The sequence below is a fragment of the Lepisosteus platostomus genome, chromosome 24, assembly GCF_059453375.1.
Source record: "Lepisosteus platostomus isolate fLepPlt1 chromosome 24, fLepPlt1.hap1, whole genome shotgun sequence".
NCBI lineage: Eukaryota > Metazoa > Chordata > Actinopteri > Semionotiformes > Lepisosteidae > Lepisosteus > Lepisosteus platostomus.
Window position 1 is genome coordinate 17420565 of NC_142634.1, and position 127672 is coordinate 17548236.

General features: G+C 43.7%; 5 protein-coding genes, 1 long non-coding RNA gene and 4 other non-coding genes across 13 annotated transcripts; 5 read left to right on the forward strand and 5 right to left on the reverse strand.

The window, feature by feature from the left end:
• Positions 1-5399: 5399 nt before the first annotated feature.
• Positions 5400-17739, forward strand: LOC148641810 (rab5 GDP/GTP exchange factor-like). 2 transcript variants are annotated; one of them, XM_088618440.1, is made up of 9 exons: positions 5400-5508; positions 8800-8964; positions 10903-11042; positions 11315-11466; positions 11770-11839; positions 12341-12476; positions 12930-13024; positions 13945-14201; positions 14838-17739. In XM_088618440.1, exons 2-9 carry the CDS (start codon positions 8810-8812, stop codon positions 15153-15155), a joined length of 1323 nt encoding a protein of 440 aa, XP_088474566.1. In that variant the 5' UTR covers positions 5400-5508; positions 8800-8809; the 3' UTR covers positions 15156-17739. The 2 variants fall into 2 exon arrangements, with proteins under 2 accessions (XP_088474566.1, XP_088474565.1); XM_088618439.1 differs by lacking the exon at positions 5400-5508 and adding an exon at positions 7012-7151.
• A 184-nt stretch (positions 17740-17923) lies between these two features.
• morc2 (MORC family CW-type zinc finger 2) lies at positions 17924-45545 on the reverse strand. Of its 2 annotated transcripts, XM_088618425.1 has the most exons (28): positions 45288-45545; positions 44487-44693; positions 38010-38063; positions 37713-37747; positions 36553-36621; positions 35568-35658; positions 35062-35170; positions 34690-34849; positions 34442-34553; positions 33540-33665; positions 32817-32896; positions 32649-32731; positions 32377-32462; positions 31992-32132; positions 31260-31414; positions 30571-30699; positions 29780-29885; positions 29083-29215; positions 28463-28549; positions 27895-28167; positions 27164-27445; positions 26096-26329; positions 25084-25144; positions 24078-24219; positions 22238-22414; positions 21060-21153; positions 20562-20750; positions 17924-20072 (listed from the first exon to the last, which is right to left on the reverse strand). In XM_088618425.1, exons 2-28 carry the CDS (start codon positions 44552-44554, stop codon positions 20004-20006), a joined length of 3345 nt encoding a protein of 1114 aa, XP_088474551.1. In that variant the 5' UTR covers positions 44555-44693; positions 45288-45545; the 3' UTR covers positions 17924-20003. The 2 variants fall into 2 exon arrangements, with proteins under 2 accessions (XP_088474551.1, XP_088474552.1); XM_088618426.1 differs by lacking the exon at positions 26096-26329.
• Positions 45546-51779: 6234 nt separating this feature from the next.
• On the reverse strand, positions 51780-59462 carry LOC148641812 (transmembrane protein 248). Of its 2 annotated transcripts, XM_088618445.1 has the most exons (8): positions 59210-59462; positions 58445-58499; positions 57427-57603; positions 56265-56547; positions 54945-55089; positions 53456-53615; positions 52892-53035; positions 51780-52396 (listed from the first exon to the last, which is right to left on the reverse strand). In XM_088618445.1, exons 1-8 carry the CDS (start codon positions 59311-59313, stop codon positions 52376-52378), a joined length of 1089 nt encoding a protein of 362 aa, XP_088474571.1. In that variant the 5' UTR covers positions 59314-59462; the 3' UTR covers positions 51780-52375. The 2 variants fall into 2 exon arrangements, with proteins under 2 accessions (XP_088474571.1, XP_088474570.1); XM_088618444.1 differs by lacking the exon at positions 58445-58499 and having other exon boundaries at positions 59210-59456.
• Positions 59463-60040: 578 nt separating this feature from the next.
• On the forward strand, positions 60041-60112 carry trnaq-cug (transfer RNA glutamine (anticodon CUG)). The gene has a single exon. It is a non-coding gene; the product is annotated as a tRNA-Gln (tRNA).
• Positions 60113-60596: 484 nt separating this feature from the next.
• Positions 60597-60668, reverse strand: trnae-cuc (transfer RNA glutamic acid (anticodon CUC)). Its single transcript has one exon. It is a non-coding gene; the product is annotated as a tRNA-Glu (tRNA).
• A 411-nt stretch (positions 60669-61079) lies between these two features.
• Positions 61080-61151, forward strand: trnaq-uug (transfer RNA glutamine (anticodon UUG)). The gene has a single exon. It is a non-coding gene; the product is annotated as a tRNA-Gln (tRNA).
• Positions 61152-61571: 420 nt separating this feature from the next.
• Positions 61572-61643, forward strand: trnae-cuc (transfer RNA glutamic acid (anticodon CUC)). Its single transcript has one exon. It is a non-coding gene; the product is annotated as a tRNA-Glu (tRNA).
• A 923-nt stretch (positions 61644-62566) lies between these two features.
• Positions 62567-73377, reverse strand: plbd2 (phospholipase B domain containing 2). The gene is made up of 12 exons (XM_088618437.1): positions 73119-73377; positions 72617-72710; positions 71705-71863; positions 70416-70516; positions 69597-69811; positions 68719-68813; positions 68042-68202; positions 67386-67478; positions 67116-67187; positions 66663-66815; positions 64905-65067; positions 62567-63917 (listed from the first exon to the last, which is right to left on the reverse strand). Exons 1-12 carry the CDS (start codon positions 73343-73345, stop codon positions 63750-63752), a joined length of 1701 nt encoding a protein of 566 aa, XP_088474563.1. The 5' UTR covers positions 73346-73377; the 3' UTR covers positions 62567-63749.
• An 11258-nt stretch (positions 73378-84635) lies between these two features.
• lhx5 (LIM homeobox 5) lies at positions 84636-121320 on the reverse strand. Its single transcript, XM_088618441.1, has 5 exons — positions 120684-121320; positions 117437-117660; positions 111136-111413; positions 98937-99102; positions 84636-90635 (listed from the first exon to the last, which is right to left on the reverse strand). Exons 1-5 carry the CDS (start codon positions 120851-120853, stop codon positions 90280-90282), a joined length of 1194 nt encoding a protein of 397 aa, XP_088474567.1. The 5' UTR covers positions 120854-121320; the 3' UTR covers positions 84636-90279.
• LOC148641819 (uncharacterized) lies at positions 95602-97164 on the forward strand. The gene is made up of 2 exons (XR_015929858.1): positions 95602-95659; positions 96755-97164. It is a non-coding gene; the product is annotated as an uncharacterized LOC148641819 (long non-coding RNA).
• Positions 121321-127672: the final 6352 nt, after the last annotated feature.

Consider the following 127672-nt stretch of genomic DNA (forward strand, 5'->3'; position numbering starts at 1 on the left):
GGATTCGTGTTCAAAGCCATCTTCAGAATGTCCATATCATGCTTTCACTTCAGAGTTACGCCTTGCAGTGTGTTAAGACATTTCAGGTTGAGAGCCCATCCAGATATACTTTCAACTCACTGAAGTGAAGAAGTCAAAGCTGTCTTACCATTAAGCCCTAGAAGATGGGGCTCAGCTCAGGTGATCTCTGTATCGCCTTGTTGGGTGTGTGTCTGTACTGCTGTAAATCACAGTTCACAGTAAATCAATTTGAAATGCACAGTCAAGGCACAGGAAAATCCTAGTAAAAACACCTAAAGTTGAGAGATTTACAAAACTAGATATCAAGGTGCCCACATGGCTAAGGATTTCTCAAGCTTATGCAAGGAGCCCCCAGAGAGAGTGTCTGCAGCCTCAATCACAACAGGCGGCTCTGAATCCAGCATTGTTTTACATTTGGGCTCACCTATATCTTCCAAACTAAATGTAGGCCTTCAATATAAAGTAATTTGTCTTATTTACAAGCATCCAAGGAGCGATAGATTTAATATCTTTATTCCTTTTGCAGAAATGGCTTTATAAATTGCAAGACCCGCAGGTTGGTGGTTTTGAAAGACCACCTTAAACATTAAATTGGTCAGAAATAAATATGCTTTTTAACAAGCCCGTATCTTCATTTTCATTGAAAGTAAACCACTTTTCCTGCTGTAAAGTGACTTGTCTGGTTACCCCTGTCTGTATTTGCCTGTGAAAGGATCAAGCCTCCAAGCTGCAGAGACAATGTATCGACCGAGACCTCCTGCTGTTTGGTTTTCTAGTATTGATCCATAACAAATGTGGAAAGCATGGTGGCAGACACAAGGATGTGAGGAAATTCTCACTTGTTAGTTGTCTTCCTGGAAGAGATGCACACCACACCCAGTACAGGATGATAAACCTGCTGGATCGGTTCTTTTAGATGTGAGAGGAGAGAGGAGCGGTTGAGGAGAACAGCATGTTCATTGGACTTCATTAACACCATCACAAAGATTGATAAGTGACCCTGAGCCTTTTCCACCCATCCCTTTTCTAACTGCTTCAATCAATTCTGGGTCGCATGGGGACTGGAGCCTGTCCTGGCAAGGAACGGGCACAAGGCAGGGCACACCCTGGTTGGGACACCAGTCCATCCCGGAGCACATGCAAAAACACACACCATTTTTCCTATTTTCCTATTTTCCTGATTTTTCCTAGAAGCCAATTAACCTGCCATCATGTCTTTGGACTGGCTTTCCTGTGTGAGCTACTGGTTTACCACATTTCCAGCCTATACTGTTCTCATGCAGGGTGTGCTGTTCATGAAATCATGCTTTGTTTGGGTTCATCTGCAGTAAGCGCCTATGATTTGCCCTCTTCTCAACTCAAGTAACCAGTGTAACCTGTAATGTAGTGTCTCCCCTGTGGAAATGTCCTACTATTCATTTGCACTGGATTTTTACAACTTTTGTGTGTGGTGACCTTGTTCAATAATGTGCTACTTGTCACGTGGAAGGCAAAGGCTTTCTCCTTGCACAAGTTGCTGTTTACACAACATAAGAACGGTTATTAAATACGGTTGGTATCTGAAATTCCCTGAATGCATCTGGCTGGTCTCTGATGGAATTAGTGTAGATCGGTAGCTCCAGCCGGCCTTCCCTTGGAATCGTTTAAAATGCACAGGCAGCTGTTTCTTCAGAAATCAGTATCTACTCGCACTATACTGCATTGCCAAGGGAGGGGTCTAAAGGACTGAATGTAGGAGTGAATCCCTGGAAATGAGCTGTGTGGAAATGACTGTTACAGACAGCCTCAGTGCAGCATTATATTATAGGGATCAGGAAAGGGGAGCAACCACCCTTGTGTGAAAATTTACATTGCAGGTAGTAAAAATAGGCTCCTGATAAAAATAACCATGTATCCTCCCACTGCCGAACAATGGGGATCGTCAAGACACACAGGGCTCTGCAGAGACTGTGGCGTAAATGTGTCATCCTGCGCTTGTATTTCTTGACCTCCAACACTGGAGGAGCCTTGTGTTCCTGTTGTTCGCCGCTGTCCTGATCTTATCGTTCTGGGTGTTGGTGCTGCAAGGGTCTGCTGGGACAGACAGGACAGAGTCAAGAGAAAGGGAATACGAAGTCCTGCTGAGGGATATCCTGTCTTTCTGCAGCGCCAGGTTGCTGTGTAGCAGCTACAGTCAGTGTCTCTTCCCCAGGTGTGCGATTAATTACTGGAACTGCTGCAAAGAAGATCTTAAAGAACAGGACGGAAGATCACACACCTCCCAGTGAAAACAACAAAACACAAACATTCAACAAAGACAAATGCTGTTGACTTCCCGATCAAATGAGCAATGGTGTGCGTATTTACTGGAAGATCACATTATTGTCATTGACGACGCACGTTTAAAACTGAGCACAAGAAGCAATGTTTTAGACAGAGAGACTGTGGGAGCCAGGAGCAAGCTGCCCACTGCCATATTGTTAAAGACGATACCTCTCAGATCAATTGGCAGCTAGAAGCCAAATGAGCTTGATGTACAGAATAGTTTGTTAGCTTTCTTATGGTCTTGAAATATAAAGGTAAATAAGCAAATAAAAGGTTTTGTATACCAAGGCAGAACCTTCTCAATGTTAAGAATTGCGAGTTAAAAAGTGTTGTAAAGACCAGGGTCTGATCTGAAAATATTTTGCTTTGGTCCCGATCATTCCCTGAAAATTCTGAAGAACATTTCTTGTTGTTTGGCAACAGTCATGATTTCTCTTGCCTTCTTGCCACCGAAACAGGAGAGAAGAGGTTCTTGTACAAGTGCATGTTGTGTGCAGAGAGGATGTGCTTTCTAAAATCTCATTCTAAAACAGATCACCCGCTCTGCACATAAAGCCTCTCTTCACCGGATCTTCCATTCTCACTGCTGTGCTGGATGTCTCTCAGAACACTCCACGGCTCCTGTTATCGACCTCAATGAAGCTCCTGTCATTGCTCAGCTCAACTTAAGAATGCCAGTTCAACTGAACACATATACTGTGCCCATTGCCGATAGACAATCAATCTGTGTCAGTCTGTCTGCCTGCGTTTGTCAAAGGCCCATCAACAAATCTGTGCTGAGAACGTTTTAATTTCTTTCTGTCCATGAATTGTAGATATGAATTTGGAACTTACGTTATTATAGTGCAAAAAAAATAACAACAGACCTGGTTTCTCCAGGAGGTTTCCATCTCATTTCTACAAATGTTTAAAACAAAGACCTTGTTTTCATTTCCTTCCTGTTGGTTTGAATGCCTATGGGAGAGGGAGTGTGCATATCGAAAAGAGCTGCGCATCACACCAGTATGCAAAGACTTTGTATTGTACATCACCCTCGTATCTGTCTCTTTGATAGAAGGTTTTGGAATAATTATCAGTAAAAAGCCAGTTTGCCAATAGTTCTTTTGGCTAAACAATAATTGCTACTGCATCTTTAATAGCATTATATATCATGGTGAAATTACACGTAATGCACCTAAAATTTTTCTACATTGAACTATAAATAAAAAGGCTATAATTTTGTTAAAACCTAAACTAAGTTCTTTTAAATACATTATAACATATTGCAAACGATTATTTGAATGCAAATCCTTTGTTTTAACTCCAATGAAGACATCACCACTTGTTTTTTTCTTCCAGGGAGAACACAGCTGTGCAATATGAAAAGGGTAATGCGGTCAGTTCACTTGGGACAATAGGAAAATTTGGAAGGTCTCCTTTGTACATTTGCAAGTGTATGGATTATAACGTGTTGGATCAGTAATGGACAGAGAGGGTCTGATTTCTTTAGATTAAGATCTGTTTTATTAGTATAAATACAAACTAGATCTGCAGATACTTTGTTCAGTTTTCAAAGGCCTACTGATCCAAGTGAAATGTAGATCGCTTGTTTGTCCATGAAAATGCCCTTTTACTCTATGCCTGGCAGTGTCACATTCTTTTGTCACCACAACTGTTTATTGAACTCGGCACATTTCCACAGCAGGGTTATATGTTTTTGGAGGGTTTCTAGGTCTATTTAAAGCAACAGTACCTGAACAGCTAGTAGGAAATGGATCCAATTAAGCCTCCCCATAGGGAGCTGATCTATATCAGTGGGGCTCAGAATTAAAACCCCCTGACAAACCAGTCTTCCAGGACGAGGTTACCCCATACACACCAGCACATTCATTTCAGGCCACACGCTATAAAAACACAGAGCAAACAGCAGAGAATAGGCACTGGGCCTAGAACAGATGCAGCTCTCGTGGATTAGTCTAGCAAGCTTCAAAACCACACCTTCCCTCTTGGCCAGTTCTGTGCCACAGCTGACAAGTGACACAGCCCAGTTCTGAACCAGCAACCTCTGCACCACAGGGCCTAGCCTGTTCTCTGAGCAGATAGCCTCCCAAGAGTTCCTGAAACTCCATTTTGAACATATTTTATCTAAAGCCTTTGTTGTCCAGTCATGTCTAATTGCAGATTATACCAGAAAGGCAATGGTGTTACTATCATTCACGCCTAAACTGAAGTTTAAGCCTGAATTTTATTCAATTCGTTCTCTGCTGTGGTTCAGAATCCATCTGCATGAACAATGATACATACTGTCTGGATAACATTTTGTATACAAGGCAGGTAAAATGTTCCAATTGCAGGAGTTTAATTCTACAAATTGTTCGTCCTATCCACTCGTTCTAAATATGTCGCTGTTCTGCAACAAATGTAATAAGGCAGAGAGGAAGTCAACAGAAAAATGCATCACTAGTACTGACGGCCTGGATACTGTCCAGAGGAATGATGAAACCACCCCACACTGGCAGGACACATCGTCCCAACACACGCAGCAACACACTGAATAAGGCCTTTGGGAGAAGGACAGCAGAGAAGAGACGTTTCAAAGATGAATGGCAAGACATAAATCCCCTCCCTCCCTCCCCTGCGCCTCCCAGACTCCTACACACTTTTCCTCCACTTCTGGGTGCAGCAGTTAAATCTAGCGCCTCACCCCTCACCCCCTTCCTGACAGGTGCCCGCCATGAAAAGGCCTCCAGTGCAGAGATGGCGAGCTGTCAAGGCTGTAGAATAGAGGGAAGAGAGAGGGAGAAAAGAAGTTGGGGTGGGGGGGGAGGAGGGCAGTTGATGGATAGAAAGGGATAAACTGTGCAGCTGCTCCTCGGCAGCACGCGCCGAAAATCAACAGGACGTTTTCTGTGAAGGCAGGCCTAGTGAGAGCCTGGGTTCCCCCCCCAGCCTTGCTCTCACGTTCTCAGTCCCTTCGCAGCCCTGTGTTCACTTTGAATCAAAGGCGCAGTTGTGGTCTGCAGCAGACTGGAGCTGCCGGGACTCCCAGCGGGAGACGGCGCCGCCTGCTGGTCAGAGCCCGGAATTGCAGCCCCAGAAAGCCTCAAGCCCAGGCAGCGTGGGAGCCAGGACAGGCCGGCAGGCTTAGCCGCACCCAGGGGGCAGACATTATGAGCCACGCCTCCGATTAAATGACCGGAGTCGGTGAGTAAAGGCGAACTTCACACCGTGTCGCGCAGCTCACCTACAGTGTAACCCAGGCGTCAACAATGACGTGTCTGACAACGGGCGGTTCAAGAACCTTATTATCCGTTTCACAGACAGCCTTGTAAGTTTAAAAAACATTGTAAATATCCGGCTTGGGCGTCCAATTTTGGATGATAGATGTTCCGTGAGAAATTCTCTAATCTTCGATCATATGTCAATTTCACCTGGTTCGGCATCAACACAGAAACCCTACAGATTCAATATCTCTGTCATTCTGTGTCATACCTACACAATCAAAGTTAAACTGCTCATTGCAAGCATCACACTCCACCTTTTTTTGGCTGTTAGGAGATTTATGGATGCAGTTTACACCTTTTCAAAACATTGCCAGTCAACCACTCTGTGCCTAAGAACCATTTTTTTTATTGTACGCTTACTCCGTGTCACAACTATGGTTTTGGCCACAATAGTATGATCTTCAGTGTCGGTATTACTTTGGTTGGGATCACGGTTGTTGTTGACACTTTTCCCTGTTCATCACTGCGCGGTCCCAGTCTGGGAACAGCAAGTGGTTCTATAAAGCAACTTTAGCAGAGACACTTATCTGAGAAAACCATGGTGATGTCCTATTAACTGAGGATCTGTAGAATAGATTTGAAATAGTTTTGAAGTGGCACAGATTTTTGTGTGGCTGAGAGGGGAGTTAGACCACTCCCTGCACCATCACTGCACGGTCCCAGTCTGGGAATGGGAGGTGCTCTATAAACCCCAGCAGCTTTAGCAAAGACACTTATCTGACAAAAACAAGGTGATTTTCTATTAGCTGAGGGTCTGTGCAATAGATTCCACCCACCTTTGGAGAGGCACAAATTTTCCCCATCCAATTGTGCACTGCAGTTTTCTAGAGGTGATCCACCCAGACCAACAATATTAATAAATACTTGAAACGGAATGAAGAAGGGTGATTTGCTGTTGGCTGACTGTCTTAACATTGTATGTCTCACCATTGGTGGTGCAAAAAAACGTTTTTGTCCCTGGTTATAGTTTAAAATAACGTTTGAATTTAAATATAATAAAGGATTTGATTTAATAACAAATTACAGATACAGCTCCTTTAAAAGCTTGCATCTTAAAACCCTTTTCACTGAACAGAAAAAAAAAACATGTCTATGAAAAAATATAGCAATGACAATTTTTACAGTAGTATAAATGGAAGAAAGGTGCTGTAAAATTAATACAAAAATTATAATCTTAGATTTGTCAAGCGTGGAGATTAGTGGAGGCGATTTAAAATGAAAAAAGGACCCTCTCAAATTTTAGCTGAATTTTCAAGGAATTACAGTTAACCATGAAGAAATAACAAAGCAGGTGTTTCAGCTGCTTGTCACTTCGGCTAATGTTGCTATACTGCTCATATGTTACTGTGGTAGCTGAAAGTCTTTTACTTTGATTGAAATTCGACTATTTGCATACACTTCCGGATCATTCGTGACGCTTAGTGTAGCATTTCCGGGTTACGGACGAAGCGCCGAGAGACAGAAGAGGGTGAATCGTACTTTATCTCTGACCTGATTTATCTGTCAGCTTCGCTCATACACCGGTGTTGCAGTACAGTGCAGGCACTGCTGCCGTCCAGCCTGGTGAGTTGCCCTTTAACCCTCTTTTTGCTGTGTTTGGGGCAGTGGGGTGGGAAATAGGGGATTGTGAGTTTCCTGAAATCAGATCTGACAGCCTCTGTAAACATCAAGACATCACGCACCGGCATTTGCGGAAACTCCGGGAAGCAAGCAAAAGTTGTCTGCGCAGATAGCAGTGAAACGCCGGAAAGAAAGACTCCAAGGAAAAACAGGCTGTTTTTCTCTTTAAATTGCATTTGAGATCCGGGGGAGAAAATGTCTGGGTTTGATCGATTTTATTTTCTATGTCATTAAAAATGATTGTACAACAACAGGGCATCACTCACTTTCGGTGCCTAGGGCGGCGGGTATGAAGCCTATTTGAAAACTAATTAAATATGGAAAACTTAAATAAAGATAACTAGTCTAGTAAATAACCTGTCTCCTACAACGAGATTGCATACGGGCGGCGATTGGTGTAATCTTGGCCTCAGCTTTGTGCAGGTTTTATACAACGAAAATATTTTTGAAGAGTATTTTATATCTTCGATTTTCGTTGAGATAACGATTATACGCGTTGCTGTCTTCGTTCGTTAATTACTTTTATTGCATTAAGAAAATTGCATTGCTGACACGATTCCAGAGTGCTGCCACTGTCCAGAGATTAAACCCTTAAACCGAATTTACAAATACAAGTACAACCAGAGGATCAAAAACAGGTACAATAGAAAAAAAAACAAACAGAAAAAAAACATTTAACCGCCAGAGGTCATGAAGTCAATCATGTGATCAAATTGTATTTTTTACATCTATCATATGTTCTTGCTTTATTATCTCTCACATTTTGTATAGAATTGAAATAGTGTTTCAGCTCCACCTCAAAAGTACTAAAAAGGGGATTATTAGACCATTTAGATGTTTGGATGTGAAATTTACCCAGAATGACTAATAAATTGACTATAAATAAATGCTCTTTTTCCACATTTTCTGCTAAACAGTACAATAAAATATCAAAATCCTTAAATCTAAAAAACACCTTTAACTGCCTGCAAACAAAACTCTGCAAGTCCGTCCAAAACAACTTCACAAACACACACCTAAATAACGCAAATAAGTGCACAAAAGATTCCCTTTCAGCCCGACAAAAAACACACAGATCATCCTGCTCAGGTTTAAATTTAGAGAGCACTAATTTAACTGGATAAAACTTATGAACAATTTTAAAAGATATCTCTAACTTTATTTGTAATACCTATCAAATAAATATCCCAATATCTATCAGGAGTTGTCCAAACTAACGTCCAGTTTATATTTTCAAATATTGCATTCCAAAAAGATAAACCAGAAGGGATAAGATGGGGTTTACAAAGATTCCTTATATGAGTATTGTTACATTTCTTATCCTCTCTTCCTGTAAATCTGAGGCATCTAGCGAGCAAGGCATGACTTCAGGCTGTCCTGTGACGCAGTTATGCTCTAGGTATTGCCCTACTTATAGTACACTGTACGCTCAGCATTTAAGCTTCCCATGTGTTACTTAACCCATAACCTGGTGTTTTTGCTCTGGATTTTAGTTTTGATTCAATTCAGTTTATTTATCTGAGGACAAAGCTTACCACTTGTGAAACTACAGTTCGCTGTGACATTAACAAGCCGTGCCCCCTGTTTCCAGGCCAGGAGGAATGTGGGCGGAACCCAGGGGAATTCACGTGGACCAGTCGGAGCTGCTGTGCAAAGATGGCTGCGGTTACTACGGCAACCCCGCGTGGCAGGGCTGCTGCTCCAAGTGCTGGCGAGAGAGGTCTCGCAGGGCGCAGGCCTGCAGGCAGGACAGCAGGTAGGGCCCGTGGTGGACCGCACTGTCCAAGCACACGTCCAGGGGCCGTGTCCCCGAGCCCTGCGTCGCACGACTCGAAAAGAGTCGTTTTCAGGAAGCTTTCAGTGGTGGATCACCTCCCTTCTTGCATGTTTCTGTGTTCTTGTGAAAACATTCTAAAGCTCGTGATAAAAAAAGTGCTGCTTTTCCTCAGCTGCAATGCTGTTGACCACCTGCAGCTGCTCCCAAATTCTTGGCACGATATGTGCACACGATGTGGACTAACTGGATTGTGCAGATGGTATTTGGTGGGATCTGTTCATTCTTCAGGGCTTGGCGGTTGTTTTGAATGTACAAATGTTGGTTAAATACCGAGCTTAATGGTTTCCTATGGAATTGCATCTCACATTCACTTAAAAAAAAAAGAAAAATAGGTCAATCGCAGTGAACTTGTAGATTTGTTACAGAGCTGCGTACTAAGTTGAGTATTACTGGTATGGAACAGTCTCAGCACCATCCCCAGCTGCACACTCAAGTGCAACAAAAAAACCTGTGGAACAAGGTTGGAGACCAGCTGATCCTGTTCTCAGTACAGCGTGAAGAAATAGAGAATAGTTGAATTATTCAGTCCAGTGAACTATTATGTGGGTCATCGTTAAGATATATTTATTACGGTCTCTCACATATATAGATGGACGGTGTTGGATATTTGATATGATCCCTGCTCCCCTCTAGGTTTTTAGTAAAGAAATGTACACGTTTGTACGCTGAAATCCTCCAGATGAGAGCATGCAGCTAGCCATGAAGCCAGAACAGCAGCTCTGGGTTTAAATGTGATCATGTACTTTGTCACACTGACTTACATTTTCATTTCTAAATGATATGGAAACACCTAAGGCGCAGGAGAGAACACAGGGATTTTTTTTTGTGATAAGCTACATTTATGTGTAAGCAGTTCCTACTTGTCCTCTCCTAATTTTCCGCCTGTGTTGACCCTACTTACCCCCAGAACAAGATTTGTGTGTTGCCCTTTTCAGGTGTTTTTAAAGCACGTCTGTTAGCTTGGATATGTTTTGACTGTACGTTTGGACAGCAGGGTGGTGCTGTGGTCAGCAGTGCTGCCTGGCAGAGCTGGGGTCCTGGTTCGGTTCAAGGAGAGCTTCTACGTGGAGTTTGCCCTGCCTGCGTTCTTGTGGGTTTCCTCCAGCTGCTCCGGTTTCCCCCCGCAGTCCAAAGACCTGCTGCTGGGACAAGCTGCTAGGCTTCTGGGGAAACGGGCCCTGGTGTGAGCGCGTGTTTGTGTCTGTGTGAGGGACTGGCGACCTGACTTGCATTTGTTCTTGTCAGGATGGGCTCCGGCTCCCCTCAACCCTGCATTGGAGAAAGATGACATCATTCTGTATCCCTCCATTGCCGTGTTCTTATAAGGAGTGTATTTATCTCTTGTGCATTAGAGAGATTGGGGTTCACGTGTGCACTAATTGATTGTGTGTACATGTGAGCTTCAGTGCGCAGCCTGTGTACATTTGAAGAAAGCATGTGCTTTTGGTACAAGGTGACAAGTGAAAAGAGACCATTGGGCTCATCATTTGTTTAGTTGCTAGTACAGCATTGAACATCATCTCATTCAGCCCTTTTTTAAAAGATCCCAGGGAATCTGTTTCATGTATATGGCTAGGTTCTCTGTTCCAAATACCTTCCACCCTTTCTTCTTGTTCTCCGATACTTATTTTGCTGGTTTGGTTTGCCCTGAATTAATTTCCTGCCTAGATTTTGCCAGTACTTTACAGCAATGAATGTGCATCTATTCCCCTTGTCGTCTTCTGTTTTAAAAAGATTCCCGTTTGTTTAGGATGCGCTCGTTCCTTCTGACTTCCCGTGGCTGGTGTGCCCTGGGGTGTGTAGATCTTCGCTCTGCGATGGCTAAGTCTGTGTGGGGTTGCTGTTTTGTGTCCGCAGCCCTAGCCCCGGTGTGGAAGGGGGCTCAGCCATCACCTTCTCCAAGTTCGAGGAGAAGAAGAGCACAGAAAAGGGGCGACGAGTCAACACCATGAAGAGGCTTTTCTGGGGCCCTTCTTCCTCTCCGAAGAAACCCAACGGTGAGATGGTCCTCTACATACACAAAGGCATCATCTTCTCAAAATGAGCCACAGGCTTTTAAATTCACCCATCACCTGACTAGTAAACTAAGGACAGTGGTTGTTTCACAGATTTCCTGTGAACTCTAGTTTGGCTCTGAAGTGGGTGTCAGTTGTGCTGTGTTGTTTTTATCAATGGGCGGCTCTCTGAGCCTGGGCTTTACCAGTCAAGCTCCTTCATCCCCTTGCAGGGTTTTCGGTTTTACTAATATCTGTCTCCTCTCTGTCCCCAGAGCCCACAGAGAGCCAGTCTGCTGCCCTAAAGGCGTTTCAGAGCCTCCAGCCCGGAGACTTTACTAATTTCCTCAAGCTGCTGCGCAAGCCGTTCTCCCAGAGCCTGCAGTCGCGCTGCACGGCCTTCGTCAACACGATGGAGGCCTACCATGTAATAGCCCCTCTCACCGACTACCTGTCTCTGTCCACGTCTCTGCCAGTCTCCCATCTGTATTTCTGCTCCCAGACTGCCTGTCACTCACAGCCTGTCTCCTGCCACCTCTCACCCTCCCCACTCTCTCCTTCCTCCTCTAGCCCACTGTGCCCCAGGTCTGCTAACGCTTTGTCCAGTGCCCTCTCACACTGCTTCTCTGAGAAGGTGAGGCAGCAGACCTCTTTCTAGTGTCGCTGAGATGAAGAGCTTAGAACCTGGAAGAACTTGGCATTGGCTGATCCCCTGTCTGTCTCTTTGTAGGATCTGCCGGTACAGAAACAGTCGGATCTGGTGCAGGATTTTTATCAGAGTATCGCCGGACACTTCAGCAGTGAGTAAAAAGCAGTTGGAGGTGTATAATACAACTTGTGTATCTTATGGTTGGCCCCCATTATTTAACTAAAGAACAACTGACTGGTCTCATGTGCTGTGTGTCTGACGGGACTGAATGGCCTTATGTATAAACTGTCTTGTTTGGTTGATTGTCAGTAGCGTATTGACGCAAGGGCCATTTTTTGCAGGAAATTGGCCTGGATGTGTTTGATCCACAGTTTTTGGTATAGTGGAGATTTGGGATTTGTTCTGGTCAAGAAAGGGATAGAAGTCTTTTTCGTGCTGTTCTAGTCTGCCGTTTTGCCTGTACCCATAGAGAGAGACTGACCGACTGAACCCAAAGGTTCTGTGGAGCACAGAACCGATACGTGTGAGAGGAATGCCTGTTGCTCGCCTGAAAGAGCGCTTGGCCGTGGCTTGGTTGTGCACATGCAGTGAGCTGGAGGAAGGGTGTGGGATTCCCTCAGGCTTGAGCTGCTGCCCCCCCTCTGTCCTGCAGGCCTCTCCGAGGAGCAGACGGTGCAGATGATGGAGCACATTGAAAAGCTGATCATGACGCGTCTGCACAAGTGGGTGTTCTGCCATGACAGCTCTGACGATGAGCAGAAAGACCTGGCCCTGCAGAGGAGGATCCGGTGAGACTCGGACCACAGACCTGGAAGCCCGCTGAGTACAGCTCAGTAACAGTCATCCTTTTATAGGCTGTTGTTCAGAACAGATGCTGAAAATCCCAGAATACATCACCAAGTGGACAGCTAATCCTCTGGAGGAAATTTACATAAATAGGCTGAAATTATTCTCAAAATCTCATTCAGGCTTACAGGGTGAAGAAGGAAAGATATCATTCCTTAGGCCATGTGGGTTAAAACAAAATTTGTATCTCAGATTGCATACCTGCTAAACCACTGAAGGTTAGGCCCAGAGTCCAGAAAATCACCACATGAGTTTTTCTAATGAGGTGGACTATAATTGGACAGAGGTCTTTCCTTCTGTATTAGGTTTAGGAATGTCTGAAGCAGCCTTTTACTATTACATCTACACTGCCTAACTAGTTACTAAGCTGATCTTTGCCACTGCTATTTCCACAGATCTCTCAGCTGGGTGACCCCTCAGATGCTTCGTGTTCCCATTAAAGAGGAGAGGTTAGAGGTCAACAGTGACCCCCTCCTGCCTGCAATCACAGGTGAGTTACCTTTTAATTTCTCACTGATTAATAACAGAATATGGCTCTGTTGTTGTGCTCTGAAATGTATGTAGATGCTATGCCTTATGCTGTTCTGTCCTCACCATCTCCGTTCGATATCGTAGGCTTTTTCAATTATTTCATTCAGCTGGTACGTTCCATTGTGCTATTTTCAATTTATTTTTGAAGAACAACAGGGTAAAGTGCACACAAAACCAGACAGCTTTGTATAATAGTCTTTGACAGACGACCACGTGAAGGCCTGCACATTCATGGAACCCAGTGACCCCAGTGGCTCTCTACCAGTGTCAGACAGGATCAGGGCATCATGTCTGGCCAGGCAACTGAGCATGACTTTTCATTGAGCACATAAGTGATCTGTGCTCAAGAGTCCTGATTAAACTCACTTCCTGGAACGCCTTCAAATGTATCTATGCCTTGAATGTGTAAAGTCCTGAACACCAGGATCACCTGTCTTGTCAACACTTTGAGTAGCTGTCACTGTCCTACACGGGGCTGTAGCTAATTAGCCACTCTTATATTCTACCAATGGTCAGCATTGCTGCGTCACAATGCTGGGGCGCTGGGTTCAATTACAGGCCTGGGGTGCTGTCTGTGTGGAGTTTGCATGCTCTGCCCATGCTCTCTTGGGTTTCCTCTGGGTGCTCCAGTTTCTTCCACAGTCCAAAGACATACTGGCAGGTTAACGGGCTTCTGGGAATGCTGGCCCAGTTGTGAGTATGTGCATGTCCGGTCCAGGATGTATCTTGCCCTGTGCCTGTTCCTTGCTGGAATAGACTCCCCCTGAGACTCTGAATTGGAAGCAGAGATTAGAACATTAGTGGATGAAGAGATATTCTGAAAGTTCCCGAGCCCCAGTGGCCGTACGATGAAGGCGTTTCGCCCCCTGCTCTCGGCAGCGATAATCGAGATGGACGCCCGGCGAGCGCCGCAGGACAAGCTGGCCTGCGTCTCCAAGTGCAGCCAGAGTGTCTTCCGGGTGCTGGCCTCCTCCAGCTCGGAGCCGGCGAGCGCCGACGACTTCCTGTCCGGCATGATCCTGGTGGTGCTGAAGGCCAACCCGCCCCGGCTGCACTCCAACACGCAGTACATCACCCGCTTCGGCCTGCCGCACAGCCTCATGGCCGGGGAGTCCGGCTACTGCTTCACCAACCTGGTGAGTCCGGCTAAGGGCCCGCGGGCCTCTGCGCCAGAGCCTCCCCAGAGCCTCCCCAGACTGGCGCACGCCCGTCACTCCTTTGCCGAGACCTTCAGGAATCTCTTTCGAACGGGGCGTGGCGTGGCTCTGAGGGTCTGTATGGGTGGGGCTTCACTGGTGACGATGACGATGACGAACAGCTGAGTTTCTTTTACACCGAGCAGGGCTGATGCAAATAAGCCCCGGTTACTTAATCAAGTATTCACACAGACCGCCTTAGTTATGCCTTTTAGTTGAATTGATTGAACTAGGGGGGACTTTTTCACACAGGGACACTGGAAGTTGGATGACTGTTCATGAAATTAATGAAACAAGTACCAAATGTTGGTGTTATTTGTTCACTCAGACTGTCTGTATACATCATTAGGACCCACATGAAGCACTGTCAATATTCCGTAGGAAGAAAATGCAGGAAGGGGTGAATGCTTTTCACGAGACTTAATATGCAACAATAAAAATGAATGAACCACATGTGTACTGTAAGCAAGTCCTGTAAAAAAAAAACCATTTGACGTTCCTTCTATCATCTTGTGTATCATATGTCTGTCGCGTCCCGTCTGTTCACCCAGAAACTATTCTCCGCTCTCCCGGCAGTGCTGCGCTGTGGCCTTCATCGAGAAGCTGGACGGCCCGGCCCTGAACCTGAGCGCCGAGGAGTTTGAGGGGTACATGCAGGGCCAGCGCGTGGCCCCGCGGGAGGCGGAGACGGATTGCGAGGGGCTTCGGAGGGCCAGGAAGAACCGGCAGCTCCTGGCGGAGGTGGCGAGCCGGCAGGAGCAGCTGGCGGAGGGGGCGCAGGCCCTGCAGGCAGACCTGGCGCGGTGGGTGCAGGCGGTGCAGACGCAGGTGGAGGAAATCCAGGGCAAGGTCCCCCTGAACTTCACATGCACAGAGCCCCCGAGTCAGAGCTAGCTTCAGGGGCTTGCCTGCCTGGGCGTCTGACGTTCGAGGAACAGCCGTCGCTTCTGGAACTTCAGCCCCAGGTATTACTTTGGTAAAATGGGTTTACAAATTACTGGGCTGAAGTTCAAGGCTTTGGTGTTTGAGACCTTATTGTAACAGTTCTGTGGAAAACAGGAAACCAAGTAACACGGTTTGGTTTCTGCCTTCTGACTCAAGTGTTAGGTTTTGGCGACCAGCCCTTCAGCTGAGACTTTTGCAAACAGCAGTGTTTTATCTTCAGTCCATTGCCAAGAGTACCAGCTGTACCAGGGTGCAGGGTAACTCAATAGGTTTTCCTCGTGAAGGGCCGGCGCAGGGGGATGCTTCTCTGTGGTGGATCGGGCAGGCCTGAGGGGTCCTGCTACAGGGTAGCACTGTTCAGTAAACTCAGAGAGGTCTCATTGACAAATTTGTTTTCTCAGAGGCTGCATTTACTGCACGTTGAACATGTTTTAATTAGGAAAGTGTCAGCTGTGAGGTACCAGTAGTTCATTCTACAGCTGTACCTGCCTGCTTGCTTTCTCTGTGACATACCAATAAAGATGAGTATTTTGTTTTCTACTTAGTTATGAATATTTAAGTGATGGAAGTCTTAAGCAATACTTAAGAGTGGTTACTTCTCAGGTACCTACATCTTTGCACCTTTTTTCATTTTTCCCTTAATTAATGTCAGTTGAATCCTACGTGATCTTAGCCGCATATTTATTGTTTTTGTTTGTCAACTGTGAAGCACAGAAGTCTTTTGGCTGCTTAACCTAAACTGGCCTTTAAATAATCAGAATTGCTTCATTCCCAGGGCAGAGGGGAAGTAAAACATGCGCTGTAAAAGCAGAGTGGGTGTGGGTGAGTGTAGAAAGGGGAGTGGGTGTAGAAAAAAACCCCTCTTTCAGCAGCAGTCTGATACGTGTAGTGAAGTGCCATATTTATACAACGCAGAGCTTTAAAGTGCAGTATTCAAGAACTGTTATTTGATTGTAACCCAAAATAACCAATGCTTCCCTCTTGTGGTGGAATGCAAGTATTACAGCACTCAAGTAAAACTAAGAGACAGGTCTGTAATTTAAGGAACAGCTAATCAATTCTGCTAGTCTCATTTCAGCAGCCTCTTTCTTGTACTTTTTAAAATGAATCAGGGTGCTCAATAGAAGAACATGTCTAAATTATGTAGTTTGTAGTGGAGTAGAGAAAGTTTTAAACTTCTGATTTTTTTTTGTCTTTCCTCAAGCGCCTTTGCGTATAAACAATGAAGTCAGGACCTTCCACCTCGGTGCCTTTTCTTATGAAGCTGGTATTGGTATTAGACTGTGATGTCCTGTTAAAGTCTGTCTCTGAGTGTTAGCTCTGTGCTATGGGTGTTCCTTAACTTTATCCCACGTGTGTACTCAAGTTATGTAACTTAACAGGCCCGACCGTGGGTGGGAAAATGATTATTTAATAATTTGGTAAGCGATCAGAGGACAATCGCCTACCCCACCTATGGGTCCCAGACTCTGGGTTCTCAAGAGGCTCTGGAATAAATGTAATGTTCTCGTGAAAACAGCCACTATCTCAACCCAAATTCATGACGATAGAGTGCTTGGCAGCACTGCCTGAAAAACATACAGTAACTTCAGGTAGCTGGGACTCTAGCAACTATGAAATCTAGAAAGGAAAGCAGTGCATCACAACCCTTGTAACCATAGTGGTACAAGAACAAATAACTATTAACCAACTACTTGTATTTTGGAACAAGTTACAGTGTAAGCGTACTAGTGCTTTCTGAATTAATCTCCAGCTGCTGCAGGATGTTGTGTGCAGTTTCAGCAGGGCTAAAAAAGGAGGAGGTATACGGCAGATACTCGTGCAACTTTCTGGGGGGGTGGGGGGTGGGTTCACAATGATTGTGTTCAGTAAACAAAGCCTCTAGCACAAGTCCTTGTGTTGTGTACAAGCAGTCTGTGTAGTGCTTGTGATGTTTACTGGTGACATGAAGTTTTGAATAAAGCACATGAAGAACCGATATGAATGTGTATTAACAATAAATTCTTATTCTCTCGTGCCGTGTCTTTTGGAATTGTCACCCTATACTTTAAAATGCTTGCATCAAATAATAGAAATACCTGTGCCTCTGAACTTTTTTTCATGCACATTTGAACTGTTTCACCATATTTAGTTTATGCTGTTAAATGTTTTTTTGTTTTCATCCCTTTAATAATCATTCTAAATTGAGTTATGTTCTCAACTTGTTTCAGTACATTCCATGTCTTGAACATGTTTGCACATGGATAGAAGCTCCTTTCTGTTCCTTCTACAGTAGTTTTCCATGTGCATTTCATATCCAGAAACAGAATTACTGAAAATGTAAAGACTACCGTGTGCAGGACACATGCCCTATCATTTTGTTTTCAGAGCTGTAATTAAGATTTGTAAGCTGCATAATCACTTGTAAAACAGAAACAGGTTCCTGCCAACCCTGAAGCTGTCTAAAATACCTCTGGTTCTCTGGCAGTCACCTTTCCTTTCTCCTAAAAACTAAAGCCTATTTTTATCCAATAAACTATCTTCTCAAAATGTACAGAGTTGTCTTTTTAAGGAAAATCATAAAACAATGAGCATATTAAGTGAGGCCAGGTGAGCTGTTATACTGAAACACTAAGAAATCACACATGAAACTGATTCTCCCTCCTTAGAGTTTTTAGGTTTAGGGTTTTAACTTTTATAGCTCAGTGTTTCCAATAATCTGTCCATCACAGTATCTCAAAAAAATCAATCCACCATTTTTAATAAAACACATTTCTTTTAACATTGTTAAAATAATTCTAAAAAAAACAAAACCTGTTGTTTCAGAGAAGGCAGAGGATCAGAAAAAATTGTATACTGAACTGTACGCACATCAGCCTGTTTCTGGGTAATCTGAAATTGAAATAATCCTCCTTCAATGTGTTGAACACAACCATGAGTTGGAATTTGGTGTATTAATCAGATTCATGGACTAAAAAAAAACATTATACTGATAATCCAGTAAACACATTGGCTTGATGGCATCCCTGTGGAAGTAGCCCACACTTTTGGTTGATACACTATTTCTTTTGAAGGTGTTGAACTGTCCACTCAACATTAACATGGACAGTTAACAGATCCCAGCAGGCAGACTGTTCAGGCTGCAAATTACAGAACCCAAGAAACGTATATGGGTCAATCAGGCTGGATTACAATGGTTAACAGGCTGTAATCAAAACTGAGAGGCAACAACAAAGATGGACTGTTAACACTAATTTTACAGGTTACACTTTACAGATAGTATTATTTCCTGACCTATTCATATACATGCTCTAATCTTGTTAAGGGAACAATTGTGGCACTATTTCTTGTGCCTTTAACAAACCCCAAAAGAGCAAACTCTGATCCTGCTGTGCTCAAATGTAGCCAGAAAAACTATAATTTAAAGCTGGAAACTAACAATGATCCTTTCATCTGCAAGTGGATTTATAGCACAAAACTGTGTAGAAGTTTCCTGTATTAAACCCAGACTTCAATCCACCTGTTCTCAGACATTTCCCCATCTAGATCGAAGGCTGCTTTCCGCAGTGAGGAGTAAAAGCTTCTGACAAACGGAAAACAGCAGTCAAAAAACCAGCGGGAAATTGCACCCTGCATTTAGTTAAAAGTTTGGATTTAATTTGGAGAACAGGTGACTGCATCAAGAATAAAAATCAGAGTACAGATGGTATTTCACAAGACGACAGCCTCAAAGAAACCCTGTTATCTTAAGCACATCATCACAGTAGACTATGATGGCTAACATCCTTGAAATCAGCTACAGTTGGAAAAACTCCAGAATGATTAGTTCGCAGTTATTACCTGCTCTGTTTTTGTATGGCTATTTAAAAACCCTGTGGTATATACAAAGCAGTCTTACCTTACTTTGAAAATCTGTTTTTTTAACAGCAGATGCAACAATGGGAGTGCAATAGTGACTTTCTGACAATGGTCATTACTGGTTTAGCTTTAGTCTGAGCAAGACCTGACGTGAAGTTGTCACAGACAACAACAAACAGTCCAAAGAAAGCTTACGTTATTTTAGGTAAAATGTAGAAATTTTGAACTGTGATAACTAAAAATTAGGAATTTAAAAACACTGGGGAAGGTGATGCGCTTTTCATAAACAGTCGTCCAACAGAAATATGTTAACAGACTGGAGCTCAGCTGTAAAAGTCACATTTTCCCTGGGTCCAGGAGAACACCACAGCCATCCAGGCAAGGTATCTTAGTTTCTTTGGAAGCAGAAGACGGTTCTCTCTCTGCAGATCCCAGATACGAGCTCAGCTCAATAGGTTACTTTGGTCCACAACCAAACAGCATCCTTCAGCCTCCTCTGTCCTTTCACTTGGCTGTCCTTAAAAGTTGAATGCAGTGTAGTTTTTGTTACCTTGGTACGATTAATGCCATCTAGCGTTATTCCTCCATCCCCACTTAGCCATAGATTAGCGAAAGCAGATTCGCTTTCAGGCTCAGGGTGGGTTGGTGAGCACTGCCCACACAGGGAGGGTGGTGCCAGTCCTGTTCCCTGCAGGAGAGAGCTTCTGCAAAAAAGAAAGCAGTCTCTCTGCTCCTTTGCTTCCAAAGTGCTGCTGCAACCAGCCACTGACCCACCACTGCGATGCCCCCTTCTCCTGGACCCTCCAGTGCCACTGCCCACAAACGCCTTGGTCTCTAGGAATGCAGAAGAATGTAAGAGAAGAACAGACGATTCCAGGTAGTGGAACAGGGTAAACGGGCCCAAGCCAGCTGTGCTGTCTGTGATCAGTCCCTTTGGCTGACGTAAGAAGTAGGCGTCTCTTAATCTCCCTTAGTAAGCAGATCTTCAATGTAGGCGTCCAGCTCATCATCTGTGTTGATATCGATGTCCTGCAAGGTAGAGGATTAAATTAAGCCAAAGCTGTGGTGCCTGCTATTCAGCACATTGCAGCCAAAAATTATATCGGAACTGCTGAAAATCTACATTTTAATTCTGACGGGGACCTCAGTGTTGGAATATCACAATGTGATGTGAAAAGAGTCACTTCCAAACAAAAATTTCGGATCTGACAAGTCAAGAGTACACTCCGGTGCGTCTCGTAAAGGGAGAAAATATCCTTTAGGGATTTCAGAAACGTGTGCTTGCTAACAACATTCGATGAACAAAGAAAATAAAACTATTATTTACTTTAAAAGCAGTAGCATTTGCCCCAGCAAGGTAATTCAGCTGGACAGCCTGAAAGATATATCCAAGGTGCTTCACGCCAACTGAATAGGTCTAAGCCTTGGATACAGTGGGTGCCACTTTCCCAGCAGTGGCCTGATGACTCTTACGAGCTGTCCCCTGTCCAGGCAGCGGGTGAGCAGTGCTGCTCTCACCTCCTGCACTTTCTGCAGCAGAGCCACGATGTTGGTGCGCAGTTTCTGCAGCTTCTCCTCCGTCTCGCGGAGCCTGGCTTCGGCGCTGTTGCTCTTCTCCTCCACCGCCCGGGCCCGCGCGTCTGCGCGGCTCTGGTAGGAATTGCACAGCGTCTGCAGCCCCAGCTCGTACTGCTGGAAATACTCCTTCTGTGGAGGCAGGGCACGGCGCAGGTGTCAGCCCAGCTACCCCACCCGAGGCCGTCGCGTATTAAGATATAATATCTACCTTATGCTTACAATTTCCTCACAAACACAAATATTTATGTGTTAAATTCAGTTTTCATATTTAGAATATATAAGAAAGTTAAATAACCGCTAGTCTATTATATAACCAACAACGCTGTCTTCCAGTGTTCCCTGGTGAAGCCTGAACGTCCCCCCATGCCCTGTTGAATGGTTATCTAACAGCAGCCTTGTGTCAGCAGGCTCTCTGCTCAATCCCAGAGTGCTTCCTACCATTGGGAAAGCCACCAGCTCCTCTGCAGTCATGGTGTTGACATCATCCTTAGGGATCTGGAAATCCGGAGGGAAAAAGTACCGTAGCAACGTCCTGGAAGGATTAAGACAAAGGGGAATATGTTACAGAATTGTGTCCAACCATAAGAATCTTTAAAGTACAGGAAGTATATTAATATGCTATGGAGAAGACTGAAGTAAAAGTACATAAACACTTGGTTCTCCGAACTTGGAATAATCAGAGCACTTTTCACTTGTCCATTGAAAAAATTTGGATTACCTGAGAACACGATTCCCCGATGGTCTCATTTGTAGGTGTATGAAATACCAAGGCTTCACAGAACAGTCTGCAGGGTAACTGTGTTTGAAGAGGCGAACTAACTTTGCAATCGCCCTGTACATCTCTATATATACGGGAGCCAGACACTCCTGCACAGCTGAACCGGTATAGAGAGATGCTCCGAGTGCAGGCGATTCAGGCGTTGTGGTGAGGCAGAGAAGAATCTCTCCGCGGATCAGCGCCTCCAGCGATTGGGAGCTGCAAGCTTGCGGTGACGTTAGTCCGGGAGGCAATGTGCACTAGCCCTCTCCCTTAAGGCCCTGTGCCTCGTGCCACAAGGTGGCCGGCTCGAGGGACGAGCGCGTCAGAGGAACAAGCGTGTCCTTCCTCATGGGTCCTGCACAGTGCAGAAATTACTACTGGCACTTCCAAATCCGATGGGGATAAAAGGAATAAAAAACCGCTGAAGGGGCAGCATGGTTATCATTCTTTCAAGTAGGGTGCTACAACAGCATGCTTAGGCTGCAAAGGAACAAGTAAAGAATGGAATAAACCTTTACTTGTTCCGTGGTTATCATTAGCATTGCTGCCCCGGTTTAATTCCTACAGTGCTGTCTGTGTGGAGTTTGTATGTTCTCCCAGTGTTTGCATGGTTTTCCTCCCACAGTCCAGAGACATACAGGTAGGTCAACTGGCCCTGGTGTGAGTGTGTGTCCTGCGATGGACTGGGTCCAGACTGTACCCTACCTTTTGCCTGCTGCTTGCCAAAATAGGCCCCAGCTGCCCTGTGACCCTGATGATGAAGTGGTTAGAAAAGGGAAGGATGCCACAGAGGTCTGGAAGCCCCGGGATCGGTCGGATACCCTCTCCGCAGCCCGTCACTCAGCCCCTGGCCTACCTCATCATCACAACCAGGCTCTCGATGACCTCCCGGCTGGCCGTGGGCTGGGTGGTGTCGGGCTCCATTCGGGTGGGGGCTCCTTCCTCCTTCTCCGCGTCCTCCAAGGTGTCGGGACTCTGGGACTCGGGCGTTGGGGGACGCATCAGCCGCACATCATCACTGCCCTTCAGCACCCTGCCAGCAGGACGCATGTGCACACACACACCAACCGTGAGAAGGGCTGCAGCATCACGGACAATACCCCTGGGCTCTGGAGGACTGGTAACCACTTCTTTTCTTTGGCTAGTTCATACCCCGCTTTGGAAGGCAGGCAGCTCAAGTACATTCAAGACAGTTGTGCTGTTGCTGCCGCCAAGACACGTTCCGTTTTATTGAAAATTGTCTGTCCACCAATTGCACCTTGCCTTAGACAATTCCTAGTGAGCAGGCTCAGGGTTGCCTATCAACGCCTGGCGCGCTGGATCAGCTAGATCAGTGTTGCCGATCAACGCCTGGCGAGCAGGATCAGCTAGATCATTGTTGCCAATTAACGCCTGCCGAGCAGGATCAGCTAGATCAGTGTTGCCGATCAACGCCTGGCGAGCAGGATCAGCTAGATCAGTGTTGCCTATCAACGCCTGGCGAGCAGGATCAGCTAGATCAGTGTTGCCCATCACTGCCTGGCGAGCAGGATCAGCTAGATCAGCGTTGCCCATCAACGCCTGGCGAGCAGGATCAGCTAGATCAGTGTTGCCAATTAACGCCTGCCGAGCAGGATCAGCTAGATCAGCGTTGCCTATCGACGCCTGGCGAGCAGGATCAGCTAGATCAGTGTTGCCAATTAACGCCTGCAGAGCAGGATCAGCTAGATCAGCGTTGCCTATCAACGCCTGGCGAGCAGGATCAGCTAGATCAGGGTTGCCCATCACTGCCTGCCAAGCAGGAACAACTAGATCAGCTAGATCAGTGTTGCCAATTAACGCCTGGCGAGCAGGATCAGCTAGATCAGTGTTGCCTATCAACGCCTGGCGAGCAGGATCAGCTAGATCAGTGTTGCCCATCACTGCCTGGCGAGCAGGATCAGCTAGATCAGTGTTGCCCATCACTGCCTGGCGAGCAGGATCAGCTAGATCAGCGTTGCCCATCAACGCCTGGCGAGCAGGATCAGCTAGATCAGTGTTGCCCATCACTGCCTGGCGAGCAGGATCAGCTAGATCAGTTGCCCATCAACGCCTGCCGAGCAGGATCAGCTAGATCAGTGTTGCCTATCCTCAGGATCGTGGTTGCATATCTAGCCTCAACATGGCAGCATGTTTAAATCACTTTTCATGTACAGCTCATCTGAACACCACAGAAAACTAGAATATCAGGTTATTCTAAAACCTTTCCAACTGGATTAGCAATTGTTTTGGACATATTACAGAAAGCACTGTGTTGCTTACATTACCCTTGTCAAAAAGACCTTGATTAATCTAACCAGCATGACTATTTTATAGAAATAGAAAGAATTCAATTATTCAAAGAAGCTCTTGCCCAAATGTGCAAAAAGGTGGCAAAGAAAGTGTGGCCATGAGAATAAACTCCACACCATTGCCTGCTGCTTCTGTTTGTGTGAAGTAACAATGCATTGCTTTGTGTGCGTGGCCTCCAAAACGTTCCGCAGCAGGGTTAAAATATTTCAGGGTGAACCTTGGAACAGGTCATTTTGACCATTTCCCCCACTGTGAACCAGTGCTCTGCAGAAACACCTTGAAGAAATCCCTGAAATCGGAGATGGCAATCCGTCTACCTGCTGGTTTACTCCAACCGAGTTGTAAGGAACTGGGGAAAGCCTTCCCGAAGGGAAAAGGAGACTTACCACCTGCTACGAGGGGTGATGGCAGTGGGCACATAGTCAAACTTCACTTTCCAGAGAACGCCCTGCTTCCCAGCTTGCACAGACGAGACGCGGCCAGTGAACCACTCCTTGTTCACCTTCACTTCCACCAGTAGGCCTCTATCTGCAGACAGAGGGGACACTGTAGGCAGCCTGAAAGAGCGACCCTGCAAGGACTCGCGCCCTTCACCTCTGCAAGCACAATCACGCTCGGCCCACACGAGGATGCCACCGCGGAGGCAGAATTCGTATATTGCAGTACACCCGCAGCTCAGTGGACTAACAAATGAGAGGAGGTGTCTGTTATTGCCAAATGTCTGCTTAATCATGAATGATGTTTTCTCATTTTTTTCTCAAAAAATGCTATGATAAAAAATACATATACAACACACAACTAACACCCGTTACCCGTGTAAGCAACTGATGTAGAAGGGCTTTTATTTAACTAGGCTCTGTGTGTGCCCCTTTGCTGTATTCTAATCCCTCATTGTAGCTTGTGTAATTCTGCTTTTCCTCTCATTGTTTTTCTGTAAAGCGCTTTGACAAGCCAATTGTAAGGGAGTGATATAAAATAAAGTTTATTATTGTCATTAGGGCTCCATTGGTATTCCTGAATTTTAAATCTATGTAGTATTTATTTTTACCTTGTTTTATTATGTATGTATCTTACACATCATTTTTTTACATGGTTAACATTATTTTAGAATTTACTTTTTAAAACATAAGAGCATTAACAAATTGTTAAAGCATCTGAACCACAAACAAGACCCAGCATGAGCAATTTGGCCACCCTTTACCTGCTCCATTGCCATTCATGGCTTTTAAATCTATTTAAAAGAATGCTGTACAAGAACATGTTACACTATCTAATGTTCAGTTAAAGCAAAGGTTTACTGGTCTGAGTCACTCTGGCCAGGCTCTCCCACTGGCTGGGCTGCAGTGTCGTAACATTCCTCCTGTGGATTCCTACAGCTCTAGAGCTGCTCACCTTTCTTTGCTGCCTTGAGATCCACTCCTGCTTCTTCTTCCTCTTCATTGCTGTCCGTGATCTGCCAACACAAGAGACAAGCCTGGCTTTAAGCACAGCAGGGTCTGGCTCTGGAAACAAAACCACGAGCTGATGTCTCAAACGCCAGAGCAAATCTTTCCCCACCGTAGCCCCTGAGCCTCCAGGTTTCCACCCCAGATGAGCTCTCCAGCTGCGTAACTGAACCCTAAGTGAAGGTAATAATTTGGTTCATCAGATCCTTTCAATGCACTCCAAATGGGTACAGGTTTCAAGTTACTTTTGTTTTTGTTCTTACCATCTTCCGACGTTCAAGAACAGAAATGTATTCAAATGCTTCAATTAGTTTAAACTTCAGGTTCAATTAAATAACCAAGAGCTCGGAGCTCGGATAGGACACCGCGTGCTAGAGAAAGCGAAAGCTGGCATTCTCTCACCAGCACAAAGAATTCATCAAATTCTTTATCTAAATACACCGCAATCTGGATACCCAGATGTATGAATACCAAGAACCTTTATTATATCTAGATAATTTATCAGGGCGCCGGATGCATGTGTAGTGCCGGATGTGTAGTATTTGGGATGTTTTGCTGCCCAAAACAATTGCCACAGCCAACTAGATCTTTTCTTTCTGGCTTTATGTTTTTTTTACCGCTGTATAGTACATGATTTTGGCAAAAGGCAGTGGTTCATCATAAGGAGTCATCATCACAAAGGAACATTTGCGAAGCAAAGCTATAAAATTTCATCATCTCTGGACACGGAAAGTGTCAGGTGCACCGAGCTGCGCGAGAGCACGTCCACGTTTCCAGTATCGCATGATGTCAGCAGAACTGCTGGCCTTGCCTGCCGGAGAGAGGGCTGCAGGAAGAGCCACGCGCCAGGCTCTGCTGCAGCCACTGGGACCAGACACCGCCGCCTGTCTGTGCTGGGGGAAGGAGGCTACCGCCTAGAGGGCTTTTTGGAACCGCGCCCCGTCGGGGGATCAGTGTACCTCCACCACCACGCTGCTCTGGGCTCTCCGAGCGCTTGGCTGTGACGCGGCCGCGCGTTTTGGCTCGGCCGCTGCTCTGAACACCTGGGGCGCAATTGCAGCCGCCAGCCTGTTTTTGCCAGAGCTTGGCCTTTTCTCTTCTTCCTCCTCCTCCTCCTCCTCCTCCTCCTCCTCCGTGCTCTCAGCAGGAGGGAGTGTCCTCCGTCTGGAGCCAGGCATCTGCTTCCCAGCGCTCTGCAGATTCAAGGACAGCACATCGCACGTGACTCTGGAGAAGGGGCAGGCCAGTACAACACCCGCCACCAGAACAGACAGGGGAGCTTAGGGATGTGCAGAAACCTCAGGCCCTCACCTTCCCCACGCTGAATAATATTATCATTATTCAAGGTCCAACTGCGACGCCTTTAACATTTCCAGTGGTTAAGCACACCGCGCTGCAGGAAGTCCATCGCTCAGATGAGATATGAAGCAGACATCCCCACGAGCTGGTCATTAAAGATGCAGAGGCACTGTGCTTAAAAAGCAGGGATGCTACCCGTGATGTCCTAGCTAAATTTCACTCCGGCTTTCAACCTTTTCCATAAATCCATCAGAATGAACAGTGAAACACACCCCAGAAGACACAGGTGAAAACTAAGCAAAAGTCCAGTGAAAACCAAACAACGACAGGGCTCCTTTGCCCAAAGTCTGTCATCTTGTGTTCTTAATTTAGTGTTTAGTCTTAAAACACCCCCTTAATGCCCAGAAGGGAGTTCTCATATCTCTACCTGATCTGCCGCATAGTGTGGAAAAAGGGCGAGAGGCTTCACCCAAGAAGGTGCAGCACTTCAGTGGGTGATAAAGTGGGTTTCCTGGAAACATGTAAATCGCTATATAAATGCAATTATTGCTACTACCCATGCAGTCCTTCTCTCTGTTTGTAAATGTACCAGTTTCCCCAGCCTTTGTGATGCACAAGGTTTATTTTAGTTCAAAGGAGTCCTGGGTCGTGGCTGTTTGCCTGCAGGGGGCGCATGCCTGCGGAGCAAGGGGGTGCGAGAAGAGTCGGGGAAGAGCGCAGTACAGTACCTCCACCACCACGCTGCCCTCTGCTGTCTGCGCCCTGAGCTCCGTCACTCTCCCACTCTTCTGCTTCAGCTCGGGCTTCGCCGCAGGGCCCTTGCCACGCGCAGGCGCCGAGCCGGTCACCTTCGTCTTCTTGGGCTGCGGCTCCTCCTCCTCCTCCTCCTCCTCATCGTCGTCCTCCTCCTCCTCCTCCTCGTCTTCCTCCTCCTCCTCCTCGCTGTTCTCTGCCTGGGGGGGGCCTCTCTTGCGCTGGCTCCCTGCAGGTGTTACCTGCTTTGCCGTGCTCTGTGCCGAGGAGGGAGAAGAGAGGAGAAGGGCTCATACAAGGCTCATACCTCTTCGCTCGGGAGCCGACAGCAGCTGGCCGTCAGCGGGACAGTCCCCCTCTGCACGAGCAGGCTCGTACTCAGCTCGTATGCCGCAGTGTGTCAGAGCCGTCACAATTACCTACTGTCGTAACAAGCCACTGAGCTGACCCCCTTAACACCCTCACTAAAACTCATACTTCTTAAACACCCAAGGAGCACTCAGGAAATCTGATGTGCTTTTGCGGTTTCGAGAGCTCCAGAGCTTTTTTTGACATATTTGGTATTTTGTATAAAGATAACTCAGACGAATTTAACAAACTTCCCCAAAAAATATCCTGACCAAAATGGGAGAAAAGGTTTGATTTCGCGAGGTCTCCCCACACAGCGTCTCTCGCTCCAGACAAGCGGAGTGGAGTGTGTTCGTACCCGGGCGGACCGGCTGGCCGCCGCCTTGCTGGGGGCGGGGGTCCGGGCAGGAGGTCTGGCCGCGGGGGTCCTGGCGGCGCTGGCGCGGGCGTCTCTCCGGACGGGCGGGGGCGGGGGCGGGGGGGTGGCTGGCTTCGGCGTGCGGGTGGGCGTGGGGGGCTTCTTGCTCAGGGGTGGAGGCTTGACGAGGGGCGGCCGGCTGGGGGCGTTTTTGATCATGGCGGGCAGTGGCGGGGAGCGGGGGCGCTGCACCCTCTCGGAGGACCTGGTCGCCTGGCGGGTAGAAAAGGAAGCACTGCTGTCACCTCTACAGGACACAATAACCACAGGACATGACTACACTGGAGGGAACCAACACATCTGGACAAAACTTGCTGGTTCCCAAGTCAGAGCAAAACACTGGCAATACCAGCAACACAAGAAGTCGTATGCCGGAGTGACTTTTCATGAAAATCTCATAGAAGAGCTCATCAATCTAGGATCTTCCACTTTATTATACTTTTCTCGGGCAGGAGCACAGTTCACACACAGTCTGAAAGTCAATATGGGTCTTGGGCTGCTTCATTACCTGAGAGCTGCTCTCAACTGCAGGTTTCATGCTGACCTCAAGAGGCAGGGTTTTCAGGTCTGCCTGGGATTTCACCACTGCGGTTTTCTAGTGGAGCAAAAAAAAAAAACGTCCCCCGAGTCAAACGTCAATTCCTACATTACACGATCAGGACCAGTTTTAGGCAGCTTAATTATTTGTTCTTTACTTATCCTTCCAACTCAAGCGAATTAGCAGGAGATGCCTTTCCAAGACTGCTTTAGTAGGGCTCACACCAGAAAACAGAAGTACCACTCCACCTGCTCGAGTCCCCCAGATAATCTATTCAGTCTAACACTGTGGTCATACATTACACCAGCTCTTTACATTAGATTTGTGAAATCACATTTTATGAACACATAACAAATAAGGTATGACCAAATGTGCAACACTAAAGGAGACAGGAGAACAACATCATGGGTAGTTCTCACTCATCAGCTGAGTTGTTTTCTTTTTGACAGATACTTGCTTTACTGATGTCTTATTCCATTGTAAATGTGTTATGGCCGCCTGGTGTAACGGTGAGGGGGTGGTTTGGAAACCAGGCTCAGTTTGCACTGTTTGCGGAGCTGCCGGGCCCGTTCATTTCCCAGACCCATCACCTGCAGGGCGTCCAGCTTCTCCTGCTGCTGGCGGATCCTCTCCGAGAGCTGCTTCTGCTTGTCCTCCGTCGTCTTCGCCTCCTTGCGCATGACTCCTACAGGCAGGTTCTGCTTCTGCTCGGGAGTCTCGCACCTACATGCAGGAAAAACTCGTTATTAAAAGACTTGAAGTTTGGGTCCACTGGGACGAGGTAAGGCCACGTCGGAGCAATCATCTCGGCAGATTTCAAATGATTTCATGCAATGTATTTTTGCACTTTGTTTCGGTTTTTTCGGAGACCGTTTTTTTTTAGCCATTGCTGTTAAAGCACAATAAAAGGACACGATTGAATATTTTAGTACCCTTTTGTACTACAATATAATGGGAAAATCTGCTTCCTGTGGGACACATGGGCATCTTTGTGGGGTACATTCCTTCACTGTCCCCTCTAATGGACAACAAAGAATGGCTCACAGCTTTTGCACAATTCATTTTTGGCACACCGCAATCAAACATGCATGCCTCCCCATCAGCTCAGCACTGCTGTGGAGCTTTCAAACCTTCCTACATCACTGACAGTACAAATACAGGCCCTCTACAAGCCATCACACACTGCTGTGCTCATGTGCAGCTCAGGTTTTCCTTGATGCTGTGTAACGGCTACCCGTTTTCATGTGGCAGAGCCCTGTACATGCAGCACGGCATCTTCGTGGTCACCTGTTTTGTGTGCTGTCAGGGTTCATGGAGCAGACCCAGTTGTCAGGGTACTGCTTATCTACGGACTCCATCTGGAATGGAAGAGTGCGCCACCGCAGACACTTGTCTGTGGAAGAGGGAGAACAGGGGGAAGGCCATTAAAGTGTGGAACACCCTGTCCAGGCAATACCCATGCTTCTTTTAAGGAAAAGGTCAACTAGCTAGTAAAATCCATACAAGCCGGATGAGCTGACCTGTCCCCTGTTAATGGCAAACTTTACGTTTTTATTTGCTTTTAAAAGTAAAATTCACAATACAGGGCTGGTGTGGGCCCCTGCTGAGATTTCTAGACGGTTTGATACGTCCAAAAGAACGGCTGCGTATAAGTTATATGCCGTCAGATTTACCCCTTTCCCCATATGTAAAGGGCAAACCTTTAAACAAGACATGCAGAGACCTTCCATTTCACAGACACAACAGTGTTAAAAGCAAAAAGAAGGTGCTTGAAAGGAGCCAATAAATCTCTTGTCTCCGTTTCAGACCTCTTAGTACGCTCTGAATAGCTCTCAGCATTTGCCTATGATCAATCAATACAGAGAAAAGGGAACCTGAATAAGTACTGGGTTAGAAAACATTTTATTAATCAAAGACAACTTCCTTCTGGCACAGCTACGGCTGGTGCCTCCACTACACCTCTGCGAAGACAGCGCAGACTTCGTGCTTCATCACCTGGCTGGCGCAGTGCCAGGCAGAGGCCCGCTGGTTCAAAGCGCCCGTCAGCGAGGAGGCCAGCGCAGACAGCGGGATCTTACCGCACTGGATGGTGATGGGAATCTCCATGGCCCGGCGCCTCTTGTACCGCAGCTCGCTTGACGGAGGCTGACTCCAGCTGGCCGACAGGTAGCCAAACTCATCCCAGAACTTCACTATCCCCTTCTGGGCTGCAAGGAGCAGAGGACAGGGGTCAGCCCCCAGCTGCGGACGCGGCCGAAAAGATATCTGGTCTCCGAAGAAACTTTCAGTTGCAGAGAAGTAGGATTTGAGGCCTTATCCACTAAATATAGAAAGCTCCATTAATGGATTTCTTGGTGCAATCAGAAGCAAGTATTTGAAGCTCAAGAGTATTTCATACAACAATGTGATTTTAAAATTATGAGAATGGTAACCAATATTCCAGAATGCTATATTTCTTCAACACATCTTATTTCCTTTGTTATTTTTGCCACTATCCTGTTTTTTTTCCCCCCTTAGATTCGTCATGCCTAAGCAAATCAACTTTCAGGTTTCTGTTAGGCCTGCGTAACTGAATCATGACTGAAAATGTCAGGATCCACACCCTGCGGTGTTTGAAACCGCATTGGTTTCACTGCGTCCCACTGGAACTACAGGGCAAACAATTAAATCTGAGGTCTTTAAATCTGACATCTCACAAGTGGGGGTGGTTCAGACTAAACCAGTGAGGAAGATGAAGGAAAGCAAGGAGGCAGACTGCTGTTCTCACCAATGGCAATGTCCCTCCAGTACTGTGCCAGGTGTTCTCCCATGGCTTTCAGGAGGTGGCGGTACTCCTTGGCATCAGCGAAGTCCTGTTTATTGTGGGTGGGCTCCAGCACCAGATACGGCACGTCCACCACGCCCACCACACCCCCACATGCCCTGCACAGGGAAGAGTGACACCCCGAAACTCAATTCTGCCAGCAGCGATCTTTGAAGCACACTGGAGTCTCATCATTACCTTTGAACTGGAACATAACTTCTGGGCACTGATTATTATTGGGTTCTGAGCTTTTGGATCAACCTCTATGAACTCTGTTCTCCTCCCCACTGGTGTGTGGTGAGCGTACTGGCACATCATCCAGATGGGGGCTACACACGAGTGTTGGTGGGGGGGGGGGGGTCCCTATTACCTGTAAAGCTCTTTGAGTGGAGTGTCCAGAAAAGTGCTATATAAGGGTAAGCAATTATCATGATTACGTGAACACATTTATCCCTACAGCTCAATTGCAAAAGCAACAATAGCTAGTGGCACTAGCAGATCACACCGCAGTATTTAAAAATCAAACATTTTATTTAATGAAAGCCACCTCTGTACTGCATTCCCTGACAAATTAGAAAATCTAGCATCACAGCTCACCGAGCCAAGTAAAAATGCCACTTGGCCACTAACACACTTCGGCAGAAACAGCCATTAGAGGTGCTGTGTGGTGCAGAGCAGCGCGCAGATGTGACTCACATTCCTCCTTCAAGCTGCGGCCCGACTTTCTCATACATCTTGATGAGCCGGCTGCAGTTGTACACGAACATGCCATCAAGGTCCCGCTGGTCGATATTCACCCCGAAAATAAAGCAGAGCTCCTTGGGCTCCTTGAGGGCTCTGAGGAGGAGGACATCACGAGAGTGAGAGACGTGAGAAAAGTGTGGACTGCAGATACAAAGCACAGGAGATGGAAGAGAGGGCACATTGCGCTGGTGACACAGAACTGATTTATCCCATTAGGCTCCACCCCTAGACTGAGCTGAGGAGCCAAAGCAAACTCATCTGATTCACACACTCCAGAACCTTCTCAGAGGTGATCCTGGACATTTATTTCTATGCATTTATGGTTTCTGCATCTCACCTCTGCTTGGCCTCATGGATCTTCCTCTTCACCTCCGCCTCCCTGCGCAGCATCAGAGCAGAGTCCTGCGATTTGCGCAGCACGACCTGAAACAAGAGCCGAGCTGTATCAGGAGGATGTGGGAGGGAGAGCGTGGACGGAAATACAGCCCCCAACCCCCGCTCCCAAACTGCGGAACGGTCGAATGGCAGCCCTGTGTCTACGTGCTTCAGGACAGAGTCCCGTTCCTCATTCGAAGAGCGAGCACTGTCTGAGCAAGAACAGCTTCCTACCCGCGCCTCCCTGGTGAGGTCAGCTCCCAGTTTCACCTCCAGCGCCAAACTCTTGCTTTCCGCCTCCCTCGCCTTCTCCTCAGCTGCAAGAAGAGCACCCACCCATTAAAAGGATCGACATAACATAGAAATAACATAGCAAAAAAAAACTGAGGTTACCCAGCCTACCTATTTTGGCCAAGTGGTCGGCCTTCTTCACTTCCTGCTCTGCCCTCGTTTTAAAACGCGTCGATGTGTATCTGTACATTCTGGGGAAAGAACGAGGGGGAAAGGAAGTTCAGAAAACTGTGCAGAATTCCAGGTGGTTTTGTGCAGGAATTCAAGAATAACTGGCATGTGTTTATAATGTCATAAAGCAGTGACGATAAATTCCACTGTACAAAGATGCAGAGCATTTGCACTAAATGCAAAAGAAGCATGCAGAATTGATGTGCACCTAAAACCCCAACAGCAGTACTAGTAGCAAGAGGATTAATGGCAATACGCACACATATAAAGAGTTTTCTAAGGAGAATGCAAGAAGTTGGCATTATAAAAAAAATTAAGTCATTTTAAACTTCCAGCTAAATGAACAGGGCCAATCAAACCTTTAACCAAAAAACAATATAACATATTAGAACAAATAAAAAACGGAACTTTAAAAAGTCAATCTACCTTTGATCTGCAGGTGTCAAAGTCAGGGTTGTAACATGCGAACATGGGTTGGAAGTAACAAATATAACAATAACAAATATGTTAGCGTTTCGTCCCAAATTTGTGTTGCTTTGGTTTGTTACTGCAGAGTTTATAGCAAAACCTCAATGTTTAGTTTTTTTAACTTAATTATATATGTAATTCAATACGGATCTCTGAGGCTTTAGAGTCACTCTGCTGCCTTGCAGTGACAGGTACCTTGGTTTGTAGAGGCAGCAGGAGAGCCTCTTGGTGCGGACCTTGTGTCCCTGGATGAAGATTCTCATTCGGGGGTCGATGTAGAGGACAGCTGCATAGGCTCTGAACGACCTCCTCTCTGGTTTCCTGTGGACATGGACAACTTGCATTGAAATACCTCTGTAGATGTTTCTGCCCCCACAGCTCAACCCACCCCCTGCCGTAGACAAGGCCATAACAGTCTAGTCTAGCTGGGCACAGGTTGTGTCTGGGGCGACACAGCGATGAGCGCTGCTGTGTTCCATCCCAGGGCTCCATCTGAGCGACGTATATATGTTCTCTGTGTGTCTGTGTGGGTTTCCTCTGCATGCGTCAATTTCCTCCCACTGTCCAAAAACATGCTGGTGGGTTAAGCGGCTTCTGGGAAAACCCTGGTGTGAGTGTGTGTCTGTGTGTGTCCTGCGATGGGCTGGCTGCTCGACCAGGGCGTAAGCTGCATTGCGCCCACCAGGATAGGCTCCGGCTCTCCTCTGACTGGAAGAAGCGGAGATAAAATAGATGAACGGATCTTTGTACGAAACAAAAAAGACTGGAGGACAAAGACTCAATTCTCTTCTCAAAAACAGTGGCACAACACAGCAGGAAAAGTGTGCCGTCCTTCTCCACTGCTTTGTATTTCAGCAGAATTTGATCTGAAAGTGGAATCTCTGTTCTGGAGTGAAAAACGTCAACCTGTCTGTGTGTAAATGATTATAATGCAAACTCCTTCTATTCTAATGCTGTCAGGTCTCTTCCCAGGAGAGAGAGAGACCCTAAAAAAACACAAGCAAAGTCCCTTCAAGTTCTTTTCATTTCACTATTCCACCTGTTCTGTATGAACTGTGGATCAGAGTCGTCCCCCCCCCCCCCAAACAGGCACTCACACTCCCTCTGGGGGGGTCCCCGACATCAGGATGTCCCGCGGGTCCGTCTCCACGTCCAGCTCCGGCTCCCGGGTGTCCATCAGCTTCAGGTTGTAGATGATGACCAGAGTCCCTGGACAGACAGCGAACACACCAGCCAGCAGTGAGACCGTGCGAAACCAGCTCCCAGCAAGAAGCCCTTAACAACAGGTCAACAGATGGCCACCAGTAGATAATCTCAATGGATCCTGGGGTCCACAGATCCTTACCACTGTCCCCTTCAATCTTGCCGAACTGCTCCATGAGCTGTGCTTCTGTCTTAAACGGAGAGTACTTGTAGATGAGCTCCGTCTCGATGGCAAACTTCTCAGGGTTGTCTGTGACTGGCTGCTTGGTTTTGTTATCCCATGTAGGCAGGGGCACGATCACCTGAGGTAAAACACGTGTTTCTTTTTAAACTGTTGCATATTTTACCCTCTTAGCTTACAAATGCGCAAAGCACAGTAAAACATCTCTCAGCAAGCTAAAGCTTAGGTCTCGCAACACCTTTATATGTTCAGTGAAGCACCTGGCCAGGATTCAGATGATGATCTTTCTGCTTTTAGCACTGAAACAGGGAAATGCTCTGCTGTCGCACTCACCTCATCTATGCCCTCTTCCTCGTGAAAGGTTCGCGACAAGAACAAGCAGGTCAGTTTGTCCTCTTTCTTGGTGAAAAGGATGAAATCCTTTCCGATTCGCATGGAGCCTCTGGAACAGAGACAAGGAGCCCTTTCTCAGAATCAAGCTCACCTCACGTCTGAAAAATCACCATCGCAAAACTTTCCTCACTTCCCCCTTCATACTGCCCAATTCAGATTAATTTAGGACTTCAGGACAGCTTTACTGCTGCAACCACACCCCGTCCTGGGACAGATAAGCACAGCACCAGTGCTCAGACACTTGTGCATCGCGGCGCTATCTGCGTTCTTCATGCCTGGATTCTGGAATGCTAGCAGTGGGGCTTCTAAGCTGGAGCACAGATATCAAGAGGGAAACAGCTGTTCACGTTATGTGAACACATCAGCTGTACCACTGCAGTCACACTACCCCTTGGGCGCTTCGCCCGATCCCTCTTCGAAGTACGGGATGTGAAAATGGATCTTACGACTTCAGCCCGTTGCCATATTGCCCGATTTGCGTTGACTCTGGGGATCTTTTGCTGGATTTTCCAAACTGTATCACATGTGTAGCTTCACCTGGCAAAAACAGACAGAGAGCCTGATCAGCGGCCAAAGACAAACAGTAACACGTTTCCATCCTTTGAAAGCCACAGGTCCATATTTAACTGCTCATTACACACCTGCATTGCCTTGAGATGTGCAAGCTTCAGATTTTTTTAGAATGCAAGTGCAAAGGCCAGCCGAGTCTCCCGAAAGCCATCAGGAAGGCCTTGTGATCTAGTTATCCAAGAAGCTAAAACATCACCGCAGCCACTGCTGTTCCCAAACATTCTGGGCCATCTTGCACATCTCGTTTTCAAACAAAGAAACGCTGTTCTGACTTTGCTTCACAGATGCGTTTGGGGTTTTTGGAATGCAGAATGCAAAAAGCAGACACTTGCAATGAACTGAAAAAACACAACACTGCAACCAAAAACGAATGCGGCAAACCTCACAAGAGAAATGAGCATGTGGCATGTGGCATGTTTCCACCTATCCCCCCCTTTTCTAACCGATCTATCCAGTACAGGGTCAGAGGGGAGCCGGAGTCTATCCCAGCAAGCAGCGGGTGCAAGACAAGGCACACCCTGGACAGGTCGCCAGTCCATCGCAGGACACTCACACACACTCAGGCCAAGCGACAATTCTCCCAGAATCCAATGAATCCACCAGCATGTCTTTGGACCGTGGGAGGAAAATGGAGCACCCAGAGGAAGCCCACATGCTATGAGGCATCAATACTAAAAACTGCGTCACTGGGATATCCATGACATATTTGAATATGGAGGTTTATTTGCTGACGCAGCTACTTACTTGAACATATTCGTATATGTGCAGATTTTCATGCAATTAACATCCATTACGAATGCTGACAGGTAACTGTTTTACACACAAACAGATGGTTAAATCCACAGCAAGGCTTGTACTCACTGGGGTCCATTCCAGTCCCATCGTCAAGGAAACACAGCATGAACCCACCACGCAGCTCCGGCTTCTTCTCTGGAGAGGAGAGGACAGAAAGTGGGCCAGAGAGATAACGCCGCCCTGCTCTACAGAGACAGACACTTACTCCTGACAGCATGAGGAGCTTATGGATGAGGCTTCCCCACGTTTGACACATACGGACCGAACACGACCTACGATTCTGGCCTTTTATGTGAACTTGCTTGTTTTAGCCAGTTCAGCTACTCAGAACGTGAGCACCTAGCAATTTAAAATACGTTACCCACTTTTGAAAACTCGTAAGATAGATACATTAAGACTTGCAAATGAAATATTTTCATAAAATTAGAACTATGAACCCTCTGCCTCATTTGGAAACGGGGATGAATCTCTCCAAACGTGATTAACTGGAGCAATATATACAGAACAAAAGTCAACAAGTGACTTAAAAGTCAGTTTAAAATAAAACACAGAAGCACCCCACAATCTGGCCAGAACAATAAAACGATTGGCAAGAGCAAAATTGGGTTTAAAATCCATTTTACTTTAAAAGGTGAGAGTTTTAATTCGCTAAGGTATGCACAGCAAAAACATAAACCGACCAAACTGCTAAGGTTCAAGACTGTGAGCCGCTGAGCATTATATTTCAAAATGAACCTGATGAGATGAGGCGCGAAGAAGATGGTGACAGCAACAGGCGATTCCACAGTACAAACAGATGGAGACTTATGTACTGACAAAGTACTTCCCATTTATAAGTAAGAACCCTTCCTACTGCTTGCTAAGATAAGTGGCCACAAACTTAAAAGAGGCATAGAAGAAACTATTTTGGAAATATTTTCAACAAAAAAATCTGCAAATACGTTTTTTGCACTCAGGGCTCCTGTATTTCTGCAGCTGTTCCCTTTGCTGAGAGCTCTTTCATGAACACATCACATTACTCTGCTCTTTCCGCAAGCAGCGGCTGTCCTCATAATAACTACAGCACAGCCAGCGCCTGAGGAAACATAAAAACACCAAAACACCTTCCTCTCGGTTCAGATCAGAAGTCAGAGCACCCGCCATACTCAGCTGTCAGACAAACGAACCATACTGTTTGAAGACACAGTACCAGAAACAGATGGCTGAGCGCAGTATGTGAAAACTACCTGTGTAGATGTCTATTCTTGTAGCATCCGCATCCCTGCAAAGACAAAACAACATTAGATATGATCTGTGGGAAGTGGAAGAGGCAGCAAATAGATATTCTGTGGTTACAAATGACAGTTTCTGCACTACCTCAACTGATTTATAAATGGAACTAAACTTCTTCTTAGGCTACCCTGCTCAAGTAATGAGCTAAACATACCAACCTTCCCTTTGAGAACCTTGCGCTAAGCTGAACATCTACACAAACGGCGAGCCAGGATGAAAGGAAGAAAGCGGGCTAGAAAGAGGATTTGTACCTTGCGTTGTCCACAAGCTCAGCTAGGGCTCCGAACAGGAACTCATGAGTGGTCCTGAAAGAGTGAAAAGAAATGACTGACTCAAATTATGCGACAACGATACTGAGTTTTTTAAAATAATAACTTGTCTGGGTGGAACAGCAAACTGCATTAGCCGAACAGGGGTGCAGCCAAGGCCCACTGTAACTGCACCGACACTGGGGGCTGTGCAGGAGACATCCTGATAGTCCAGACAACAGAAACCACGTGGTCATTTTCGGGACCGTATATACCAATACAGGACCACGATGCAGTGTGGTCCTGTAGTGGTATAGATAATGTGCAGATAATGGATGGGATACACATTCACTCAGGCAGAGGGCGGACCATTTAGAGTTACCCGGTAGCCTCAGACAACATTCCTACATTCCACTACGGAAGGTAACTGGAGCACCTCACTCACTGACTGTACTGACTGTATTGTGTGTTTTGTATTATTATTGTATCATTCGTTACACTGTGCTGTGTTGACTGTATTAAGCTGCTGTTCCACTGCAATTTCCCTCACGGGATCAATAAAGTATCTATCTATCACCTGGAGCTTCCACATGGCCAAGAGAAAACAAACTGTAAATGCTACACGGAGAGCACGTCAAGACAGAACTGAACTCGAGACACTAGAGCCGAGAAGTGCAGTGTGTTCCAGTCCCAAGTCAGCCAAACAGGAAGCCATTTAGCCTGACTGGATCCACAGCAAATTTCAGGTTTTGCCAAAAACACATAAAACGTGTGAGTGTATGCACCAACCCCTGACAACTCTAGGACAGGAATTCAGCCACCTGCTGCTCTTAGAAGGAATTAAGGAGAGCAAGACCTCAAAGCCCCAACCACAGAAATCATTGAATGTGCTGAATGTCTCACACTGTCCAAAAAATCAGAGGTGAAGAAGCACTGCACTCTTAATTTGCTTTAGTGTAAACAAAAAGCCATTTAGCTTTTAAAACAGATGTTTCTTTCCTTTTTCCCTGCAACACAATGGTGCACATTTCAGAGCTACAGCAAGTGAAGCCCGACACTGTCAGCAGTCATCAGGGCCCGGAAAGGAAGTCAGACATGAGAAACACAACCCCCAGCCTTGCAGACATTTACAAAGAAACAATGGCTACAAGACACAGGCTCGATGAAAGAAGAGAGAAACATGCGACACACACACAACTTTACAACTTACTTTTTTACTCATCTACAGGTGATCCTTGTTACACAAAGACTTGCCAAACTCACAAAGGCAAGCGATGACGTTGTGAATGACACTGAGAAAGAGACCCCAAAGACAGCAGGCTAATCAAATGGGTATCACCAGGGACACTGCATGAAGATGTACTCATCAGAAGTTCAAGGCACACTGAACAAGGTACATTTCCCTCCAAGAACAGTGAGAAATCGTCTTCATACTGATTGAAGGTGTACCAAACTCATCTGGGACAAGAACGAAGCCAGAGCTCAGTGATAGAAAACAGGTGCGTCTCAGAATGTTTAACCCTGTGCATACAGTGGCCCAGCTGTTTCATCTGTAAGAGCTTATGTGGTCAATACAAGCAATAGACTGGCATAGAGCACTAAGTACAACAATGTCTTTAGCCTTTAATGGGTAACAAGATACTTCTGTGTTATTATTTACTTATGGTAAATAGCTACTTGTTTATTATTACAATATTGTTTATGGTAATTTATTAAGCCAGCCTCAACCGTCTCCGTTTCCTTTATTATGATCTGTGATTCATAAGGCCTCCTGCAACTCTCCCACTTCCAAAAACGATGAACGACGAACAACTCCCCTCATAGGGGTTTGGGTAAGTAAGAGGATCCCTGGCTGACAGTTCATTTAAATCTGTTTTCACAGCACAGTCTAACACAACAAGACAAAGAAGATAGTAGGTGTTACAGGACATGAGAGTAACCTGATGTTGTTTGAGAGCGATATAGCTGTGGCGATGAAAGATTTCCCGAGTCTGCTACTTCTACACCTGGGGACACAGAGACGTCTCCCAGATGGGAGTAGTGCAAGTTCACGATGGAGGGGGTGTGACACAATCCGTAACGCATTGGCCTTCTAGACCACCCCTCGTCTGTAGAGTTGATCTGACTTGTCCCAGTTATTTTGCCCAACCAATTACAATCCCTGTACCAAGAACTGTACTGATGTGACCCAACCAACAAGGGAGACAGTATGTTAAGGTGCTTTGTGACTTGCTGCTCAGCTGCAGGCACAGTCACATTGTAGTTGACAGATCCCAAGAACACACCAAGAGCCTCTTGCTTGGTGCTCTCACAGCTAGAGCAAGGAAAACTCAGAAACTGAGAGTGTCCGCGAGGGAAGAAATTATGTGGAAGTTACTTCAAAATCAAATAACTTTATTGGCATGACAAATTAGTATTGTCAAGGCAGTAAAAATTAATAACCACACAAACATTAATGACAATACAATAATATTACTTGAGAGGCTCAAGTTCCTCTGTTCCTCTGGCTCACATACGGAGATACCACTTGCTGAATCACCAGCCCCTTCCTCCAGTAGGATCAAGGGCTGTTCCAATTCTACCAGGTGTGGAAATGCTGGGATTGAAGGTGTTATTCTGTGGAAGGATGGCTTCCTAATGCCAGATGACTTCCTGCTGTGTGGCAGAATGTGCATCACTGCTTCTCCCTGCTGGCAGGAGGGTAGCATGTCCTTTCTCGGTAGCCAGGTCTGCCCGAGTTGAAGAGTTTCTATGGCTAGGCTATGGTCATGCTGCTCCTTGTCACCTCTCACCCTAGTCACACTCAGCCAGCATGTAGGGCTCCACAGCCTTCCAGCTTCACCTGTCTGTGTGTCCCAGTGCACGAGGTAGGGTTGTTGTAATAAGTCTTCATTGTAACACAGCACTACAAACTACTGCACACATAACGTGCAATCAGTGAGGGGCACTGCATTCCTCCAATTCTTCATTCTTCTAAAAACCTAGGGTCTTCATTTCTGAACAGGTTCTTGAAGTTACTCTATTTCGATATTGTCTCCATCTTTAAAGAAATATTGCTAGCAAACAAATAATATTTCTCTTGAATGATCTAGACATTTTGGTATCTTTCTGACCCCTTCATTTATTCAGCCTTCTGAACGCCTTATTTTTCCTATTAATTTAAAGCTGGAATTTGATCTACTTTTATGTGTAAGCGACACTTTTATTCCTTTGGACATGGTAAATTGCACGAACAAAACAAAAACCTGCAGTTTCAGACTGATATGGGGACGAGAGTAACTTGGGAATGTATGACTCAGTCTTATATTAGCATCTCAAAATAAAAGTCTGCAAACAAAAGGATTATACAAACATGTCAAATTAAGCAAGCCTCTAATACCAATTATCTTTCCAGGGTTTAACTACAACATGAAATGGTAAACAAATTCAGTGCAGAGTTATACTCCCCAGAAATGTAGCGCTTAAGGGTATAAACTGCAAAGGTGTAACTGTTATCTGAAAGGAGGAAATTTTAAACAAAATTAAAAGAGACCAGCAGTCACAGAGCCCATTTATGTTAATAGTTAAAGTCAAAGTGGTGAAAAACACTTGTTGTCCATACTAAATTTACCAAACCACATTTAACACACACAAGGGTGGTGGTCACCACTATGCTGCTACCAGGTCTGTTGCAGAAAGCCCTGCCACTTCAACACACACTTGAAAACAACTAGATAAGATCACTTTACTGGCCATATACAATTTCTTGTATTAGGAAGTTGTCTTTTCGCAGACCCCAGCTTGCTCTCCATGAGACACACAGGCAGGGAGAGCAGACTGGGGTCAAAGCGCAGGGTCAGCCATTTATACGGCACCCCTGGAGCAGCTGGGGTTCAGGGCCTTGCTCAGGGGCCCAACGGAGTAGGATTCCTCTGCCGGCCGCGGGATACGAACCGGCAACCTTCCAGCCACAGGCACAGCGTCCCCTGAAGATGGAGCTCAAATCTTTGTGTCCAGAGACGATCAGAAGGCTTTCAAATAATGAAGATCTCTTTTAAGAGGGCAGAAGACGGGTCAAGGGTCAACAGCTCTGGACTCCGATTAGGTAGACACCTGTTACCATGTCCCACAAGCAAAGATCTGGAAGAGTAAGCCAATCAGCAAGACGAGGGCTGGTCAGTAAGTACCATGTGACTGTTTTTTGACTGTGAAGGGAATTCATTCTCATCAGGTCCAAAGAAAACAGTGATCCCTCAAGAGCTGCTTGCCACTTTTGACTTCTAAAGCAGAATTTTAAAAGGTTCTTCACAATGCCCAGTAAGTTTCAGTTTAATTATTTATTTAAAAATCAACTCTGGTCATATACAAAGACAATTTAATTTTAATCATATATATATGCCACCTGAATACAACTATTAAAACGTTTTTTCTAAGAAAGATTTAGTGTTACTCTGTTTAGTGTTGTGTTACATGGCAGCATGACACACATTCAGAAACTTTATCATTTGAGCATCACAGAGAATAAAATGAAGCAGATGGCTATATGAACAGCAACAGACACAGAGGCCTGCCCACCTCCCTCTTCCATGCAATAAAAACCACCTTGAACAGGAGAACCATCCAAATATAACAGTGGAAATGTTCTTTGTCAGAAACAAGAATTCGCAACCTCTGTCAACTAGAAAAGAAGGCAATCTAAGCACACATGTAATAAGCCTTTTGACTCATAAGTGACCTTTTCGACTTTTTAATAAGACCACATCCTTGGTCACTCAAACACTGACAAACACATGCAGAGCTTTAAGAACACACTACAGTAGTGAACTCCTACAAAAGACTCTGGAAGTTTCTTTATTTAGCCTCTGCAGGATTGTCTGTACTGGAGTGGCTGGTACTCAACGTCTCCTTCACATGGCAAACTGTAGGCTGGAAGCAGAGCTTTCATTCCTATAGTCCCACAATCCAAACATGTGAAAATACCAGTCATTTCTAATTCACAGGGTGGGGGCTTCTCCCAGCACCACAGTTCTGTGTAAAAATAGCTCAAGAGGGCCTCTTCACACTGTAACGGCTACTTGTAACCACAGAAAACACCACCTCTTCCACTGCATGGCACTGAGGACACAGGACATGCAGGTCCTCTTTTCACTCCCCCTTCATGGGAATGAAACGAAGAAAAGATTTCATGCCAAACACGCTTCAACACAAACACCGCAACAAGTGTTACACTGAAGATACCCAGGAAATAATTCTGACTTCACAATACAAAACATTTTTTGTCCATGGTACTACACTTTCATCTCTTTGATGATAACTTAGCATCTCCTCAGAAATAGCTACTGTTTTACCTAATTAAAAATAACTTCCTCTCCACACTGGTTATTTATCAACATTAGAAAGTACAGCACCAAGCAATAAGACTATGCCAAAAGTAAGATCCCAACACAAACACTGATTATACAAAAACAATTAAACACAAAACATGACTGCAACACTTCAGAGCCAGGCTGCTTAGCTTGCAGCCTCACCAACTCAAATCCACTGCAGACCTCTGCAATAACAGCTCCTTACTCTTTTTACGTTGACACTTCGCCATAAGGACAAGGACCAAGGGGTGGACTGCACTCAAGCACTGTGGAAAATTCTAGGCAGTATGGAGACCAGTCCCAGGTCAGGTTTTTCCGAGCTTACAGCCGTGGGATTCACCACTCCAAGGTTTTGGATCTGTGCAAACAGGGCTGAAGAGGGGTCACGACTGACCTGCCACAAACAACTGGGGCAACACCCACTGAGCATGACAGGACACAAACCGGCAGAACGCACAGCTCAGCCTCACTCAGGCAGGGAACATGAGCTGCCTGAGGCTTGGGAACGAGGGGGGGGTCTATAATTCATTCAGATTTTGTTGTTGTATTCTTAAGAATATTCTCAACATCTGCATGATTAAAAAAACATGTTACTCCACATATTAACTGTATGTCCTGTAAAAAACTTCTTCCAACAAGGGGCTTTTGGGCGCCTCAACCTGCTAAGACACTTGCGCTGCCCACAGGCTGAGCCTGATGATCAGGAACAATACCACCACAAACCAGAACTGTGTAATTAGCCACCTGTGACTGGGGTCTCCCAAGCAGCAACACACAATTAGCTACACGCCATGAGGCGGGGGGGCTGGAGCTGACTTAACACAAGACCACAACACCTGGGATTTGCACGTGAGCTTTCAGCATTGCCAGTGAAATCCATATCACTCCGCTGATCACTGAACAACAATCTGGGACATGCGCCACGCGCTGTGTGCAGTTCTGACAGGTGTGCACTCTGAAGGAAAGCCTGGACTGTCTTCATCACCAGCTCTTCCTAAGCCACAACAGGGACGAAATAGCAACCCAACCGATCAACAGGTGGTGATCACAGAATGGGCAGAAGCCCCCCCAAAAAAACTGCAATGCACCTCAAATGGTCCGACAGCGTTACAGATCCACGCCATCGGATACTTACGAGTTTGTGTGGAGGTACTCAAACGTGAGCTGAGCCCGGTTCAGGCTGCTGTAGTTGGTGAAGGCCATGCTCCCCAGAGCGTCAGCCCCTGCTGGGGGGGTTACAAAACTCTGCGACCCTCCTGGGCAGAAATCTCAACCAGCTCTGCAGGCAATGCAAGGTCAGCCCAGAAACGCTCTAGAAGACATGTCCGTCATCCTTTCTTCCCTGCAAGTGAAAAAAAAAGAGTGACCTTAAAACCATCCTTCAAGGAACTGCTCGAACCTGCTGATGCACCAGTCTGTATTCAAGTGGCCGGTTCAGCACTGCAACATGCTCCGACGCTGCCGAGCCCGCATGCACGCCCTCATTCATGGAACAAGACTCGGAAGGCAAATCACGAAGTTCACACAGCGCTGTGCCTCCATTACGGCCGTCGCGTCGTTCAATCAAAACCCACCACGCGATCTTTCACGCACCGTGCTGTATTACCAGGAGTCATTTCACCGCGGTAACTCGCTTTCCACCTCCTGACCGGTAAGTTGCGCCGCTGATCCTGAGCCCCCCGCCCTCGCCCCAGTCTGGGGGGTCGCGGCTGCCTGCAGACAGGGGTGCACTCCCCTTCTCGCGCCGCAGCTCGGATCCCTCACGTGGGAGGCCCTCCGAAGGCTGGGCTTCGTCTGAACTTGTCCAGCTCCCAGATCCAGCAAAACACCCACCCGCACGACACCACAGCCTCAGTTACAGCCCCCTGTCTTCCCGTTTTTAACTGATCTCAAAGCCTCCCCCTCTCTATCTCCCAAATCTTCCTCAAGTGTGTACCTGGCAGTGGTCATTGGGCGATATCCTTGCTGTCCTGTTGCTAGCCGCCTCAATGCCCTTCGTCTCCGCTTCCAGATTGCGTTTGCTTCCGTCCACGGCCAACTTAGAAGAGTTTGGGTTCCTATTATTAATATTTTCTATGAGACGGAAAGCAGACACCTCCGAAGGCCGCGGAAAAAAAAAAACCCTCCAACTGCACCTCCTGGGTTCGTCCACACAGAAACAAAAGTCTTGCCGAGCGCCCACCGAGCCCGCCCCCTTCCCGGAGAGGATCCGCCAATCGGACGATACCGCGCCGACCTTCCCGACGTCTGATTGGCTGTCCCGTTGATCACGTGCCGGGGGAGAAGCGCATAGTTCTTGACCATGTGACCAGGGTGCATTCCCACAGCTTCAGTCCGGGTGAGAGTGAGCTGTGCTTCTCAGCAGGCTCTGGGGTAGCTGTTGCTGCATCAGGCTCAGAGCTAAGCCGGAACCCTCTTTTTTTTGGCCTTACACGATGAAAACAAAAAACGAAAGGCGCCTACTCCTAATTGGCCGAACCGCCTTTTTCATTACCCCCGAAAAGCTATGCTGTTGCTGTACCACCATGCTCTCACTGCAGCTCAGTCTGACGGCCCAAGGAGAAATTCAAGAGGCCATGTTTTGGGAAAGAAGTGAACGAATTGAATGCAAAATAAGAGCTTATCGCCACTTTTTAAATAAGGGTAGCTTTATGTGTCAGAAGTATAGTAGCCTTACTTCATTCTAATGAGCGTTTTATTTTTCGAATGTGCAGTAACTAGCGATGTGTCTGATTATAGACTACAGGTACTTAAGGAAGCGCCTCATAGCACTGTACGGTAAGTGATGTTAGAGGGACAAGCCTGCAGACGTTTTTTCGACTTTGTGTTACGAGCTCCGATGCATAGGCTGTGGTCTTTATTGCAGAAGGGAACTAATCGTATTGCATGAGCTGTTAGAGTCCTGTCGGTATGTTGGTAATAATAACAACTGAACGAGTTTGTAAAGATGGTGTCAAAGCAAAGCATGGTCACTTACCTCGAAGATTATGATCTTGAAAGAACATTGCAATTAAAGATATAAACGTCCTCTGCATTGTATCTTTATCCTATACGTTTGCATTCGTAATTACGGCTGTGAACACGGGGCTTCAATGTGCAAAACAATATGGCTGCTGTATAGAGACTTACAGCAGAGGTCCTCGCTAGGTTGCCATGTTAAAAATGTGCAGGAGCTGAGCACGAAATGGCCGCCATGTTTTGTACGGTGATGCTTCACAGAACCGGGAATAATGAGATGATAACATGCAGGTTTCTTCCCGTGGGAGAGCAGCCTTACAGTTGAGAAATGTGGCTGTTTTACAATAAAGAGCTTGGATTTAAAAAAAAACGTTGTGGAAATTGTCAAGAAAACGGCACATGATGAAATCAACTCAGAGACGTTTTCAGTGGAATTCCAGTTAGTTTTATCATTCGGGTCGTTGCAGCGGGTTCAAAACTGAAAGAGCACTTCTGAAGAAATTGCTCTCGATATGCAGAGATGGGGCCGGTGGACTGGGGGGATTTTTGGGGTTGCTTCAATAGTCACTCTTGCAGGCAGCAAATGCTGCTCTTTTTTGGGGGTTCTGGGGTTCCCCCAGTCTGCACAGTGATGGGTGTGAGGCAGCTTTTTACCCCACTGAGGTCTTACAACATACCTGTTCCTGTTAATAAGGATGCCAAGCGAAAGAGAAAATCGAACTGAATCGGACCTAGTCATTGTAAGGGTGCCATAAGTCCCAAGATGTTTCTTCAGACCTCTGTTTCAAAACCCTTGTGAAACTCGTGTTTCAAGATTCTACTCTGGATACACTTAATTTAGTAATGTTTTTAAATGATGTAATCTTATATATTTCTCTACTTAATTACATCATGTGCATTTTGAGAACATCTTATTTAATGTTTCTTTAAGCAGATTCTTTTTACTTTTTCCTTAAAAAACATTTTCATGATGTCATGTACAAATGTTTGGAAAACATTTTTGCTAACCTATCACTCATTTTTCTATATCCAAGAAATAATGCATCAATTTTTTAGCCACTTCTTCCAATTCAGGGTCCCACGGGAACTGGAGTCTATCCCAGCAAGCAACAGGCACAAGGCAGGGTACTCCCTGGACAGGATGCCAGTCCACTGCAGGGCAGACACAGACACAAACGCACTCATGCCAGAGCCAGTTCTTCAAGTCCAATTAAGCTACCGGTATGTTGTCGGACTGTGTGAGGAAACCCACACAAATCCAGGGAAAACGCAGAAACTCCACGCAGATCCTGGGTCTGGAATTGAACCCAGCACCCCAGCGCTATGCCACCATGTCTCCCATTAGCGGAATCCCCCGTTGACAACGATGAGTTTCCAGACGATCAAAACACATTGAACTCAACAAAACCCTATGAATGACAATCCGTGAAGGAGCTCCTACGGGGATTGCCTCCTAAGCTGCTAATGAAGTAGTAACCTGGATCTTTTTCTGTTGCTGCACAAAAAGGTTCTTCACCTGATGCATGTCTAATTTGGAGAGATCTATGAGTTTTCAATGTGAATGATTATTGGTGATAACCCCCAGCCCAACAGCACTCATATCCTGTGTTCCTGGGGAAGGGAAATGGTGGTCAGGAATTGTGACACTGAAGGAATCTTCTTGGAACAGATTCACAGGAAAGCCCATGATCGATGAATCACATCTTTCATGTAAGCAGCAATGGGAATGAATAAACTGCTTCAAATAATGTAGATTTAGGAAACAGCTACCATTAGGTAATAGGAGAGTGTATCACAGCGTAGGAATATGTTGTGTGTTGGGGAGAATAAGAAGTTGTGATTTAGATGGTATGTGAGCTCCTAAAATTGTGTGCCATTGAGGAACCTTCAGATCTTTCCATCACATGTTCGATGCTACGTGTGGCAGATCAGTTGTGCAAAATCTGGTGTGGATTTTCATGAATCCTTGGGAGTACCCCTATTCTTAGTGCTGGAATACCCCTTACGTCTGCTGGTTTGTGTCACAGCTGGGTCCTTAATCACCAGTGTTAATTGCTTTCTGTAATTGTAGGCTTGTTTTTTTTGCTACTTCAGGCCTCGGTTAAAAAAATGCCTGTAGCATTGCAACTCGGACCCTGTCCTGTTTCACCTATATTCTTCACCTTAGTTCTTAATCACAAGTCAGTTTGTTACAATTTTCTATTTGATGCCTTTGTTAAAACGTTCTTGTAAGTTATCAAAAAGGTGAATGAAGCTTGGAATCGATATGGACCGTGTGCTAATTTGGTTCAGGACAGCTGTCATTCAGGTGCACTAAGATAAATACAGCCGCTTGGATTTAAGCTGAAGGAAGAAACTTATCCACCGTGGGAATTGTCCAGTATAACCTGTGTGTTCATCAATTAATCAGCTGTCATGATCCGTTTAGTCAGAAATAAGGAAGCAAATTGTTAATTAGCAATTTCGAAGGTAGGGTAAAAAATGCATTTCAGGGTATTTTTGGAACCAACTACTGAGTTAAAGTCTAAAGGAGTGAGCAGATCAGTTAGCTCTGGTGATCAGGGGCCAACGTGGAAAAGTTGTGGACTCCAGAATACTCCCAACACTACTGCTTATAAAAAAACAACCTCACTTTTTCCAGAAGATCTAAGATTGGCTTAAAGTTGTGAAATACAATTGATCAAAAGCCATTAAACCTCAAGAATGGTCTTTTGTTATTCATCGTGCCAAGTTTGTACTGCCTCTCAAAATAAAGTGTGGAAAGGATATACAGTAGCATTCATTTCTTTCTCTGAGACCCTATGTCTTTTTGTACCTAATTAAAAATAGGAGCCATATTGGACAGTGTACTTAGTAATACTTTGGAGCTTTAACTCTGTGCTAGCTATAATTGTGAATTGGTTTTAATTGCACATTGTGGAAAAATAAGGGAATATTACTCAAAACCTCATTCACAGGGTCACATTACTCTAGTAAAATTAAAGTGGATGGTCAAAGGCTTCTTTTAACAATATGGCTTTCCAGCTTTTGTCCTTAAATAAAGGTGAGTTGACTACGTTATTTTAAGATCAGATGTTTGTTTTAATGTTCAGATAGAAAACATGATGATAACTTTCCCATTGGCTCCTTCACAAAAGTGGGAATTAAGTGAAAGTGCTTTCAGGACTGATAAAACATGTTCTCCACACACAGGTGTTGATGTCTGGAACAACCAACTCAACTCCACCAGTAAATTTCTGAGGGTGCTTCAAGAAATGAATGGATTTTAGCTTAGTAAGTCATTAAGTCACAGCTCTTGGTGCTGTGAAGCTGATTCTGCTCAATGCATTTTGTTGGAAGTACGGATATTGACAGGCTGCTTTAGGTAGTAGAAACTTTGGAATCCAGTTTTCTGAACAAATGTCTGAGGGTAAAAAAGGTACCCTACCGATGAAGAAAACAAATTCCAGTCCAATTGGTTTTAGCATCTAAGTGTAACATCTTCAAACTTGGAATTAAGAAGACTGTGACGCTCTAGAGCACGTTTGTTTAAAAAGCATGTCAAAGGGCTTAGACGTACTTGACGCAAAAAAATCGATGGAGTTTACAATTGTTTAGGCTCCCAAGTTTAAAAAAAGTGATTTGTGATTTGAGTTGCACCTTGCAGGTCATTAAGTGCAACACTCCTAGTTACACCATGGATTGAATTTGCTGTCAACCATTGGATAAATAATGTCGGTAATATTAAGATAAGATCACTTAATTGGCCATATACAATTTCTTGTATTAGGAATTTCTTTTTGCATACCCCAGCTTGCTCTCCATGAGACACACAGACAGGGAGAGAAGCTTGGGGTCAGAGCGCAGGGTCAGCCATTTATATGGCACCCCTTGAGCAGTTGGGGTTAAGGACCTTGTTCAGGGGCCCAATGGAGTAGGATTCCTCTGCTGGCCGCAGGATACAAACCTGCAACCCTGCAGCCACAGGTGCAGATCCTGAGCCACAGAGCCACCACACCACTGAAACTATTTCATATTTTCTTTATTCAAATTAGGTTAATGAATTATTCACCTCCCTTTCCAATATTATTTCTAATTTTAATGGTTAGCCCTGGACACCCAGAAGAGTATGTATCAGGTTTATGTTCTGACACAGTTAAAATAACATCGGGTAGACCATCAGGTTAGTTGAGTCAACCATTGCAGGTGAAAGCAGCTCCTAGCTTGAGCAGTGTTGTGATGTAGAAACTCCACAGACTGGCGTCCTGCTTGAAAGTTTGAATGCCACGTTTCTTTCATTCATATTAACATCAGGCTTTTCATCCAACATGTTTGTTACACATGGAAGAAGATCCACTTTTTCCACCACTGAAGTGCTGGATCCACCTGGGTGACCAACTCGCTCTCATCCTAGCGTTAATCCCGCATCAGCAGGGTCCGCTTGTCGGCACGCCCGTCTCCATTTGGTGGTTTGAAACAAATCTTTGAGCTGACGTTGCCATTAAATGCGACCGAGAATACTCCAACCGGCGCGTCGCACCTGGGTGACCAACTATGCACCGGTAAATCCATCGCTATATACAGTAGTAGCACTATGTATATGACCAAGTAGTCAGGACCTCACTTTAATGTCTCATCCAAAGGATGGCACCTCCTGCAGTAGAGCGTCACTGTTTTAGAATTTCTGATTCCAGGGGAAGAGTCCCACCTACTGGTCCCGCAGCACCACCTACAGCACAATCTTCTTTCTGACCAGATCCAACCTGGCTTCTGTTCTGGGATCTGACTTGATCAGGCAAGAATTAACCATTACCTTGACCAATCCTCTTCTCTACACATTTTTTTAAAATCCAAATGATGTTCTAATACAAAGACTACAGTGGCCCTGTGCCCTCTTTACAACTGAAGACAGCCATTTCTAACCCACAGGTTGTCAAGCTCCAGTCCTCAGGTGCACCAGGTTGAGCTCCTGGTCCTTGGTTGATGTTGGGTTTTGTTCTCTGGGTGAACTTCAGTGATCATCTGTACAAATCAAACTGAACGATTTCTAACCAAAATGCCTTCAACATTGAAAGTCTTCAACTAATGAATTTGTTATGGCCTGAAGAGTCTGGGCACTGATGTGAGTCGAGGCCCAGGCTGCAGTCTCCAGTGCTGTCAAATTCACTGCACAGTCCTACAGCTGTACCTGCACAGTGCAGCTCGGCCAAAAACTGATGGTTGTTCCATGATGACCTGGTTTTGATTTTATAATTTCTTCACCACATCCCCTGCATTTCACAGAAGTATGGTGAATCCAAACCCAGTGGATTAAAAACCTCTATTCAGACACTCACGGCTGTTTCATGGTCCCCCGTTGATTAAGTCATGACCACAAGACTGAAAATCGTCTCACAACACATTGCTGGCAAGATGATACCTTGTTTTACACTGACACCAAGGACAGGCTTGTGAGGTTTATGGAACATTTAGATCATGCTGCCTCACACACTTTGCTTACATTTGTATTTTTTTTAATTTCCTGACCACATTTACAGCTGATTTTTTTTTCTACATCCATCCATCTTCTCATCACTTAATCCAACAAAGTGTCTTTGGACTGTGGGAGGAAACCCAGGAAGAACATACAAAACTCCACACAGACAGCACCTCAGGTCTGGAAGTCTCCCTCCTCATATCTTCTTCAGCAAGCAATGCTAGCTATGAAGACTACAAAAACATCTCAACTATTATAAAAGATGAAAAACAATTGACTCGTTGCAGTGGGTCTCTCAAAAAGCAATAGATTCATTTGCTAAAACCCTTTTTATTTCTTATGATATTGATATGAATCCTTTCAACAGGTGGCCCTTAAACTGGAACAGTATCTTCAGCCGCTCTATAACTTTTATAAATAATTTGATAATCAGATCTGTAAAGGTGATCCAGGCTGGACAGGCAGAGATACCTCCGCCCACTGCACAGTGCTGACTGGTAATTCGAGCCAGAGGAAGACAGACGGACAATGGAGACTTATTTCCGCTGAGGCGTGCCCACGCTGCCATGCCACACCTGACCACGGCAAGAGCAAGATTCACGATGTCGGACTCAAGAGTCAAGCAAGGGCTCCTGCAAACGAAAAATGAAGGCACTTGAAAATCACGCGGTCAAAGCGTAAGACTGCAGAGTCAGACACAGCAGTAAGAAGCTGTCAGAGCAAAGTCCGTGGAGTCACAGCTGTTCTTAGAAGGCCACTGAGGCTTGGCTTCTTTTTCAAGCACTCCAGGACACGTGGAACACATCAGGAATGCTTAATCAGCACATGGGGAAAATGCTCCAGCCTGGCCTCACTCACAATATATAAAAAAGGGAATAAATGCTGCCTGAAGCCAGTGAAAAGAGCATTTAAACATGGCCACAGAATTCACATCAACACATAGATTAAAAAAAAACTTTTTTTGTTGCTCTTCGTTACTTGTGTGGCGTAGATACCACATACATGTGTCTCAATAAAACATGCGTGCACCTGGTGTATATAAGCGTCAAGGATTTGCTTTGTGTTCCAGGACTGTTGTCAAGACAATTTCAGTGCTTCACAGTTACACCCTGGAGTTCTTGCGTTACCTTCTGCTGCAGGTCCAGTCCGCTGCTCTTGTGCCTGCGGGCCTTGGAGCAGGACAGGGTCCCAGCACAGCAGAGCGCGCCACACAGCGCCACCAGAAAAACACTCACCACCAGCAAATGATGCCAAGCAAGAGCCCTGTCCTCCTGAAATCAACAGAGCAGAAAAACTGGTTGTTCGCTGGCTGAGTCACAGCTTGTCCCAGGCAGCTGATCAAACAGTCCACCAACGTCTGATCCTAATCCCAGAAAGCAGTGGAAGCATTTGGAGTGGACTCCTGCTTGTTTTACTGAATGCTTTAGTTAAAAAAAAAGAACGATTATACTGAATTTGAAAGGCTTGTCAACCACGTTACATTTTTTCTTACACTAGGAGGAGTAGCCTGGTTCCAGGATGACAAAGTCACTTCTGTTGTCAGTGCTAGCTAACTGCGTGTGAAGTCTAACAAGAGTACCAAAGTACAAGAAGTATAACCCATAATGTTACAATTAAACCTGCACTTCGTTATATTGCAGTCTTTCAAATTACTTGTTAAAGGAAGCCATTTGGACCTGTGCAGGACTCACCTTCGACAGCATAACCGTGAGTTTGGGATCGGAGGTGAACACAGTGCTGTAGCAGCCCAGTGCATTCTGGGGCTCCTGGGAGCTCAGAGGCGAGACAACAGCTCTCACTGAAGGAAGCTCAGAGTTACTGTCCATGCCAGTCGGACACTCCTGGGGGTGACTGTTAAGTTAAACAAGAAACATCCATTTTCTGTTAAATATCAAACTGACAGATATTTCTCCCCCCACAAATAGTAAATATTCCTGGTTATTGTACTTGTCCATCTACTGACTCACCCACGTTGATCTGTTGTATAGCCAATACACTAGCATGCAAAAGGCATGTGCAGTGATACACAAAAAACATTTAGCAAAGGACACAACTAGAAACTAAAAGGTGGAACATTTAGAACTCATAAAAGGAGACACTTTTTACGCAAAGGGTAGTGGAATCTGGAACGAGTGAGGTAGCAACAATGTCAAAGCCCATACTCTCAAGAAATGGCTGGATGAGATCCTCAGGTCAATTAGGCAACAGCAGGCACATGAGCTAAATCAGCCAGAAGTTTATTCTTGCCCATCTCTAAAACATCTACTTCTCTAATCAATATCCCCTAGGGTAAGTCAATGCTTTTCACCCAGGGGGCTGGCCCCATCATCGGACTGAACCCAAGCTAATGTGCCTCTTGGGAGTCAAGGCACAGCTTGCACAATTACCATGTGGTCCTGCCCAGCCTTCTCCCAGGAGTCCAGCCCAGCCTGCAGGTAATAATCAATCCAGTGCACAGGGACCGGCAGACAGAGTCTGGATTCATGTCAGTAATTCCTACACTACAGGTTCAATCTTGCAGGTCAGGCAGAGATTTTGTTAATCCTTTTTTAATCAGATGAGACTAATTATAAACCTATCCAGGGAATCATTTAACACAATCGGAACATAAAACCCATCTGCTTTCCAAGTTTCCATTCATCTGTAGCAGCCATCATGATACGTATTTTTTGTACAGTCACCTCTTTCTAATCCTGGCTGAGATGCTGCTGAAACTTTATATGCTTTTGTACTGTAACCCTGCTTGGATTATTTGTATATATGTTGTAGATTAACAGGCATCCTGCTGTAAATATTTAAACATTTAAAGGCTTTGCTTCAGGTCCTTGGTGAATAAGATGTGACCTTTTTAATTCTGATAACATCAGTACATGACAGCATTAACGCAAAGCAAACTCATACAGTAAGGTTGCGATACAGTCACAGAATTAGTACTGCAGAAGAGATCAATCCTTAGATCTGGCAAATATACAAAAGGAATTAAAAATGAATAAAGTATGTGCAGGAAGGATGCATTTCTCTTCAGCTTTTCTAAGAGGAAGGGAAGTAAGTCAATTTCTCATTCGTATCTTTTCATCTTAATAGACGTGCATCTCTAACGTCTTCATTTACACCGGAGGAGCGTCGCTCCCTGACTGGCCGGCCACCCGCGCCGCGCTGCCAGTTTCCCAGCGGACTCACGGGGTGTCGGGCAGGAGGCGTGCCGGGGCGCTGAAGCTGATACAAGTCCGGCTGGGACCTGACTGACGCTCGGACCCGTTGCCAGCCAGCTGAGACCACGAGGGCAGGATGAACGATATATTCAGGGCCGTCTTTTCTGCAGAGCCTTCACACAGAAACACAAAATGCAAACAGTCATGACGGTGCACCTGAGACACGAAGCGCAATGCAAGCAAACCATCAGATTCACACTGGACCTTTTCACCTCACTGAAGTTTACAAAGACCGGCTCAAGAGTCTCAGACGTTTTCCAGGTTGCCGTGTCTACTTTGTGTCTGTTGTGGAAAGTACATCTTTTTTTTCCACATGTAATTCTTTACACCTAGACAAAATTCTAAAAAGGGAGACTAGAATAATCAAGTCTTTCCCAGAAAATAATTTGTTGTTCTTAAGCTACTGATCAAACGTGACTATGGTTGATAGGAGAATGTTAATATTAATTTCTTTGGGGTGATCTAAATGCTGCAGGTGATGGGGTACCAGATTTTGAACAGCACAAAAGAAATAATTACATTGTGCTCCAGTTGTGTAGAATGCTTGCTCTCATATCTTAAATATTGCAGCAACAGCTAATTATTAAGCACCAGAAATGACAGATAAACGGAAATAGGTAAGATATTATCTCTAATGCATTTTCTTGTCATTAAATGCCACAAGCAACAGAATAACAAATACAATGTTTAAGTCATGCATTTCATGTAACATAATCTACCTAGACTTGTACCAGAATCTTAGTATGTCAACAATACCATCCAAAAGCACCTGCATTTGTACTATTTGTACTAACACAGAGGCAAAGTGTATGTTTTAAAAACAGGCAATCCACAAAACTGCATGGCTCCCTCAGCCCCTGCTTTGTAATGCCAAAGACTCATGCTTCTGTGAGGTGGTTCTGGGTTGATGCGAAAGCTGCGGCTGACTGATCTCCGAATCTGAATATCTGCCAGGGATCAGGGCTGTACCTACAGTAACTGCACACTGCCATCGTGAGTTTCACACAAACAAGAACCTTCTACTAGGACGACATCAAGATTAATGATTCCTGCTCCCTTAATCGTTATTTTATTTCCGAATTGCTTTTATCTTAAGAAGCATCCACTCATGTTCCTAATAAAGAGCACTGGAACCTACAAAAGGGTGGTGACTGAGGTATATACACATCAGTGTACTCCTTCCTGTGACTTAATTACAAGTTTACTAACTTCATGCACAGTGTTGTGATTCAGAGGCCAGAAGAAACACCAATGAGAAGCAGCTGATGGAGCAGAGATGGATAATCACCCTTAAAGTCAAGCAGCTTTCCCCAGAGAGTGGCCGAGAGGTAGACAGGGTCTTGGTCCTGTCTCTGTGGGGCCCAGTCCAGCTGACCGACGATGGACAGATGGGTCAAAGTCAAGGGATCGCTGGAGGGGTTGCCTACATGCCCATCATGCGTCTCGTGTTGCACCAAAGGGGCAGAGGCGTGCGTCTCCCCAGTGACCAGAGGCGCCGTCGAGCTGTCTGTCCCGTTCTCCAGCACACAGAACCGCAGCTTTGCAAGAGAGCCCAACACCTGGTTCCAGTCCTGCAGGGGTTTCAAAAATCATACACCAGAGAAGCAGGATCACACCTCTTCCTTTTGTGGACTAAACCATTATCCAATACAGGGTCACAGAGGACTCAGAGCCTATCCCAGCAAGCAATGGGCACAAGGCAGAGGGCACCCGGGACGGGACGGCAGTCCATCTCAGAGCAGACACACAGACACGCTCAAACTCACACCAGGACCAGTTCTCCCAGAGGCCAACTGCCTTACCAGTATGTTTTTGGACTGTGGCAGGAAGCTGGAGCACCTGGGGGAAACCCATGCAAACGTGGGGAGAACAGACAACTCCATCCAGATAACACCCCAGGCCTCAAATTGAACTCGGGGCCCCAGCGCTGTCAGGCAGCAGTGCTAACCACTGCTCCCACTCAAGCCTGCAAGCGTGCAGCGATGTCAGCGAGACTCGTGCCACTCCTCCAATCGGTATCGTCTCTCCCACAAGGCAGTGCGGACCTTGTGGAACAGCCTCGCGTGAATACGCCGCTCTGACGGGTGGGCATGTCAGAGCAGCATGTCTGTAGGCCCTCATGCACTGCAGAGCTGAGGATTAAACTACAGACAGCTCCTAACTGGGAATGATATATAATATAGATGGACATTTGTTTTTCCCAAATGTAAAAAACCACAAACACACAGAACAATCAAACTTTAAAATTTTGCTTGCTATAAAGAGATGTCTTGCTCTCAACTCGTTTAATCAAAACCCTTAAACGTTAAACATATTTTTCAAAAGCACATACAGAGAAAGGTGCAAAGGGGGTAATGTGACAGATGCACGTCCTGCGTACTCATAGTACAGACCCACTGTTTCTATAGTGAGAGGGTGAGAAGCTAGAGGGGGCATTGAGCAAGGCTGACCTGGACAATGTCAGGGTTCTTGACCTCGTGTGATCGCGCGTAAGCTCCAAAGCCGATGAACGTCACAGCCAATGAGAGGAGGCAGAGGAAGAAGATGACAACTGGTGGCTGGTCCTCCATACATCTCCGGAGATTCCCAAAGGGCTGCCATGCTACCATGGCAACAGGCACAGCCACCTGTCAACAGAACACAGGCCAACAACACTGCTGTGAGATGTCCCTGAGTGGTAAAGTGCCTCTTATCCCCAATTACACCATGGAATCATCAAGGAGCAAATGTGGGTGTAGGGCAGGTTTTGGGGGGTGTATTGACTTCCACTACACAGTTGACCAGGTGTAACAACACACTGTCCCATCCTCCTTTGTTCTAGAGCTTCTTTTCTGTCCCAGGTCGAGTTACATCTGTTCGGCAACTGTGTGGTAATTAACGAGCGTCAATGTGGCGTTCAGTATTCGTTGATTGAGAGTAATCCTGCTGTTCGCACCAGGAAGGCTTGGAGGCCTTGATGAAAAGAGAAGGGAAGCAGACAAAGAGAAAAGGAACACACCAACCCTGAAAAAGACACCGGTCACTACCCGAACACTTAAATAATCACAGCTCCCCCCAGCTGTCACTCTGTCACACTCAGAATCACACACAGCCACAGCTCTCCACTCCCATCACTGGGGGTCTGCTAATTGACAGATCACGAAAATCACACAGCTGAGTACTGTATAGTTACGATCCAACTATTACGAACCTGGATAACGTGAACAACACTCTTTCAAACTTCTGAAACAGTGTTGCGTGGCGAGTAAGCAGTGTCTATACCCTTGAACCCTGTGCATACGCCGCTTAGCTTCTATGCCGTGACAGTAGACCGTTTATGTCTTTAATGTCTAATGATAGCTGAGAATACGGGAAGACCAGCAAATCTGACCACAGGCACAGGATTCCTTCTCCAAAGCCGTACCTGCTAGACCTCATGGTCGTACAGGTTTTTACACTAACGCAAGCACAGACGGCGAGAGGCGTTACCGTCACTCGTCTGCAGGGAGTAGGCACACCAGAGGGTTCAGAGGGGGCTCTACAACTAGAGGAAGAGATTTTAAACAGCGGGGCCAACAATCAATTCTGACAACCTATGGTGCTACCACGCAACTACCAAGACAGAGCATCCACCCAAAAACACACCAGTCTTTTCAGTTTAATTTACTACTTAACTGAGTTTAAGTGTACGTGCTTAAAGGTTTATCTCCTTCAATAACGCATATCGGTTTCGGATATTTTAGAGATTTATTTTATCATAGTTTCTCCTGTGTCCCTTCCTCTTGTTGCCCTTTTTTGCACTTACGGTACATCAGTGAACCAAACTGTAATGTTTACTTCGAAGTTCTTACAGGTTTCAGGAAATGGAGAGGAGAAAAGCACCGTATTTAATCTCAAAGGTAATGTTTTCCTAAAAAGAAAATATCGTGACTAAGCGTCCTCACACCCTAAAATAAACTGGAAACACGAATAACTCCGGCAGTTTCTAGCAAAGCGTACAAAATAGTATCGTTCAATCAGACTAGCTAAAACTCGTATTGCAATTGATAACAGTATAACCTCCTTGCAAAAACTTAACTTAATCTTTAAAATTAAAGGCAAAATACACAGTTATTTTTTCTACTTTAAATTCTGTGTTTCAGCAAACATAGGCCTCCAGTATCTGAAAATAAATTACCATATGTTTTGAACTCAGGCAAGATACTAACAAAACCTTCAGTCGACAAGGTGCTTTAACATAAAAAAAACTATTACCTGTCTGTGAATTCCGTAAATTCCCGTGCGTAATGTTCGGCCCGTGATCTTGAAGCGGATAAATAAAGGTGCATCCAAATTTCTTGAGCCAGAAGATCATCCATACAAGAACATGCTGTTCATGCTGAGTGAGAACTATCATGCAGTTTCACATCCCTTTCCTAAGGGCAAAGTTCTCTCATCTGCCTTCAACACTGCACAGGGAAACGCCATTATCTCTGGTAGGAAATCCAAGGAACTGTAGAGCCCGCCCTGTTTCCGCACGGAGGGATTATTATGCGACACACTGGCTTTTCACTGGGAGATCTCTGACGTGTCCGGGTTGGGGTGGTATGCAAAGCGTGGAAACAATGCTTGGAAAATGTACAATATATACAATAATTCCCAAATAAAATCATACCCAATGAATAACCTGCACAAACCACAGAATAAAGCAAACCTTCGATAAAGCAGCAATGGTCATGTCCATTGCACGCCTTCATCCGTTTCTCGAGGTTTCATAATGAACTTTGCACGGTATATTTTCTTTTAAAATTGTAGTTGTATTGAAGAGTTGGTCATATTTCGACCTCTAAAACTTATATTGCATTCTTTGAAGGGGCTATATACCATGACTAGTAGTACTGCGTGTCTTGTAAGTTGTATGTTCACTGGGAGCTGGTGTTAATAATTCTATACTTTACAGTCATTTTCGAAAATGAAGAGTCGGTTAAGCTGTTTCCAGGACGGTTTGGGACGATAGTAATCTCATTGAAATGTTATAAAGAAATTGAAGACAGTACTAGTACTAGACTGTTTAGAGATCAACAGTTTCAGGCGGAGTAACACGGCGGTTCCATGGTGTAATGGTTAGCACTCTGGACTCTGAATCCAGCGATCCGAGTTCAAATCTCGGTGGAACCTGAGCTTTTTTTTTTTGTAAACACATCTAAACCTAATTCATTCGCAGTTTAACGTGATAGATCTTCATTTAAAAATCGATATTTAAATGTTCAGTGATAAATTGCCAAGTATTCGCTTGCATTTTCTAAGTATTCTCATCAGTGAACAAGTCAGTATAGTGTAGAAATTGATTGCGCTTACGACTGTTATGCCTTGTATAGAAGTGATAAGCCTTTTTGGGTAATCTTCTAAAGTTTGCTCTTTATATATGTGTTTTAATGCATAAACAGTCATTCATCAGTATCTAACATTATCCGTATCCATCCGGCGAAAAACATGTAACTTCATGACACGCTGCACTGGATAGGCGGAATACTCCTGTGGGAAGAGCAACTTATGTCTGCGTCCGTGGAAAAGACGTTGTTCGTTTTCGTTGACTACGCGTGGTGATACATTAATATGTACATTATCCAATAACATCGTAGTCCACATCAAAAAGTGCACATTCCCTGACCGGGAATCGAACCCGGGCCGCGGCGGTGAGAGCGCCGAATCCTAACCACTAGACCACCAGGGACGCTGTAAGCAAAGCCCTGCTATTAGATATCAACAGGTGTGTGTGGGTGACTGGTTACCCCGAGTCTGGTGTGACGTGGACCCGCTTCTTACGAGATTTCTCAAGTCGGGCAGATCATGATGTCGGTGCGCCTCTCTGCGCTTTACGCCCCAGTCGCCCTGACGCAATTTCACCTGGAAACTTTGTGCGCCACATATGTCCCCCCTAAGGAGAACTTTTTATTTTGTCAGAAGTGTTTTAGAAGTCGTAAGACGAAGGGCGTTCTTCAAAGGCAAGTTGCTCTGCGTGGTAAGCATGTTGTGGACTGAACACACACGCCGCCGCGTGTATCCTAAAACACTGTGTGATAAAACACGCGTCACGTTGAAGGTGCTCCAGTGTTAAATTGTGGACTGAAGAGGCAGGTGTCGCGGTTCCATGGTGTAATGGTTAGCACTCTGGACTTTGAATCCAGCGATCCGAGTTCAAATCTCGGTGGAACCTCTGCCCCTTTTACTCTCTTCATACGAGATAAAAGCACCTTTTGCATTCTCTTAGAGCAACAGCTAAAGATAGCGGCTGTGGTGCTACTCTCACATCGTACTTGTTTCTTTCCTTTTTTTGTCGGTACCTGTGCTGTCTGCCACCGGGGGAAAACTGTCAGTCACCTCTTCAGACTGGACAATCCCTGACCTGGAATCAAACCCGGGACGTCGCTGCCTGCACTGTTGAGCGCAGAAGGAAGACAGTCGGTCACACCCCGCATGTTACTCGCCGCCGCAACCAGAAACCTCTGTGCGCATTTCATTAACAGCCGAAACCATTGAACATCATGGTGCTCTGTGTCGGACGGATCGCTTCTGCAGGGGAGGGCCGAGGTAGGTGCGCCGGCTGTTTGCGTTGTTCATGAGGACCCCGCCAGCGTCCCTGGTGGTCTAGTGGTTAGGATTCGGCGCTCTCACCGCCGCGGCCCGGGTTCGATTCCCGGTCAGGGAATGTGTATCATTTTCCCTCTTCTTCATGGATCGTACCCTACTGCAATAAGCTTTTGTATTACGTTTTTATGGATTAAAACTGATTAACAAATATAACCACCTTTTTTAAACGATACGGCACGATATTGCAAAGCTAGGGAATAGCCAGCAGCAACGTCACCCTGCAACTCACAACTGGCAACCCACTGAAGCTAAGCAGGTGTGAGCCTCGTCAGTACCTGGATGGGAGACCTCCTGGGAAAAACTAAGGTTGCTGCTGGAAGAGGTGTTAGTGGGGCCAGCAGGGGGCGCTCACCCTGTGGTCCACGTGGGTCCTAATGCCCAAGTATAGTGACGGGGACACTATACTGAAACACTATACACTACACTGTCCTTCTGATGAGATGTAAAACCGAGGTCCTGACTCTCTCTGGTCATTAAAAATCCCAGGGCGTCTCTCGAAAAGAGGAGAGGTGTAACCCCTCCTGGCCAAATTTCCCATTGGCCCTTACCAATCATGGCCTCCTAACAATCCCCCTTTATAAATTGGCTTCATCACTCTGCTCTCCTCCCCACTGAGGTGCACTATGGCTATGGTGCACATCGCATCATACAGGTGGGGCTGCACACTGGTGGTGGTGGAGGGGATCCCCATTACCTGTAAAGCGCTTTGAGTGGAGTGTCCAGAAAGCGCTCTATAAGTGTAAGCAATTAATTAACAAAGTCTGTGACTATCCTTGAGGGACATCAAGATCTGCCATCTACCTCCTCTGTGCCAAACATACCTCACTCTGGACTTTACCAACCCTACAGATGCCTAGTTGAATGAAACAAACATGAAGAGTCTTGATTTTTCCTACTGAATACAATACAATATTCCATTTTATTAAATTCCAATTCCATCAGTCGGCATCTCAAAGCACATTCATTGAATGGAACACTGAATCAAAAATGATCTTTATTTGGGGCTCATCTTTTGTGGACACTTTATTAATCACACTCAAGAAATCAAGGCACATTATTTTAGACTGCTAATTACTCTGTTTTTAACAGCGAACAATGAAATCAAGCACTATGGTATCAGATTTGTAACAAAGGGAAACAAAGCATTTCATATCGGGGCAGAGAAAGACTTCCAGCCTGGCAAGAGAGAAACTAGGCCTTCAGACCACAGCGGCGGCAGCTGGCCAGTTCATTCACAGACACAGATGGGCAGGCCTGTACATGTCTGGACAGACACAGGAGACAGACTGATCAAAGAACCATTTTAATATCTTGACAGAAGATGGTGGGAAAAATACTGCCATCCAGTGGCAGCATGTTTCCTGTGTGCAAATGTGTTTCTCTTGGCAGGTGGCAGTTAGTACCACCAAACATTTCTTCCAGAACTTCCAGTATAAGTCAAAGAAAATAGCCCCAATGCAATTTATCCCTGGCATGCCTTTGATCCAAGATTGCAATTTATTATCATTCAGCCATTTATGAGCTTAGGTTACTGGAGCAACATAGTAACACCACTCCAGATCAAACCTAAGCTGATCTGCTACTTTCAGGAATTTATTCCTAACTCTTAAAATAGGTTGGTGGATAATTACAATGATCGCAATCCTGCAATAACAGTTTAATTGTTTGTGATGATGTGACAAAGTTTTAACATGAGATTTAAAGCAACAGATATCAAAAACGTTAGTTTCCACCATGGCAACAATTACTCATAAAATAAAATTAAATTTGTGTTTTTGATGTTCATTCAAAAACGGGTATTTCTAAGAAGAAACCAGAGAGTGAGGAAGGGCGGTCAGTTTACTAAAAAGCATCTAAAAGTGAATACATATCCTTAAAAAACACCTACAAGTGAATGAATCACTTATAGATGTTTTACATAAAAACAAATCGGAGTCACACAGCCAAACATAGTCCTAATAGGACATGTAATTAAGGGTAAACTAAGAAATTCTGAAATCTCTTGTACTTTGCATTTTTTTAAACCCAGTCCCCTCCTCCCTGTTCGAGGGTGTCCAGTTGAAACACGCCACCCAGGTGTGATCCAGAGAGAGAGGAGGAGAGGGAATCCTGCTCGCTCGCTCTCTCGCTCGCCCAGAGTGAAGACGGTGCCGTCGCGGTCCTCTCAGCTCCAGCCCACTGGCACTGTGGGGAAGGCCCACAGATCGGGGTGTCCCATGTGCAGCAGCCCGCTGTAGGGAGACTTGCTCCACTGAAAGGCAGGCACCTGATCCCAGGTGGGGCCACTGGCCGCCAGCAGCTTGTAATCCCTGAACATGGCGTAGGACGTCACCTGTGGGCAGCAGGAGAGAGATCAGAGCTGTACATTCTCCACTGCTCCTAACCACAGGGGTGTGGGATCAAGACTCCCCGACTTGTCTAGCTGACGACATTGGGACGGTACGGTCCGCCAGGACAGCCACGCCAACAGAAACCACCCACGGCCATTCTGGTCATGCACACCAGAAGTACCTCTCTGCAGACGTAGTGAACTTGGACACCATGATCCAAAAGCCACTTAGAGTCTAATTAGTATCTAGATAGTAGAAGCTGGTGTGCTGAAAGTACTTGGAACAGCCAATCACAGGATTCTCATGCAAATCTGTTGAGGGCCATTTGGGAACATCTGGAGTCCGAGGAGAATAAGAGGGAAGTAAGCAATAAAAGATGTATCTCACGTCTTGTACAGCATTCCCCATAATTGCAGCAACGGTACCATTAAACGGTGTCATTAAAAATACTAACTACTAATACCAGCACTATTTCTGAAAGAGTTAACTGTTGCAACAAATATATGACTATTCAGTCACTGAACCACACTCAATCTCCCTATAAGGGAAAAAATCTCAAAATCCCCATCTACTGAGACTTCAAGGCACCTAACCCTTGCAGATACCCAGGTCTTACTGGCTAATATATTTACAGCTTGTTGTGCTTGAATTATCGCTTTATGTTATATAAAAAATAAAATGTCATGCAATTATAATCTGCTTGTTTCTCAAATTTAATAAATATAACACATTGATCATAATTCAAAATGTGCTTTTTATGGTAGGACGACCAGAGGCATCGTTTACGCCAAAAATACCGATCGTGCTGCCCATGTGGTCCTTCTCTCACCGGTTGACTAAAACGACCCTGTTCTAGTCACCCAGACGCGTGCACCCCATTGAGGGTCACGCCGAGGACAAGCCACCCTTCCTACGGCGTTCGGCCATCTCGTGTGCTCGGTGTGTCTCGGCTCGTACCCCGGAGGCCGCGAAGAAGGTTCGAGACTCGCCTTCATGTCGGTGCTGCCGTGAGGCCTCTGCCTCAGGGCCCCGAAGGGATACGTGCCGTTGGCGGGGTTGAGGTCCGACCGGGCGGAGATGGCATTCTCTCCATTGCTGGGGGGGTCACAGGCCTGGCACTGAGACAGGGGATCCTCCTCGAAGTTATTATACCTGGGAAGGCAGCAGGAAGAACAGAGCCCTTCTTCAACCGGCAACGCTTGCTCACGCCAGAACCCCACGAGACGCGTTAGAGTTACCATGGCAACAAACACCCCCTCGTCTAGCGCGGTCAGTACACACCCCGGGAAAGACCTATTCCAGCCGCATTACTCCCGTCATTCACCACTGGACTTCGAAGGTCACAGTGGCGCTCCTCTGCGTTTTCTTTGCTTATGTTCTAGTTGTCCCCTGGTTCTTGACTTCGCTATGTTTTGACTTTGCATAGCTGTGTCCCCTGGGCATTCTTCTGTCTGCCTCCGGCTATGAACTTCTGTTTTGTTGGTCTGTCCTCTGTCCTGTCAGCTTCACCTGCGCCCGGGCTCACTTGACACGCAAGGGTTTTCATTAAGCTTTACCGAGCATCGCCATCATAAGAAAGCTTAGCAGTTTCTCTTTTATTTAACCTTCCTGCCATTTCATTCATTTGGAGTCAATATGCTTTCTCAGTTGAGCTCAAGACTTTATTGAGGAACTGCTTTACCTGTTTTGCAAGCTCAGTTTCTCCTTTTGTTGTTGCTGGTGCTTCAGCAAAAACAGAAGGTCACTTGATGGATTACTCATCCCTCCCTCTTTAGGCTTAAGCGTCATTTACACTAAAAGGGCCTGTTATGTTGTACTATGCAATTAATTTTCATCTGTGTATCACTTCTACAACACAAAATAGCGCAGGGCCGTGTTCTGCGCTTCAGAACGAGGCAACAAGACTTCTGGCGATGTAATGCAGCCTTACTACAGTGTAAACAAGCAGGCTTGTGAATACAGCCGGGGCGGCGCGGTGGCTCTGTGGCTCAGGATCTGCGCCTGTGGCTGGAAGGTTGTCGGGTCGAATCCCCAGCTGGCAGAGGAATCCTACTCCAGTGGGCCCCTGAGCAAGGCCCTGAACCCCAACTGCTCCACGGGTGCCATATAAATGGCTGACCCTGCGCTCTGACCCCCAGCTTCTCTCCCTGTCTGTGTGTCTCATAGAGAGCAAGCTGGGGTATGTGAAAAGAAATTCCTAATGCAAGAAATTGTATATGGCCAATAAAGTGATCTAGTCTTATATGCAATAGAAATATTGCTCTCGACTTCGAGACGGTTTTGCCAACAAAGACGACTTGTTAACTCTACGTGCAGATTATGCAGGAACATTTCTCCAATGAAGTGTCTGCTGCACAACCTGTATTCACTCGTACATCACATGACATCAGTGATTACAGAAACTAGTGAGCAGGAAGGGCAACATCACATCACAATTAGTGCAAACTTGAATGCGAGTTTGTAACAACATAGCAATTTACAGAACTTCCACCAAGTTAACGACTTTGTGCTTAATTTGAAAAATTAAATTAAATTTTTTCTACAACATCAATTAATTCATTGTTACCGAGACTTAATAACTGAGAAACTGGGGCTGCAGTTCCCCTTTAATAATAAAAGCATGGATCACCCATGTTTTTTGTTTGTAAAGGAAACTCTTTCTGGGTCACTCTTAATTCTAAAGGTTCCAATATGAACCTGTAATCTGATCCTGTTCAGTCTGGCACCTCCAGCACACACACACACACCTCATGAGGCGAATCATGGAGTCCATGTCGACCACAAGGCTGTGGTTCCGCTGGAAGATCTGAGCCCGCGGGTTCTTGTCAAAGGAGAACCAGTCTCCATACTTCTGGACCAGAGCTGGGCAGCCACTGGCATTGAACACCTTCTCAAAGTAGCTGCAGAACACAAAATGGATATCGATTTCCTTTAAAAAAAAAAGTCTGATAATAACAAGGTAATTACAAGGATAATTCCTCTAAATACCAGAGAGAAAAAACATCAGAGTTCCATGCAATGGTCCACAACGTGCTTGGAAATTGAAAAGGGTTCCTCAGACTGGAACTGCCCAGAATGAAGCTTTGCTCATGGTGTCGTCTCACTGAGCCATAAAGCAGACATGTTTATTTTATGTAGAGTGTCAGCCCTCCATTTCTGCAAGACGTTACTTTAATTCCTGCATATTGCGGGGTACTTACGGGATGTTATAGCTGGCCCAGTAACTCTTCTGGAGTAACTCTTTGGTTTTGTCCTCAGTCACAATCAGACCTCTGCAGAAACATAAAAGATGAGCAGTAAGAATTGCACCCTGGGAAACCACAGAGAGCCTACTTGAGAATCCATTACACCCTGATGACCAGTCAGTTTTTTTGCAAACATTTTCATTCATTTTAACCACAGTGCTTTCACTACATGACTGCAACTTAAAAGGAACTAAAGCTCTTATTTTAGACCATGGAAACACTTACGGAATCTGCTCCAGAACCGTTAAGAGATTCTCTTCGTCCGTTTTCCCAGGGATGAAGCGACTGTAATCTACAATCATCCACTGGTTATTGTACCTGTGTAAAGAACGGGAACATGGGCACAGGACAGAACTGGATTTTACAAATTGATTCTGTGACACTCATCACTAATCTCTTGCATCTGGCAGCTGCAGAAAAATATGGCAACGGATATCTGGGATATTTTATTCTCTTCAGTGGAAGAGTAAATCATAAAGTGGGGCGATTCAAGATGAGTTACAACACAGGGTGACATTAGCATCACCCGATTCAAGACAAAATATACTTGTAACCATCCTGAAACCGAACGCTGGGAAATACATCATTCAACCCAAATTAAAACAAGCGTGGACCCTCATGCAATTCTCACACAAGAAATAAATATACTGATGCGTTTCCTATAGATATGCGCACCGTGGCCCAATTGTGAAATCACAAAGAACTCTTGGAGAGAACGTTTGTTTGTATACAGGCCCTGTACTCGTTTACCTGTGAGTGTTTACCTCTATACTGCGAAACGTGCGCTGAGCCAACACACAAGTAAAAGGCGGGGATAGAAGGAGAGCACAGAGAGCCCGCTGTGCTCCTCCGAGTGCAGGTTTTCTGAAAGGCTTTCTTACGTCCCACTGTTGAACTTGCTGAAGACCGCAGCCCAGTGCGAGCCATTCCTCGCCAGCCGATTGGCCACCATATTGCGCAGCCACTCCATCACCGCCCCCTCGGGCGACACGTACTTCCACAGGGCGGGGTTACTGTTGCCAATGGTCGTCTCCATGGCGACCTGACGGGGACAGACAGAGAACAGAAGCTCACTGGCCAGCTCTGCTGTCACCGGTCGGACAGCCTCCTGAATTATGCCTCGACTGTTTCAGCGATTAAGACGCTAGAAACATGTTCGGCACGGTGGTGGAGTGGTTGGCATTGCTGCCTCACGCAGCTGGGGCCCTGGGCTCCTTCCCTGGGGCTCAATCTGCTGGGAGCTTCCGTGTTCTCCCCCTGTTCAGGTGGGTTTCCTCCAGGTGCTCCGGTTTCCTCCCACGCTCCAAGAACTGTGGCTTCTGGGAAAGCGGTCACTGGTGTCGGCGTGCGCCCCGGGATAGACTGGTGTCCCTTTCAGGCTGCAGCCTGGGACAGACCCCAGCTCCCCCGCGACGCTGGAGTGGAAGAAGCGGACGCTAGCGACACTACACACAGTACTAGTAACCACGGAGAAGATGGCAACAGCGTATGGCAACATCCACAGACCACATGCTACAGACAGCTCGCACCCAGTCTCCTCCTCCACCCAGGGACTCACCAGTCCACTGCTCAGAATGTAGAAGTCATCTCCAGAAAAGATGGAGCCAGGATAAGAGGAGAACGCTTGTGTCCCGCCAGGAATAGGATCTTCAGCTGGACAAAAAAGAAGACATCTTGTCAGAGAAAATTGCATATTTCTGAAAACAAAATGCTTATTGGGTGGTCCCCCCCCCCCAAACTGTGACTTGGATTAAGATTTCTAATGTCACATTATTACAAAAAAAAAAGTTAGTTTCCTTTTACAGTCATAAACATTTAAGCATTCCAAGTAAACGCATGCAATCTTGGAAAACGCCAAATATTCAACCTCTTGATACAGACCCGACTTCGCACACATCTGAAAATGGCCCGGTATGATTAAGCTGAATTGTGTGGCAGTACTAATCAGGAAAAATACTCGTTTTGTATTTCTAGTTGGTGCTAATTAGATTTGGTAAGTTCGGGCTGAGAGAGGAGTCACCGCCATCGTGGCTGGGTTTAGGTGCGACGGTGTTTAAGCGCCTGTGTGACAGGATCTAGTGTTCACCACCGCACACACTAAATAAAGGAGTTGTTTTCACAGCGGCGCAGTGTTCATCCTCGCAGCACTGGGGCCCTGGGCTCACTTCCAGGCCTGAGGTGAGGGTGCCGTCTGCGTGGAGGTCGTCTGTTCGTGTGGGTTTCCTCCCACAGTCCAGAGATGTGCTAGAAGGTTAATTAATGGCCGTGGTGCGAGTGTGAGTGAGCGTCAGCCGTGCATTAGGGCTCAGGATGCACCACGCTTTGCACCCATTGCTTGCCAGGACAGACTGCGGCTCCCCTGCAGCCCGAACTGAAAGAGGTGATTTGGAATCGGACGGAGAGATGGACAGATCACCATCACCCCAGTGGCGGCACCTTGTGGGGACTTCCTGAAGGCAAAGGAGTACTTCTTCATGATCCTCAGCATGGACTGGTAGTTGTTCCAGGTGACGTGGGAGACTAGCAGCTCTTTGTTGCCTGGAAGGAGCTTGATGAGGGCGGAACACGATCCAGAGCCCAGTGTTCTCGATAGGCTGCTTTTGTTAAGGGCTGCCTCTAAGTCTTCCAGGTCTCCGCCCATCTGAAAAAGTCTGTCCAAGCAGGGGACGCCATTACACTGCAGACCCAGACTAACACTGGGGTATTAAACCACCGTGGGTAACGTTTAAAAAAAAAAAAAAAAGAGAATATTACATGCACAGTCAGCTGCCAAATTTAAATTTATTTTCCTTATCCATCAGTTCCTGCAGAGCTCGAACTCTGAGCTCCTAAATCAGATTTCTGCATTTCAGGACAGACAGCACTAAGTAAAGCTACGTTATAATACTGTATGAAAGGGATACTTTCATATAGCATTGTGCCTTGTAATGTAATGTGCCTTAGAAATTATATACCTCAAAAAGAAAAAGAAAAAGGCCAGGTCAGAATTTGTGTATGCAGGCACAGTTATAAAAACATGATACAGGAAACAGACTTGATATTAACAAGCACAGCTCCTCGTTATTCATCTGAAACGTAGCAGCTGGCTCGCCCCATCATGCATTAGAGGTGGTTTCGTTAAAAGACCGATAAATCAGGCTCACTGAGACCTTGCTGCTCTCCTCAGCACAGTGCAGCATGAGCCCTGGCATAATGACCGCGGAGCACAGTGGCGCCTCTCTCGCCAGCCACGCTGGCCGCAGGGAGCTCACTCACAAGAAGCCGAAGGGGTTGACTGAGAACTGGCCACTGGGAAAGGCCACCTGGTCGTTGTAGCTGTCCTCTAGGCCTCTCAGCTGCAGCAAAGCCAGACGTATCTGACGGAGAGACCAGAACAGACCAGTTCAGGCCACAGCTGAACTGAACACAACCAGACAATTCCCCCCCTTCTAACCTCTTTATTCAACCTGGGGTCATGGGGGAGGCAGAGCCTCAATGTAAGAAGTTCTCTAAATGTGCACAATCAGGAATCCGAATCCTGTTCCAGACCTCCACACTCAAGCGCATTCTTGTTAACAGTGCAACTTCATCAATAAACCACTGTTCCATCGCCTGCACGGCAGGTTTTACACAAAACAATGCCCACACTATACACAGAATGACATTTTTATGGTTTCACAAGCATAGTTCTACAACTTTGCTTTTTTAAAATAGGAAGAGAAAATTAACTATCAATCATATTCAGGTACTAGTCTCTGGTCTCAAAATGAAGTTCCATTTCCCCAAGACAGTGGTACTTTGCACTTCTCTTTTAGAGCTTGAGGCAGGTTTTGCTGACAAATGTTTTTTTTTCTTTTCTGCTGCAGAGTCAGAGCCTTGTGATGAGCTCTTGTGGCCAACAACAGCTGAGATACACCACCACAAGATACAGGACAGGGTCAGTATTTTTCAACCCCCTCAGCAACTATCAAAGGCTAATCTTCAGAACCCTTCAGTATAAATCTATATATCCAGATAAGGCACTCAGGCATCAAGCACTTCCTTCACTGAACACGACTTGAAATGCAAAACATTCTCTTAGTGTTGCAACCCTGCGGTCAGAGTCACACACAACAAGCACTCCTGGAAACAGAGGTCTGATTCCCCACAGGGAGCAAGGACTATCCACAACACGGGACATCCTTTCTGAGAACAGGGACCCCTTCATCTTTCCACCCCACATTTCAAGATAATTTGCACAAATTTCTCAAAGTTGTCTTTGCACTCATGTGTAAAACAAAATGCATTGTTTTGATGCGTTTTCAAACAAAAACAATAAGTTTGAAATATGCAACCCCTTTAAGTTTTTCTACTGTGCTTTGCACCAGATGAATGTGTCCATATGTCCCTGCACTCAAGCAGAATGAGATGAAGCCTAGTACGGGACAAAAAAAATCCTTCACAAAACCCCTTTCTACCAAGACACCTACTCATTTGAAAGCCAAGCTCTGGGAAGTCTGTGCACTTACTGAAGCACTTCCAGCTACCCAAAACATCTGAAACCGCCCACCTCTTCCCCCCAGTACCTGATGCCAGTACTCGGGGTCGTCTGCTTGCTCCATCTGCTGCTCCATCCACTGCAGATTGCGGATGATGTAATCCTTCAGCCTCTTGCAGTATCCACTCTCGTACTTGAAGGGGCCACAGTAGCCCACCATAGTGTTCATCCAGTGCTCATACAGCAGCTACAGGAGGTGAAAATGACAGGCTTAGCATGGCTGTCTTCGCCCTCTTCCACAAGGAACGGTGGGTCAGAGACACAACCAGGACATTCTTTTCCAAACGCATATCTCCCTTTCAATCGGCAGCAATGCGTTTATTGTGATCTTCTTGGCATTGATTCTATGCTGGATGACTATGATTCTATTACTAGAAATAAACAATCTTAAACATTTGTAGTCTGCAGACAATGCACACACACACTCATCCATTTCATGCTGAAATAACGGATGTCAGGTGTTTACCAGTTCATCAAGTGAGAAAAGTGACAAAGGGGGACAGGACACCAGTTCTTTGGGGGCTAAAATGGGCAGCTGGAGACGTGAAATGAAGGCTCGGGGGCACCCAGCCGGCCTCACCCACCGGCTTGGTGTCTCCTTGCAACTAAAATAAAGCACATAAAACCGGGCAGCTCTGTCTTTCCATTTTTTTATTTTGTAAGCCTCCTTGCTTTTTTTTAGTCATGTGTCTCAAAGTTCCTTCTGAAGCAATACGTTTCAAGGTTCGAGCATGCAAGAGAAGAATCAATTAATCATTGCAAAGCACAGCCAAACAAAACCAGAGACAGCACTCAAACTAGAAGACATGTTTGATCATGGTACACAGTAAATTGTTTTCCTTACTCCAAGAATCTAATTTAGGACTGCAATGTCCGTGCGCATTCCCAGATCCTACACTATCCTGACTCCAGGTGTCAGCCAGCGTGCGGACACACTTGCCTGTGAGGTGACAGCAGCCTCCACTGCCCCAGCTGCGTAAGCCTGGAGACTGTCGTTGTACCGCCCACTAGTGGTAACTTCCAGATATGACCACCTGCAAGGACAATCAGTGAATCAAAACAGTAAATCACAGTTCCACACACATCCTGTACGTGGGTGTGCTCCTGTCGCAGAGTGACAGATCAAACAGCAGCGTCACCACGACTTTATTAAATTGGGATATCCCACGTCTTCTTTAAACCGATTCTCTGTGCTGTCTGCTATCACACCTAAAGTACATTTTTATTTAAATTCCGAAACAAGTTTTGGTTCTCTGGATGGTAACCAAAAAAAAGAGCAGCCAGCACAGCAGTTCTAAGGAACTGTAATTTGACTCTGCAAACCACAAACACCGAGCAAATTCAGTAACACTTCCAAGTCCACAAAAGGGAGAAAATATTTTAACTGCATTACATTAAAGCTAAAGAAGTAACACTGTACCAAACAAATGTGAACACCTTACCCTGTCTGCTTTATTTCATCGGTAAAATTAGCCCAGGCTACAAAGTCTGGTCGAAAACCATTTGCTAGCGTCAGTTTTCCAGTCTGTCTGTCTAGAAACGCCGAGCAGACCTCTGCCCGAGTCGACCCGAACCAAGACAAGATCGTTAAAATCAGGAATACCGCAACGCAGCCAGACATTGCCGAGGGATTCCAGCAGCTCCGACCCGCTCCAGACACGAAAGCCATCTTTGACCGCTGCAGGTCATATGACACGCAGACGCCACACGCCCCTCCCTCCGGCCACCGGCCCCTCCCCGCCCCGCCCCGCCCCGCACAAGCCCCACCCATTTTGCCTCGCAAGGACTTCTGGTACATGTAGTATATTATGAAATCCAAGGCTTTGAAACAGTTGATACCTATTCAATGCAACAAAGCGTCTGTAAAATATCTGCACATAGATAAGGATAGAAAAATACAAGTACCAGTACATTAGTTCAGGTACACTAGTTCTTCACACCTGAAGAAGGCTCCACGGCCGAAATGTTTTGTTTTCTTTCTTCTTTTTTCAGCATGGAATTATAATAATTGCTTACACTTATATAGTGCTTTTCTGGACACTCTACTCAAAGCACTTTACAGGTAATGGGGATCCCCTCCACCACCACCAATGTGCAGCCCCACCTGGATGATGCTCCAGTCCTCTCCCCACACACCAGCTCTCAGTGGGGAAGAGAGCCAATTCATAGAGGGGGATTATTAGGAGGCCATGATTGGTAAGGGCCAATGGGAAATGTGGGCAGGACACCGGGGTTACACCCCTACTCTTTTAGAGAAGTGCCCTGGGATTTTTAATGACCACAGAGAGTCAGGACCTCAGTTTTACGTCTCATCCAAAGGACGGCACCTGTTTACAGTATAGTGTCCCCATCACTATACTGGGGCATTAGGACCCACATGGACCACAATGTGAGCGCCTCCTGCTGGCCCCACTAACACCTCTTCCAGCAGCAACCTTAGTTTTTCCCAGGAGTCTCCCATCCAGGTACTGACCAGGCTCACACCTGCTGAGCTTCAATGGGCTGCTAGTTGTGAGTTGCAGGGTGATATTGCTGCTGACTAAACCTATTATTTGTTCCTTAGCAGTACACTAGTATGTTTTAACTGTCTCTGCATAGAATTAATTTGTTCTGCATTAATGGATTACAATATATTATCTGTGAGGAACATGCACGCATTTTTATGAAGAAGTGACGTGTCGGGACGTTGAAAATAAAAAAATATTTTTACACGTCTGTAAAAATTGCATGGGAAATAAACAATATCTCCATTAAACCGCTAGATGGCAGTATTTCTCTTTCTCATGTTGGAAAACGGTGTTCTGCTGGGCAGGGATGTCTGCTTGAGTCGCCGTGGTTTGTCGAACGCTTGTACTCCTCAGACCAGTTTTATGACGACCGCTGATTACATATTAATTACCTCTTAAATGTTTCGTGTCTATTTAATTATATACATCTGTAAGACAAACACCGTGAACGTGAAGAAAATGCAAATATTACAAAGGCACCCATATATTAAAAGCGAAGATATCACAAGAAACGCCATCTTAAATAAACTTGGTCTGCAAGCACCTATGCATATTTTTTACAAGAAGAAGAGCCAAGTTTATTACCTGTTGTTACTTTGGGTTTGATATAATAGTGCCCTGTAATTGTATAGTATTTTTAAATCTAATTTGTGTATTTTGAGTTGGAAATGTTCTTTAATTATTGATGGTAAGGATAAATGTTTTATATATACTAAAAATATTGGTGGGTGGCCTAATCGTATATAAATATGCGTTGTTTCTGCGATTTGAAGCCGTGTCTACAACACAGTTAACAAATAAACATATACAGTGTATGTGTGTGTGAAAATTAGCTTGTAGTAGTTTGAATACATTTCGCTAAAATTTACAAAAAATTGGTTCATTACGAAAATGAGCATACAATTATGGTCTGTTGTATTTCATATTGTATTTTTCTTTACTGCCATTCAAAACAATTTGTTTTAATCAACAAGCCATCAAACGTATCATACAGCTCTTACGAAACAATGGCAGTGTGAAACAGAAAGCAGAAATCGTCTACCAAAATACACAATACAAGGTATTGCAGCAGCGCTCTTTCTCTTCCTGCAAATAAGAGGTCATTATTAAAACATTAGAACTGCAGAATAGAACAGTTCAATGCCAGTCAGAATAGCAGTATATTCTGACAACACACTCAAAGCGCAGAGAGCACACAATGCGAGCAGGAGGCAGCAAAACGGAAGCAGAATGGAGCAGAAGGAATGTGGAATCGGCGGTGAATGGGTGACCAAAGTTTAAATACGTTCTGCTTGAAGCTCAGACCAGATTCATCCCAGAGTAAGCAAACAAAAGGCCCAAACTATATTGTTTAAAACATACATTGAGTAAATATAATAAGAAAGAAAGCACAAAATAACTGAAGGACAACAGACAATAGGCTCATGTTAAAGGAGAGAAGTAGAACAGATTTAGATTAAAAGGATATTAGAGAGGCTGAGAAGGGAGAGAACAAAGCGATGGAGGTTAAAATGAGTAATAGTTTTATTCCATTGTATGCATGCATTTCGTACTCATACATCTTGTTGGTATCAAACAAGCCAATGAACATAAAAGCTGGATGTCCTGTGTATATACTGTATATAGCATGTCAAATCAACGTCTTCTTGATGAAGAAGTGCACAATTGGCTTATTCTGGTGATATGGCACTCTTACTGTATAACAGGCACTGGACGCATTTTTTCACATCTGAGTGAAGAAGGTCTGGAACTGGGGCGGCGCAGCGGCGCAGCGGTCAGCATCACTGCCACAGTCCTGGAGCCCTGGGTCAGCGCTGGGCCTGGGGTGCTTCTGCAAGGAGTCTGTGCTCTGTGCTCTCATGTGGGTTTGCCCCAGGAGCTCAAGTTCCCTCCCATTGTCCCAGAGAGCTGCTGGTAGATTCACTGGCCCTGGTGTGAGTGTGCGTGCCCTCTGAACTGATGGGCTGGCTTCCTGTCTCACGCGTGTTTCTTTCTGGGATCGGCTCTGGCTCCACTGCAGCCCTGTGTGGGATAAGGCAGTTAGATAATGGATGTATGTCTGGAACTGTGTGTTTAATGTGTAAGGATGATTTGGGGTGATTTAGTTTAGCAGCTGCCATACACTCAAGACCCCATGAGCCTTGATGGCCTGAAAAGGGACCTACCGTACTCTCAAGAGGGGAACACTGTAGAGAGAAACTGCATTTCCTTCACCTGTTTGTCATTTGGAATCAGGTCTTTTGTTCCTCTTAATAAGAAAAAGCCCCATGAGCCTAAGCAATATGATGCAATGCTGTCATGTCTTGCTCACATACAAAATAAAGCAGAGCAGAGACACGATGTAAGAAGTGGATGAGTAGCACTCGATGTTAAAAAGAGCAATCAAGCACTACACCTAATAACCGACAAATCCTCGGTCTCAGAAGTTATATGCATCAGATATTCAAAACACATAGTGTTAGGAGTATACTATACATCAGTAAACATAGACTTCAACTATAATGCTGGCTTATATAATGAAATCGTGGATGCATATATAAAGGCAGAAGTTTTGTACTCTGTTTGGTTTTTACTTTCCCCACATAGATTCAGAAAAGCCATCAGGGACATCAGAAACAGAAACAGAAAAGGCAGACATGGTTAATGATTATGGTTGTGCACAGTTTGTCAAAGCACCTCCAAGAGGGAATGCCTGTATTGATCTAGTCTTTTCAAACAATCAGGATGGAGTGAGGAAAATAGAGGTGAGAGAACCATTAGGGAACTGTGATGATAATATGGTATGCTTTGGAGTATATCTGGAAATAGTACTGTCAGAGAGCAAAAAAAAGGTTTTGACAGAGTTACAGCAGAATGGGACAAGGTACTGTATATGCAGATTCAGTGAAGAATCATTGGCAACAGTTGAAAGTAATTTTTCTTGTTGCACACCACAAATTCACAATCGAGTAAACCAAAGGCTATATAGTGGCCCAAACGTTTTTACAAATTAATTAAGAAAAACTTCTTGGCCTGGGTGTAGTCTTACTAGTTCTCTGTGCCTCATTATGACCCTCTAAAGACAAACCAGCTTCTGAAAACAGATTGGTTGGGTTGTTAAGGAGACAGATTAAAACAAGAGCAACATTCAGTTATGGAACAGCAGCACAGGTCGAAAAGGTCTCTAGAAAAGCTACAGTAAGAGAGAGAGAGGAAGGAATGTTGTGATGGAGACTAAAACACATACTTTAAATTTTCTCAACAAAACAACAGAAAAAGAACAATGAGAGATAAAATAAGGCTGAGTGCCTGGATGGCCAGGCCATCACAGCCCAAACTGGAGCAGCCCTGTGGACTCGCCAAAGACCAGGAATAGAGTAACAGGTGAGTTTGGTTAAGAAGAAAGCAAGCTTGTCATTTAGCAACCTTTAATCCCAAAGATCAAAGTCTGAAAAGGCCCGATCACAACAATTATACATAATCATTTAATATGAAATATGGCAGTTAATCCTTCACATTTGCACATCACATTTAATTGATGCATTATCAGGTTTTCTTCAATATTAACATCATGTCTTCCTGTGTACAGTAAAGGGAAATAGCTAGATTGTGCACCAGAAAATGCAGATTTACCACATTTACTTTTGCCACAAAGCAGCAGCAGCCCCCCTACACAACAAATCAGGCAGAGAAATTACTTCAGAATAGAATTAAGGTAGAGGGTAGAGGGCAGAATTTAGCCAGGACACCAGGGTTCACAACCCTACTCCTTTGAAAAGTTGCAAATGAATGGCAACGTTAGTTTAATGTCTCATTCAAATGACAGCATCCTTAACCGGACAGTTTTTCCAGTCCCCATACTGGAGCATTGCATTGAAAATTCTGCTCTCAAAGCCCCACCTACCATTTACAGCAGCACAATGTCTCCCATCCTAGCAGTGACCAGGCTCAGCCTTGTTGAACTCCCAGGGTAAAAGTGTACGTTCTAAACCGCATGTGGATGTATCGCCTCATTTTGAATACTGTTCACATGTGGTCTTTGGTCAGCATGTTACAAATAACTGTTTGGAATCAGCTAGTTACATTCCCAGGCTTAAAGGGATTGTATACCTTGACTTGCTTAAAGCACTGAATCTTGTTCATATTAAACAGGCCAACTAAAGTCATCTTCTTCAGAATCAGAACTGGCACACAGACGAGAAGACAAGCAGAAAACTACATGGAAGTGACTTCAAAACTAAAAAGAAAGAGGTACCTGTTTTATAAAACCACCACGGGGGTCCAGAGTAAGCTACCCAACTCTGATGTTCAAGCTGATGCATTCAATAAATATCAGGTTGACTTCGCTAGATTAATTAGCTACTAGAATCCACATGAGTTACAGGGGGCAGATGTCTTTCTCTTGTTTCTAACATATTTTATTTTTCTAAGTTCTCCGTGTGTAATGAAAATAAATACAACTATCAAATGTGTTTTTCCTTCAGCTAGAAAACTACAGCCTAATAATAGCACTGAACCATGAAAAAGAAATCCAACTGAATACCAACTAATTCATATTCAGGGTTAAGTGAAAATGTGCAACTGTTGTTTGACTGCCATTGTTCCTGGGAGAATGCCAACCTAAAGGACTGGTGGGAAATCATCACTCTGGGACATTCAGCATGGCAAATTGCCAAAATCATTGAAATACAAAAAGCTTTTCACTTTGGTCAATCAGGACTGCTATTGGTGCATTAGCGTGAATGAATTATTGTAATCCTCGTCAGAGCTGCAGTTAATTACAATTACTCACGCTGACAGGTAATTTATTTCAGGTACTGTAACTGTATTAACTGTAATATTCACTAATTCCTCCAAGGTGCAGTATGAAACAGCAGATGTAATTGCATTATAAATTACAGAGAACACCGCTTGTGTGCACAGCTCTGAACGGGGACTGTCGGCTCAGCGGTGCCGATACCGTCAGGCTCTGGGACTGGATTGGATGACAGAACTGGTCGCACCTTCTCAGTAGCAGCCCATGGGAAACAAAAAGGTCTAGTGCCTCCCCTCTACAACCCGGATTTGTTATGGACTGGTACATGCAGGCAACTCTAGAACGGTAGTTCACTGTGTCTGATTGCGTCCATGTCTGACGGTTCAGTAAAACTATCAGAATAAGACTACAGAGAAGGATCCCAGAATTCCTATAGCATTCTGGGATGAATGAATTGGAAAAATCATATATGTGATATAAGGGTCTGGTCACACAGGCCACCTGAGTGTCAAACTTCGCTCCAATTGCTACAAAACCCTTCCCTGCCACACGGCCTCATCCCGAGACCCTGCCGCGTGACCTTGAGGTGCAGCGAGCTTCAGCGTCTCGTGTTTTCAGCCCCTCCGCTCGGAGCTGAACGCGACAGGAAGCGGGTGTTTGTGCGTCAGCGCTGGCCCAGGTCTGTGCCAGAGAAAGGGGGACCCTTGGTTCTTTGTGCTCCTGGATTGAAGAAGCTGTTCAGCTGTGTGGTTCCCTTCAGCCCTCTCAGTTAGTCTCCAGCCCCCTGCCCTCCTGGGGGTCCTCCTCGTTGTCTGCTACCTGAAGCCCACCTGACCAGCATTGTTCCAGCTGGGAAACAAAGCCACTGCCGCAGGTGCTTGGAATAAAAGACACGTCTATCTCTTATCTTCTTATCTGTAATTCCCTGTTGCTCATGCGGGGGCCATGCTTGCCTGCGTTTAGCAAACATTGACATCAGCAGTACATGCGGCGCGGGCTTGTGTGCATGTAGAAGCTTTACACATCTATATAGACTGTACACACGCGGAGGGAAATACAGTTTTTCCAAAACCTAGATCTGCAGCACTAAATCATTTTCATTTCTTTTGTAGTGCTCTTCTTATGAAGACATTCTAAAAGACGACACAATTGAGGGAACTGGGTAATAAGCTATTAAAAAACAGCAAGAATAATTAAATGTTGTTTTTGTACACAGGGATAGAAAAAGAAATAGTACGTGAAATATAAATAAAAGAGAGCTTCAACAAGAGGCAGTGCAGCTCATTTCAAATCAAATAGAAAGACAAGCAAGTACATTAAAGTATGATAATCTGTACAGGAATGATGTTGATTTAATCGGTAAATAATGGTTTCGGCACTTCTCATTAAGAATGGACATCAGTCCAGGTTTGGATTCTATGAAACACATTGGAAACGGAGAGCAGGTCACTCAGGAACGTGTCCTTACTCAGCTTTCTCCGTCCTTGCTGTTCTCATTCCTGACCCTGCCTGGTTTCTTCGCGAGCGTGTGAGGGCGCAGGGTGGCCAGAATGAGCCGGGCCACTGCTCCAGCTCTGTTCGTTTGTGCTCATCTCCCCACCCCCACTCTCCACAAACACACCTTGACAAACTCCCCCCTCCCCCTTCCCATTGTTGTAATGGATTCCCCCGGTCTGCTCCTGCGGGAGAGAGCGCGCGCAGCGCCCTTATAAATCACCCGCTCAGCCCTGCTCCCCATCCCCCCTCACCCAGAGCGCGAGCGGCGCTGGCACACCGGAGCGCCGAGCTCCGAGCTCCTGCCTGGGGCTGGGAAATCCTATTACCCTGCAAATAGGAGACAGAGGGAAGGTCACAGCATTAATTACAGCAGGGCCCCCGAACCGCCACTGCCTCGCTGAGCCCTTCACCACACATCCTTAGAGCTTCCCCTGCAGCTGCAGGAGAGCTGTGGCTCTGTGCTCAGCGCGCAGTGAGCCTCCAGCTCCCTTTACAACGGAGTGGATCCGCATCATATCTTAGTTCCCGATATTGTCCATATCTGATCCACAGAGAGAGCCGGCACGGGGACGTGGGTTTCCACCAGGTGCTCTGGTTTCCTTCCACAGTCCAAAGACCTGCTGGTATGTTGGTTGGCTTCTGGGACAATGGGCCCTGGTGTGAGTGTGTGTCTTGTGTGGCCTGAGATGGTTGGCCCTGTGCTCTTAGCCTGCTGGGATAGGCTCCGGACCACTGTGATCCTGCACAGGAAAGTTGATGATGATGATGGGATAATAACAGTCTACAGTGATTAGAGATGTGTAATTCTTATGGTAGCAATTCTTGGCCTTCATGCAAGGCATGTTCTTAGACATGCTGGACTGTGAGAGAGGTTGATGCCAATGCTTCTTTCTTTCTCTCTGTTGCACACTGGGGCTTTGGGCTTCTCAAGGTCACTGGCAAATTGGTGTGGCTCTCTACACTGGAGGCTGGCTGGAAAAGTGATTTTAATGCTTTGTGGATACAACCAGAAGCACCTACCACTGACATATCACTCAGATTCTGAGAGTCACTCACTGTCTGGGCCTGTCCTGAAAGGCATTCACAAAGTTATTCCAATGGACTGCTTCAGGATCAGTAAAAACAAGGACCTGCAGATGTTAAAATGAATGAATAGCAAGTGCTTACAGCCACAAGCTACAAAGACACAGTATTGAACCTGTTTGTCTGGAATCTTTCAGGAAGTGGCAGGACGAGAGCACTGGATCAATAATCTGCTGGGAACCAAAGAAGCATCTCTTACTTGTGACCCTACTAGTTATCGTATATATTCTCAAGCTGGCATCAAGGTTGTGTTCTGCTGTGTGTTGGTTTTATCTGAAATGCAAAAAATATTCATGCCTGAAATACATACACAATGTTCGATTGAGCTCAAAGTGAATGTGTCTTATGGTAGCTTGCATAAATTGTCCAATAACTTAATCATATCATAAGACAGTGAAGGACAGTGCAAGAGAAAAATGTACATTCGTTAAAAGACAAATATGTTTCATTGCCTCAGCAAACCAATTTTTTACAACAAATATTTACTGTTCTATCCCTTATTTATACTGATGCTCTCCATGTAGAGTATTGTTTACCATACTACATAGGGAATACAAAGATGGTTCATTCCACAGGAGTTTGCACCTTTGATGAAATGCACTTCCAAAACCTCTGTTTGGCGGAATTCTGTCCCTAATTCCCCCGGAGAGCCAGTTTAAAGCTCTGTGGGACTCGGGAATGTCACCTTGAAGCTCCCCTGTAATGGTAATCCAAAGAACACCCCTGGGACTGCAGTGGAGAGGAATGTAGCGAGAGGTGTGTTCAAGAGGCAAGGTATTGCTTAAACTCTGAGGGTATCTATCTTGTCCATGTTTGTACATTACTGCTGAGAGCAGAGCCAGGTTTTCTTCCTGGTCTTCAATGAAATGCACAAAGACCCCCCAGGGAGAGAACTGTGCAGGGCCTAGCCTGCCTCTCATTACTCTTACATTAAAACTAGTCATGGGGAAAATTGCTACAACCCCCCACACACACACCAGAGGACCACCTGGTTATAGCAGGAGGAAACAATGTGTGTATCTGGCAAGGGTATGGTACAGAACCTTTATACTACCACGGTACCAAATCAGATAACTTATGGACTTTGTTAATAGTGCTGACACATTGCAAAAATCATGCACAAAGCAAGAAACCCAAAAATGCTAATTAAAAATCTATTTTATAGCTTTACAGCATAGACAAACCAGAGCACAGATGTTCCTAATTGAGGATGCTTTGTTTTTAAATTTGCTGCATGTGATACAGCACGATTATATGATATAGCTTATGGGCAGTCATGCATGAAAATGCATAAATGTATTATTAAAAAAACAAAGTCTAATTTATTTGTTTAGGTAAGAGTGTACTATCATACTATACAAATAGGAAAAATACACAAGTTTAAAAAGGTAGTGTCCCTAGGGTTTTGACTATCAGACTCAACATAGCATTGCAATAACTAACTGCACCATGCTAAAATGTTAAGATTTCTTTATTGTTTGATGGACTTCAATTACTGTCACAGCAGAGTATGATGTGAAGAACTGGGTATGAGGAGGAAATGCATCAAAGTACCAGGTTCTTGTTTCCAAAACATCTGCAGTGACAGCAACATAAAAAAGGCTGATACTCAGCATAACAAAAAGAAGATGTTTGTGTTTCAGTCATCTGGAGGACGATGAAGTTAGGCCTTTGTGAAGATATGAAGTGTGCAAAACTTGAGCTGGTAAAAGAATGACTCAGAGGCTCAGGGAGGATTTCCAAGAGCCCAGAGTTGCTTGCAGATGATGTTAAACACAAAGTCCTCCAAGACTGATCAGATCAGGGTTGAGTGTTACAGCATGGAGCTACAGCTGAGCTGCACTGTGGCCTCACAGCAGTCACTGGAAGGTCTGCAAGACATCTCCACTCATCCACTTATCTGAAGAAAGTGTTTAAGGTACTGTAAGTATAATAATAAAATAATAATAATAATAATAATAATGATGATGATGATGATGATGATGATGATGATGATTATTATTATTATTATTATTTATTGTTCAAGTAGGAAAATAAAACCCCAGGACACAATGTGTAGTAATAAAGAAAAGACAAAATAGTACAATAAAAAGAAAATAATTAACTTGAACCATCATACAGGACAGAATGCAGGGCAATTGGACATAGGCCCTGGTAAAAAGGTGAGTTTGTAAGTTCTGGTTTACAGAGAGCCAAAGAATTGGTCTCTTGAAGAGTCGGAGGAAGAGCAGTCCATAACAAAGGAGCAGAGACAGGAAAAGCACAGCCATCAAAAGTCCAGGATTTAGTCCTGGGCACAGAGAGCAAAGGCCCTGCCTGGCTGAATGGTGCCTTGGAGAGGGAGTGTGAGTGTAAAGGAGCTCACTGATGTGTGATTGAGCCAGATAATTCACAGAGTAAAGTCAGTAACAACATCTTGTATTGAATCTGTGGCTTTACAGACAACCAATGTGGAGACTGAAGAGTAGGAGTGATATGCTGCCAGTGTCTGCTGTGAGCAGCGCAGCTACAGAGGTTTGGACATACTGCATGTTGTTGAGAAGAGAGGGAGAAGTTAGGGAGCCCATAGAGTACAGAGTTGCAGAATCAGCCACTCAGCTTCGGAAACTGAAGAAATTGGAAACTGCCTAATGCAGGCAAGATTTCTCAGATGAGAAAAAGACATCTTCATCAGATTTTTCACATGGGCCTCAAGAGAAAGGAGAGGATCAAGTGTGACTCCCAGATTCCTGACTATGGCTACTCGGGAATGGGGAAGCCATCAGCCATAACTGTGGAGCTCCCCAGCTTTTCCAGCCGACATTTGCTGCCCATCAATACAATTTCTGCTGTGTTGCTATCTAGCTTCAGCGAATGTGCTGATACACTACCAGAGCACCAGAAGAGATTTTGAGCAAGCCTCACAGACCAGACAAGTGCACAAGGACATGAGGAGCACTGGGTCACTGCCTCTTCACGCCCTGTTCCTCTGACCCGCCACACGGCGGCGCTGGAGAGCGTGATCAGCAATGGCCATAGCAATCTGCACACGCAGCGTAAGTGGCAGACCTGGGTTTTGACACACTTTCCAGGGTGCTAATCGACACCCCAGTAAAGAAAGACAGAGAAAAGTTGACAATCAAAAGACGAGCTTGGTGTAAGGCTTAACTAAAACATTTTTTTATTATTGTTATTCACATTGAAACAACAGAAACAGCAACATGTATTCATCTGCCTGCACTGGCAGACGGATCCCTGCCCCCACCCCCGACATCTCACTCCAGCCCACTCAGGCTTCACACGATACATAAGAGCTCCCAACAAAAGGCATACATCTCGTCTGGCTTCCATACGGAGTACGCAATCCAGGAGCAATCGATTTCCAGCAATTAGGAAAAATATAGATTATATATATATGTACATACAAACTCTCTGAAGGACATAGTTTACAAAATTTGTGATGAGACAAAAATTCAGGATATTCTTGTTTGCAGACATGAGAACAATGGTGAATCCGGTCAAAAAAAAAAAGAAAGCGATCTACTGATGTTTTCACACATTCACATGAGAAAGATGAGAAAATCCATGTCTACCCCTGTCTTGCTTTGTGTATTAGTAGCACACCCGAAATGTCCTGGAGATGGATTTCGAGAGCACAACAGAATTAGACTGATCCTGTTTGAAGTTTTATTCAAATGTGTTCTTCTTATTAATTAACTTTGGATGAATGGAATTCACATTCTCTGGTGGCTATTTTATATTATAAACAAAGTACTCCAAACCAGATTATGTGCTAACAACACAAGTTGTATACTTACATGCACTTTTGTTCTCACTAAACAGAACCTTTTTTAAAAACACCCAACTGAAAATGAGTTATTTATTCCTTATTTTCAGTAAGCAGTTATGTTCAGCCATGCATCAGAGACTACTCTTGTTTAACCTTCTGACTTTACACAGCTTCTCCAACAGATGGCAAAGTGGAGCCTTTTCTCAGCACTCAGCTGCATGGCTGAGTCACATATGTTGCTGTTTATTGTTTTTTTTTCATAGATTTTCTGGGTTGGGGTGGAAAAAAACACACCATTCACCAAGAAGGCCTCAGCTGTTGTAGGGAATCGTCAATAATGGATTCAATGTTCTCTCCTTATGTTTTTCTTTAAAGCAAAAGCAGTGAAAATGGAGGTCAATAGGTACAAAACGAAATGAAGCAAGTATTTTAGAACCTCCTGTAGCATCCGGAGAACGGACACTGGGGACACGATCCTGTCTACGGAAAATACTTTTTTTAAAAGACTCGCCCTGCTCACTCCCTGCAGCTACAACACATTCTGTGAACCTGACCTAAAACCGCAAAGGTCCTATTTCACCCTCAAGTCCTTCTCAAAGAGGACACTCGCCACCAGTTGGGGACAAAATACAGCCACACATAAAGTGTTGGGGAAAATACTTTGATCTGTCTCAAGTCATCTCATGCCTGAAGATACAGTGTTCAGCAATTTCATTATTAAAGCCATGTTTGTTTTAACAGCTTGGTTTACATTTTCCACAGAGTGTACACCTACATATTTTCTGCAGGTTCTGGAAGTATAGGCAGTGTGGAACCCACTGAACAAACACCCTGGCTTTGTTCAAGAACTGGCTGCAGTTCCTTGGATCAGTGAACTATGAAGAAGGGTAAGATGGGGTGAACGGTCTCCTCTTGTCTGTAACCTCCCTTATTTTATTATGGATGAAAAAGAGGATTTAAAAAAATGTTTTAACACAATATACCAGGGGTGACCAAATCTAATCCTCAAGAGACACAGTCCAGCATATGTTATGGGTGAATCATCTAGTTTTATAAAACTGAAAAATCATCTATTTCTATAGAATGATTTCATTTTGTGAACAGATCCATGTGATTTCTTCAATTAAATTGTTTAGGGATCATTTGATGTGAAATACAAATATCCAGCTCACAGTTTGCCATTGCTAATTGAATTGAACCAATTAACCTGGTAATTGATAAATAATCAAAACTCACATGTGTTCCAATCTTTAGAAATTGATGTCTTCAGGGTGACCTATGAGACCTGCTGGACTGTGGCTCTTTAGGACCAAGGTTGGCTCACACATATTATGTACCACGTAAAACAAGAATAACAATTAAAGTTAATGCTCAGCATTATCATATAGACGCCCAAAATGTATTGCTTGATCTTCTGGAAATAAATCATGGGAAAAGTAATACAGGAATATAACATGGTCATTCATGAATAAGTAATCTAATAAGAAAAGCAATCTTCCATTAATGCTAGCATTAGTACTAATTCTTAACATAATTCTTACTTAATTCTTCAACATTGAAGAGTTTTTTTTTTATATTCCCTCCTTAGTAACTTCATGAAAGCAAATCAAGAACAGATGACAGTTTAAAAATAAATTTGCTTCTTCTTCTGAAACAAGTGATTTAAAAACCTTATTCAAGGAAAAATTAAAGCTTTCCTAAAGCTCAAATGTTGGTCAATCTAAAATTCTGAAATCTCTGCTTTAATAGAAAAGTGGTAATAAGATGATCTGACTATCGGGTAAAATAAAAGCTTAAATAATACTTATGGATTCTATGACTTTTATTTGGTATTTGGTGAGTGATCAGGACCAGAAATAGAAAGATATTTTACCCCTTCATGCCCCTGGAGCAGCAGGGGTTGTGGTGAAGGAGCACTTGGGACAAATGGCCTGGTCATTATTGTACAAGAATAATGACCTTCCTAAGAAGGAACAGAGAATCCATTACTGCATCATGTACTTCAAAAATAGTGACAAGTCAACAGTTTATGTCCAGAATACAGCTAGAGTGTTATATTGTAATTCCTCACCTACCGGTGTTGATTAGTCTTCCCTGCTGAACCCATAGATCTACATTATATCTGGAGTAGTTCATTTCTCTACTTAGTGAATTGAGTGACCCCAATAATCATCTGCACCCCAAGTTCCATTACTAAGATTGGAGTCATTGATTGGAGGTAGCAAAGAATACCACATACAGTATATGATTGATGTTTGAACCAAGAAACTTGTTAATTGATCACAGCACATTGGGCATATAAAGAGTAATTTACGTTTATCAGTGTTATTCTGTGACTCCTCAATAATTCTTAAACAGTGAAAATACAATAGCTTCAGTAAATACAGGCAAAACGGGGTTGTACCAAGATCCATAATATAAGATCACAGTATTAAATGAAGTCTCAACCATGAGAGTCCTATGCATGTCTGTTTAAAAAGCCACAATTTGCCTAGTGAGAGAGGTGCTCATGAGTCTAAACACATTCCTTTTCCACCATGCTGTACATTGCGAACAGCCAAATAAAAACAATGCATCTCACAGATTTTGTTATCAGTTTATTATGTTTACTAAAAATTCCTGACTTTGCTGGGGTGCCACAGGGTAATTTGAGTGTGTGCAGGTGCAGTACAACTGCAGACATTTTCTTTCATTTTTCAAACCAGGCTGTACATGTAATTGTGTGATTGATCCAGCTTTCTTCCTATCTGGAATCTTTTCTGTGTCTTAAACACTGAGCCATTGCTAAGGTTGTTCCCACTAATAACACATTTCTACAATCCAACAGAACACTCTTTGGACATGTCAGTCATTTCTTTCTTTCACTTTTTATGCAACCTATTGTCTTTTATTTATTTTTGTCTAAGTATTTCAAATGCATCAGTAAATCAGACAAACAAATCCTACAGTACAGTTAGGATTGTTGTGACAAATAGAATCCTTTTCACGTAGCTTATATATATATATTTGTTGGATAACTGTCAATTGAATTCAAAGGGATTTCTGATTTTTTTTTAAATGGGAATCGGAAAGAGGAAAACACTGGTACAAATCAAACGTAAGAAAGAAATATCACGATAGCCTCCTCCACCAACCAAGCTGGCAGATAATGTGTTAAAATTATCTTGCATGTTAGAAAAACAAGTAAAGCAGTAAAATATAAGTCCTTAGATTCCAAGGCTGAATGTCAGCTGATCTTCAGGGTTTTTGGTGAATTGCTACTAGGAATCATTTAATTTGACAATCTGTGTTGGCACAAACTCTCTGATCAAAGTGGAAGAGCCATGAATATAAGTTTTGTTCCTGTCCTTGCTTCTGTATGGATCAGGTGTGGAGCAGGAGGGGCATTCATGAACACGGAGGGGTGGAAAATCAAGAGGCTGATAAAAGAAAGTACTTTTCTTCAGTCATCGTCTATGTAACACTATAAAGAGCCTTGCATTTGTCTTGTGTTGAGGCTTTTCAGTAACACAAAAGGGAGACACAAAACAGTACTTTGAGATACTGAAGATGAAAAAATATTGGCATTGGTACAGTGTGTTTTTCTTAATATTGAAGGTGTGATGTCAAAATATCAACGCAATGCAGACAAAATCAAACACTTCAAAAACAAAAGACATTTGTCTTGGCATGTAATGTCAATGTGAATAGCACAGCATTATCAATAAAACAGCAAAAATCTGGAGGACAGACCTCACACCTTGTCAATTTCTTTGTTTAAGAATGAGAAATGTTATTATACATAACTGAAATCAGATCACATTATTCCCATAGAAGTCACTGGATTTGACTTCCAGTGTTCCCTATGACAACTTCCAGCACATTGGGGTACAGAATTAGCACGTGAACTGCAGTCAAGTCTGAACAGATATGGATTTAATCACTGTCTGGAGAACAGGTGATTAAATGTTATTCTGTTCTGTTTCCTGTGTGAATGTGTATGTGAATAGACTCAAATAAATTGTAAAATAGTTCAAGCTTGTGATGTTGAAGTTCTTGCCAATAATATTTCTCTGAATTTGCTGTTGACAGCAGGTAATGTCAATAGAATTAAAAGTGAAAAATCTTTATTTAAGAGAGGTGTGTCCATCAGATGCTGTTGTAATAATATTGATCACACCCACTGAGCCACTGATGTCAGTTTCTCTAACTGGTTAAACAAATAATGTTGCCTAAGTAACTGGCTCTCCTGTGCTCCATCTTAATCAATTTTCAGCATGTCTGTCATAACATAGCATACACCTGGGAGACTTGGATACTTTGACTTCATTATTCTTCATCATATTATTCAAACATGTATAACACTTAATACCTTAATCAGTATACACTGGTCGAGATTACCAGACACCCTGTATTGAGATACAGGCATGATAGAATTTGTTCCATTTTCTTCACTGTAAAGGATTTACAAAAAGCATCACATTGTGCCTCCCCTCTGCAACAGTCACACATTTGGACTTCAATTATCATTCATTCGCTTTTTAAGTACCGGCTAGATTTAACTTAATAAGGGCCATTACATTCAAATTAACTATTGAACAGATCAGAGAATGAACTGAATAAAGAACAGGTAAACATCTACTTGAGTTATCTGCACAGACTCAGCTATGTGGAAGGAGGTACCTGTATTAAGCCCATGAAGCTCTCAATCAAATACCGGTTAACCATAATCGGCACGGAAAATGTACATTACTCCTGAATTGCAAATGAAAGAGGAAGCATTGCCCTGATTTCTGTACTCAGTATCGTCTTGAGGAAACGCTGACGTGACTTTGAAACACACTGACAGTATCTGCAGCCCAGCCCTGGAGGGTGAAGAGGGGAGAGAGAGGACTGCATGGCTGGCCAACCAACCCTGCCCAGAGTTCCCCCTGACTTGGCCCAGGAGTGGGTTCCGGGCGTGGCAGGATGTGTGGGTCCATGGATCCACAGCAGTACCCCAAATTAGAGTCCGGATCTGAGCCTCAGGCCCTCTACCACACTGCTGTCTCACCCATCTCCTGGCTGGGGTGGGACAGAGGGGCACTGTAGCTGGAGTTACTGGCCAGGGAGAAGGGAGGGCTCGGCCCCCCACTGAAGACCTCCCCCGGAATGGGGTGCAGGGGTCCCGTGAGGCCCGGCTCAGGGCTAGGCGTGTCGGCGTGTGAGATCATGTCCGTGTACCTTTGGTTGTCCGAGGGGTGGTGGCCTGAGATGGGCCCTTCTAGGGGCCCCTGTCCCGAGCCAGGAAGGTAGTTGGACTCAGCGGGGGACTGGGCCTGGGAGGACGGGGGGCCATGAGGGAAGAAATCATAGTTGGCCCCAGGGCCATAGTAGTCCCCTTGGTAATCTAGAAGAAAGAGCAGAGAAGCAGAAAGCGGTTAGGCACAGTAACGGGAAGCAGTACCATGCTCCTGCTGTGGAAAGGACACATTTCGAAGCGTTAGTTTGTTTTTTCCCAGGATGGCTTAGAGGCGCAGTGGTCAGCACTGTGGCCCTGGGCTCAGTTCCTGGCGTGCTGTCAGTGCTCGCATGTTCTCCCCGAGTTCAGGTGGGTTTCCTCCAGGTTACCTCCAACCGCCCCAGGACATGCTGGTGGGTTAGTTGGCTTCTGGGAAAACTGGCCCTGATGTGAGTGTGAGTGTCTACCCTCCTTCGATTGACTAGTGTCCCGCCCAGGCTGCACCCTGCTTGCGCCCATTGCTTGGTGGGACAGCCTCCAGCTCCCCCTGTGATCCTGAAAACAAACACACTGCCCCTGCCTAAAGAGGATGGGGCGAAGTGGAAGTCTAATGAGCTGGGTATAAATGAATAGGCAACATGAAGGGTTCTCTTTTTTGTCAGAAAATAGAAAGACAGAGAGAAAGAAAAAGAAAAAACCCATGGTGAAATATCAAAAGATGAAGTCTGGTCTGAGATGTAAGCAAATTTTAACCGGTGCCATTTCGCAGAAGTGGATACGTGTTCTGAAAACAATTCTGTTCTAACACGTATATATTTACCAGGAGAATAACGTTGAGAAAGCACAGGTGGAGCTGAGAATGAGGGCTTCCCTTTGACAGGCAGGACCCTGGGTGAGCAGAGGGCTGGGAATTGTGAGCAGGCTAATGAAAGTATCTGACATCCACAGCACAGCCCAGTGAGACAGAGTATGAGGGGGCATGCTGAGGAGGAGGCATGTTACACTGAGAGCAGGAAAGGGAGATGCCCACGTCTTTGTCATTACATCTTCCCTGCCTAGTCCCACTCTGGCACGTCCCTGTAATATTCCAGTGCCCTTAGCAAGCAAGAAGCAATGACTGCCATTTAGACCTGCGCTGTGAAAATTGACAGTTCAGAAGATTGCAGGTGAAGATGCCATCACATTGTGTGTGTCTGACAGTCCTGCATCGTCACGTGTTACTTTCAGACCTGCAAAACTTCTTGTTTCTGACCCTTTCCATGTCGTTTACATAGTGTGAGGAAATGGCACCTGACAGGAATCACACAACTATTCAGAAGAAAAAAAGAGGTGGATTTTTAATGTCAATTTTAAACCGTCAATGTTTAGTTTCCTCATAATGCTGATTAATGATTAGTCATTTTGATGTGGTGTTGTCTTACTCTAAGGCTTAGTTGCTGTTCTGTATATGCTGATATTGTTGTCAACAGCAAAGGTAGGAGAAAGGAACCTTCTTTTGGGCATAAATTAGGAATGAATAATGCATGGTAGGCCATCAATTCAGTTTCTTCGTTAAACCACAAACACCTTTTTCCTGCACCTGCAGATTTCAAGGAAGGCATGAGAAGTGCTCTGTACATTCAATCTACAGCCTTCCTACCCTCTTCCATACTGCCTCTCACACTGCCCAAAACAAAATGCCTTTGTCGAGTATTAACATGGTGAAGCTTTAGAAAATATAGCGGTCTTTACTCCAGGCTCCATTTATTCCATGGGAAAATGCCGTAGGTGACCATTTAGCCTTGATTCTGTGGTCCATAAAGAATCTAAACTAAAATGTAGAATTGATTTCACAATTATGCTATTAAACATAATCACCTTTACTTGTGTTCGGCTTGCCCGTTAAGTGTTAGAAACTGGAGACGCCATGCCAAAGCTCTGTGTAAAGAAATCTAGGATATGTTTAGAGCCATAAAAATGAAAATTAATTTATGCACGTTGTGGACACTTCCTGATTTGTAATAGTCATTTCCTAGTGCCAACGTTTGGGTCTATACCCTACTTGCAGTAACCTATTTCCCTGACAACAAATCTAAATCATCTGACTCCCTAGCCCTAGAGATCTCATTAACTCAACCTAAATACACTATAATATAACCTATTCTTAGTTATACGCTTGTACTGGTTACCCCATAACCTAGTTCTGAAGACCTCATACCTTTGTCCTACTAGTAGTATGACTACCCTCCTAGTCCCTTGGTTCTTGTACATAATTTGCCTCCCACACCACCTACTAAAGCTCTGGACAAGATCAATGAACAGTGCTCCCCTTAAGACACAGTCAAAGATTTTACATTTTTATTGAGAAGAAGAATCAAATGTGTTAGGTGATGATTCAAAGAAATTGTTTATAGGCATTTTAAAAGGGCAACACTCATCTGAAAACTCTATGAGCTGGGGGAAGCAAGGTCTTAAGGTTACAGTTGATGTTGCCACAATATATTATAAATGCCTATCCCTTAACCCAGTGTCAACACCTGTTACATCTTGTGATGGATTCAGCATGATACCATGTGCATGCAGACCTATTTCTCTAGTACTTTTACAGTGAAAGTTCATTTATTGGTGCCTTTTATAGGGGCCACCTCTGCAAGACTTCTAAAAGATGCCATGTATGATAATAATCCTTATATTTATATAGCGCTTTTCTGGACACTCCACTCAAAGCGCTTTACAGGTCATGGGGATCCCCTCCACCAGCACCAGTGTGCAGCCCCGCCTGGATGATGCGACGGCAGCCAGAGTGCGCCAGAACGCTCACCACACACCAGCTCTCAGTGGGGAGGAGAGCAGAGTGATGGAGCCCTGTATGTACCGATATAATATCAATGTCTATGTATGATATAATATAAAGCAGATGGGTTATTTTACAAAAAGCAAATGAATACAATATCAGACAGATGGATAAGTGCCTTATCACCAAACTCTACCAGAGAAACCATCTGCAGTTACATGTCTCAATCACCAGGTTGCGCTGTCGCCTTCAGAGAAAAAAGCGGTACTTAAGGACATCTCGGTTACAGAGGGCAGTTGTTGCCAACCTTGCTCAGCTGAAGGAAGGTTTGAAGAATTGTGAGGATAAGACCTATAATAATACACTCCATGAACTGTGTGCATCCTTAATAGTCAAGGGGAAGGAAACAGGGAGTTCCGTGGAATTTGTGCTGCCAGTACTCTTCTGCTGCCCTCCATCAGAGCTGGAGCAGTCAGTTCAACAGCAACTGTTACTAATATCTCCAATTTGGCCTATACTGGGGATGAATCACACCTGGACATAAAGGATGACGAATATGTATTTTTCTCACTGGAGATTAAACAGTAACAGAAAGGTATCTGAGAAAGTACGTTCAGCATAAGAGGGTTAGTGAGGGCTCCAGTGCCTGCTTACCTATCTATATATCTGTTTGTCTTTACTGATATATACCTACCCAACCTTAGACAAGAAAGCATATATGTTCTGTAACAGCTCTTTACTTATCCACCCATTTATCTCCATCTATCTCATCTATTCAATCTATTCTACCTAATTATCCATTTATGCCTCAAATATCTCCATTTTCAGCAATTCGTCTCTCCATCTCCTCACCTATCTATCTTCACACATGAAAAATGTTCACACATCACTCTTTCGCCAAGCCTGCCTGCCTATCTATCTGCCTTCGCATTAATATTTAACAGACCCCAAGACCGTTTAGGGAGCTGCAGGACTGCTCTGATTCAGTCTCAGCAGCAAGCATCATTAGTAAATGAATACATTTCATGGAAGAGAAAGACTTAAAAGTAACTACCTCTCACCCTCCTCCAATCTTCTCTAGTGCTTCCACAAAAAAAAGAGCTTCATTGGAAACCTGGACGAGAATGTTGCGAAATTTCATCTTTCCCCGTTGTAGGTGCCCATTCCGTATGCTATGTAATGACCATTTCCCGTTTAATTAATACGCTGATGTCACCAATGTTTTTGTTTTGTTAAATCTCGTTAACGAAATATTAACGGGTATTTAAAAACAGACGGCCTTGAAGGAAGTTCAAAATCTGAATTAGATTCTGCAATGGTAAAAAAAAAGTCGAGTTCAACTACCAGATGAATTGTGAGCTGCGAAAGAGGGCGTGTAGAATCTGGAATTACTATTTTACTTCAATGCGAAGTACTGGCATGCGGATTATGTCACCTTCATCATTGCCCATGCTTACACTAAATTCAGGTTACAGATTTCAGCAAAGATAGTTTCACAAAACGAATATATGTACCTCAGCACAAACGCAACCGCTGACAGTTGTTCGATGAATCCCGTTTATAGGCCAAAACCTTCTCTGAATTTTCTACCGTAAATTCTATATTTTCACTGACGAAAAAGCTCCTTGTTGTTTCAAAAAAAGAAAAACAATACATTTCAGGTATTCGTTTTGCTTTTCATTCACTCAAGGCGTAGAATGAAAACAATAAGCCGTGCCTTCCATTTACATTGACGGAGCATTAACGAAACAGGAATATTTACATATTTTAAAACAACGACAGGAGCGTATTACAATAATTATTCTCAATGTGATTAGAAGCGCCGTGGGAGAGTAGTTTGTTATTAAAATGAGTAGTATTGTTATTATTATTGCTGTCATCATCATTTTTTTAGAATCACAGCTCGTCTTTAAAATGCTTTAAATGGAATGTTAAATACCCTTTTTATACAACTGCAGCATGAGAACCGTAAAACACAACAACAACAACAACAACAACAACAATAATAATAATACACAGTGAACTTAATGACCGGCACCCAAGCATTCTAATTTTTGAACTCGCAAAATCCTCAAGACACATGAATGTTTAAGAATCATTGACAAGAACGCGTCAAATTACGAATTGAACCCTACTGTGTTGTGTCATAACAATCGCACATATGTTTCGATTTTCATCATACACTAAATTGTAAGCAATCATTGGTAAGTTATAAGAAAAGCTCTCGGAAGAAATGTGTAAATTTACAATTTTACACGAAAAGATCAATTTTACAAACGAGGTTATGGTGCAATTAGCGCTGTCGACTGACTGCAGACGGTTAATAAACGCCAGGCAACGCTATAACCAATAGCAACAATTTAAAAACATGATTTTTTCACATGACAGGAATACTGGGATTAAACGACACAGTAGAGAGGTACAATACCACCTTTTTGATCTATTGCTACTTTATCCCTTGAGCTTTCAAAAAAGTATAAATTAATTAGCTAACAATTATACACTTAAACATTGTAATTTAAAAACATGACTGCGAAAAATTGGCATGAATAAAATAGAATAGCAACGTTTTCTCTCGTTCACCGAGACTTGTAGGAACAGGCAGTTGCATTGTTGAATGGGCAGTTGCGTGTGTATTATGTGTGTGTTAGGGTGAGTGTGTGTGCATGTGTGTTGTGTGTGTGTTGTGTGTGTGAGGCTCCAACAAAGCAGAAGCAGAGGAGCTCCCACTTCTCTGAAAGTGACCTTCCATATGCTAGCCAAGCTCGGATGTAATTGGAACAAATGCTTGTGAATGCTCTACAAAAGGCTGCAGCTGGATCTTTGTTCCCGAAATCCAGAAGAAAGGCCAAGGAGATGTGGGGAGCAAGGCAGAGTGCGAGGGCAGAGAAAGAGGAAAACGGGAGATGCTGAATGTCTTTGTGTGTTCGTAACCGCGGATTAGATGTCTATATTCCGTCTGAAATGCTTTTAACTGCTAATAAGCTGTTGAGGTATTTTGTCGGTTTCCTGTCTTGATATTGCTCTATCTTTAAAAAAATACGTTTTCTTTTTAAGTTTTTCCTTAAACTAACTCAATAAGTGGCGTAAATTGGATTGTTATCTATAGAAGATGAATCTGAAAAGCCAGATGTTATATTTCTTGTATTCATTTTGTCCACTGCAGGATAACCTATGATCCTGATAACTGTTTTGATTCAGAAAAACGATGGAAATCTGGGGCACTTTAGCTTCGGACTCTCAAAGGGGTACCTGCTCTTCGGGTCATCTTCCGGCATTTCGGAATTAGGCTAGTACTTCTTTACCACTCGACCATGAAAGCGGAGGAATATAATTATAATTATAATTATACATCACGGGTTTACTTATCACTAGCGGCAGAAGCATAAACGTGTGCGTTTTATTTTTGGGTTGGGGTTACTTAAAGTCCTTTAACACTCAGAAAACGGGGGTGTTGTTTTGATGACATTATGTCCTTTTTTCTTAACGTGATTTCTTTTCTTTTTCCCCCCAGCAGGGCTGCGGGCTTTGATGCAGGAGCCGAGTCGGAACCTCTGACGGAGGAGATTAGAGACACACCGACAAGCCGGGGGTGAATTCGGCCTCTGGGCTCAAGCAGATGCCGCTGAGAGGCTGGCGACGCCATGGCAACGGCCTGGGGCCCTAGCCGCAGGGTGTCCTCCTCAGGGCCCAGCCTGGGGCGGAGGCGGACAGGACAGGCCCGCGTCTTAGGCCAGATTTCTGTTGGAAAGCGAAGCCTGTCTCGGCACGCCGCTAGCCCCCTCTATGTAAAAGTATCCATCCTTATTATGAAAAGAGCTGCTCGCTCAAAATTAAAAGGTCTCCCCCCCCCGGCAAATCAGGAGCGATGATCGCTAATCCTAAACCAATGTGTCATAATAAAGTGAAAGGTTATCAATTAAATTTGGCCCGTAACGCCCAAATCTCGTTACTTATTACAACAGCATACATTTTCAATCGCCTTCTCCAGCAAATGTGATTAGTTGGGTTTTTTTTCTTTTTAAGGTGGCGCAGTTTTCGGTCATAGTATTCGCTCAGAGGTAATATACAGTATAAAAAGCAGGAATCTTTGCCATCCACGTTCATTTTCTTTCGGTTAAACTAGAGCTTTGCATACCTTAAGAATAAAACCAAATTAATATGGTGTCTCTCTCCATAAAGGGGAGAGAAAAACAGTACATAAAAATCCCTTGAATAGAAAACACCGATTAAGCGCGAATAATGGATGATGCCATCTTTATATATTTAATGAAATAACTGAATTGTGTGATGTTGTGATGGTTATTTACACATTCGTGTAGGCCTAGTGTCCTGTGTACATGATAAAATGTCATGTAATTTTAAAGCATTTTATATAAAGGCGGACTATTTGGATGACTTTCGAAGTTTTTGTTTTTTCTTCGATGAAACTTAAAACGATCAGGTTACGCACTGAAAACGGCATTTGAAATAGAAAAATATTAATTCGGAATACTTTCGGTAACTGGATTTTTATTTCATGCTGGGGCGAACCGCCAAGAAACTCCCCATACATATTCTAGCTTTGGTAAAATGAAATTCTCATGTTTTCCAGTTTAATAAAGTTGTCTCATTATCAGTATCTTTGTGTTACTTACCGACAATGTGGGTCTCGAGAGAAGAGTTTTACAGCGATGCAAAACCAGAAAGGCCTTAATAACACCTAAATTGAATTTAGTTGTGCGTTTCCTTTATTTTTAAGGATGAAGTGATACACACCCAACAATAAAGATATTCAGCCATTCAAAAACTTCCCACGTCTATGCAGTTTTAAGCTCGCTCTAAAACAAGGCCAGCGACCGTCTCGGTCGGTGTTGGTACAAAGTTATTTTGTTTGCATAGTTATGCATGAAAAATCAAAAATCCTATTCCAACAACAACAACAACAACAACAACAATACTACTACTACTACTACTACTACTACTAATAATAATAATAATAATAATAATAATAATAATAATAATAATAATTTGGCTACTGGTTACCGCAGACCGCCACGGGGAGTAGGTCGGTGTGCGGTGTGAATGAAGGAATCTCTCTCAACAAAGACGCTAACTACAATCAAAAAGACGACGTTGAGATGTTTAATTCATGTAAACGACTTTTTATGAACCGCACCGTGTCTTCTTCTGCCACAAAGTGTTTGCTGGTGGTCTTTTTTTTTGGGGGGGAGACGTTTACTTTGGTTAGAGTATAGAATGGAAAATAAAGATAGAATGAGAGCTGAATGAGGAATGTTCTCACTAGGAAACAATGTGTGTGTGTGTGGATCGGTGAGGTGTTATGGTTAGAAACCATAACAGAAAGACTACTGTCCCGCAAATGACGTTTCCGTCCACCGGTCGTCCCGCCGGTCTAAGGCCTGTGTAACGTCAATCACACCTCTAGACACTTCCGGTTAGGGGTGGGGAGATCTGTTAGCCTCAAACGAAACATGTTCTGACTCTTTCTGACTCTCCCCATAACCCCATGCACAACATATGTATTTCTCTGTTCAAACGAAGGGGACATTTAAAGATCTTCTATAATGTAAGGTTTACCCATACTTTAAAGCACACCAAATCCCCGGTTGAAATTATAACACGAAACAATGGCATGGTTTTCAAGTGTCGTATGCGTTCGTCCCTGCATTGAAAATTATAGGGAGAGATTTTACCTCCATAATAATTGTAAGGCCCAGATCCCATAATTTCTGTGTCTTCTAATCTGGCACCAAGAGGCCTCATTCTTCTAGGGCTCCTAAAAAATGCATGTCTCCTTGCGCCCAACGCGCTCAGCTGCTTCATTCGCCTCTCCTTCGAGCGTCGATTCTGGAACCACACCTGCAATGAAATGGACAGTCAGATCTTGGCTTCCAGTGCTCATAAGGCAGCCCATCTATCTGAAGACTTTTAGAAACATTTCCAGGAATACAGTTCAGTCTCAGTTTAATGGGGTTCCTTTAACGGACTTTAGATTTTAGAGTTGACGGACAAAATCTGTTGAAGACTGATGTTGTCTGTAAAATCAGAAATGCTAGACTTTCCCAGCAATACCAGGGACATACACAAATAATACAACAAGGAAACATAAATATTACATGGGTTAAAATTCAGGAATATCAATGGTCCCCTATAAGGACAGATCATTTGCTTACAATGGGTGTTGTTTGTATTTTTTAGCTTTTAGACAGTTTTATACAGTATATTTACACCACATGGATAAAGAACTTGTATATTAATGTTATGAAAAGGCACAGGAACCATTTTCATTGAGTTTTTTGATTGGAATATTTAAAAAATAATTCAAAAGATCAAGATAGGATATATATGACATATATATTTTTCTCATATCATGGTTGTTTATTCATAATTTAATGGACATTCAGCAATAATGAAAATCTTTCACCCCTATTAGTCCATTTGACCAAGGATTTACTGTATTGTTAAAATTCGTCTTTGATCTTTGATCATATCGTGGGGTACATTACCCTCAATTACCCTGAAATCAATTCTGTTATTAGCTTTTAGAATTATTTATAAAATGGCATTGCTGATTATCTCACTGTATTATGAAACACAAACATGTCACATGCAAAAAATGTCTAATTACAGGTGTGTGATTTTGAGACTAAAATCAATCCAAACATTAATTGGGCATCGGCTAATAAAACAAAGAATCTCGCTGTGGTTATTGGCAAATATGTATAGAATAGGACAACATAAAAGTCTTCATTCAAAAGCATATCTTTTAGATTGGTTTTTGTCAAACCCCAGGCATTACTAAGCTTTATATTTGCCATTCAGGAATGTGCACATCCATTATTGAATTTATGGAAATAAAGATAAAAGACATTTCAAAAGTCATTTATATGTCCCTGGAATTGAAGAGCGCAACAAGAATAAACGAATACAGATACACCAGATCAAGGATTAATTCTGAAAACTGCATTTAAACTGTGGTGAGGACTGACAATTAGATATTTAAACAATTAAATGTATAGCAGGTTGTTCAGAATTGGAAATATGACACATGTTCTGTTAGCTTTGCATAGGTCATAGTTTTACCTTTGCTTTTGTTCATGCCAAATACCTTTTTAAAACTACTCTAGAATGTATATCTGATGGGAGACCTTTTAAAGATCAAAGTACTATGGAGGCACAAGTGCTACACACACTTTGCGATTAATTTTATAAACACAAGGCAGAATTTATCAGATAGCCACCATTTCGATATACTAATCAAGACAGTTGGTAAAGTGCTTCTGTTGAGGTGTGAAAAAGTCTCACCTCGATGTGATTCTAGTGTTGACTAGAGGGGCGAGAGTAATGTGTCTTCAGAAGGGTAGAGGCTGGGCAAAGGAGGGGAAAGGAATGATGAAACGCTTGTTTATTCCAGCTGGTCTGGATTTGGAAGGGATCAGAAGGCTGCCAGGAGCCAGGAACAGGGCTGGAAGTGAGTGACTCAGGCCAATCCTCACATGCAGATTGCAAAGGCAACCCAATCTTCCCATGAGAAAGAAAATCTGAGGCTTCAGAAGCCAAAGTTTTAAACCTATAGAAACTTTTGCCTTTGTTCTTTTTTAAACGTTTGATCACATCTACATGAAATACATTTAGATGTTCTCCTAAGATGTCTAATAAAACCAAACAAAAGGAGAAGGAAGAAAAACAAAATGCTTCCATACCTGAGAATAAAGACGGCACTCTTACATGCACACTTTTCTATGCCCCAGTATTCTGTTTTACAGCTCACCCACAGCAGCATGCTGGAGCACATGACATTCAATTTCTGATAAAGCCTGTGCAATTAATACAAAAGCACAGATTCGATTGGCACATCATCAGCGGGATGGTAATTCAATTCTCTTCTGCGTCTCTGCGGCCCTCAGGTTGAAAACCCATCGAGTGTTTGTTTTCATTGTACATATTTACACACGGAAACAAACGGCAGCCTCCCGAGACAGGGGTAACAGGGGCCTTGTTTGGAAATGAAGTTTCCCAAAGCACATTTGAACACGCTTTCCCAATCACTGTGATTTCACAGCACTGCCTGGGCAAATTAAGACGGAATGAAGAGCAGCCCTGGTACTTTGACGTGGTTGGAAATGTAGCCAGAATCACAAGGCTTGAGACTGCGCTTGTTTGTGATAGAAGCCGGAAGTGCGAGATTCAGGCACAAACCAGCTGTGCCCGAGTTTTTATCAAATTGCAAATCCTTATGGGACTTTTGCCCCTTCTCAAAGTAAACACAAGTTTTAAAATATTCAGAATTTCTGTAGTGCTAAAGACACGATTAGAGACTTTGAATTTTTTATGCAAAAGTTTTTGCTGTAGTGTCATAGAAACCCCAGACCTTTTAAAGAATTTGATGCTATGAACCTGATACCCAATGTACCAGTACATCTCAGATTGTGAAACGCATCTACAGTGGTGAGAGTAAGCAGTAAAGACGTGTGGAGATACAACCTAAGAAATGAGCTGATTTGAAAAATAAATTAGCCTGTACTGCAAGAATGCTTCGTGCTTAGTTGCTGATGAGTTTGGGTTTTAAGTTTTAAGAAGCTTTGAATTAATTTGCAAGGAAAAAACATATTATTCAGACACTGTGCACCACCAGGATCTGAGGATCGCTCTTCACCTGCCTTCAGTGGCACAGCAGGGACTCTAGAGAGCGACCACCAAACTCCACAGACAGCAATTGACTTTGCTCTGGAGGAGTGTGGCTGGAGAGCAAGTGTGAGATAGCACCTAACACTTAAAACCCCATAGCACCACATTACAGCCACACGAGCCATTGGATGAGCAGTGAAATCCATACATATCAAACTGTGCACCTCTGCAAACACTGGCCTCCTTGAAAACTGAAACAACAACACCGAAGGCAGTGCTGTAGACATATTCTGCAGGAAAATACGAAAGGGCAGGACTTAAGAAACTGATTTAGCATTTTAGAAGATACCTACGGGATATCTGACATGTAGAATGAAGTGGGACACTTCTGTTATTTACTGTTCTCCCTGAAGGTGTTGTTCTCTTAAGAGTAGAACAGTGATTTTGCATGTTACCAAGGTTTGATAAGATTCAGCTGAATGCCCAAAGCAAACTTAATCGGACAAATTTTATTGTATTGGATTATTCGTGTAGAATGATTCAGTTAGCACTTCATCAATAACTGGCTAATTTGAATGCTCATTATGTGCTTCTGACACTTCAAACCAAAAAGGTAATTCGGCTGTTTATAGGCATCGCACATATAAACCATGAGCATGTGCAGACTTGAGCTTTTTGAGTCCCCCAGCAAAGTAGAGGAATTGGAAGACTGAATAAGTGTTGGCCCTTTCATTCCATGGTAGGACGCAAGGAAGAGGCTTCATTTTAGAGAGTTGGTCGACTCAATGCAGAAACCACAGTAAAAACCTGGATATCCAGATGATTTACAGAGAACATTGGAAGCTTCTGTTTTCTGTGTGTGCTGCTCAGTCTCCTCCAGGTGTAAATAAGTATTACTTTGATTTCAAGCGACATTTCAAATTATTTATGTGCAATAGAACAGTGAGCAGAGCTGCTGGCACCTTAAACCTAAGCAAGAGTCTCTCTCAATGGTAGCTGAGATGTCATGGGCAAGCTGGTGAATAACCTCACAAAGGAAGTGTCCAGCGCACAACTGAGATCTGACAAGAGCGAACAACAAAGTGCCCCATTTAACCCAGCCTGGATGCTGGCTGTGCTGGTACACTTATCAGCAGGAGCCAGCAGGGCTTCCCACGTGTGCTGTGCCAGACCAAGGAGCTGGCCAGTGTGGTGTTGCCTGCAGTCAGGGTGCACCCTGAGGGCACCAGCTCCCTGTGTACAGCATCGCCTTTAAGAGCAATCACACCGGAAACTGGCGCCATGCGATCTGAAACACCTGTGCACTGAGAGGCACAGCAAGCCCACAGAGCCGACTTTGCTGCTAATGAATGTAGACAGCATTACAAATAACAAGTCAAGCTGAAACAACAACAGAGAATCACACAGTACCAGAGTGGATAATAAAGTACGGTACTAGAACTAAATAAAACAAGATCACACGATCTGCCTACTAAAGACAACGTTCCGTACTACTGGGCATAAACACTGCTGGTGTGGGGACCGGTACGTGGTGGCAGAAAGAACACTAGATCAATTATTGAAGAGTCGTGTGGTCAAATCCCAAAGTGGGCACCACTGTTGTATCCTTGACTCGAGACCTTTATCCTGATTTGCTCTGCCAAAGGTACCAGCACAGCTGCAAGGTTGTTCTGCATTAGTCTCCAGTTTCATTCAGGAGGAGTCTTGTAAGTTTTTTTTAACACGAAAGAAAATCAGCACCCGACAAAACCAGTCTGAACAGCATTTTTAACACAGATCCTGTGAGGAATTATTCTACAAGTGCAAAAAGATAAATATAACACAAAAACAACTAAAAATGCTCACAGATCACTAGAGCTCATAGCTCATTTGCAAGGAAATTTGTCATTTAAACATTGTCACTCTCTGAAACATTTTTGACAGGTGCTCCACTTTTTCAAAGGAAAGAATGTCTCCTGCCTTAGGATTCCAATTCCTTTCAAAACAGCATCTTAAAGGACAAATTTAAAGAAACAATGAATAACAAGCACTCCATCTGAAGTAGCGGTATTTTTGTTTCATTTCTAAAAGCACAGGGTTTTCTCTCAGTCACAACAAATATTTAAGAACAAAATACTGGTATAGCCTCATTTTAGTCTGGACTCCAAAAACGATCATCAAAGAATTTGCAGACAGAACAGTGGCCACAGAAGAAAAGTATAAATCTAGCAAGAATTCAACAACAGTCAAAATTTCACAATGTCATATGTAGTAACTGTACATTGTGTAGCCCTTTTGTGTTATAGCCTATACCTCTTTGAGTTCTGCCCCAAAGGGTTTAGTGGCTCATTATTGCAGTATATTGTTTCTACACCTTTTATATTACTATAGAAAAAACAAGAATAGATTATAGAGCTTTTTTCAACAACTGATTGCATCAAAGGGTCACGATAACGAACCAGTTAACTGCAGCCCAATACGAGGGAGAAATACAAATGCGCTTCTAAAAGCTTACGAAGAGGACCTATCGGCTTCGCAACATGTCCTGCTGAATGTGTTCAATCCAACTCTATGCATGTTATAAACGTTAATCGAGGATATACAGTAAAAAATTGTAACAAAAAAATGCAAACATCTCAACTTCCCATGATCACCAAGGGCACAGCATACAATCCAAAACAGATTTCATACATATAGTTTTAGTTTTATTAAAACTTTCAACCAAACTCAAGCCTTTGAGAATCTGTTGAGCACTGTTAGGTTTATATTGCCAGTGGACATGATCAGCTCCATCAGACCATTGATGGGTTGATCAAGAGTGACGTGTGTTTCCAGGGAAATGTGGAGAGAAGACAATTGCAAAGTGGGGATTTGCGGTACCTAAAAGCAGGGAGCTCCAGTTGCCAAGTCACTCCCTTCTCACCTGCCTTGAATCTCAGAACACTCTTCCCTAGTTTAGGCCAGCGCAAACTCTTGAGCAAACAACACAGCTGCCCAGTCACACAGACAAGCACAGCCATTCGAATGCAGGACTTTACATTCTATTCCAGTTGAGGATTGATGTTAATACGGGTATTTAATTAACTGCTATTTCATTCAGAAGCAGAATCACCACGTTGGCTATATGCTGGACCTGCACTACAACGGACTGCAAGCTTGGTAGTTTACACAACAGGCTGCCACCTCAGCAAACCATCACACACCAAAGATGAGTGCAGTAAACAAAACAACTTGTAGATTTGAGGATACTGGGATGTACAGGGAATTAATTACCAACTCTTAACCAGTAGAGATCAGGATTCCTACTTTTAGTCATCACTGTATGAACACAACAGGAAGGTGCTCTGTGTTTATAGATTCATCCATCCATGCATTTTCTAACTGCGTCATCCAATTCAGGGTCGCAGGGGAGCTGGAGCAACAGCACAAGGTAGGATACACCCTGGATTGGACGTCAGTCCATCATAGGGCAAACAGACACAGACACGCACACACTCACTCCCAGGAGACAATTAACCTACAACTATGTCTTTGGACTGTGAGGGGACCCAGTGAGAGCATACAAACTCCACACAGACAGCACCCAGTTTGTAGATTTATATTAAAGGTAGTCCATGGAGAACTAAACCTGTGCGTTCTGGAAACAACAAGGACATGCAGTCCAAGAAGATGTGAAAGATACATTTACATCAAACTCAGCTGCCAGGGAAATCGTTACCTCATATTCAGAGGATCCCTGGAAACACAAACTACCCAGACAGTCTCTGACACCTCACCTTTTCTGTGGCAATACCCTACAGTATTGCTGGCCTCATTGCAGTGATGGGGAACTTCTCCAAAAGCACCTCTACTGCACACTTGAACATGAGATTGCCTTGATGATATCTGTCCTATCCTCAGGACAGACACTCAGCATCCTTTCTTGGGTAAAGTTCATGGCATTGCCTGTCTTTACAAGGTACTTAATTACTGTTCAAGTTTCACAGAGTCTTGACTTCTCTCTATACACCCTACCTCTAATCACATTGGAAATCTGCTAAAGCAAAAATATAGTTACATCATCAAAGTGAATGAATACATCTTGAAGAGTCTATTCTCTGGGCCTCTTGAAAAACAGATGGGTTAATGTTACCTTTTGTGGGTTTTGGGAACAGGACCATTTGTCCTAGAGATAAAGGGTGCCTGAATTCACTGAGGTACAATGCTGAGAAGCAGTGACAGAACAATGATTCAGATCTGACATACTCTACTGAATGAGATGCAAACAACGTCTTGTGGAAACGCCTTCAGTGCAGTCATCCTCATTTCAGATCATTATTTGTTTTCTAAGACACAAGTACTAACTGTAGAAAAGAAACATTTTCAGGACATGTTCAACTTTTTGCAGAATTTCAACCCAGACACTGGGTAATCACATCACTTGGACCAGAAGCTAGAAAATACCAAGGTGCTTTCCACAGGACTTTTAACTATAAAACACACAGCAGCACACACCGTAACAGACTATTCATACAAGCACCTGGTTTGAAAGAACATGCAACATTTATTTTTAAATTTAAAGTTTCTTCTCTGAACATTTCATTTTAGCAATAATCCTTGATGTAACCTTTAAATTCCCTGCACATACAGTCTATTTAGCAAAGATTCAAGCCCACAGGCTGGGGATTTTAAAGAAGGAGGGAATTTTGTTCACCACCACAAAACTGCTGCAGTTGCATTACAAGAGTCCGTGAGTGAATGTGGTTTGTAGCATCAGAAATTCCAAAATTATCTCAATATTTCTAACGTTTTGGGACTATTTAGTGACCATCTTCATTTTTATTAATATTGCATTTTAAAAGGTATCAACTAGATGTGTGAAGGTGATAATCTAGCAGAAAAGCTATGCCTGATTGTTAAGTGTGAGATTTGTTTCTCATTTCTTTTGTGAAATGAGTAGAAAGAAAAAGAAATGAAAGGTGATCTTTCTCCATTACAGTTTCATCTCTGGTTGAAACGACAAGAAGGTGTTCACCTGTTTCAGTAATTAATGATTAATTTAATAACAGATGAAAGGTAGGTTAATGGAGCAACCATGCAGAAAACATAACAGCATGCACAGCAAGTAAGAAATGGAATAATAAAACAATTACAGCTATTTTTTAAAGCCTTTCTGCCTATATCCCTAAATTTATCCGGTGCAATGGAACCAGTTTCACAACCGATACTGTCTACAGGTAAATGGAGACCTGTATCATTCTGTGACAGATGATTTTTGTACTTCTCACAATGGTGAAGGTTTAAAGTCTCCATACCTTGTAAAGATCTGAGTGCTTCTGGTCATCAGCCATAATGATTCATGTTTAGTCAACCCTGTTTGTAAAGTCACTATCTGTCAATACATTAGCTTAGCATCTTTTGCCAGGACAGTAAAATTCTACAACTCCCTTGTGAAGTAACAATTCTGAACAAATATTTCCTGCTTTCCAAAATGAGTTCTTCAGCATCAGTTCTCATTCTTTTTTATCTGCCTTGGAAATGCCAGAAAAAAAAGAAAAAGCCTTAAAGGAGTCAAGTCTTAGATTGTAGTCTGTATTCATTGTACAGTCATAACCAGCTGAAGGGAGACATTTTTCCTAATCAAAAACTAAAAACTTCTGAATTAAGATTGAGGAGCCTGACACCGGGGGGCAGGTCACAGACAGCGATTGGATATTGCAGCATGTATTACGCAGCTAGAGTAAAGCACCATAAAATAAACATTGTATACAATACCATAAAATTGGTTAGACAACTTAAATTGAATTGATCTTCAGCAACCACGTATTTTTAGTTAAGAGTCAATTAAGGAAAATATTTGTTGAACTGCAGTCCTGGAGGTTTATAGACTAGAAGAGGCCACATTTCTTAATGGCACTTATTGATAATATAGCTGCTTTGTAAGTAACGACTGACAAAGTCCAATTATAAAAAGGTCGGTATACAGCTAGAATAACTGTTGCAAACCACATTAAATTGGCTGGTGGAACATCAGCTCAGATCTGGAAGTTGCTGACACAGTGTGAAGGTTTATCTTTTACTTTATCTTACTGTCTCTTGCTGAAAGTGCTACACCCACTGGGCTCCTTACTTGTGTTTTAAATATATGGATGTTTAAGACTGGTGCCTGGGAACCACAGGGTTCTGTTGCTTCTGTGACATTTCAGAGTGTTTTCCCATTTACGTCATGGGAAGCTCCTGGCATACATTACAGGTTCTAAGCATTATTTAGGAGGAAAACACTTCAGATTTTAAAAAAATAACTAATCCTGCGTATGTAAAGCTGTTATTATAACATTAAGCATTTATGTTTATGCCTTAGGTTTCATATGGATCCACAGGCTCTCCCCAGCTCTCTGGTTCCCTTTTGCAGAAAGTACAATGAACTCTGTGGCTGAATTGCTGAAAGCTGGTCACTGGTTTCCAATATATGTTGATCACATATCAGTCAGAGTGAGTCGGGTATTTAGTTCTTATTATTTAGATATATCACTGTTGTAAATGGGAAATATTGACTTCAGGTCAGCTTGGATCAAGGAGTTCTATCCATAGACTAAGCAAAACAATAATGGATACATGCAGCCCACTGCAGTGCAAGGCTCCTAACAGACGTGTTGCTCCATAAAGTAAGTGTGTATTTCTTTGTTACTCGCGAGAAGTAACAAAGACAAAAGCTGTATATTTTACCAGAATTTGTGAGATACAACACTCTTAAGCAGACTGGTAACTGCTGCTCTCAAGCACAGGTCTTTTCTTTGCCTTGTGAAAACTGGTGGAGTGTGGAATGACTATTGATTAGCCACAGACACTTTGGAGGACCAACCTTTATTTTAAAAATGTAAGAAATGTTTTAATTTTAAAGCCGGTAAGTTGTGTGCCTTCAATGCATATACTCAAGAGCTTAATATCCTTACCTTACCAACTAATATTCTGCTGCTCAAAAGAATGATTTTCATGAGCTGTTGCATATGATCTAGAAAATGGTAAATGAGTCTTAAACTGAATTAAATATAAATAAATCGGAAAGATTGTCAAATAGGCAACTGCTATAGGCGACATAATGTAACTGTTGTTATATCACGTTAGGCTCTTTCAGGTAAATTCAGAGTATTCAGTTTCCCGTTATTTGAGTTACATCATACCTGAAAGAATAAAACGTAACGCTTGAAAAGTTTGAAACTGAACCGTCTGTAGAAGTAGTCAACATGTTTAGAATCAAAACTTTAATTAGGATATAAAAATAGCTACAGGGTATATACTGTACCTATAGCCCAGATCCAGAAATCACTGTTACTCAAATACAGAATCTACAGCACTTCAACAGTTAACAGCGTTTATTTTGCCCCTTAATTAAAAGGTATTTAAAGGTAAACAGAACAATATTTGTGTTGCGTGTTAATTTAGCATTTTAGCCTTAGGTTTCGTGATCTCTTCATTTATTATAATTTCCCAATAAACACTATGCCTAGAAGGCTATATATTTCTGCTATATGTAAAAAAAATATGAAAAACATTACAAATGTAAACATGTCAACTTCAAAAGAAACAGCTTTCGGATTTCTCCGTGCTACTACTTGTTCATTACCAATACTCTGTGACTAACAGCGTTTAATGTGTACGTACTTTATGACTTTAGTCCAGTGTCCGATAATAACTTTAGACAGGCTCAAACTAACGATTCAAAATGCCCTAAATACCGAAGGCGAACTTAAGACATCGCAGATTTAATGAGTCTGATGACGCAACCGTGACTATATTTAGACTTACTCCTTATATATGTCAAAGTGGTCGTGGTGTAAATAAACATTAGCAGTTAGAAAGTGGACGTTGGGGTGGAAGATTAATCAACGAACATATAATTTAATTATAAATAGAGATGCATTATTTCACAAGAAGATATAATACGGTTTGGTCGCCTCATATTTCCTCATCATATTTCTCCTCTAAAAGAGTCATTTTGCAAGTTTTGCAAAAAAAAAACGTTTCGTAGCTTTGTCCGGGAGAGCATATTTTCATGAATAAATTAAAATTATAACTGAATTTTTGTAAATGGATGTGTTTTTTAGAAAGCAGTTGAAAGTAACTACAGGCTTAGCTGTTTTCTCCCAGTGGATCAGAGATGAACCACTGAGGTTTTAGTACTGGAACAATCGGAAGCCCTATAAATCGTAATTAAAAACGAGTGCAGTAGCTCAACCACGCAGTTCGCCTATTTCAGAATTTAAGGTATGTAGTTTAAACTTTAATTATATCATCAGTGGCGTGATTATAACACTGTAGGGTACATTTTGCTAGGCCTGTACATTATTTTGTCTTTCTGTTTGCAAACGAAGCAGTTTTGCGACACTTCGCTTTTTCTCGTTCCTCATAAAAGCACGGAAAAGAAGTGTACATTGCCAACCGAACTGCAGCGTTACCGTGATCGAGTCGCACTTGTTTTACTGCGTCTATTTAATTGAAAGCTGTTCTGTGCATATTCTCGGAATCGTATCAAAGAGCTGTTAATGTACAACCCGAGGTTCCGCTCTTCGAAATAGCTTCTGTCAAATCAGTGAATGCTGTTTTTATTTAAATATCATGGTGAAATGTAAATAGAACATTGATTTCTCTGATGTAATCCACAACTATATAAAAAGCAAAAAATAATCCATGGGTTTATTTTACTCGTGTAATCCTTGGTCCAAAAAACGACGTTTTGCAGAACTCATACCAAGGTATTTAATTAAAATTTTTGCACAATTGTTTGAGAATATAGCATAGGGCGATGCGCCCTACTAAATACCAATCCACTTTCGAAATTAAACAACAGTTCTTGAAAATCACCCATGTGTCTGCATTAAGTTTGCGATGCTACGGGAAAAACAATATCAAGCGCACCATCCACGCCCAGAATGCCGCATTCCGTATCCGGCAACTGGCGGACACGTATGTTGTCCTAGAATGCGAAACAATCACATGTGATATTCGTGTTTTCCTGTCATATTTAATTCTGATGTACTTTTCCATGATGTCAAAAAAAAGAAAAACAAATACCATAGTATTTCAGTAAACAAAGACCATATTTTACCTACAAGAACCTAAGATTCGCAGTTTCAATGTTCCGTGTTGAATTTTTGCTGTTGCTGATCTTGCTGCTTTGGCCTAAGCGCGCTGATTCCAGCACGTAGCTGCATGACCACACTCAATTTCGCTCTCTTTCACGACAGACGAGTGCAGAGACAGGCCGACAGCCGGTGATAAATAGAGGAAACCCCTCTTCTCTCATACCTGAATGACTCTCATGTTGAGGCCCGTCTCCTGCGCCAGCTGCTCCCGGATGTGCCTGGTGGGTTTCGGCGTGGCGGCGAAGGCAGCCTTCAGTGTCTCCAGCTGCTTGGCCTTGATAGTGGTCCGGGGACCTCTTCTCTTAGCTCCCGAGTTCTGCTCCTCGTTCTCGTTATTGTTTGTCTCCTTGTCTGAGGAGGTGGAATTGTCCGTTTCTTTTGTGTCGTCCTGTATCGGGTCTTGGAGGTCCGGCGACAAACTTCTATCGGTACACGAAGACACTGTGGACGGACAACAGAAAGCTCTTTATCCGTTTGCTCGGGTGGACACCTCGCCTTCCACACGCGTCGCTTTCCAACACCAATTACTCGTCATTTCAAAGAAAGACTAAAATCCTCTCAAGAAAGTAACAAAGAGAGGAACGCAGGCAGCGCTCTGTCAGGATCTCTCTGTCAGAATGAGGTGTTTCTTAGTTCCTCGTTTTATTTCTGGGATGTTTTAAACTCACTGAAAGGAGAGCTGCTGAAAGGGTACGCTTTGTGAAACGAGCCCCATACGTTGGAAAAACAGTTCACACTTTCACTAACAGTTCACAAAAACCGCCATTACAAAGCTACATTTTCTTTTTTAAGATATGAAAGCATAATTTGCTAATATTTCAAATTTAGCTGAGTAGAAATATATTCACTGGGGCCACTTTGTTCAAGATTTCAAAATATATATATAATATGACATTCCACAGATCTTGAGCTTTTCTTGCAGATGGGTAGACATTTGGCTATAAAGGTCTGTAAAGAACACAGAGTTTACCAAACATTTCCAAACTTAGCAAAAGGCCTGCTCAGTACAAAATGTTAATGTTCCTGCATAAAACATAAATAACATACATGTGTTGTCTGCTGGCTATTTCTCCAGATAGGCCAGCTAACCTCGAAACAAATATGAGGTGTTCAGGTAATACATTGTTGGGAATAAACTAACACAACTCAATTTTCACACAATATACACTTCATTCTCAGGTAGCTGCCAAAAATGATACTGTGGTACTTGGAATAATCTTTTATATCCTATTTAGTCATGCGCATTATTTCAAAGAGGTACAGAAAACACTAATGTACACTTTGTTTCGAAAATCTGATTTGGTGTCTGCGAATATTGTAGGTCTATGAAGATTTCAGAGGGATTATTTTATACAGCTAGTCACGCTGAACTTAAAATCATGGAAGATATATTTAGAATTCACATCAAGCCACATAACAGGGACTTTAAAATCGGGATTTGTTATTATGTTTCTCGAGGATCATGCTTTCGGTTGGACTAATATAAAAATACGAAATCAGAATATAACACGAACTTGATTAGAAAGACGTATTCTTCAAATCGTTGTCTAAATTATGGCTTTTCGTCTTGCATTGTCAAAAGGCAGCCATTCTGTTCAAAGGTGACGGATGCACAGCACCAAATGGCCCCGTTACCTCCGGTATTACAGACCGCCAACAGCCGACTGCTGAGTTCTCTTTTCTAGAGCCTGTTCTCCAGGAATACTCTGCGTAAATGATAAAAAATTCATTTACACTATTGCACCACGAAATAATAAACAAGGACCGAACAAGGCTGTATTCGGGATTTCCGACCACAAATACGTATAAGAAGTTCTTTCGAGAACCACTAAATAATAAGTGGAAATTAAGTACAGTAAGTGTTTTTAAAAAGACGTTTCTTTGTAACTTTCTGAATTTGATTGTTCCCGTGTCACTATTTCAATGCATTATTGTCCGTATGGATTTAGTGCGTGGGCTAATGTCACAATAAATAATAAATAATCACAACAATGCAAAACAAAAGCATGTTGGCCAAAAAAACAAAGCAGGCCAGTCCTGAATTCAAATGCAAAATGTTGATCTTTCAAAAGAGGTTAACTGGGTGCTTTTGGATAGACCTTTAAATCACACGGACACACGGAGTGTTTAGGGTTAGATTCAAACACGAATTATTTTCTTTCTTACTGCCAGAATTCATTCAACTCACAACCTAGAGGTTAGACTTTAGTTTGCATAAAATATCTGTCATTTCTTTCGTTAGTATAAGCGTTCTTCTACGTTTAAGCCTTATTTTTTGTAGCAATATTCTTATAAAAGGGTTTCCAAATATTTCAAGGGCACATTCTTTTAATATACTGTAAAAGAAGAGAAATAGGTTGCAGGTGAAGAATTCAGCTTAATTAAACTACTGTCTTTTTACTACGTTCTTACCTCATGAAAATAAACTATGGATGAGGTGTAGATTCGTATCGACATTTTCCATTCTTCAATAGAAATAACCACAAGTTAAAATGCCAAACTATCAAATACCAGTAACAGGCAGAATTCCAGGTCTGACGTTTAATGTATGCCGTCATATTCTCTTCCCTTTTCTTCGTGACTATAGATCTGAAGGCGTCTTGCTTAAAACTTGTGACAGATTCTTCAAGAAACAAAAGTCTGGAGAGTTTTTCAACACGGCGAAGCTGTACGGAACCACACTGCGTACAGTTTACACACGCAATACAAAAATAACTATCAATGACGGATGTAGTCCAAGACAAATTAATATTTTAAGACTGGCACTAGCGATTTAGGGGCTCACTGCCAGCTGACGCCACACGAGCTTCCTGTAACACGGTTCTAAACACACCTCACTGAACTGAGCGCTGCCTCCTGTTTAGCAATGGAGCTCTGCCAGGCCCTGCGCGGATATTCGCCAGTGTGCGGTGCGGTGCTTTAGCGCTTGGAACCCAAAGCAGTTTGGGAATAGAAGCGAGTTTACCAGACACACGTTTCGTGTGAAAGCAGACTGATGGATAATGTGTCAGAAAGAGGGGGAGAGAAAAAGTCTAAGCCGTTTGTCAAAAAAAGAAGAAAATGTCATAAAAAGCATCTGAGCTCTGCGGTGTAAAAATATCATTTAGATTATTTCACATTGTCTGTACTAGCATAGATCCTTAAAATCTGGAAACTCTGGTGAGGTTATTTCAAAAAATATTCGCAGGAAAAATACGAACTGCTTCTCTGGAGTCTTTCTAATCGCGCCAACCACTTGGGTACCTTTGGCGTTTGCGCTGACTTGTGACGAGACGTTGCCCTGTCCGTGGTGCTGAATTTCCTCCCAGGAAGATTCATCTTTTTTCTAACCGCTCCATGCAGCGCAGGGTCGAGGGGGAGCCGGAGCCTATCCCGGCAAGCAGTTGGCGGAGGGCAGGATACACCCTGGACGGGACATCACAGACTTTGCCCTGCACACACTGACACCTGGACCGATATTCCCAGAAGCCCATTAACCTAGTGTATTTGGACTGTGGGAGGAAACTGGAGCGTCCGGGGGACACCAGCACAAACACAGTGGGAACATGCGAATTCCACACAGACAGCACCCCAGATCCGAAACAGACCCCGGGGCTCTGCAATGCTCACCACTGCACCGCCAGGAGAACAACGTTCTTCTTCATTTGTACGCTGTCACGCAAACACGCTGTCACACAAAAGTGCTTAAACACTTATCCACGATTATGAAAATCTCATGCCAGCCTTGTATATAACACGTCTGAAAGTAATTTACTTAAATGGAATTTGAAATCTAATTAAAATACACATATTTTCTACTGAACAGGATTATGCGGGATAATCTCGTAAGAAAAAAACATGGATCATTTGAAACGTTTTAAGCGATTAAAAATGCATTGGATTCGCCGAAAATGACATTATTAAACAAAATACGTGGGTACCTATGTGCACCATGTCTTTTTATAGTTTCTTTTCTTTGTAGTTCAATATAAATATAAGTTGTTGGAAGAGGAGGAAGCAGAAACTGACGCGTCAGATGTAAAACGCTTCTTAACAGGTAATCATTTTAATTTGCCACGGCAGGGATGTAAACTCATGTCAGATAAGAATTGGGATACACTATTATTCTATTCTCTGTACTAGTTTTATCCCTCTTTGCTGTGTCTTTGGTCCTGTACAAACGCCCACAGCATTAAGACACTCTGCACAGCGACACCTGGCACCTAAGCCTGTGGTTCTTGCAGATTTTTTTTAAATCCGTGTTTTCAAAAACAGCAGCTAAAACAACAAAAAGCAACACTTTAACCAACTGTTTCTGTAAAAGTTATCGTTTCACCTTTATTCTCACTGTAGATTTGTTTTCTATAAAGACGAGCTGATCATACTTGCGAACAGGCCTGGGTTAATTTACACTGCGGTTGATTCAAGTTGGATCATTTCAGGGGTAGCTTGAAGACTTCAGAAGCCTCAGCAGGCAAATGGATCCGCTCATTGCGTCCATTTGACAAAATTCTCATGGCCTACATCAAACTTCTGTTTGTGTACATAACGGATCGACCAGCCAGTCGTACTCCAGTCACATCTGTTGTATGAGAACGCCCCAGTATCTACAACTAAGGCGATACCAGCCCGCTTGGATGCGTCTCTACGTTTGTTTGAGAAAGCACGCGCCTCGTTTTTGCGTGTATTTAACACCGTGCTGGGGGGGCTGCGAGGGGCAGAGCTGCAGCCCCGCGGGGCGACAGATACCCCCAGGAAGCGCCTCGTGCTAACCCCACGCGCCCCAGTCCTGACTGCTCTGGCGTCGTCGTCGGCATGATCGGTGATCGGTGATCGGTGTACTAGACCACAGTGCAGCAGGACACATCTGTTACAGCCCCCCCCCCACACACACACACACTATAAACGAGAAATTCACACCAGGGGAGAAGTATGATAAAGAAGCAGGTGTTTATAACCCTCCAGCTCATCTGCCTACGTGCGCGGTTCTGAATGGTAAAAGATGGCGGAATTTGGATGGGGGCTCCCTGGGTTTAGAAATTGAAAGCACACGGAATTCGTCATGGCTGGCGCCAGACATCATTTTGCTGAACGACTGTTTTGCTTGTTTTATTTTCCTTAATTCATGAGACGATTCAATTAAACAAGGCCGAAGGTGGTACAAGACGCAGACTTAGAAAACTATTTATTTAGTTGATTGTTTATTTGTTTGTCTCCCAAGCGCCGGCGTTGTGTTAATATGGTTATGGGTATTTTCCCGCGAAGCAGGTGCTGATGCCAAAGCGGCTGCATGTTTTACCGGGGAGCCAGCCTAAGCTCTCCCGTGTGCCAGCACAAACTGGAATACACTGCAGTGTTTGCTTTTCAATATTAATTGAGCGAAAATTAACCACTTTTTTTTTAGTTTTCTCACAGTCAAGCATAAACTGTTACTGTAACATCCCTTTAACAGTCGTTATTAGACGACTGGGAAATTGCATGTCTTGGAGGTAAGAGCTCCAGATGCCAAAAGAAAAACCTAAAGATATTTTCATTCATTATACTGCATGGAAATAAATGTAGAAAGATGATGCATGCATGTATCTAAAACTGTGTAAATAATGTTTAATATTGATTTAAGCGGATAACTGTCTTAAAACGTCTTGGGCCTGGTTTTGGTTAATTTGGTCAATTAAACTTTCAATCCTTCCCACCAATGGTAGGTCAACAACTTAATTCCCTCTCTGCGAAAGGAAACTCGGCGCCCAGTATTGGGTAAGTAATTCGCGAGAAAGACGTAGATCGAAAGATTTTTGGATCTCAATGTTGATCTGAATAAACCTGAATGCAAAATTTGACTTTGCCCTTGGCGAACTATTTCTTTAAAAAAGTCCTTAATCCCTGTTTGTGACAGATCATAAGTTATGAATGTAGCAAAAATCAAAGTCCATACAAAGTAGACGAAAGCGCATGTACCGTGTACCAGCGCATCCCCCGCTTCTGAGCCCAAACGGCAGCTCAAGCAGTATCCTGTCACAGTAATAACTGCGAGAAAGATCAACAGAGATAATCGGATGATATATGTAAACTTGAAACCGGACAGGTTAAGAGATAAAGAAATGTCAAATATTCATAAAAAGAAGGCATCGTTCGCTTTCACTCTCGCTGAAAGTGTTAGCAAGCACTGGGTGACTCTAAAACGAAAACTGGTCTCAGCAGAACCGTGAAACCTCTCCCTTTCTCACCTCGGAGGCTTCAAATGTTTGCAGCAGGTTTCTTCAAAAGAACTAGATTTTCTCCGATTTATGAAGTTACCTTAAAAAAACAACACGCCTCACTAAAAGCAGAAGAATTGAACACAACCCTCAAAACACTGAAACAAGAATGCCCACGGAAACGGAAGAAATTGTTAATGTGAGTAAACCTGTGTGCTGCTTTACAGCGTCATTTGTGGTTGGATTCTGCATGCTGGACAAACTACAAACACGAGTGCAACGCAACTTTACCTGAATTTAAACTGACTTCCTTAATGGCGCTAGTGTTCAAGTAATCTTCTTTACACACAAACTTGTTCTCGTCAATTATATACAGTTCCTCTCCAGTGGATAGCTGCTTGTTGCAGACCATGCAGGTAAAGCAGTTTAAATGGAACACCTTGCTCCGAGCTTTTCTGACGAGGTCGCTGGGGGAGATGCCCTGAAGGCAGCCGGCGCATTTTGTGCCGAAACGTCTAAAACAGAAAAGGGAAAAAAAACAAACGGTCAAAGAGCCACGTTTTATGCCAAACACATAAAAGCGAGAAATGATAGTAACCATCTGAAAACAGACAGCGCGGCTGTACGTGTAAAGACAATATGGTTAAAACAATGGTCCATCTCGATAATTATAAAATGGAGGTTGTTTTCCTTCTCACCCGGAAAATGGATGATATTAGCAACTCTGTGACAGATTCGACCTTTTATTTTGCCATCGCAATAGAGCTGGAGGAGGCCTTGAGAGGTTTCAAATTTACATTTAAATTGGCCGCACCTCACCAAAAAAAATCTGTTTAGGGTTTGCAGGCTGCAAGACTGCTATTGTTCAGTATAGGAGAAAACAGGTTCAAATTCCATACGAAAATCAACAGATCATTTCTCTTCCGTTATATTCGTGTACTGTATTATTCGTCTTATAATAATAATAATAATAATAATAATAATAATAATAATAATAATAATAATAATAATAATAATAATGTTTGATTTTTAAGAACAGAAATAAATTCGCGGACCTCCAACATGTTTAGCTGTACTTCATTCATCTGTAGTGATGAATAAAGACGGTACGTTAAGAGAAAACTCTTCGGTTTATTACTCTAAATGAACGGCTGATGGGTGTCGAGCAACATCGCCTTCCCTTTTTTAAGGCCCCAAACAGATTATTGCAATTGTGACTGAGAGCTAAAAATTAACCCGACAACAGGCTTCCGCAATTCGCATTAGTGACAATCGACACATTCAGAACAGCGGCAGATCTGACAGGATTAAGAAGACTGCGAACGTTTCGCCTTGTAAAACCATTTGCCTAAAATAAGCTGATACGAGTGTAATTCACATATACCTTTCCGAGATCACAAAATGAGTGTCAGGCTATAATGTCGGCAAAGCAAACTCAATTCTGAAGAGAAATTTAAATCTATTTCTTTTATTCTTTCTTTGTCATGGATCAAATGTTCTTCGGAACATGCGCCTCATTTTCCAACATTATTTGAGGAATGAATGGGATTAATCTTTCTTATTTTTATTATTGCTGCTGCTGTTTTTTATTATGTATTAAATGTTTAATTTTTAAAAATGAAAACGAACATTATAATATTATCGACTGCTTCACATTGCTGTTATTATCTTTTTGTGCGAGCTCCTTAATTTATTTAATGAATGAGATATTTATCACTGGAAACTACAAATAGGTAACTATTCTACCAACACCCAGCCTTTTAACGTGGTTTCTTGTGTTGGTTTTTTCCTTCAACGACCGCATTTACCTAAATGACTTTGATTTAGAGTAGGCACTGGAGGTCATAAGTCATTTGTGTCCTATCCTGGGGGCATAATTGTCTCATTTACAGTTTTTTTTCTCTTTCTCATGGTGAATGTTTACAAGGGCTCCTCCACAGAAACGGCGCGCAATGTAAATCCACTGTCAATAGATTTATTTGCAATGGGCTTGTATCGCTCCCTGCGCACTTTTCAAATGCACCTGGAGAAGGTCCGTAGAAAAAGAGGCTTTGCCTCTACTTACACAACAAATAGACACATTATCGTCATTATTGTCAGCAGATAAGAGGCCTTGTAGGGTCATTTGAGGGGGATACAATTGAAATTCCGAATTTGATGGCCCCCGCTAATATCGTGATAATTAGGGCCGTTTGGGGCCTCAGAAACTTTAATAAGGAAATTCTCCGCTTGTCATCCCTTTCAAAGCATCGCGTTACTTTAAGTCTTTTAAAGACCTAGATGTTGATGTTTTTATTTGTATGAATATAAAATCAGAACTGTACTGGAAGAATTACAGCTGCAGGATTTGGTACTGACCAGATGCTGCTAAACAATGAGATATATCTTCATAGAAGGAACCTGGCGAGCAAGGGCGATTTCAGACAGAAACACTTGCGATCGGGAGCCTGTAAGATGTACAGGGTGTGTGACAGTCGATCCACAAGAACTAAACTTGATTCCACTTCCATTCTTGAAGGGGGTTAGAGAATCTCTCAAGAATGAAATCAGGTTAAATCCTTTTCTTTTAATATGGCGTTGTTTAACATGACGGGGGTTTAAGGAAATTGTCATCTAAGCTTCTAGTTATTTTCCTCTTATTTGATTGCTCTTCAAGTCTGTGAACCTCCGCACAGAGACTGTCATGTGAAAACAATTTACGCAAACAAGGAAATAGAAGTCAATGCTATTCCCTGTTACTCGTATTTTTAAAGTGAAATAAAACTGGGTATTGTTCAAGAATGAATAACAATATCGACCCCCCCAAACCAAAACAACAAACAGAAATCCTCATTATTTCGATTTTCTTTAGATTCACAAACGGGTTATTCAGCCTCTTCACCTCTTGATTATTTGTAGGTCTGACTCCAATAGAACAACTGTAAAGATATCGATTAATCCTGGAAGTGAAAGTCCACATAGGAAAGAGGGCCGTCACCAGTACTGGTCAGATTTCCTCGTCACAGACAGACCCATAGGTTAAGCACGCAAAAGAAAGCTTTTTGGCGAGACAGTGAATTTTACTGTTTGTGAGCGGTTCACGTTGATTTTGTCTGTTTAATTAGAAATATCTCTGAAGTGCATATATATAGTTTAGAATGCGTTTAGAAGCACATTTCGTGTTGTGTTAGGGATAAAATAACACATCAGCATAACAGTGAGCTTTCTAATGCAGGAATGAGCTGTTTCAACACTATTGTGTTAACGCCACATTTTTGTGTTATTTCTTCTTGAAATGATGTAGTCATCGCACGAGCGTGGTTTTCCACATCTAGAAATATATTTTTAAACAGATGTGAGATACTAGAATGGCTTTCAACAAAAGGTCGAAACTAACAAAATAAGTGATATCTAAAGTTTACATACATCCATGTCCAATGACACGAACACCACGAGCTAATAATCCCCAGGGCAGCGCTGGAGAAAAGGCCGTCGGTACTGGAGGTGCGCGCTGCACAGCCTGCCTGCGCCGTCACCTGCGGAAACTAAAACGCCTTACCTGAAAAAGTCATTTTTGCAATAAAGCTTGCCGTCCCGGGAAAAGCATTTCTCCGTCAAATTGCACTTGCAGTCGCAGCACTGCACGCACTTGACGTGCCAGGCTCGGTCCAGCACGTTGAGCAGGAAGCGGTCCAGGATGGGCCGCTCGCAGCCCGCACAGTGCACCATCCTCACGCTGTCCTGGAGGCGACCCAGTGGCGACCTGGCGGAGCGGTCACGGCTGTCCGGACCCTGGTCCCCGGACCCTGCGTGGAACAACGTGTTGGCTGCCGGAGAGTACCGCCCGCGGAGCAGGTCTGTCCCCCTCACCGCGTCTCCAGCCCCACCGCGCAGTGGGCGACCTCCTTGGGCGCTGGTACCTACAACAGGCAACCTGAGGAGCTACTCCTGCCTCCCAGCGTCCGTCATCCTGATCCTCGGGGGCTACGAGCGGCGGACAGCCTGGTCTCCTTCTGCGCTGAAGCGCTCTGTGACGATGGGTCGCATGAATGTTCTTGTCCGCTGGGGCGAACGCATGGATTGAAAATGTACTTTTTTCGTCTTCTTCTCCTTCTTGGTACTTTTTTTCCCCCCCGAAACACCTCACGCAGTCACCATTCCTCCCATCATTGTGCTGCCCGTCTTAGGTAATTCGCGCATCCTTATTCAGATTCGGTGACGTTTCGGGTCACGTTCCGACCTCGACGGCCAATCAGGATAGGGTCGCCATAGCAACCTATTTAATTTATAGTACATCTAAATTGGCTCAAACGTTGCGCCGGGCACACTGGAAACAAACAACTCCTCAAAATGGTTGAGGGTGTTATATATTTTTTTTAAATGGCGTGGCTTAAGACCAGAAACAAAAGTATGTTTATTTTTTTTCTTGATGTTGGTGTCGTTGTTTTTATTATAGCAGACGTCACACTACGTTCAAGTTGGACTCAGAACAACAAAAGCAATAATTCTTTCCAGCCGCTCAGACATGCCGCTTGGGTCCTTTTACATTCAAAACCAATACTGAAAAGTGCTTTCAGGAATAATGGCTTTTCTACATAAATACAAAAGCCCGAAGCCACCAACTTTGCAAAGAGATATACTCGAGAGAAAAAAACGAAACGAAGGATACGTAGGTAGGCCGCAGCGGGATAAAACTCACAGAACACAAGCTCCCCGGGCTGTCCTGAGCCACAAATCTGCGCCAGTTTCTTCCTACATGTAGGCTATCCTGTTCGGTGCTTAATCGATATAAAGCGAAAAGCAATCTACTCCCCACTGAGCAACACGGCTGTGATACACTGGCGGCTGACTTACACGCCAACCAGCGCGGGAGATCCGTCGCGTAAAGACCACAGCTACAACTTGTTTCCTCTTCTTCGTCTCTCTTTCCTTGCAAAAGTAGACAGAAGACGGCTCTCAAACTAAAGGCACTCGGGGAACTCAATACCAGCTTTACTTATAAGACTTCTACCTGCTGTCTGAAATAAAACCTTCTAGGGGGTCACATAGGTAGGTCAGCCTTTTATTGGTTTGGAACTGTAACACCACAGAAGTGTCTTGCTAGCGCTGTGAATATGGAATGTGAATTATTGTGGGTGTATGTTTTTTTTACACTAACCCTTAGGTTTTGTTTTCCGATTTATTATTTTCATTTTTTTTCCTTACCGAAGGTGTAGTCTGTATATTTCAAATAAAACTGTCTCCGCTCTTAATTTTCCGCACTTACGGTTTTCAAATCTTAACTTGCTATCGTGCATATTTACGCAATTGTGCTTATCTTCGCAGGGTATCCTGTAAGATTACACATGAAAAAAAAACCCGACGAAGAAAGAAGAGAGAGTCTGTTGACATCTTTCACACAGCAGCGCCAGAGGCAAAAAAAAAAAAAAGTTTTTCGGAATAAAATTAAAACCGAGGTTTTCTACAGCAGTGCAAGCAAGTTGTGTCTCGCAATATTTACAGGGAGATGTAAAGGGATTAAGATGGCGGGACTCCCCTTCTCAAATAGAAGGGGAGGGTTTGACAACGGGCTAGACAAAGTAGCTGTTAATGGGGAGGAATTGGGATGATAAATTAGTCATTTCATTAGCGGCGTTAATGAAGGCTGGGAGCGAGCCCGGGACCCGCTCGGACCCCGGCTCGGACCCCAGCGTCGCAGGTGCAGGCCTGCGGGGCTCGTTTGTCCGAGATGCGGGGTTTTATTTGTCTGGCACGATCATTATTCGGCTCCGAATGAGAACGTCATGCTCTTTACTAGGTCTCTACAGTTTTGTGATTTGTCGATCCTCACGTTTTATGTTTTTACTGAATATAGCGATTTTGTTCTGTATTATCAGCAATCTCCGGGTCTCTTCGAGGTTTTTAAATTCTTGATCTTTTAAACATTTGTAGCCTCCTTTCTCCGAATCATCGTGGGGGATAATATTTTATTGTAAATCATATCTGCACGGTACAAACGACATATCATAATAACACGACAGCAGAAACCAACAACAAAAAAACCCGCAAAAGCCAGTTTAAAATAAAAAAGGCTTCATTTAAATACCGCAAAGAAAATCTCGAAGCGATACCACACGCTATTACATTGCTGCTAATTTTCGTTTGTTTTTGATTCTGGAGTTTCGAAAAAAGACTTGAAATTTAATTTAAATTTCGTGTAGATAAAAACCTTTTATGAGTTATACATTTGTGACTTTGTCTTTTCGCAGTGTGCATGTTTTGGTTGGGTTGAGATATTCTTGTGGAAAAGTGCGGTAGCTGGTACTATGTGATGGTTGTAGATTGTATATATGCAGATCCCAGCAGTAACATAACAGGCGCTAATATGTTAAAAGTGAGGGGAATTGGGGAAACGTCATGCACCTTCTGCAAAAAAAAATTTTTTTTTTTTACTTTTGAGAGACGATACGCTTTTTTTAAAGTAAAGTAACGAAAACCACCTTCTAGTTTTCATAGAAAGTCTTAATGTTGAAGTCCTTTCGAAGGCATTACGAACGTGTTAATGTAACACACGCACCTCCGCGTATGTGCGCGATAATGATATAGCGGAGTCTCCGTGTTGAGCTGAACAATAGTCTGTATTTAAACACTCATTCAATCAGTCGGTTTATAACCCGTTAGGTTTCTAACCCAACCCACAAGGCTGGGTTAAAAGGATGCAAACCTTTGGATTTACAATACCAAAATACTCTTTTTAAAGATTAGTCCAGATACATTCCTTGAATTCTCACTCGAATTTGCCCAATCACCTGTACGTGGTTTCATTAATTTCTTATTTTCGTTTGAGGGAGGAAAAATGGGTTTTACGGACATTTTCGCCTAAGTATTAAGTCTACTTTGTAATTATTATAAAGAAAGAAGCAGCGCATAAGACTATCAGACAAGCAATCAGTGAAATAAGTCGTTTTTACATGTTGAAAAGGCATCTTTGATCGCTGGGGTTGGAATGCTTTGACCTAGTTGATTAACTCTTAAATGTATTAGTATTCCAGCGGAAAAGACTGGCATCTTAATACCCAGCGGACAGTATGTATGCTCCGGGACACACACAAGCTCGAGTTTTAAAATCCCATGCAGGGGGTGCAAATGTTAAGAGTTCTCCAAAACAGAATAAGGAAGGAAAAAAAATCAAAACTGACTGAGTGAAAGGTAGGACTATTTGAAACTAACTGTGAAAGAGAGACGTTCGGAATGCAAAAGAAGTGGATGGTCTATACGGTATAAAATAGATGGACGAGAATATTCGTTTCAATATTTCGGTATTCGACGAATTCTTTAGCCGGTCATATTCACCCGAGGCAAAATTCGTTCCAGTACGTCCAGTAGCGTTACAGACAGATTTTTAATGTCAGTATTGATCTCCAAATAAGCAGGAAGGAGAAACCAAACGCGAATTTGAAGGGGTTCTTGCCTCTGTCTCCCCTGCTCTGCTCTGCTCTCCCAGCCTCACTTGACGCCAGATGAGCCGAGTGTCTCACACGCAGGGGCTATCAGCTTGTTTTTTTCGAATGTTGTTTTGCGACTGGACTTCTCTTCCCAGAGCTCAACAAATTGTCACCGAGAGGATTTGACTCTTTTGTGTTTCAATATTTTCATTTGACGTAAGACTACTTCCAGGAGAAGACAAAAGAAAAGACGTCGATATAGCTGGGCTCAGCGTGTGAGAGTCATTTATTTACTGAATGTCACCCCAACAGCTCTGCGGAACGCGGGCTACCTGCCCTCTCACTCCGACACCACTTAGACAATGACCACCAGGGTTTACTGCTAAATGTCACACGATTTGGAGTCAAACCCTGCCTTATTTTTTTTAAAGCAAAATTAATCTTAGTAGGTACCGAATTAGTGAGGAAAATGACAGAACGTGCTTAAAAAGGGAGAACATTTTTTTGTGAGACGGCCTCTTAACACAATTAATCAATCAATTCACATATCGATAAAACAAGGATTTTGAAGAGGGTCCTGTTCATCTTGTACATGGAAATGGTGAACGAAAATGTCCAGGACGATTGTTGGAGTAGTTTGTAACTGTTTGTAAATCGCTATGCGATTCCACACCTAAATCGGAATTCAGCAAATTGCAGAAACTAGACTTGAAGCCCTCAAGATCGTTTCCATAAAAAAAATATAAAAAATAGAAATCTGAAACAAACGAATTTATCATTTTCTCCACGTTACAGGTCTTGCTAATGCATCAGTAGTAATAAAACAGTATCGGATTACCTAGTTTATCTTTTGTCGAGACTGTTAGTTTCTCTGCTCAAGGACGCAGCGGTTAAGAGAACGAGGGATCTAAATGTTTTGACACCTCATAATTAGTCAAAACAGTTTTATGGCTTTTAGTATTTGGAGAGAGCATGAGCCTCATTACTAGACTGGAGCTTTTGCAACACAGGAAAGCTACGTCTGCTCAGAGCGTGTCTACAGTCTCGACTTTCCTGGTCCGGGAACTGCAGGTGTGAAGCAAGTCGCCTGTCCTTTCGCTTTTTTATTCCCTGATATATTAACGGCCCAATTTTAACCTTAAACAAACCCAGCATGCTTCTCATAGGTCCCCTGTTTTTTACACGAGTGGCTGAGTTCCAAATTGTATATTTAAATAGTTCGCAGCATTCATGATAGCACCCCTTTGATTTCGGCCAAGCGGAACAGGCCCAGCCAATGAGACCTCGCCGTCGACACTTCTCAGCAGTGTAGCAGTGACTCAGAAGGAGAGGCTCACAGTTCCCTGCATAAAGCCTCTTTTCTTTTTTTCTCCTCTTTTTTCAGGAGGTGAAGGGGTGGTTATTAGCTAACGGGCGGTTTCTGAATTAAAGCTCAAATCTGTCAGTTATTTCATCAGATAGCCCGGAGCTCAGACTACAGCTGTGTGCTGGGTATGGACCTCCTTCATCGAGATGTTCCGCCCAGCAAACCCTGACGGTGTTTACATATCTACTAGTTTAACACTTAACTACATTTTCTCAATTACCTATCTAGTGCCCTGACGTTCCCACTTCTCTGTCCGATAGTAAAGCAAACAACCCAAAACACCGCTTAAAACATAGCGACACAAGTCCTTTCAATGTTTCACTATGACGAAAATTTCATAAATTCACCCAAGACAAATTTGATGCAAATAACCCATCACATTAAGACGTACTAATCTCGGTTTCCACGATGCCTGTAGTTACTGTTATTAGCAGTACTAGGAAAATGGCACTGTCAAACACGTGCTGTTTGGCGTTTTTCACTCGTGAAAAGTCTGCTCACCCCTGCCCCATGTCTGCATGAGAGCCACAGCTGAAACTCCGACAGACCGCAAGGCTTTATTCAATTCAATTAATTAATTATCTCATTAACGGGAGCAGTCCAAACAAGCAAACTCCGCAGGTTGAGTGCATTTCTTCTGTTTCATCACCTCGGAACACTGAGGAGCTCTTGCAAAACGAAACAAATGATTATTATTTTTGTTGTTGTTATTAATCGCGGATATGAACGGTACAGAAACAGGCCATGGCTTTATCTTAGAGTATGTAGGGAGATTTTTTTTGTTTAATATTAAATAAATACGATAAACAATCGCAAAATTAAACGCACAACTAAGCTGAAAGCACAACTGTATGTTATTGTATTAACATATTACGGTAAAGGAGATCCATATAAACAAAAGCACGTAACCAGATATTTTGCTTCTACCACAGGTCAACTGTTAACTTACCAACTGCGTTTATGCGTTCAAATCAACAAAAAATTACACAAAGATGATTTCACACAATTCTGATTGAGATATCAAAAATGTTACAATCAACGAATACCAGTGGCATCAGGAATATAACCCTACTGCTGCCGCTCATAGAAATAAATGTTTTAAACGTATTTATAAAAGTTATCAGGAAGAGATGTTCTCGCTAATGCAATTGGTACTGGCTAGTCATTTATAATCAGTTAAAATATAATCAATTTATCAGACCATAATTATTCTGAATAGGCGAGCGGTCAGAAAAGGCGCTGTCTCGCAGGGGGCTGTAAACCGTGTCTGGCGGATATCGGCGAGTCGGCCGCGCACGGTCTGCGACAGCTTGGTGGGACGGCCGGGTTTCACGGGCTTTGGCTCAGTGTTACATTTGGCAGGATCCCACATCTGCTGTAAAAACAGAGCAATATTCACCAACAATACGCCGCCGAACCTTTCACACCGTTTGTTTCGAAGATGTAAACAATGACTTGATGAGCTGTTTATAAGGAGAGGTTAATTTTAGAGTTTATGTGCGCAGGCGGGCTGCGTGCAGCTTTTCAATTTCTGCTCTTTGATCTTCTCTTTCTACACAGGCCTAGATATAGCGGAAGCGGCTATATCTAGAAATAGAAATAATAATAAAAAAAAACGTTTCTTCTGCAGATTTCCTGTGAACACCCTCCAGGACTGGAATTTGGGATTGGGAAAACAGGAACGCTTCCAAAACCAAATCAATGCTGGGCATTATGTATAAATTATGGAGATGCATAACTCGGCCTTTTAGTTTAAAA

Bases quoted from the DNA above. Each gene is read 5' to 3' on its own strand.
- LOC148641810 (XM_088618440.1), top strand. From the start codon at position 8,810: ATGTGGGCGGAACCCAGGGGAATTCACGTGGACCAGTCGGAGCTGCTG. The intron at 11,467-11,769 runs GTAATAGCCCCT...GTCTCTTTGTAG, and splicing joins ACACGATGGAGGCCTACCAT to GATCTGCCGGTACAGAAACA. The intron at 14,202-14,837 runs GTGAGTCCGGCT...CTCTCCCGGCAG, and splicing joins GCTACTGCTTCACCAACCTG to TGCTGCGCTGTGGCCTTCAT.
- morc2 (XM_088618425.1), bottom strand. From the start codon at position 44,554: ATGGCCTTCACCAACTACAGCAGCCTGAACCGGGCTCAGCTCACGTTT. The intron at 35,171-35,567 runs GTAAGATCCATT...TCTCTGTTCCAG, and splicing joins TATGGCAACGGGCTGAAGTC to AGGCTCCATGCGAATCGGAA. The intron at 28,550-29,082 runs GTGATGGGTCTG...TTGCTCCACTAG, and splicing joins AGAAGCTGGACGCCCTGCAG to AAAACCGCAGTGGTGAAATC.
- LOC148641812 (XM_088618445.1), bottom strand. From the start codon at position 59,313: ATGGATGATCTTCTGGCTCAAGAAATTTGGATGCACCTTTATTTATCC. The intron at 56,548-57,426 runs GTCAGCCTTGCT...AAACCCCTGCAG, and splicing joins AGAACCCTGACATTGTCCAG to GACTGGAACCAGGTGTTGGG. The intron at 53,036-53,455 runs GTGAGTCCTGCA...TGTTGATTTCAG, and splicing joins TCACGGTTATGCTGTCGAAG to GAGGACAGGGCTCTTGCTTG.
- plbd2 (XM_088618437.1), bottom strand. From the start codon at position 73,345: ATGGCTTTCGTGTCTGGAGCGGGTCGGAGCTGCTGGAATCCCTCGGCA. The intron at 68,814-69,596 runs GTGCCGCCACTG...TTTTTTGTCCAG, and splicing joins CTTCAGGAAGTCCCCACAAG to CTGAAGATCCTATTCCTGGC. The intron at 66,816-67,115 runs GTAAGTACCCCG...TGTGTTCTGCAG, and splicing joins TGGGCCAGCTATAACATCCC to CTACTTTGAGAAGGTGTTCA.
- lhx5 (XM_088618441.1), bottom strand. From the start codon at position 120,853: ATGGTGCACTGTGCGGGCTGCGAGCGGCCCATCCTGGACCGCTTCCTG. The intron at 117,661-120,683 runs GTAAGGCGTTTT...TTTCTGTTTTAG, and splicing joins TGCAAAAATGACTTTTTCAG to ACGTTTCGGCACAAAATGCG. The intron at 111,414-117,436 runs GTAAAGTTGCGT...GTCCGTCCACAG, and splicing joins GGAAGTCAGTTTAAATTCAG to TGTCTTCGTGTACCGATAGA.